The sequence below is a fragment of the Zeugodacus cucurbitae genome, chromosome 4 (assembly GCF_028554725.1).
Source record: "Zeugodacus cucurbitae isolate PBARC_wt_2022May chromosome 4, idZeuCucr1.2, whole genome shotgun sequence".
NCBI classification, from domain to species: Eukaryota; Metazoa; Arthropoda; class Insecta; order Diptera; family Tephritidae; genus Zeugodacus; species Zeugodacus cucurbitae.
Genome location: NC_071669.1, coordinates 51,537,313 through 51,663,523, shown reverse-complemented (window position 1 = coordinate 51,663,523; position 126,211 = coordinate 51,537,313). Strand labels below are relative to the sequence as shown.

Here is a 126,211-nt window from a genome sequence, read left to right as displayed (position 1 = left end):
TATTAGGTCCATTCTCAGCAAAGCCTCGTTAACCGGAGTATCTTGGTACAAAAATGTTCAGCCATAGTTGGTTTATCAGCATACACTCTAGATTTGACTCGCTCTCACAAAAAGTAGTCTAGGCACATTCCCTGATGATATCCAAATAAATAAATTGTTTCTCGTGTTCTAAATATGATTTATTTCAACCCCTCTCATAAGCTTTTCCAAGAGAATTTTCTTATAAAAGGTGTTTAGTCATTTTATTTTAATAAAAACCGAAGGCTTTCATTACCAAAGACGTTTTCAACTGTTACTCTTCTTATACCTCTTTTTTTCAGTTTAATAACAGACCTACTGATTTCAAGCAGTGGTCTTTGTGAAGCGATCAGTTGTGAATGATCGGTTCTGTACACTATGTGGAAAGAAATAGACTTTATCATCACTATCTGATGAAATTTTATAGGAATTTCCCGTCTTATATACAAATTAGAAGCGCAACGACTGTCTTGTTCCTGGCCATGCTTATAGGCAAAGTCACATAATCTTTAAATATTCGAATCTTTAAATATTAGAACGGTGCGAACATTTTCTAGAAAATATATTGAATGGAAGCCGATTAAAAGATTAGCTAAATTGCTGAGCTCACCAGCTTCATTGAGTTTGACGTCTGCGTGGACGGTTCATCTGCGAGGACGATGCCATCTCTCGGGAGGAATGTAATTAGTTGGCGGTTATTTTTGTTGTTGTTAACGAAGAAGTTACAGAAGTAAATTTGGCGCCTTCTTGACGTTTTAGAGTGTTATGGGTTTCTATAAGCAGATCAGCTGCTGGTTTATCAAATATGAGAAGGAGAAGGAATGAATGGTTGAATATTCCACTTAAACAAAAGGCTTGCATCTGGTTTTCTACTGAAATCCAGAAAACGAACGACTAAATACTTATTCAACCCGAAAGAAGGATACTGAGAAATACCAATGGAGCCATAGGTCAAGTCTTTGAACTTGTGAAGCTTACGGACGGAAAAACAGAAAAGTATAATAATCGATCTCATGGAATGACATGGAAGTCAACCTGATCAGTTCCGACTAAGTGAGCATTGTAAGTGGATCATGTATTGCGAGATCCATATTCGCTCAATTGAAGGAGTCGGTGAATACACGATGGCGAGCAACTGATTCATTACAATTGAACGAAAAAATCTTTCCGCAAAAGATCTTTCTATAATATAGAAGAGCACCTGTTACCAAAAATAAAACACTTCAAGGACCTCTCTCTTAAAATTCGATAGATTGAACTTGAAGCTGGTTTTGTAACATATTTAATAAATATTTCTAATATTTTAGCTTGATTCTCATCGATGTTTGAACTCTTCGGTTTTCAAAAAGGAATATTTAGTTTACGCCGAAGACAAAAAAGTATAAGAAGTCATGCGCTCTCAGTATACTCTAAAATTTTACATGATCCTTCAAATCGAACAAACTTAAAAAACAGAGGCAAGTAAAGCTTTAAATCACTATAGCTTACAGCTGACTACGCCATTGCACTCGTAAATATTGTGGCACTGACGTTCGCAGGCGGTGCCTTTAAGCGCAACCAACAGTGCAAGTTTTTAACTGTTTTTATTTCATTTTTTCACAAACACATACACATTTTGTTCTAGCTCAACAAAACTGCTATTTTCCAACATTTTTCAATTTCGTTCGGGTCATTTTTTCAATTGCTCCGCTTTCATTTGTTTTACATTTTTTGGTGTTTCTTTTTTTTGGATTTTTTGTGATTTTCATGCTTGCGTTAGGCACACAAAGTGCGCGTAGAATTCCTCGCCATTTCCGCTGTTGCCGCCATTTTGCGCATTCATCATCCATTTTCTGCACGGCCATTTTTCATTCGACGCTTTTGGCTGTCGCCACTTTTCACTTTGAATCCAGTGGATGGCATCGTGGTCATAACACTCCACTTACACGATCAATATCACAGCGCCCTTTCGAACCCACTCTCTCCTACTCCTCCCTCTCTCCACTCGAATGCTAAAATATACAAATGTGTGAGAGTGTATGTGAGTGTGTGCTTGCATATGACTGCAGGCAAGTGTGTCTAACGTCTGCGGAGTTTCTAATACGCAATCGTTCGAAAATGTTCAATGGTCGTTCATATAGCTCATTGCATTCAATCGTTTGAACAATTTGAATCCATGTGTAAAAATTCTGACCAAATGAATTTTGCGGTTAATAATTGTGAGTGATGTGCGTGCAATCTGTGGGTTTTCAACCGAAATGATTGAATGAGCACAAAAGTCAAAAGCTAAAAGCGCAAAAGCTAAACTAAAAAAATCGTAAATCAATAATATTGATGGATATGTAGTCTATGCTATTCTTTTAAGGCCAAAATGCTACAATGCAATATGGAAAATATTTTCTGAGGGCAGTGCAAATTGCATATTTGTAAATGTATGTACTATATATGTACATATATATATGTCAGTATATCAAAAAATAACGGGAATTTGCGTTTAAAAAACAAAACTATTCATTCGTCTACATTAATGATGTCGCTTTTAAAATAGTCCCCTTCGAGATCTAGGCCAGCGCTTCTTCCAACACTCTATTTTTGGGAAAGCCTTTGACTATATCAGCGAGTTCAGCGTACGGCCCTTTGAGAATATCTTTATTTTTAATATTTGGAAAAGTCACACGGAATCATATCGCGAATATGGGGGACGTCCCTTTGTTATACTCTCGCGATAAAGTTGCTAGCAACAAAGTTGCTAAAAAGAGTATTATAGTTTTGTTCACATAACGGTTGTTTGTAACACCAAAACTAAACGAGTTAGATACAGGGTTATATATACCAAAGTGATCAGGGTGAAGAGTGGAATTCAAATCCGAATGTCTGTCTGTCATTCCGTATTTGCAAGCTGTAACTTGAGTAAAAATTAAGATATCTTGATGCAACTTGGCACACTTATTTCTTGGCACCATAGGAAGGTTGCTTTCGAAAATGAGCAAAATCAGACCACTGCCACGCCCACAAAATGGTGAAAACCGAAAACACATAAAGTGCCATAACTAAGCCATAAATAAAGCTATGGAAATAAAATTTGGTACAAAGGATCGCACTATGAAGGGGCATATTTGGATGTAGTTTTTTTGGATAAGTGGGCGTGGCCCGCCTCCAAATAAGTTTTTTGTACATATCTCGCAAACCAATAGAGCTATATAAACCAAACTTTCTGTCATGTGGCTTAATACAGTCCAAAAATGAAAGAAATCAGATAATAACGACGCCCACCTCCCATACAAAGGTTAGGTTGAAAATTACTAAACGTGGGTTAACTCACTAAAGAAAAACGTTAGATATACTAAATTTCACATAAGAAATTGCAGATGGAAGCTGCACTCAGATTTTTTTACAAAATGGAAAATGGGCGTGGTGTCGCCCACTTATGGGTCAAAAACCATATCTCCAAAACTGTTCGACCAATTTGGTTTATAATATTTTCCTTCCAATGATATGTTGTGAAAGTAGGCCAAATCGGTTCACAACAACGCCAACTTCCTATGTACCAGAACTTTGAAGTCGATCTGAATAGTTTACTTTACAATATATAAGTTAAGCACTAGTGAAGATAACGGAACAGAACTTTCCATAAATACTGCATTTATAGTGTGGCAACCCCATTCTAAAAATCGCCGAAATCGGACCATAGGTTTTTAAGGCCCCATATATCGAACACGAGGACCTCGGTGCTTCTAACCTAATATTATGGTTTCCAACTCTCAATGGACTTTATACAATATATATGACGAATATGTGGGTCAAATTGTGTATTATATAATATAAATAAAGTTAAATAAATAAATTGCGAGTGTATAAAATGTTCGGTTACACCCGAACTTATCCCTTCCTTACTTGTTTTGTATTGTTTTTGGCCAATAACTCACGAAACAAGCAGCGAGGTACGAGCTTTAAAAAAACTTGATCTCTCCAAAACCGTGAAATATTAAATTTTACAATTCCCGTTACTTTTTGAATAGACCAGGTATTTGCCTAATCTATTATTTTCAGAGACTAAATTAAGTCCAAAAATACAATTAAGTTTAATTAAACTAATAGATCTAGATCCAGATCAGCTTAAGCTCCAGAATATGGTGTACATATATTTTTACCCATTAAATCGATTTCAAGCTTTGCCCATTTTGTGTTAACCCTTTCTCTGGTGAGTTCACAGTTTGGTCCAATTTAATTCAAAATAAGTTATCCATTACTTGTATTTACGAAGGAATGAAATACTAAGTTCATTTATATATAAATTTGAAATTTGAAAAACCGGATTCGTAATCAGCGACCCCGAGAACCCCCGAGTAGCGAGTTTTAAGCGATTCCGATGAACTTTTAAAACCCCTGTCCCCCGCGACCTCAAAAACATAAGTACGTCCCCAAGTTCGTGACAAAAATTTTTTTTTTGGCTGTGTAATCATTACCATCAATCAAAAGACAAGTTTATTAGGATTAGTTATTTATCACTGAAACTCAAAAATAGAATAAATATAAGCCATGTTCTGGAAGAGATTCCAAGGTCTATTGGAGTAAGGCAAGTGTTTTTGTTTCAAAACATGTAATTTTATTTAACTTTTCGGCACTTCATATTTCTAGCACTATGTTTAATGTTATACAAGATGTGGATGGTTCTATATACAAGTTTAAAGCTTTCTTCGAACCGCTCATGCTTTTATAAGAAAATTCCAATTCTATAATTTTTTATTTAATAGGTAACTCACATTCTACCGAATGGTAATAACGAAATCTACGAACTTATAAATTATATAAAAACCATCATATATCCCATGAAATATACAAGCCAATAACTTTTGCGATATTTCTGCGCGGCAACTATTTTAAGAACAATAATGAAATGAGTATTTATTGTTATTTCTATGTAGAAAAACATAATTTAATTAATATGAATTGCCTACAATAATCATATCTTGTTTAATAACGTATTTGAGTTTGCCACCTGAGAGTTGTTTAACCATTTATTACCAGTATAAGCTCCGTAGCAATAAATGTGGCAATAAACGGGCAATATGTGTGAATAATGAAAGTTTTGTTTGATAACTACTACTTTGCCATATGAATAAACTATCAGATAAATATTGGCGGGTCTCAATGTTTATTTGCGTGTCAATACAATGAAAGCTATATTTAACTATATACACATGTACAATGTGTACAACGTCTTTTAATAGGTGAGAGAAAAGTGTGGAAATCCGTTTGAACATTTTCAATTATTGATAATTACAGGTTTCTATGCATTTACTTATAAATTAAATATTTTCAATAAATCTAGCTGACAATTTAAGCAGACCAATATAACTGAATAATTTAAAGAATTCAAAAAATGGTTGAGACTTACCATTTCATTTCTTTTGTCTATTCTACAACTTTCGCATTGAAAATCTTTCGGTCTGAAGTAAATTATTTCCAGGCATTCTCAGTGCGGGAAAATATAAATTTTCTGTCGTTATTTTCAATCATTGACTTCAGATTACTTGCCTATAATCATCATTAGACCTTTCGCTGAGTAAATACTTTATGACAGAGTTAAGATACTTCATGACTTGCTTAAAGTTAAATTAAATTAAAATCTGAAAATCGTAGTCTCCAAAATTACTAAAATTGAAAATCGGCAAAGAAATTGTGTCTGATAAATGATTTGTGCGGAACTTGGATCACTTCTAGAATCAAAATGCTCAATTACATATTCACAAAACTAATAAATGAGGTACATTTTTGGGGTCTTACGCTAAATACTAGACAGTGATGGAGGCAAATTATTCGAAACTACTGAAGCGCTGACCTTGTAGATCTTAGAATATACTGAGAAAAGCATAACTCTAGAAATTTATGTGAAAGGTAAAGCGGCATCATCTCAAAGCGGAATAGCAATATTTACATTCTACACTTAACTAGGAAAGGCATTAGCGGCTGTAAGAAGGTCTCAGAACAAAGTTCATTATGTCTATAACGAAGTTCCCGCATAATTCCTTATGTAAAGGGTAAAACCGTAGCAATCAAATGAAGATATCGCCACTAGAGTTCCGCAAAGGGATCAGATTACCTCTTTAGTAATAGGAACACTTCTTCGTGTCTTGGACTAGTTCCCGAATAAGGGATTGCGAAAAGTACAGGGTTCCAATGTAATCGCACTTTTGAAATCTAATTCAATCGAAGAGTCTGTTAAAAAAGGAATATCTTGGGAAATAAACTACTCAACTGAAGAAACTAATTTTGAAAAGGAATATCTTGGGAAATAAACTACTCAACTGAAGAAACTAATTTTGAAAATGCTCTTTCAAGGACATTTGAATTTTTCTTGGCGAATTTTAAGTTTTTAAGAAAGAAATTCTGTCGACTCTTCTCTTCTCTATGTGACTATCAGGTCTTTCTATAAGTGCATTAACAACAATATATATAAAAATATATATATTTGACGATTATAGCCGAATCCACCGGAGCGCGCTATGGGGTCATATGTAGAAATTCACGCAAGTGAGAAAAGTTTCTGACTACCATTCACTTGGGAGTAGCCACGAACGATTTTAGACCGGTTTTATACCAAGTATCCCCTGGGTAGCCAACAGTTATCCGTTTGGAGGCGAGGTAAAGTGAGATAGCGAAGCCCGCTTCATCGGTTGTGTGTAGGGTTTGGGACCCACCAAATAAAAAAACAGCCTCAATGAAAGACGAATAACAACAATATGCTTAATCTAAATATCATGATGACGCCAGAAGAAGCACTATGTCCATCACATATTAATCCAATTTCCGAATTTCGAAACGTAAGCTTTCATAATTGTATTTTTATTTATTTTTAAACATTCCAAAAATGGCTTTACTAATATATTTGTGTGCTTGTCTAGCTACTTAAGCGCATCATTATTACTATTTTTGTTAGTAATTACCTTGATAATAAAATATCCTGTTGACAATATCAAAATGTGCCCCTGGTAAAAAAAAAATTGTCTGCACCCCATCAAAAAAAAAAAAGAGTTTCTGCGCGTTACAAAAACAATTTTAATATTAAAAACCCCAACTGACACCGACACAATGGACACTTTGTGATCGTGGACGAGCACAAAAGAACGCGCCGAACCTCGCTTATGGTTCAGATCACTTCAAAACTCATTTAGGCGTGATGACAAAATACGCATAACAACAACACACGGCAGGGGTGAAAAAGTTGAACAAAGCGTGGTAACAACAACAGTAAATAAATGAGATCCACAACCACAACAGCGCACATGCGGTTGAATGGAGTTTGGCAATAGGAAATTAATTTTCACGTTTTCTTGGCAAAACTGTCTATAGGCCACAGACCAAAGTGGGACCACCTTGTGCGTGAGCCCTTGAAAAAAAGAGAAAAGGATTTGTTGTTTGCGTTTTGCGCTGACTTTTTGTTTATGTGTGTGTGAGTATGTAGGAACCCCATAGGTGAGTTAGGGAAAGGTGAGGGAAGGTGCGGATAAGTCGGTCTTGCAAATTTGATTTTAAGTGGTGAAACAACAACAACAGCGTGTAGTCCTTTGACGCATTATTTTATTTTCGGTTTTTTATTTTTTAATTTTTTTTATTTTTTTTTTTTTTTTTTTTTTGATTTTTTAGTTCTCTTCCAAAATACAACTCTTTGTTGGTCTGTATGTATATATTGTTAAGCACGAGATAGCGCTGTAGGGGAGGTTATTGACGAGCGCACCTTCATCTCTTCACATTTCGTGCAAACAAATCTGTCAACATCGAACAAAGCGGCAAAAGGAAAATAAATTTCCAACGTAAGTGTTCTTAAATACTTTCAAGGATTCAGAAATCATTTAAACGGTAACAAAATAGTAATACCGATCATCCCTTTCCACAAGACAACACGCGAACAAAAGAGAGTAGTGAAGAAAGGAAAACAAGCAGCCGAAAGGAAGACAGAAGCGCAACGAAGACTGCAGCGCAATGAAAACAGAAGCAGACAGGAGACACAGGCGCAAGGAAGACACAAGCAGCGGAGTTCACTTTCATCAGCACTGGACCCACTATATGCCCGGGGCTCTCCAACATTGTGGTTGCGTACGATTTTGCTAACTTTCAAGTGTTTAAATAAACCGACAGTTTGACTGCTTCATATACGGCGTTGCCCAGCAGGCCGGCAATGTGGAGTAGACTAATTTTACGAACCCCGACAGGCTGAGCACCCGGTCGATCGTTGCACAAAAGCGGCAAACGCACACACACAGATGTGGAATGGAACGTACCCCGTCGAAAGATTTACTCCTCGCAATGGTTCATAATAATAATAATAATTTCGCAGATGTTTAAAATGTTCGTGGCGTGTCATTTCGTTTGTATTTGGGGTTCGTGTCGTCAATAGTACACTCGAACACAGTGAATTGCCAGCAAATTAGTGTACTCAGCAGACAAATCGACAGAGATTGCGCTGTGCGCTCGTATTGGCCGTCCGTCAGTTCGCAGCTATTGTCTGCATGTGCAACACAAACACTTAACTCTTCAAATGCTTCCCGCTATGTTTATACACACACTTATAAGTATAGTTATACATGCGTGTGTGTGTGTTTGTGTGTGACAGGAATCAAAATCGAAGGAATTCTGCCGCGTCTTCTTATGTCAACATTACGATATATCAATGCCATTCCTTGCGTCAGCATTTGTAAGCGGCGAGATTGAGCGTGTCGTGTGTTGTGGCACATTGCATGCCATCTGTTTGCTGCCCCTTTCGCTAAGTCAATTATGTACAATATTACGAGTTAAGCGAAAGGAAAGTGAAAGTATATCTGCATAAACACACAAACACAGATATTCCAATGCAAAACACACTTAGATATATTTGTCTGACATACAAATTGGTCATCCTTCGGATGCAAATGAATTTTATAGTTGCTTGGGTAAACAAAAAAACTGCAAATATATCATTATTTACAGGTGTATGTATGTATACTTGTATGTATATGTATGTGTAAATATATATTATTGAAATACTAATTTTCTTTTATAGATTTCTCGTGGTTTATATTATGCATGTTAAGCTGAAAGTGTCTCTGATTTGAGCTGTTGAGGTTTTTTTTTTTTCAAATGAATGAACCTTCAATCCTCTAGCCGCCTTCGAAGAATTAATGATGAGAAAAACTAACTTTTTTTCATAACAGAAATTCCATCGAGAGTTTACCATTACATGTCAAGTGTGATATAAGTCGGAATTAACTGTTAGCTGTCAGTGTCGAATTATCCACTCCCATAGCGAGGAGTTTATTTATAGTATACATTCTCAGCTGAATTGAAGGGAATTGTAATGCAGATGTGTTTGCTGGAATAGACACTTCAACATAAGGATTCTAACTAATCATTGCACAATAGGGTACACGGATTTCTAATCCGTGCTGCAGTAGTTGTTGGTTGGAAGAATACTTTTTCTTGGCCATGTTGGGCGTTTTTAGTATAGGTGATCACCAGTGTAAAAGAAATAAAACGCCTAAACGCCTTTGTTGTTGGTTCAAGATGCTTTTTAAGGGGTCATCCCATATGATGGCCTCAAATTTCGATTTTTATTTTTATTACATAAATTGTTTTCTTAACATGTCTAGAATACGATAAGAAAGTGATTTTCGGAAATTCGAAGTCGTTTTAAAGATACAACAGTTAGAAGAACAAATTGTTCTAAGCGCTGAGTTGGCAGCTGGAGACTTGGAATGTGTTTTTCTCAAAACTGTTTTTTTTTTTTTGTTTTTTTCAACTTTCCTATGTACATCGGATCTCAAAAAAGGCTTGAGCGAATGACATGAAAGTTGTAGGGTACACTCAACACATGTATACGCATGGAATGGACTATTATTAATCGATATTTCCAAAAATTTTGATTCTCAATTTTTTCCAAATATATACTAATTTTTGGTATATTCATTTGGTCATAGTGCATTCCATGCATTTAAGCTTACAGTTCAAAACGCTGATAATTTGTTTTGTTTCGTATAAACCAATCAACCGGAATCGTGGAGGAAGCGCGAGGCCATTTTTTTGAGGCGAGGGTGTTCAGAATGCTGTAACTCATGTTCTATACAATATTTTTAGCCTAAAATGTATATTTATACTGTCGAACTATATGTTAATAAATGATAATAAACCTAAAACTCTCTCTATTTACTGGTCGTAGAAAAAAAATTCTAAAAAATCACTAAAAAACCAGGCCGTCACATGGGCTGACCCCTTTAAATAATGGAAGCAAATATAGAAAGCTGACAGATATTTAAATATATATTTTACTGATCTAATAATTTTGTAGAAATTTTATTTCAACATAATTAAAGTTATTCAAGTTGATACCCCATTTGCCAATTCTCTTCTTTGAAATAGGTGATCATATCAGCACCTATTTTTGTACTCACTGACACTTCTTAATCAGTTAGCAAACCTCAATGGTATGTCCTGGGGTAGGCCAAAATAATTAACTTTATTAGAATACATAAATATTTGTTACTTTTGAAATATTCGAATAATATCTCGATAAGACTAATATACTCTTGTAGGTTAGGGTTGATGTGCTAAATGTAGATTGAGAACACATTGTCATTCGAAAGATTAATAACGGTAAGAACTAAAGCTAAATTTTTTTTTACAACGAAAAAAGTTTAGAAGAATAAGTAATACCAACTAAGCTAGTCGTTTTGTTGTTTTAGCTTCAAAAAAATCTCAAATAATTTGTGAAAATACTGTCGAGTTGATTTTTAACAGATTCTAAGAATTAAAAAATAATAATGTAGATAAATTAAAAAAAAACAACAAAAACCGTCTTCGCCATAAAATCGTTTGTTAGACTAGTAATTTAAATAGGAACCCTCACAGCCAATCATTGAAACTTTTGTGGTGTTTATAAATATTCTAATTTTGTAGTTTTGTTTTTTAATCTAAAAATCGGAAATTTTTCCCAAATTTTTGTTGTACTTAAAAGGACTATAGTCCATTGATTATAATTCATCCTTTCTAACTCCCTTACCTTTCAATTATTGAAATCTATAAAATCATACCAGCATTTAGCTTGTAATCTTTTTAAAAGGGGTTTAGTTCGAATTTTGGAAATAAAAATTTTGAAAATATAATTCTTTAATGCAGAAACAAAAAAAAAAACGTTTTAATATTCAAAAGGAATTTTCAGTAGCCATTTACCTAATATATATATTCAATTTTTATATTAGTAACACAATGAATATAAAAGATTTCCAAAGAAAATCGTGCCTAATCAAATATGTACAAAAAATACAAAAATCTTTTTACTAATATAAATGTGGGGCAATGTAGAATATATTAATATATGTATACAAATACATATGCATACTCATTAAATACAAATTTTTCAATAGAAATCAATTTTTTTTTTGTTTCTAACGAAGAGCTTAAAGCTTACATGTTTATTATGCATAACTGTTGCACACACAAACACACACGTATGAGGGTATCTCAATATGTAAATAAAATATGCGATTTTGTAGTGTTTTGCTTTTGTCCCCAAGCAACAGCATATTACTACCGCCCCTCCCCTCCAAGTTGAACACAGTAGCTACTCGTACAACATACAACAAACACTTCAAAAACCAATTGAAATCGTGCACTTGGATGAATGGTTGTCTGGTTAGAAATTTAAATTGTTGCAATGGGAACACTGCCAATGTATCTTGGAACCCCTTAACGTTTGGCTAAACTTATCTCTTGACGGCCATACAAATGTACCAATACACCAATACCAACAAAAATGTGTGTGTGTGTGCACGACATGGTATTGTTCGCTTTAAAAACAGCAAAAGTATAAAAACAAAGGCAAACGACTAGAATAAATATTTCCACGCATCAACTGATCCATAAAAGTATAAAGTCAGAGAAAAGATGTGGTGTAGGCAACTTGCTGCTAGTGCCAGCGTACACAAAAAAAAAATACAAAAACAAAAACAATGCTGCAAGTCAAACAAAATGAACAAAGGAAAATGGAAGAAACCAACTTTCTCGTCCTCGTAGCAACGCCATATTTGGTTTGGCTTTCTAAGTAGACTTGACGTTGTAGTCGTTCAAGCGGAAAGTCAAGGAATAGGGTGTAGGCGTAGGGTGTGGCGTAGAGAAATAGAAATATAAATTAGAATTGAGTTGTTCGAAGCTCCTTTTATATAAGCCAGAAGAATGTTCAAACAATCATATTTAGGTTTAGAATAAAATTAACTATTAAACCCTAGAAGACAAAACTAACTATATTATTTTGTTGTTGTAATGTTACTAAATATTCCTATTTCAATTTTTTATGGTTAATAACATGGGCTTAAGTTGACAATTTTTGCTACCTTTAGAGATGGCACCACCAGGTCTTAGGCTTTAGTCTATCATCTTCCGTTACTCTCAATCCATAACAATTGAGAGGATATTTTGAATGTAGTAAGTTCTCTATTCCTTTCTTTAAAATATAATGAGGTATTACAAAAAATCAATTGACTGCAACGAAAATGCGTTACGCAACAATTTTCCGTCACACGAAAAATTTTCAAGCTATACATTTTCACTACAAACTGAAGACGTTTAAGAAAGTTTTCTGTTGAAAATTTAATTTTTTAAGAGAGTTGATACTAGATAAAAAGTTTTATATATTATTAAAATTAATCAAGTAGTTCATCATTTAATAAACGAATTAATAAAATGAAAGTTGTTTAAAAATAATTACATAACAATTATAATTATAAATAAATTTATGTTTCTTAAAAGGTGTTGAAACTGTTTTAAACGTTTATCTAATTAAACTTAATAAAAAAATATAACAATATGGGCATTAAAGAAGTAAACTCTTTTTATTAAGGACAATAATAAATATTTCTTAAATGGTAGATTATTGTAATAACCCGCAATTTTCTAAAGAATCCTGCATCATAAAATTATAAAATCCTTAAAAAAATAAATTATTCAACATTTTATTTATTTTTCCTACACACCACCTCTTCAAATACCCTGTATTATCAGCTAACTTGTATGTATGCGCCTAGCATTGCTGTGCTATTTATGTTCTGCCTTTGCAACCACAAAAAAAGTCGAATAACAATTGTACAAGAACAACACAACGTTGGCACGAACAAAAACAAGGCCACCATTTTTTCTTTTCAAAAGAAAGTGTCGTCGTCCACTTTGTTTCCAAGTTAGCGAGAAAGTCTGCCTTCTTTCCACAATTTCAACTTTTTTTGTTTTTCCTTTTTGTTTTTTTGCGTCTTCGCCCATCCCCTTAAATAGCTTACCACCCTTTTGTTGTCTTACCGCCTGCTGCCCCTTGCTGCATTGCCTGCCTTCACAAGCAATCGTCAATTCAGTCACTCACTCACTCACTCGCTCGCTCACCACACGGCACTCGCCAATGCAGGCATTGCATAGAAAAGTGCCAAAGCACTTTTGTTGCGACAGCCAAGAGCAAAAACAAAAACACAACAAATACAAATACAAATATATTATTATGGAAAAGAGAAAAAGTTCGTTTTGAATTTGGTGCCAACTTTACAGCGATGTTTCCCCTCTTGGAAGTGCCGTTAACAAAAGCGTTAAACGAAATGTCCCTACAGTCTCAGCAAATCGATTCTCTGCTCTCAGCAAAATTGCATGACAATGCGGAGAAGCTTCAGCCAATCAGCGCCCATGTGGGATGTGACCTCCTCTCCATTGCACACAAGGAAAATTTCATCGAGCATGAGTAATTTTCTTCGAGCAGAGACATACACACCGGCTTATGAGTGCTTGTATGTGAGTGTGTATGTGTTTAAGTGACAGTGTATGCTTCACCGTTGCTCCGTTGAGGGTTGCCTGTAGCTGAAGTTGAGTAATAATAATCATTAGGTCATGCGCGTTGTTTGGCTTAAACTTACAACCCCTACTAAGTTAGTGTTATCGCATTGGTGAGGTAAGGTTGCCAAGTTTGCGAATTGTTGTTGTTATTATTAATGATTTGTTTATAGAGTTTTTATGTTTATTTATTGTAAGTACAAATTTTTAATAAAATAGAAAAATTATCAAAAATAATTTTAATTAAATAATAATAATATGTATTATTAAATTTAAAATAATATTAATTAAATATTATTATACTAAAAAAAAAATAGTATATTTAAATTATAATATAATTAAATTTAAAAATGATTGGAAAAGGTTTATTAATCGAGAGAAGAGTAACATTTTTTTGTGTTACATTTTTACGATTTTTTTTTTCAATTATTTTTACTGATTAACAGTAAAGTAGTTGGTCACAAAAAAGTGCTTAAACCTCTTAAGAACGAAGAAATTGACTGAAGAAAAAAATTATTTGTGGAAATCGAATAAAAGTGGCACTGATAAAAAATAACGGTTTTTTGAAGCTTTTTAGAATTCAACTACTCAAATGATAAATCATATTCAACAATGTTGTCATTTTCTTATTAAAATAAAATAATTTAAGGTTAGATTTATTCAAAAAAATTAGAATTCATACTTTCAACCGCTTAAAAAATCCAACCTAAGACAGAGAAGATACAAATAATTTCAAAAATAAATAGAGGTGAACAATATTTTTGGATATAATTTGACAATTTTTATTGTTTTGCTGACGTCACACTTTCTTTTACTGTTTTAAGGCTTTTCTAATTACCAAGCACTAAAAATCTAAAAATATATAATGTAATTTGGACCAAATCTGCTGAGTTGATAGTCAGGATTGACAATTCTTTGCTGGATACAACTCCGAGCCCATTTCGGTTGCTCAGACCCGTGTCTCCTGGGAATGTTAGAGTTGTAATAAATTGTCTCTGCTTCTCTAATGGACTATAGCTTCATATGTAATATTCTAATGTCTGGAACACCTTTTAACGAAATCTGAGAATCATTTTTATATACTTTTGTGTCAGAAAATATTTATATTGAGCGCTATAATCTTATATTGACTCTCGAAAAACATTTTCAAACATTCAGTTGAAGAATTTGACAGAACTAGTTAAACTCAAGAATCATTATCCTTGAGATCAAGATGTTCCAATCAAAAAAACCTTAGGTCTCCAAATGGATTCACTACTCTAACACGTGAAACACGAACTTTAAATGTTAAATACTTTGAGTACTCAATAGTCCATGAGTCATCATATGCCACGCAGCCTACTAACGCAATCACAGCTTTAACACTGATCATATACTAAAATATAATATTTATCTTAAAAAAAAAATTAAGCGAATTCATGGAGAAATTGTGGAAACCCTACACGACTGCGTATGCGTCCCATTCGGTGGTGGTTGCTCTAGTCTGTGTTTATCGCAGTTCACGTGTTATTGTTGTGGGAATATTATTGTTACTTGAACGACTTGTAAACACACGGAACGGACGCGTACGAAGGGTTGAAGCGCTATAAATCGCCTTTTTTCGCATGCTGCCGCACGCTGCGGAATACTCAGCGCTGACAATGCCAATGGGCGCCCTAAAAGAGAGTCGAACGGCCGACTTTGGTATTATATGATATGTATGTTTGTCGATGATCGGTCGGTGTTGGCAGTGAAATGTTATGATTTCATCGTCTGCAAATTCACATGTGAACTGACAGCGAACGTTGACGGTTGTGCATGCGAGTTAAACGTTAAGTAACGGTATATAGTACATATATATATAAAAAATATAAATAAATAAATAACTGATGTGGGCTTAAAAGTAAAAAATTAAAATATTTATAATAAGAAATAAATACATACATACAAAGAAAGTGAGTGTTAAAACGCTGTCGTGTCCGCTGTGAAAGTGCAAAATGTGTGTGAAAGTTCAAGCTTTTTGCATAAAACAAGCTTAAAAGCGTGTGAACAGTGCATGATTACAACGAATAAAAATACAAAAAAGTGTTTGAAAAAAAATTTGCGCGCACATAAGACTTAACGGTGTCTTAATCGGGAAAACCCAAGTTGCCAAACGCCGATAGACAATGCTTGAATTCTATCCAATGCCCACAAACTTAAGTCGTGGCGCTGGCTTTTATTCACACCATCATCAGAATCATGGCGGTACGCGTACATTTAATAATGCCCCCAATTCGGTCGGCACAGCAGCAATTAATGCAACTGTATTAAATAATAGTAACAATTGTGGACAACAACAGCAGCAGCAGCAGCAGCATCAGCAACAGCAATATCAACAACATCAGCTACAACAACAACAACAACAACATCTCCAGCAACAACAACAAAAACAATTGACTGCCTCACCGACGCATGCAACATGCGCTCCACTTAATCGCAGCAACAGCAGTACACCAACAACAGCGGCCACTTCTACGTCGGCAACAACTTCGACAACCGTTTCCGCAACTGCAGCAGCCATCTCCGCGTCCGCCTCCACGTCACCGAAGGCTTTTAATACAGCCGCAAGCGAAAAACCCACTGCGGTAGCCCCTGAAGTCAATTCCACTGCAACACTTGCAACATCCCAACCCGCGTGTCCCGCCGCCACCTCCACGGCACACATTTTAATGATACCCACTTCAATTTCAACATCGTGTTCGTCATCACCTTCATCGTCGTCATCCTTAATGACGGTGTCAGCAGCGTCCCTTATGGCTCCAACACCGGCCGCTTTATTACCGACGGCATCGGCGACGGCGACGACGACGGCAACGCTGTCTGAGCTATCGGCGGGCTGTAATGGTCGTACAGGTACGAGTATAATAAATAAGCGTTTTCGAAAAGTTTTGAATAATTTTACGCAACAACAGCAACAAAATGAAAGAAAAGTGTGAAAAGTGTTAATGGCAAGGGTTTTAGGCAATTATCGAACGCCGAGACATGCATCGCATGTAACTTGACCCATTCGCTCCATTAGGCTCCGTGCTTACAGGTGTGTAACTTCGTGGAAATTGCGGTAAAATGTGGAGAATAGCTTTTGGATACTTTAAAAATAGTCAAGGTTAAAATTGCTCTCATAGACACACAGATGTGATTGTGTTAATTATCTCAACGATGTAGGGCAGTCGTGGATTTATTTGTATGAGGTGACGCTTAATTTTTGCAAGGAGCTGTGATTGATTTTAATTTTTCATGAGGCGATTTCAAAAAAATTTTAAGTGAAAATTTATATTTAAATAAAATATATTTATAAATAATAGGGATTTGCCCAAATCTTTTTATAGTGTTTTTTATTATTTTATAAAAGAAAAGTATTTAAGTTCAATAAGTCAACCGGGCCAACGTTTTTGGCCAAAACCAATACCATAGCGATGTCCCACCCTCCATTTTCGCCAGTCACAACTCCGTGTGACTTTTTCTTTTTTTAAACCACAAATTTTTGGTAAATGCTTGATTTGTAATATTGCAGTTTCATTTAATATTATTTCTAATTGAAAATAGTTTTTAGTAATTCGTCACATTTAAGCCTTTAAACATTTCTGCTTCAAAATAGAATTTGTGTGCCGAACTGCAATTTTTGGAAACTAAAAAAATATTAAAATCGACGTCCTTGATTATTTTATTGTATAAAGTAAAAGCGGAATGGAATGTTTAGTGAAAATAGGACGTTTAAAAAATTGTTTTCATGTTTACGATTTAAAAAAAAAACGAATGCTTAGAAGTTGCAATAAAAATTCAAAGCAATGGAGGTAAAAACCGAAATTTTTTGAGTGTGGGAAAAGTTTTATATTTTATTTTAAAAAATATTTTTTTTTTACATAAAAGATTAAAAGATACTTACTTTTGTTCCCTAAGTACCTAAGATAAGTTTTATATTCTACAAATAATGAAATTATATATAGTGTTGTATGGTTTAAATTTTTCGGTCATTAAAATTAATAGAGAATGGCGATAGGATTATTGGTGCACAAATCTGCAGAGAGTAAATTAATTTATAAATTAATTTATTCAGGACCCAAGCACTGCTAAATACAGCTGAAATAAACATGACTATTTAATTCTACTTATTGGAAATTTTATTATATTATTTTTTTTCAATTCTCCTTATATACAACAAGGTTTAATTCCTCAAAAAAATTAAGATGGAAAAATTTTTCAAATTATTTTTATGTGCGAAAAAAAGAGAATTAGGAAAACGATAGGAATAGGGGAAGTCAAATTTTGGTTGCGTTTGGCACGACGGGTTTTGCTAAAACTTCAAAATATACAGCAGTATTTTTATTTAAATTTTTACTTGAAGAATGTATATATAGTGGAACTTTCATTACTCGAGCTTCTATAAGTCGAAGATCTCCATAACTCAAACATTTGGATTGGCAATAGCGTTTAGAAATCAAATTTCATAAAAATTTGCTTCCATAACTCAAACTTCTATAAGACGAAGTTCTCCATAACTCAAACTCTTAAATTGGCAATAAAAGTCAAATTTCATAATCGTTCCATAAATCGATTATTTCAACCAGGACATAATACAAAATTTCAAATTTTACTATCGAGGCAGAATTTTAAACGAGTCCTCTATATCGCATGAAGGCGAACAAAAAATATGATATTACCCTTATAGATTTCATAAATCGTGTAACAAACGCATAAGATACATACATCAAGAGCCGAACAATAGCAAAGCGCAACAAACAAAATTACAGAATACACGTTTTAATGTATTGATATAAAACTTTTTGCGAAGTAAATAACTAAAACTGTGGGTAAATCTATATTTTATACCTTTTTGGAAAATGTATGTTTTAATGAAAATTTCTATAACTCGAAGTCTCTCTAACTCGAAGTTTTTTTGTGGATTATGGTGATTCGAGTTAGAGAAGTTCCACTGCAGTCCTTTAAATAAAATCATTTTTTTGTATTATTGTCTTAAAAATGTGCAAATGTTTTATAAGACTCAAATCTACATTATTTTAAATGGTATGTGGGTTTAGAAATTATAAAAAAAAATTTTGTTTGTTCTTATTAATATGTTTAAGATATTCTCATAAAATTTAAAATCGATCCGAGTAAAATTCTAAGGTATAGTCCTTTTGAAAGCTCCGCCCATCTCAAAACTGAATTTTTTAAGTAAATTTCTCGAAAATTTAAAATGATATTTGGTTCAAATTTTCTTATTTCCTTCGTCCAATAATGAGATTTATTAAAAATTTGTTGTTTTTTCGAATTTGGATGAACTAATACAGTTAAGCTGTCCACGACAAGAGCATTTTTTAGACGTCAAAGGAGTTGAGTTTGGCTAAGTTTTCGGATTTTTGAATAAAAATTTCATAAAATAATTTCTAAATTTGTATCTTTGATATTCCGAATTGTTTAAAAAAATATTTGAGTTTATATATTAAAAAAATTTAAAAATACCACTTTTTTGAACGTCTGAAACCCAGCTAAGCCCTTAACTTGCAGATTTTTAAATTTCTTATTGCAACTTTTTGAAAGTTAATTTTATTTAATCCTTAAATTTGATTTCAAGAATTTTGTAATTTGTGACAACTCAGTAAACATTTATTTTCGTTTTTTAATATCATTTTATTGTTTAATGAATTTATGTAAATTTTTTCGCTAAATATAATTATGCATTTAAGTCAGCAAAGTTTAGTGTTTAATTAAATTTAAAATATTTCGTCAGAACAACTGAGTTTCTTTATACATATATGAAAATAAATTCCTTGTTGATTCGTAGAGTGTGAAAATTGTGAATTCTTCTGCAATAAACACTTAAATGTGTCTCAATTATTTTTGTCAAAATATAGCTTTAAACTCAGACTCCAAATAAATATTTGTATAAATGAAAATGTTTAAGCGCACACAGTCTCTAATCTGCTTTTAACCTAGTCTGCAATTTACTCAACTTAACAATTATTTATTTATACAACTACATTTATTTATTTATTCCAAGAAAAAATAAAAGCCAAACAACAAAAACACGCTCGACAAATTGTAGTCGACTATTTTAAGGTATCCCTAAAGCACACACATAGCATACGCATAAGCCCACGCTCCTACGAGTATGCTACACTATTTCTGTCTTTTTGTCTATAAATATATGTATTTGAGCGTGTGTGTGTGTTTGTGTAGGTGCATTTGGCGCCGCTTGTTCGTTTGGTATGCAATGCACGTAAGTTGACCACGAAATTATGCCGGCAATGAACCTGAAAAGCGCACAACACACCAATTACATAACGACTGGATGCGATTGGATGGCCACTAAAAATTTGCATGCGTCCAACAGCGCACACACACACACACACGCACACTCTCACACCTGCTTCAGCTTAAGCCAACAACATGAAGCGCCATTTCGTGCACATTTCAAGCACTGCAAATTCTTCATACACACACACACTCATACAGGCATATAGATATACAACCATTCACTACTTGGGTTGATAACAAATGCCACTTCGAATTTTTGAAATAAACACACATTTTTCTTACTAAATTTCATGCGCATAAACTCCTAGAATTTTGCAAAATTCGCAAACAATGCGAGAATGTTGGAGAAACGCCTCAAGTCTACTAAATACTAATGCACACGTACTTGTATTAGAGAAATGCATGTCTCAGCTAGTAAATATTGTACAAGCGCGCTCATTTAAATGCATATTATTTAGTATATATGTGTTATTTGACATATGTATATGTATGTGTGTCTGTATGTGCAGGAGTGTGCTTTCACTGCACTTTGGCTCAACGGTATGTCACAGCGCTGCGCTTAACCACAAATATTCATGTTGACATGTGTGCACATGCAAGCGTCAAGCCATCGCCAAATACAACGCTGCCTTGTGGGCGTTCGTCTAAAGCCTTCCAATGGCTAGGCTACAATTGTTGAAATGTTTTGTACGCCCCCCAAACCGCTGATGGCCACAGAACTAAATGAGGCTCAAGTAATTTTCGGTGTAATTTTGGTTGGAGTTCACTGCAGCAGTTCTAATGCGACTGAATTGAGTTCAATTGACAAATTGAAATTTATGTTTTAAATCTTTAGAAACTTGGACAAGTATTTTGACTGTTATAATAATATGATTCGATTTCGAATTCATTTTGTTCAAGGATGATATAGAAGAGTATCAAAATCAAAAACTGAGTTGAAGCTTTCGACACTGGTATGTTTATTAATTTTAATTGATCTAGACCCTTTGAGTTATCATGAGGTTAAGCCTTAAATACTTATCTTACTTTACACAGCCTTCGGACGAATCGCATCCAGTCGTTTAAAATCCTTAGTTAACTTTGACCGCTGCGAATGGCTCGAATAAATTCAATGACGAGAGGTCCAATTTTCGACGACTTTTTGCAGTAAGTGGGGTCGTATATGATCAATGAAGGTTGTTCCGAAGTAAGTCTGTTCACTATGAAATGAAAAACCAAACTGAGTGTTAATACAGTATGGATGTCAAAAAGACCAACTCGAAAAAACTCTCAATGAAAATTACATGTTTAAAAAACACTTTATTATATGCTATCTTATTTGAATAATTTCGTTTGACTTCATTGTGATCTCTAAGATTAAACATAGCGACATAACCTCACTTACCTTAAAAGTAATTTTATTCCATGTTTTTTTTTTATTTTTATTCAGAATTTCTGAATTCGCTTAGAAAAAATGGCCGACGGCATGTTTCTAGTTTTCTATCGGAAGTTATTTTTACATCGTACGGATCCATTCTAACCACATAATTCGTTTTTATATCTGAATACTAATCAAGAATAATCGACTTATTTATCTAAATTGAATGTAGGAACAAAGTAATTTTCAAATGCAATTAATAGAAAAAAATACCTCGACCAAAATTCTACTGGAATTGCCAGACTTACATTGGGTAGGACATACATAATATTATATTAGATGTAGATTACAGAGACCCTTACTATTTTTTCCGACGAAGGGGCAGCCAAAGTAGAAGTTTTTAACCTCTCTTGCTTTAAAGGGTCATCCCATGTGATAGACACATGTCTAGAAAACGGTAGTAAAGTGATTTTTAGAAATTCCAAGTAGTTTTAAAGATATAGCAGTTAGAAGAAGGAACTGTCCGAAACGCTGACTAGGCACTTCTCAGAACTGTGTTTTTCAAACTTTCCTCCATCGTATTTCAAAAACGGCTTGACCGAATGAGTTGAAATTTGTTGGGTACAATCAGCACATTTCTCTATTATTAATCTAAAATTCCAAAAACTTTTTTATATCAAAAAACTAGAAAAAAAATGCAAAAATCCAATTTTTGGTCTATTCACTTGATCGTAATGCGTTCCATACATTTGAGCTTACAGATTTAAACGCCGCTAACATTTTTGTTTCCGATAAGCCAATCAGCCGAAATCGTGGAGGAAGTGCGATCCCATTTTTTAAAGACGGAGGTGTTCAGAACGTTGTAACTCATGCTCTACACAATATTTTTAGCCTCAAATTTATATTTATACTGTCGAAATATATGTTAAAAACTGATAATAAACTTAAAGCTCTATCTGTTTATTGGTCGCAGAAAAAGTTCTAAAAAAATCACTAAATAACGGGCCGTCCCATATTGCTTAAAGGGGTATTCTGGTCTAGTCGCATGAATTTTTGGCATTTTTTAAACTAAGATAAAAAAATGAAAAACATTTTTACTATCCATTTTTTTATATGTTTTTTTATTGACAATTTAATAATATAAAAAAAATTTTCGAGAAAAAAAACCAAAATTCGTCGAGATACTGGCCGGTGGAGTGGGGGCTTCAAAAAAAAAAAAACGGTGCGTCCTGATTGACGTGATTTCAACCCTAGTAGAGAGCTAAAACACAAAAAAACAAGAATATTCTTCATTAGCAAGGATGTCGTTATCGGGTTGATCATTTTCAAAAAAAAAAAATAACAAAATGGCGTCGACTTGAAAAAAAATTTGGAAATCCAAGGCAGACACGATAAAGCTTTGTATAAAGAAGATATATACCAAATTTCAAAGGAATTGGTTCAATAGAACTTGAGATATCATGTCAACCACCTCAAAAAAAGTAGTTTCGAGAAAAACGCGTTTAAAGTTTAGGAGACCGCTCGGCCGGCTCGGACCCCACGTCACAAAATTGGCTGTATCTCCGAAAAATTCTACCAAGTTCATATTATTGAAAGTCTAAACTTTCAAAATATGAAAAAAATCGATTTTTTCAAAATCCTAGACCAGAATACCCCCTCAAGTTATACTTGTTCATAGGATTTGAAGACTTTAAGAAATTCGTCATGCTTAAAACAGTCTATTTTCAATAATTTTTATTTTAAAATAAATATATGTCTTTAGTTAGGGCTTAAATTAGAACTTCAACGAAGTGAAAATCTGAAAATTGGATTTTCGATAGATGGTTTTACGACAAAAAATTGGTTTAAAATTTTACCCAATTTTTGTAAAGAAATGTAATTGAAAGACCTTCGTCCAAATCCTTGTAAATTGTATCTAGTAGATCTGTCTAACATATCAGCAAGATTGGTTGAGTATTTCTCGAAAAAAAATTGACAACCGACTTTGGTGTTTTCAGAAAAAAGGGTTTTCTTCTTCAGACCATAATAGAATTATTGTAGAATTTAATAAGACCCTAAATATATCGATTATTTGAAACCATGTAATAATTTAAAACAATTATTTTATACCAGTTGCATATACGATTAGGTTAGGTTATGTGGTTGTCAAAACAACACACCTAGGCCTTTTGGAAGCCCATTGTGACACCATATACGATTAACCACTCTCTAAAAATTTGGCAAATCGAAAACAGATAATGTAAAAGAAATATAGAAAATTGTACCAAATTGCGTGGAATGAGATATTTGTCGAATAACCTTACTAGTAACAATTGTAGTACTTGTTGTATAGTAGAATTGTCATATAGTTACACAATATATGCCATACACACGTAACGCCAAATATCATTTATTAAACAGCAGTCAAGTTGGTGCGATACAAACAAACATACATACGTAAAGCAAGGATATATTAGCTTGTTTGTAACATATTTGAATTGACTATAGTATTTTTGAAATCATACTCATCAGCCAGCTATTATCATCGTTTGTCCCTAGTGCCAGTGAAATTATGCATAGATAAGCAATTTATCATAATTCGAGTGCCTAACTGTCATGCTGTCAATCGACAGTATTTATTTTGTTTCCCTTTTGTTTTGTTCGCATTTTATGTTTTTATTATTTGTGTTCGAATAACGCAGATAACCTGTTATCAAACAGCTAATGTGTCTCTAAATAGGCGCTCGTTGGCAGATATTGGATACAATTTTCAACATTTGACACGCAACAAAAAATCGAAAAGCGCTCCAATGGATGGATAATAGCGCCCAGTTACTCACGTGCGTGTGCATGTGTGTGTGTATATTTGTAGAAGAATGCTTGAATGTCCCCACATTCAGTTCGTGTGAATTCTGAATTGTGTATGTATGTATTTCGAAAATATTGTGATTAGAGATATAGAAATGCATATACATATATTGGAGTAATAACAGCAATACATTATACATATACACGATTAAATGAGAATGAATATGCCTAGTAGTTTTTAGGTTAGATTTCTGAATGGGTTTTTAAAAAATACTGGAATCAATAATTTTTTATAACAAAAAACTCATGTACACCAAAAATTTTAAAAATGTGTTTTAAAAAAATTTGGAAAATTATTAATCACGTCTAACAACACTCAATTCTATGAAGGAAGTTTTACAATTTCAAATATTGGCTCAAAAAACCTCATTTCATATTCTCAACTTGAGCAGATTTAAATAATGGCTTAAATTATTTTTAAATACTGTGGATCCATCAATTTTTAAAGTGAAATATTTTGTAATTTGTCTTTGAAATATGGAATAATGAGTAAAGTTATATAACAGAGACCAAGGAACTGAAAAACCCAACAATTAATATGGTCTAGTAACAATTAGTTTAGATGTAGAATTTTTTAGATGAACATAGAAAGGTTCAAATCAATAACTATTTGACCGATGCGAGGGTGCTTTGATGAGAAAATACTGAATTTGCCCGAAGATAGCTTCAAATAAAATACAAACTTAACAATTACGTAACCAATTTGTCCTTTTGTTCAGCGTAATTTTCATTTCTCCCTATTAAATAAAGGTTGAAAAAGTGCTCCAATGGTAGAAGAAGATCCAAATTCCTCAAAGAGCTAAGGTTTCGATGAAATAAAAAAAGTGAAAAAATCCGTAAGAAAATGTCAATGACAGTTTCAAAAACTCGGAACAATTCTGGAACAAGGTTTATCGAATAGTAAAGAGATAATGAAAATTAACACAACTATTTTTTTTAGCTTAGACCAAATATTTTAGTACAATTAAATATAAAAGGATCAATATTTTATTCTGGAAAATTCCAAATCACTTCTGAAACAATTATTGTCAAATGAATCGGAAAAGCAAAGGGTTCATAAAATTCGCAGATTGGTTTATTGAATGAGATTTTTAATATGTTCCTGTTAAGATTGCGATTTTGAAAAGATACTACAATTGAAACTGAAAACATTTCTCAAGTTGTCTTTCTTAAGCATTAAAGTTGTTTCAATACGATCAAATAGAATTTATGATAGATAATTTATTGTTTTAAATCTATGGAGGATGGATGGATTTGATCTAGTTCAAAAAGAGATCTTATGTATACTATTTATATTAACATCTGATACTCTTTTAATTTATAATACAAATGATAAGTCTATGTTCCGTCATAAAAATATACATAAATAGATTTACGTACCCAAATCACTTATGAAATAGCCGCGAAAGGATCGACCAACTCGTAAGCTAATAGATTTATATATTGATTACACCGGTCAACACGATTTTTGGGTCTGACATCTACATTTTAGCTTCTCCTATGACAACAATAAGGAAAAAAAAATGTTTTCCGGTTAAAGTTTGCTTCTAATTTGTTGATAAAGCAAATTGTTTACTTCTAACTTTAATAAATTCACCGCAAATAAAACAGAATGAATCAACATAATTTTTACACTGACTTTTGATGCCATTTTTTAACTGAGTAATAGACTAATACTACTACTGTGCCTGTTTACTTTCGGGTTAATCAAAGTGCTGCCATCTTTGATTTATGAAATAAATTAAAATATACTTATCGATGTAGATCAGCCCAAAACAAACTTAAAGAACTAAAGATTAATATTTAAGTGTTTTTCAATGTCTACAATCAGAATTCAACAGAAACCCCAAAAAAAATATATATTTTTTGATCGGTGTTATGTAAGCAATAAGCATTCTTATATGTATGTATAGATATTGTATATATTTCTAGGTATTTATGTAAGTCTATTTTTTTATTCCACTTTCAATTATCCAATGATATATTTCTCCACATTCGCTTAGGGTCCTACTTTTATAATTCAATAATATTGTATTATCTCAATTTATAAGTATTTATATGTTTAGTATATAAATATACATATATATCTTTATTAGCTTTATGATATTACTTTATCGCTATTCCATATTTATTCAACCCACAGAGAGCACTTGAAATATTAAACTATTTTATAGTCCAAAGCTAAACAGTTACTATAAGTTGGTATATAGGATAAGCTGATTAGAGAACGAAGTAAGATTCGTGATCTAGAGTTGACAAAAATTAATTCAACAATTATTATAAAGTACTCAGACAGCACTGAAGTAGTCAAGAGGTTCGAAGAGGTCAAGCGGGCTGTTTTAAAAATGAGATGAAGGATCCTAAGAAAGTCTGAATTCATGAGCAGATAGAACTTTGAAGGGATCTTAGCAGGATTCAGTAGCATATACTTTCCCAAATCCGGATCTGTAAGACTTTAGAAGTGAAAAGTGCTTAAATATATCTTCAGTAAACTGCAGAACAATAGGACTCAACTATACCGCATTGGAATAATTCACGAGCTTCTTGAACAAACCTCAAATTCTTACATTCATTATTCTATTTTCGTCACTAAATGTACATACACATTAAATAAGAACACTTCATCTGTTATATTTCCAGAAGTCGGACATGTGAAGTGCGAGAAGAATTATGAAATATGTGAAGGTTGCGGGCAAAAGATACACGATCGTTATCTCATGAATGTTGGCGAATCGAACTGGCACGAGCACTGTCTGTCTTGTTGTTATTGTGGAATACAGTTATTCAATACCTGCTACGTGCGCAATTCAAAGCTTTATTGCAAACTCGATTACGATCGGTACGTAAAATTAAGTCAAACTCTAAATTATTTAATTTTTTAAATATTTCGGAAAGTAAAATTAAATTCAAATTTCTTACACTTTTAGATTATTCAGCATCAAATGCACCGGCTGCTGTCACCCGATTCTGCCTCACGAGATGGTCATGCGACCGATACCCTCCTTCATTTTCCACCTGCCTTGTTTCATCTGCTACATCTGTCGACTGCCACTGCAGAAGGGCGAGCAATTCCTGCTGCGCGACGGTCAACTTTTCTGCTGTCGACACGATCTCGAAAAGGAACTCTATTTGGCGACCGCACAACATTGCGGTTTCGTCGGACTGGACGATGATGATTTGATGCGTCCACGCGATGGACGACGTGGACCGAAGCGACCACGCACCATATTGACATCGCAACAGCGTAAACAATTCAAAGCGTCCTTCGATCAATCGCCTAAACCGTGTCGCAAGGTGCGCGAAGCGCTGGCGAAGGATACTGGGTTGTCGGTGCGCGTGGTGCAGGTGTGGTTTCAGAATCAACGCGCCAAAATGAAGAAAATACAGCGGAAAGCGAAAAATGGCGGTGGCAATGGTGGTGCGGTGAGTTCACGCAGTGGCGATGAGAAGGATATGGGTAAGGACGATAAGGATATAAAGCAGGAATGCGGCATAACCGGTGTGGATGGCGCTTATTTGAGTTTAGGTGACAGCGGTTTCGGCAGTCAACCGCTGAATCCGAATCTGCCCTTCTCGCCTGATGGTGTGTAGTTTGCACTCTTTGATTTGTAGACATTCTCGTTACTTATTCTCTTTCTTTTTCTACTCCCGCACACAGATTACCCGCATAATTCGAATGATAGCTTCTGTAGCTCGGATTTGTCTTTGGACGGCAGTAATTTCGATCAACTGGACGATGACACCGATTCTTTGTCACTCAACAATCTGGAGCTGCAGTCCACCGGCTCTTCGGGTAATCAACATTCAAATCCACACGACATTATCGCCAATCTCAGCACGAGTCTTGTCAATCCGATTGACAAACTGTACTTGATGCAGAATTCTTACTTTAATGTAGAGCAATAAACCAAATTGACCGTTATGGAATAGAGGATACGAATTTATTAGTATTAAGCTACATGTCAAGTGAGGCGGTATTTGTTGTTGTGTGGGCGTAGCGGGAATTATGTATGTGTATGTAAGTTGAGAGGACTTTGGGTTTGCGTCCCAAGGATAACAAAAAAAAAAAGAAAAAACACAAAAACAATAACAAGATCATGATAAAAAGAAGAACTCTGAGGCAATTAATTATTTATATGTACTATACATACATACATACATACACACATACATACACATACAACGGTATGTTTAAGTTAATACCCAACAAACCAAATTAATTAGGCAGATTCTGGCATGTTGCATACACCTGTAGTAACAACATTTGTGATTTAAAATTTAAATTTTATCTAAAACAGATCTTATTATTGTTAGTTTTAAATAAATAAAACAAAAAAAAAAAAATTAAAAACAAAATAAAATTATAAAGTAAAATAAAATAAATTTAAAAGTTATTACCAGTACAGCTATGTTTATGCTATATGTAGTAAATATTTTGTCGGTAGATCGTATGTGGTAAGAAATTCCAGATATCGGAAGGACTCTTGAACGGAAGCAGAACTCTCAAATATATATTTAATATATTAAAAGGTATTCTTACTTTACAACGAATCGCAGCTCTCATCAGTATAAGTGAGGTTAGGAGAGCTTTTCTAATCCCCGGAAACACCTATACTTTGAAGCCATAAATAAAGATGTTTTCAAAAGTAGACCGATAGGGACAGTAAACGAAACCTTTTTTGACATTTCTCTTCAGTAAGGTTTGTCACTTCATTATGGAAATATATACGATCCAACAACGAGTCGAAGTTATTAAATTTTACTAGCGAAATTCGGAGTCAGTGGCCTCAACTTTAAGACCGCTACGTACAATTTATGGTCGTCATAATCGTCCAGTCAGATCAGAAAAATTTGAATCCACAGGCACAGTAAAAAATTTTCGCGTTCCAGTTAGACAAAGCAAAAGAAACAATTGAGGAAACCCCAAATCAGTCTCTCACACGTCGTTCTCAAGCGTTGGACATCTCTGCGGCGTCGTTATGGCGAATTTTGAGAAAAGATCTTGGCCTACATCCTTACAAGATCAAATTGACGCAAGAACTGAAGCCGCTTGACCACTAGAATCGTCTTGAATCAAGTTGAAAATGAGAAGGACTTTAATCGAAAAATCATCTTCAGCGATGAGGCTCATTTCTGGCTGAATGGCTTCGTCAATAAGCAAAATATGGTTATTGGTCAGGCAGCAATCCACACGTACTCTATGAGTCAACATTGCATCCCGAAAAAATTACGGTTTAGTGCGGTTTATGGGCCGGTGGCGTCATTGAGCGGTACTTCTTCCTAATGATCAGACCGGCATGTTACTGTCAATGGGAATCTCTAACGCTTAATGATAACCGAGTATTTTTGGGCCGAACTGGATGATATGGACTTGTATAATATGTGTTTGCAACAGGATGGCGCCACAAGCCACACAGGGAATGTCGCAATTGATTTATTGGAAACCTAGTTTGGTGAATGTATTATCTTACGAAATTGCCCAGCCGATTGGCCGCCTCGCTAGTGCGATTTGACATCGTTAGACTATTTACTGTGCGACTACGTCAAGTCTATGGTCTATGCCAACAAGCCAGCGACGATTGAAGAACTTCGTACGAATATCGAACATGAAATTGTAGAAGTATCGGTCGATTCATGCTTGAAAACCATCTGGATTTCTGCAAGCATGCCAGTGGTGGCCATGCAAAAGAAATCGAGTCCCATACATAATGACATCGGATGTACTTTCACAGGAATAAAGAATTTCATTTGTAGCGCTTTTAGTAAAAAACCCCTTTATTTAGCTTTAACACAACAACATCAATGAGATGTCATATAAAAGACTATGCAGAAGTATATTCTAGGGTATTTAAGATTTAACTTCATATAAGTTGAGAATTTAGAATAAAGTGATAGTTCAACATCGTTTTTCTTATACATGTAGCTACATAAGTCCCAGTAGTCCTGATAGCAAAATTCCAGTAAGATTGCCCTTACCGGTGTCGTGTCGCTACGGTTTCTATTATTTCAAAAGTTAACCAAAACCTGAAAGAACTCTCCCTCAACTTATTGAAATGCCAAGGTCCATAGTCTACAAAACTCATTCGTGGGTTGGAAAATGATCTAGAAAAATTAACTAAAGTTGACTTGGTAACAAAATATTATAGTTTCCAAAAGAGAGACCACAGGACATATAATAATGTTTTCAAGAAATTCGTCTCAAAACAACTTATACATCTTGTTGGTCTAATATATAGCTTATAACATTACTTAGACCCAAACAAGTCGGTTCCTAAATTCTGATACTGCGAAGCTACTATAGAGAGACAAAACAAAGAGATTCTGGATTTGGAACTACTCTCCTTCTTCACTGCCTATTTAACAGACAAAAAAAAATTTATTTGAAATTAATGGAAATTCTAAATAGCAAGAGAACTAAGATCTTCTCAAGTTTATTAAAGCTAAAATATACGTTGTCTCTTGAACACTCCAAAATCTATTTATGGGATGTTATATTCGTCCCCGTTTTTCACGATAAAGCTGCAGTATCAAGAGGACAACACTTATATTTTAACTTTATTTAAAAAAAAAATCGCAGCTGAAATCTCTTTTTCTATAAAATAGTACAACAAGCAAATTATTGCAAGCATTGCTATTGTAAGACCCTTTAATATTTAGAGTGATTGCGAAACTTTACTATAAAGCTGAACTTTGAAGTTCGCCCCAAAGTATTCGAAAACACAACTGAAATCAAGCCAGTACACGAATTAAACTTCTCACACAAAGATGGCGCAGAATATCAGCACTTAGGTGTGGAACCTAACTAATATCGTAAATTAACTGTAGAACGTAAATTACTTGCCTTGCCACTTTGTTAAAGTAAAAAGCTGAATTATGAAGCATGCGTGCTACGTATGGCAACACTCTCAGCTGTTTACTACACCAAACGTTTAAGTTGTTAATTTTAGCTGAAGCGCCTAAATAATTTTGCAAAATGGTAATTATTTGTTGAAATAATAAATGTATTTCAAGTGTTCAAATAGCTATTATAAATGATTTTCCAATTAGCTATTCTACTCTTTCTTCAAATCGCTTGTGGGCAAGGATGTTGTGGTCGAGCTGAAAAATGACTTGAGGTATGCACATATATTTACTAAACACATTTTGCCGGCAATTTGTCAATAATATTTTACTTCTAGTATATGCGGCACATTGCACTCGGTGGATCAATACTTGAATATAAAATTGACCGATATTAATGTGACGGACCCTGATAAATACCCACATATGTTATCTGTGAAAAATTGTTTCATACGCGGCTCCGTTGTGCGGTACGTACAATTGCCAGGTGACGAGGTGGACACACAACTGCTACAAGACGCTGCTCGTAAAGAGGCTGTAGTGAGCACGAGATAAAACAAATACATTTCCAATGTAGTTTATAAACACATATATATGAATATCAGGTCAATAATATTTAAAGTCGATAATTTTGTAATTGAACTCCTTAAATTGTTGTTTTTGTGCAAAGTGTGTGTAGAAATGCGGTGTATATGGCGAAATAACAAGATTACATGGAATATTATGGATAGCTTAACAAAAGCGTTATTTTGTATTTAAAGTGAAAGTGATGACTTTCGTTAGGAGTTATGCGCCTGATATAAAATATGAGTATTGGGTGCAACCGTAAGAGAGTGAAGTACAAAGGAGATGACAGAATGCTTCATCTTTCCACGACGGTCTTATTTACGCAACTAAAACGGAATCGGCTGTATCTAGCTCGTTCGTTCCTTCGAATTATTTGGGAAATGTTTTATCTCAGCAGGAATACCACAGAGAAAGTTGTTAGTGATTAATAAATTTTACAATTTTGTTGCTTCCTAAAGGGCTCTAGATAATTTCTTAGACTCTTCGATTATTTTCTAAATAATAGTGTCTAGAAAAAGGTTGAACCTAGGAATCTATTGATGACAGGACTTTCAAAGTTAGCTGAAAAAATGTTTTATCAATATTATTTTCAATTTCCCTCATCTCATTCTTAGCTAAAGGAATGAGAACAAATACTAGTATAAGTAAATGAAGACATCAAGTGTATACTTCTAACTGTAATGTAGGTACATTTGTGACTTATAATTCCCTCACTTAGCATATCCCGCGGTAATATCAACGAAGTTTAACTGTCACACAACAATAAATGAAATAAAATTGTGTAATTTCATTCCATGTCCTTTCACATCGAATTCAATAAATTAAATAAAATGGTTGTATATCAACTTAATAACATTAATATGCGGAACAGACGTACATGCACGCACAAACATACATATATTTATATGTAGTAGGAAATTTAGGAAATATCCCTCAAGGAATTGTAATCAGACAAATTTGCTGGATATATATGTATGTTTGGTTTGCAAATTTTGTTGTTTAGCCTCTAGTTCGTTACATACAAACATATGTTTCTTCGTATTGTACTCTAGCTTTCTCAAATCTCAAAATATAGGCCAATAAATAGGAAACTTGTCGATAGTTAAATTTCCATTACCTTTTCAAACGAATAAAGGTTTCCTGCTCGCGTGAAACAGGAAATGTTTGATATTTTCACCAGCGGGTAATTATATATGTACTAATGCACTAGGGCAGATATTTTTTCGATTTTTTATTGGGGTTTGAGAGACGGAGATATTTTTAAAAATATCTTTGCAGAAAAACAGTAAAAATAAAATTAAGGAATATGAATGAAAAAATAATAAAGGAAAGTATGATTAACAAAATTTGATTTTGTATTGATTGTATTTGAATTTTGTCCAAAATATAATCAGATACAGAAAGCTAATCCACAACTTTTTAAGCCTTTTCACGATACTAGGTTCACATAGCCGTGTCGGACTCATATTTATGTATATTCTGCTAAGGGTTGTCAACTCAAAAGCTTTCTTCTAAATTATTTGGTGAATGTTTTTGGCGCTACAACAACAACAAAACAACCTTACCTCTCCAAGTATATAATTAAGCCGCCCTAATACAATTCGTTGGTAATTCACTATGCGGTAAGTTAAATTGAATTATGTTTACAAATGTATTCATCTAGATGTGTTGTTGTTGTTGTACGCATTCAATAAAAAACAAATCTAAAACCGTTAAATAAAGCATGCGTTAAAACGATTGCCATAAATGGCGAGCATATAGGAATGTCATTAGAAGGTCAGTGATATAGGGCCAACAAGTTGCTATTGCCATTTCCATTGCCATTGACGTTTCCTTTTGGGGGCGAAGGAGCTATAAAATAAAATAAATAACGCATAAATAAAAAGCAAAGTGCACAACCAACCAACCAAACATTGAGGCAAGCAAGCGCCAGCCGTTGACATCGCGAAGGGTCGCACTCCATTAGTCGGAAGTCATAAATCGCAAGACGCAAGACGCCAAACCACCTACAAACGTCACATAAAGCATACACATGCATATGTATATATGTTATGTGTGTCTGTATGTATGTAAATGCGTATTCCTTTAACTTTAACGCTGCAATATTATTCATGGTTATTTTCAATATTATTCGAGTGAAATAAATTCGCATCTGGCGTTGGTTATAACAAATTTTAATGCCCATACTAAAAATGAGAAACCCATATATATATGTACATAGGCGTATAAGGTGGTCGCAGTATATCAATATCAATGGCAATAACAATAACAATCGCATACCCTTGAATGTGCACACATATAATTAAATTGCAATATTTCTTAAACGCATAATTGCACATGAATGTGTGGCCTTACAATAAAATTTATTATGACTCTCACCTGATCTTGGTCCGTAACCATGAATCCGTAGCAAATAAAAATGGCTCCAGACTACATTAAATATAGCTTTAATATGATTTTTTTTGGTAATTTTTTAGAAGAAAGTAGGTAGTATTTAAAAAAAAATATTATGATCAAAATTATTATTCGAATAATCCTTGAATGAGTGTTGAAAAATAATTTAAAAAAATAAAAATAAAAAAATTAGGTAAAAAGTTTAAGTACAAAACATTCAAAACTTATAAGACCTTAAAATTCTAAATAATTTCCCCAAAATATTTTAATAAAATATAAATTTTATTTATTTTTAAAAATTTACTTTAACTTTAGTGTAAATATAATTTTTTTTTTTGAAATCTTAAATTCTACTTACTTAAATTACACAATTATATAACTGCTGCTAATATACAATACATTTGTACATGCCAAACCACCGTTATATACTTTAACAATTTTAATTCTAATTCTAATTTTAATCTTGTTTTAATTGTCTCACCCACGTTCGACCTTAATGAACTAGAAAGAACGTCTGAGTTGGTCATTAAATGACAAAGAGAGCAAAATAGTAATAAAAGTTGCATTACACAAAGTTTATAACTGTAATTTCTGACAAATGCAGTAAATTTGATTTTATGCTACACAATGCGTACAAATTACTTTATTTGATAGCTAAAGTTGAAATTTGAGGTATTTCTGATTTAAATTTAAATTTAAATTTAATTTTTTTTTTTATACTCTTAAATATAATACACAACCAATATTTGCAAAATATTCACATACATTACACTTTTGTACATATTTCTTAATTTTTTTCTAAATTTTATATTAGACAAAATTGTTGTTTTTAGTCAGGAATCATAATATGAAAAAAAATGTAATTTAATTTTTTTGATTTCAAATATTTAAAATTTTTTCACTTTTCTAATTTATTATTATTTTTTTTTTAACTTTATCACTATAGACAACAATTTTTATAAATTGTTTAAATTTACTTTGACTTTTAACAAAAATTATTTGTGGAAAAAGAATTGTTTTATTATACATAATTAAGTAAATTGATAGTTGCATTTAAATCAACTTTTAAATGTACTCCAATATTCAATAAAAATGTCAAAATAGCATTGATCGTCCTATGATTAACTATGCGCTTTCCAACTCTTATATTGATCTTGGTGTCAGATTCAAATAAATATGCCAGCTAAAATTCGTTAAAATATGCCCACACCTCTAAAATAATGACATAATTGATTCTACCAGCTGTGATACATATAGATTTTATAGTAATAATTGAAAAAAGAATAATGAAATTATGTAATAACCTTACTAACATATTAACTTTCTTCCTGCCGGAACCGGAATTTGTGTGTTAAAGACGAGTAAAACTGACTGAAAAAATATGCGAGATTTCTTGCTTATACAGCACCTTAGAAATAGAAGTGTATATGCAGAAGATCACACTTACTTTTAACTCTACGCAAGTACAAAGAAAGTTCCTGAAAGCAAGTTCCTCAAAGCGCTGTGCACTTCGCAACGAAAAAATATATGAATTAACCATTGAAAATACATCTCATTATCATTTTTACTGTAAATCCACTTACCACTGCACTCATTTCTGCTTGCGCAACTCCACTTGCTTACAATTGCAACAACACTTGCGCCACTTGGGCCTATTCTTACTATTTTAACACACAAAAGCCTTTGCATACTTCTTTTTACGCTGCAAGCACGCAGCTTCCACTCATTACAATTAGCCATTTGACTACTAAAAGCCAATGCAACACACAATTTTAACACTTATTTCACTTATTTGCACATTAGCGCATATTTAACTTCAAGATTTTTCACAAAAACTTGCAATTTTATCACTTTTTCAAAAAATATGCGCAATTTGCTTAAATTTCGACACACACGACGCGAAAATCTCTACGGAACTGCGCAAATGGCGCCGGAAATTTGACAGACACAGAGTCGCACTTTTTGTGGGGTAATTTGGTAGTGGTGATATTCACAATAGTTTAAAATTTATATAAATTTAAAAATAATATTATTTAAAAAACTGTATTATTTAACGGATTTGTCAAATTTAATTAAATTATTATTTTTAAAATTGTTGGCAAATGTAACGAAGTCATATTTCATACTTTCAATCTTTAAAAAGTTAAATTTAAAATCAAATCATCTCTTAATTGGTTATATATAATTAACAAATATTAACAAAAAAATATTTGACATATTTTACGTGCTTTAAATTAAAAATATTACCCAAAATTTTTATTAAAAAAATAACGCTAAAGATCTACCGTGAATACCACATTTTCAGTAAAAATGTAACACTGCGTTTTGTAAAATTTCCGCCGCCATTTCCGAATGCGTCAGTTCCGAATTTGTTTGCTAGTCGTGTGTGAAGTAAATTGTAAAAATTGCGTATATTTCCGATAATATTGTTTTAATTGAAGATATTTGTGAAGAATCTTAAAGCACTATCTGCGCGAACAAGCTTTTATATGATATAAACCTCGGTTGTGTGTTTTTCAATAGGTTTTTTGATTAACGGTGTAACAGCTTCGGACGAATGTGTTAAATTGTGTGTTTATTAGAAATATCAACTAATAGTGTGTGTTAATGCAGCGATCATTCTTTGCAGAAGAGCTGCAACATCAAATACATGTAAGGTGAGTCTGCATTAAGTTACATAGTGATTATTGGTTGGAGAAAATTCTAATAGGAGCTGGATCGCTTTAATGTTCTTCTTGTTGTTGCTTTGTCACCTGCTTTGTTGCTGGCAGGCTGCTGCCATTTCGCTTCACAGTTTTTCTAAATATGCTGCAATATGAAGCTACGTTTTGCGAGTAACAGTTTGAGCGCTAAGGTGGTATAGTTTGGCAGTGTGTGTATGTACATATGCAAATGCTTTTTGAATACCCAGAAAACTACCAAAATTAACCCAAGATTAATATATATTAACATGTAAGGTATGTTAATGGATTTTTCATATATTATATTATTTGTAAAATTAAAGAAAAACAAGTTGAATATAAGACAAATAACAAAATTTAGAATCCTGCTGCGAAAATACTTTTGTATACTAAACCTGAGAGATTAGTTTTCAGATGCAAAGATGTAAGGGATCCTTTGATTTCACATGATCTTGGTAACGAATGAACATATTCTTTCTTGAAGAGATAACCATAACCTCAAATCTTTCATGTATATATTCAGATGTATATTAAAAATTCAGAATTAGTTATACGGATGTAAAAAGGGATTTTTCAAAATTAACTCAGCTCGATAATGGTTGCGGCTATTTGTACCTGACGGGTATGTGTGGTTAGGCAACGGGGCTGATCGTACCAGAGGTCACTAAGGACCTTACTTGGACAGCTGCGAGGGCCAGGAATTATAGATACAAATAAAAAACAGGGTCATGATAATTAAAAACCTTATAAACCTTGAATTAAGGGATTAGATGAGTTTCAGACGTTCAAAAATCATAACTCATTATTGGTTCATTTAAAAACAAAAGTATTTGGATGGATGGATTGGACGAAGGAAAAGAAATAAAATTTAAACAAAAAAAACATATTTTTTTAAACAAATTATATTAGCTTGTAATAAAAAAATCTTCATTCAACGACTAGACGACATTATTTTTCTCGAGAATCGTGTCCACAGACTTAAAAAACTGAGTTTTGAGTTAAACGCGTTTAAAGTTTTAAATTGAAAGTGATCATTGGTCTGAAGGGCGAAACTTCAAAGGGTTATCTATTAAAATTGGATGCAATTTTAGGAGAATATTTTAAATATAATACAGTGGAACTTCTCGAACTCGAGTCACCATAATCCACAAAAAACACTTCGAGTTAGAGAGACTTCGAGTTATAGAAATTTTCATTAAAACATAAATTTTTCAAAAAGCTGTAAAATAGTTTTAGTAATTTTGTTCGAAAAAGTTTTATTTAAATACATTAAATCATGTATTCTGCAATTTTGATTGTTGCGCTTTGCTATCATTTGGCTCTTGATATCTGTATCTCATGCCTTTGTTACACGATTTATGAAATCTATAAGTGTAATATCATTTATTTTGTTCGCCTCCATACGAATATAATGACTTCTTTAAAATTGTGCTTTGATATTAAAATTTTAAATTTTGTATTATGTCCTGGTCAACAAGTTCGATTTATGGAAGGAAATTTGTATGAAATTTGACTTCTATTGCCAATTCAAGAGTTCGAGTTATGGGAGATCTTCGAGTTATAGAAGTTCGAGTTATGGAAGTTCCACTGTATATTATTTGATAATTTCAAACCCAGCTAATCTGTTAAAAAATATTAATAGTAACAATTTAAGGAGGTAGATTTTGAAATTTATGAAAACAAGTAGGCAAAAGCAGAATTATGGGATTTATTGAGAAATAACTTCTATTTCTTCTCCTATCTTCATTACTGATTCGACTTTTCTTCTATTTCAAATAAATGTATTCATTTTGAATGATTTTAATTTGTCTCAATATCCACATAGAATATTCAGTGCATTATTAAAATCAAATCGGTCAAAATTAGTCATCATAACTTCAGACTTACTTATTGTTGTTAGAAGAAGAAGATTTTTAAAATTATTTGTATATAATTCCTGTATGTAACAAGTAAGGAAGGGCTAAGTTCGGGTGTAACCGAACATTTTATACTCTCGCAATTTATTGATGTAATTTTATAAAGACAACACAATTCGACCCATATATTCGGCATAAAGTTCAATAGAATAACGAAAATCATCATAAATAGTATATGGGGACTGACGTAATTTCTAAACCGATTTCAATCGTTTTCACCACCAAGATACAATATATCGAAGACTATACCATCACTTAATTTAATATTACTTAGAAATAGGTATATAGGATCTGGGGGAAGTTATGACCCGATTTTTACCATTTCAGATACAGAGAGAAACTGTTATAAGAAAAAAATTCAGAGGGAATGAATTACATTAAAATATCTGAGGGATTTACCTATATTTTCGGTGAAAAATTAACCTTAGGCACTGAGTTCTTCATGTTTGATATCAGGGGCCTTGAAAAGTCATGGTCCGATTTTGACAATATTTCCACAAGTGATGTCACAGCTCAAATACAGTATTTGTGTAAAGTTTTATTCCGCTAGCTTCATTGGTTCCTTATGAATACATTATAAAGTGAACGAATCAGATGGAATTCAAAATTGGGTTATATGGGAAGTAGACGTAGTTGTGAACCGATTTCGCCCATATTCCACCCGTGTCATCAGGGTGTCAAGAAAGTGTTATATACCGAATTTCATTGAAATCGGTCGAATAGTTCTTGAGATATGGTTTTTGACCCATAAGTGGGCGACGCCACGCCCATTTTCCATTTTGTAGAAAAATCTCAGTGCAGCTTCCTTCTGCCATTTCTTATGTAAAATTTGGTGTTTCTGACGTTTTTCGTTAGGGAGTTAACCCACTTTTAGTAATTTTCAACCTAACCTTTGTATGGGAGGTGGGCGTGGTTATTATCCGATTTCTTTCATTTTTGGACTGTATAAGGAAATGGCTAAAAGAAACGACTGCAGAAAGTTTGGCTTATATAGCTTTATTGGTTTGCGAGTTATATACAAAAAACCTATTTGGGGGCGGGGTCACGCCCACTTTTCCAAAAAAATTACATCCAAATGTGCCCCTCCCTAATGGGATCCTATGTTCCAAATTTCATTTTCATAACTTTATTTATGGCTTAGTTATGACACTGTATAGGTTTTCGGTTTCCTCCATTTTGTGGGCGTGGCAGTGAACCGATTTTGCCCATTTTCGAAAGCAACCTCCTCAGGGTGCCAAGGAACATGTGTTCCAAGTTTCATTAAGATATCTTAATTTTTACTCAAGTTATCGCTTGCACGGACAGACGGACAGACGGACGGACAGACATCCGGATTTCAAATCTACTCGTCATCCTGATCATTTATGTATATATAACCCCATATCTAACTCTTATATTTCTTGGTGACACAAACAACCGTTATGTGAACAAAACTATGATACTCTGTGCAACAGGTTGCGAGAGTATAAAAATAATAACATATTTACACATACATATACTTTTAAAATATTATATATAACTATAGTTTATTATTACTATTTTTTATATTTTTTATGTCTTAAAAATTCGATGTTTGGTATAAATTTATAATTTTAATTTTTTTCTTATATACAAATATGTACATACATATATACTCTACTATACAAATATAATCTACAAAGATTTTTAATATTTTTTTAAATTTACTGCACTTTCACATTTTGCGCTATTATTGCACAGATGTCCGTATGTAGCTAAGCACATCTTAACGCTATACAAAATAACAAAAGTTTGCACTTTATATTTTATATACATAAATATACAAATCCTATTTGACAAGTTTAATACACTAAAACACACACACATACATATAGATAATAGTATATTGTCGGGGAAAAGTAAATACATATATACTTACGTAAACAAGTAACTATGTACATACATACACACACACTTCTTAGAGGAATGTGTTATTTAAATAAGGAACTTGCTTTTCTCGAAAAAGTATTTCCTATGCAAATCGTACACCCACCCACGCACACACACCGTGGCATTTACACATTAGAGACATGCTCGTCGGCACATATCTTACAATCTTCCAAGCTCAGCACACACACCGAACGATGAAACCCATTCTCGGACACAGGTGGCACCGCTTTCGGCGCTTGCATACGATTATTGGGCGGCGGTGAAATTGCTAATGCTTCGAAACTTTTTGCGCGCAAAATAGCTGGCTTCTTGAAGCTATACACCACGGTGCTGTGCGAATTTGCATCGCGCTTGCCGCCGCCTCCTCCGCCACCCTCACAGCCACTCTCGTGCTCTTGGTCGCCCAGTTCGCTGCGTGTAAAATTGGTGGAGCATGTTTGTGGCGATGAACCCACCGAACTGCGTTCCGAATTCGAATTGAATTTATGCACAATGGCGGCGGTGGGGGTCATCTGTAGCAGGCTGGTCTGCTCCTTGGAGTTGTTGCTGACATTGTGTTGGGCGCGATAATAGCTGGGCTGGCGGTTGATGCGTGTGCTCCGGCCGCTGCCGTCGATTTGTGTAACAGCCGTTAGCATGGATGGATTTCGCTGTGAGTCGGCTCTGTAAATAGATTGTGTATTAACTCGCTTTTGTATGGCTCGTATAATGTGAAAGGTTTTATTATTATCATCATCTTGTCTAAATAAAATTCTAAATTGCTCAATATCAAGTAAAGTGTACGTCAATCAGCGGTAAGAACGCTAGTTGTGTGTTGTGCCTTGGATATGCGCGCTTTTTAAATTGTAGCTTAACAGGTGAGGTGGAAATTTCGCTGCGGAGTTCTTTTTTATTTAATTAAAAGTGAAGAATATTGCTTCAAAGAAGATGAAGAAGATAGTGTTTATATATAGAAAAGGTAAATGTTAGCATTAATTGAACCGTAAATAGGGCATTCTAACTATGTTTAATAGTTTTTTGTATGTACATATGTACTTAATGAAGCAAAATGTTTTAAATAAGTTTTCGTATACATATAACTTTGGACATCACCTAACTAACTAATCGCCATCCGTCGCTAACTCTTAGAAAATCAATAGAGAATATTTACCCTTCAAGCGGGATTGATTAAAAAAAAACAGGATACGTCTAATAACAGGTTTTTGAGAGAAAATAAAAACAATTTTTGCAAGAACAGATCTAAAACAAAATATTTCATAAAGGTTGAACCAAATTAAGCCTGCGCTAATTTATTATACTCTCGCAACTTTTGCAAAGATAGTATTATAGTTTTATTCACATAACGGTTGTTTGTAACACCTAAAACTAAGCAAGTTAGATATAGGGTTATGTATATCAAAGATGTTTGTCCGTCCGTCTGTGCAAGCGATAATTTTAGTAAAAATGGAGATATCTTAATGAAACTTGGTACACATATGCCTTGGTGAGACGGATGGTATTGAAAATGGGCAAAATCGGACCATTGCCACGCCCACAAAATGGCGAAAACCTAAAACACATAAAGTGCCATAACTATGCTATATATAAAGCTATGAAATTTGATACAAATTATCGCACTATCCAGGGGCGTATTTGGATATAATTATTTGGGGGAAGTGGGCGGGGCCCTAACCGCTAACGAAATTTTTTGTACATATCTCGTAAACTACTAAGGCTATATCAACCAAATTATTTAGGTATTCCCTTATACAGTCCAAAATCGACAGAAATCGGATTATAACCACCCCTACCTCCCAAACAAAGGTTATGTTGAAAACCATTGAAATTGCTTTAATTCAGTAAAGAAAAACACCAGAAATCTTAAATTTCACTATAAAGATGGCACAGTGTGGCATCGCCCTTCTAAAAATCGCCGAAATCGGATCATAAGCTTTCAAGGGCCCATATATCGAATATGAGGACCTCAGAGATTCTAATAAATATATTACCGAATATATAGGTAAGTTTCTCAGATATTTTGAAGAAATTCAGGGGGAATATTTTTCATCTAATAATATGTCTATGTGCCAAAAATGAGTGAAATCGCATAGCTCCCATATACCTAATATTAGTGGTTCCAAACATTCAATGGACTTTATACCATATATATGACGCATATGTTGGTCAAATTGTGTTAAGTTATATTAATAAAATTAAACAAATAAATTGCGAGAGTTAAAATGTTCGGTTACGCCCGAACTTAGCCCTTCCTTACTTATTTCGATACAAAATTTAATAATCGACTTAATATTTAAAATACTTCTTTCAGATTTTTTTTTTCTAAAATCAGAGAGAATAAAGTCTAGTTAGACTACTGACTCGTTAGGAAAAACCGCTTCCTTAGAAACATTTTAAACCTTTTCCTAAATGTTATTCTATACATATTTTTTCATGTCAAAATATTGACTAGTTGTTTGTTTGATTCAATATTGAATACCCAATTAATTTATTATAAAATCATATTATTAATAATACATTCGAAAAACGGCTCTTAGATTATCTGTGATTCATAATATATATATAAAATATGAAATTTCCGAGGCCCATCCGATGATACTCAGACTTAAATTAGACGAAAATTTTAAAAATTAAAATTTCACGCAGGATATGACTCAAGCATGCCCTAAATCGATGGTCTGCCAAAATCATGAACCTTTGTCACGATTTCCTCCTTGACGTAGACGTTTTCGGGACACCTAGGCTCCCCAAAATCTGACGTACGACTGATTTGAAACTCGACACTTTTTGACGATCGCCAACGAAGTGGAAAAGTTACTGTATACGACATATGTATGTACACACGCTTTTTGCTCTTTTCCATTTTATGTAAATCGGGGACACAACCGCATTCACACGCGATCTAAACATAAGTACCTCAGCCGATTATACTGAAATTTTTACAGTAGCCGCCTACGAGAAAGTAATATACGATAGTCAAAATCAAGTTAAGAATAGGTAGTTATTGAAACACCCTCGTATTTCGAAGTTAGCCTCAAAAATTGAAATATTTGCCTTACGAAGTTCGGCTTATTAAAAAATTTTATATTATTAATTACAGGGTGAGTTACTATGAAATACATAATATGGATATAATCCATATATTCTTCTTAATTCAATAGTCAATATTTTTCAACCAAGCTCATATGAAAGATGCTATAAGGAATCAAATTGGGATCTTTGAAAAAAAAAATTGTATTTCAAAAACACACATTTTTTGGAAATTGCAGTATAAATCTTTCAGGAAACACTAAAAATCAGAACCATTTCAGAAAAATTAAATATACAGTTTCATCACGATCCGTTGGAGAGAAGATTTTCCTGGAAAACTCATTGGGCAGTTCTGAGTGCATTCTATTGCTAGCTATGCCTTCAGGTCTTCTATTCATGTTATAATTTCAAAACTGATATACATATATACAAATCTTTCCTAAATATAGAGATCTATGTTACATATGTAATACATACGAGTCCATTATAGGATAACAATCCGCGTCTGTTTAAAAATTTCGATTTCAATTAAAAATTATAGAACAACTGTCTTTAAAAAATTTGCATAAACATAACCTAAAAAGTGTCGACAAACCAACTTACCTATTCAAACTGTGACCACCATTGCCGCCTTTATCACTCGATTTACTCTTAGAGTGCAGATGGAAGACGTAGTAGATAACCGGATTAGCCAGACTATTGGACATGCCAAAAAAGAATATAACAGCAATACATTTTTTACTCGTCTGAAAATGAATAAAATTGCAGAAAAAGAAGAGATTTTCAATCAATTGAATTTTAGTAACGCTATTCCATAAGTATGTTTGTATATATATGTAAAGGTGCTTCACACTCACCGCTTCATCGATTTTGACAAACTGTAGCAACACCATGAGAGTGCAATAGGGTGCCCAACAAATGAGAAATGCAATTATTATCACAAAAGACAGACGCAACGAATTCATTTTCGCCTTATGTATGAGCCGTTGTCGATTTGTGTGCATTAAATTGGCGCTGGTGTGCGGCTCCTGTTGCGGTCCCAAGAATATCTTTTCACTTTCTGTAATTGTAATTGTGTTGAAATTTTCTCACTTCCGCTTTCTTTTGATGTTCGCCAATTTTAATTATATGTCTGTAAGTATGTACGAGTACTTACTTGAAATCGCACGGAACGTGGATATATAGGTGACGGTGAGCACACAAAAGGGTATCAGAAATGTGCTGAATAGCGTGAATGTGGTGTAGCTCTGCTCCTGCCATGGGGCCGTGTAGGTGCCATGCGTCACGCATTGATGGAATTCTTCGATGAACGGGCCACGCGATAAATGGAATATGAAAAACTATACGGAGGGTGCGTGGAGGGAAGAAATAATAAAAATAATCATGTTTTATAGTTATTTACTTTGTTGTGCTGTATGTTGTATGTGAGGGTGTGTGTGTTTGTGGCATGTACTAAATGTAAACAATGTTGCAGTCAATAACAAATTTGTATGTACAAGTATGTATGTGAACCTTTTCACAATGATTTCCCATAACTGAAACCTAAAAAAATTTATGCATGCCGTAAATTCTTGAAGGGCATGCTTACATACTTTTATATACGAGGGTTGATTTTAAGTTTTGTGAAATTAACTTCTGTTAAAGTATTCACTTACTAAAAAGCTTGAAAATTTTACCAAAATTTGCAGAAAAATCTGAGTAATTTTCATACATACATATATATTTTACATGTTAAGAATAAGCAAGTCCTCTAATAATCTCGAGCAATTTCCATATATGAGCACACACACACATACAGGAAATCCCATTTGAACAGCTAAAGCCAGTCCTTTGTGATGCCACAAACTCCTCAAAATGGTTGCCCGAGACACTCAAGTGACGACAAAGCGCTTTGAGCCTTTTTAATTGGGACAGTTCAACTGGTTCTCCGAAGTTCGTACTGTCAAGCTGTTTCAGTCACAGTTTAGCGAAAGCTGGACAATAAAGAGGAAAGTGTCTCGATGTCTCAAATTCCCCTTCTACTATGCAACTTTGGCAATTTCCATATTTAACCTTACGGCATGTAGTCCCTTCGCGCCGTGACCAGTAAAAACTCCTATCATTACGACGAGCTAAACCTTACTAAGGACAAATAGCTCAGTGGATCTCTTGTGATCCAACTATATGAGGTTACTTTGAATAAAAAAATGGTTAAATTCCTTGCATACTGTGTAACATATACTTTTAATTAGGATAAATATGTATAGTGGATGACAGACGACCTATGCCTTTAGAATGGCAATTGCGAATCCACCGTTATTATAATGATCTCACACTACAATGTTCTTTATGAACTACTATGTGACTTTTATGATGTTGACCAACTCAAAAAGTTTTCTATGGGCAACCTCTGAGATATCTTCGAAGAAACCGCGTCCGATTGTTGAGATTGTTATAATAAAGATTCGATCGGTGAAGAGGACTCGGATCTAGTTACTTGATCAAAGCTATTTCTCTTTAGTCTCGGACTTCTAGTGAGTTCTTTTACAGAAACTTAATTACATGATTCGAAGACTGCCGAATATCCATAATCGTGAAAGGTTGATTCGAATTCAATAATCAATTCTTTTTGATGCTAACTGATCACCAATGCTCATGGCCTATGCAAAGCCACAAAAACAACACCACTTTAGACACTGAAAGTGGCGAAACGAACAATCAACTAACATAAAACTTACTTAAAATAGTCCATTAATTTGAGGGCTTGATGTTTAGACTGCAGGCTTTCGATATCCAAAAATACTTGTTCTAAACTCGGAGATTAATTCAATACTGAAGAAATAAGAAGCAAATAGTGATAGGGCCAATAAGTGAAAACATGCTTAAAGAATTCATCCGGAACTGGAACTGAGATCCTTCTTAGAATAGAAACATGCTTAAAGAATTGTTCCATATCTTGAACTGAGAACCTTCTTGGAATAGAAACAGACTTAAAGAATTGTGCCAGATCTTGAACTGAGAACCTTCTTAGAATAGAAACATGGTTAAAGAATTCTTCCAGAACTGGAACTGAGAACCTTCTTAGAATAGAAACATGGTTAAAGAATTCTTCCAGAACTGGAACTGCGAACCTTCTTAGAAAGAAACATGCTTTAAGAATTGTTCCAGATCTTGAACTGAGAACCTTCTTAGAATAGAAACATACTTAAAGAATTGTTCCAGATCTTGAACTGAGAACCTTCTGAGAATAGAAACATGCTTAAAGAATTGTTCCAGATCTTAAACTGAGAACCTTCTTAGAATAGAAACATGCTTAAAGAATTGTTCCAGATCTTGAACTGAGAACCTTCTTAGAATAGAAACATGCTTAAAGAATTGTTCTAGATCTTCAACTGAGAACCTTCTTAGAATAGAAACATGGTTAAAGAATTGTTCCAGATCTTGAACTGAGAACGTTCTTAAAATAGAAACAGTCGCTGACAACCTGCACCAATTTATGGTAATTTGATTTTTGCTCACAAAATAATCAAATAACGGTATAATTATAATGAAGTTTAATGAACCATTTAAAAGTCCGCCATTTAAACGGCGCCGTGTTACAAACTTGACAGCGCTACCTCGTACGCATATCAATTTCAAAAGACACACATACATCCTCGCATCCACATTGAATATATTAAAGAGCTTTTTGAGGAAAACAAGGCATTTCCAGTTCCACGTTGTAATTGTTGTTCTTGTGTGGGGCACAAAGTATATTGGCACACGTAGAAGTTATCAAACATTGTATTTATGGCGCTTACACTTTATAATACGTGCAATGTTATATTATGACCACAACAGAGAATAAATTATAAAAGTTCGGGCGCACGTTTAGTCGACGAAATTAGGCGAACCATCAATGGTGGGAGTGTTGTTGAGGGGCGCGCATGCAGCGTTATATACGAAATAGGCCGGACCGACGTTGTAGAAATGCAAGCGAATTCCATACAACCAATTAAATAATCCACAATAATAAAAACAAAAGTTCACAGAGAGTATTTCGGAGGCTGCCCACGAAATTACAGAAATCTGCATTAACTTATTTACGACTGCAGTACATGCGAGCCACAACAAATACACGTAGACTTAACTGTATAGATATGTCTGTATTCTTCCAAAAGATTAATAAAAGTATTATCTATGACTGTCTGTGTGTGTGAAAAAATAATTTACCCAAATTTACTTTTATTCCATTTGTGCGAAAAGTATAGCATTTCATATGCACGGTAGCCGAGTAGGCTCTTTAATAGGTTCTCCTCTTCAGTGGCACTCACTAACTGTTGATAGTTTTTCTTCTTAATTTGCCAACTAAGCGTCTAAAGTTGCTTGCTCAATTAACTGTGGTGGGTAAGTGATTTCCTACTCCTAAAGGCTGATATTATCCGCCTGCCATTAGAGATTATTAGTACTCCATTAGCCAGTACTCAGCTCGCTTCTTCTAAGTTTGATCTCTACTCTTATGACAAGATTTTTGCAGCAACAAAGTCAAATTTAATACTAGGGAGCATAGGAATACCGCATTAAATTCGTAAAAACTCCTTATATTCCACTATTGCCTGTTATACCAGTCTAAGTGACTTATACCAGTTGTTAGTTCGATTAGCATTTTTTTAATTTTTTTCTAAACGAAGACAGTTTATACTCTAAACTGGATTATTACACATTATACCTTTAGTCTTCCACATTAGTCTCTCAAGGTAAGGTAAGAAAATATTCTTTCTTCCACTCAGCTCGCTGTGAGCTCTACTCTTATAACAAGATAATTGCCAGAACAAAGTTATAAAGTGGAATATAATACTAGAGAGCATAGGAATATCATATTAAAGTGGTATAATCTCCATCTATTCCACCTCTGTCGGATTATACCAGTCTAAGTGATTTATACCAGTTGTTAGTTCGATTCGGAAAATTTAAATTTTTTTTTTGAAACGAAGAAAGTTTATGATCCAAATATGACTATCACACACTTTACTTCAAGATTCCCTTCACTTTAGACTTTCTAAGGTAAGGAAACGTTTTTTGATAGTTTATGTAATCAGAACTCTAGCGACCTTTCCGTTAAAATAGAGTTGTATTCGCATAAATAATAAAAATTGGCATTAGAAGCTAGTTATATTATAATAACGTCAACGGGTGGTGAGACTATATACACATTGGACCCCTGTACCTATATTTAAACTATTGACTTAATAGTTCTCTAAATTATCTGGCCTAATATATGATATGGGAAGGTATTATACTAGTTTTTAAGCATCAAAAATCTTCACTCACCTGTGGTATGCTCAATATAAACGATGAGATATACACAATGCCCAGAAATTGATAGCATCTCTTGGTCATATATAACGATCTCATGGGAAATTTAACCGCAAACCAACGATCCACGCCGATCAGCACCATCACGTATGTGGATAAATACAAGCTGAACATCTGGAAGAGCTTAAAGGTTTTACACAGCAGATCACCGCCACGCCATTGCACCGTGTACGCCCAGGCTGCCTCGCCGATAATACAAAAACCCGTTACAAGCAAATCGGCGATCGATAGATGAAACAGCAGCGAGTAGATGGCATTCCACGAATTCCGCAAGCTACGCCGTTTGAAGCGTGTCTTGTAGATATTCCACATGGTGAGCATATTGCCGAAGAGTGACGCCGTGGCCATCACAGCCAGCACCCAGACTTTGACCAGTGTTCCGGTGGAGAATTCTGGAGCGTGTGTGTCGTAGACGACATTACTAGCTGTTGTTGTTTCTAATATGTCTGACAGAAATGGATAATTTGTGTTATTCTCTGCTAAATTTGGTGATATTGTGATTAGCACTTGTGCCAAGCGAGACAGTGGCATATTTGGTGATGTTGTTGTGGTCATATCGGCTACGGCCACTGTTGCGTTGGCATCATGATTTTCGTAATATTCCTGTGTGCGGGTTAAATTTTCTGCAAAATGCTCAAGCATTGCTTCCACAGAGCGGTGTGAATTGAGTATAGATGTTGCCACCACACTTTCACCTTCCATTTAATGTTTGTATGTAACTTTGTCTAGGCTGTGTAATGAGCAGATTGAAGTAATGGTTTATTAATTTAGAAGTATTTGTAATGTTTTAAAAATAGTTTATGATTTTAATTCATAGTTAGTCACATATTATTTGACTAATTTCAAGGTTTTTACAATTTTTGTCTTAATTTGGTTGCAACCTTGTATTCAATTAAATCTTTAATTGTTCTATTTGCTTTTTCCTTTGATACCGTTATAAAAAATTATGTAATTTTCACAATTAAATTATTATTTCCTTATTTAATTACTTATTTCCGAAAATTTCCATTTTTTGGTGATTCAAAATTTTTATTCGTTTTTTTTTATAATTTTCACATTGCTTAAACCAGTTTTGATAATAGCGTATTAATAAAATTTTTCTCATATGCATAAAATAGTTGGCAACCCTGTTAATGTTTTTTTGTTTTATTTTCTAATTACTAATAATTTTACTTTTACTTTTAGTTTTCTTTATAATATAAGCAGTAATTTGTTAAAATATATTTTTTAAGATATGGCAACTCCGAACAAAAATATTTTTGACTCAGAAGCTTAAAATACATATTTTTTCTATAAAAAGAAATATTTGTTTTTAATTTTATAAAAATACAAAAAAAAATATATATATATATATTTGAAGTAATATGGCAACACTAAATAATTTTTGGCATTAAAAATTGATTTATATGAGAAGTAGGCGTGCTTGTCAATCGGTTCGCCCATATTCCGACCGTGTCACCAGGATGTGAAGAAAATATTATATACCGAATTTAATTAAAATCGGTCGAGTAGTTTCTGAGATATGGTTTTTGCTCCATAAGTGGGAGATGCCACGTCCATGTTCTATTTTGTAAAAAAATCTGAGTGTAGCTTCCATCTGCCATTTCTTCTGTAAAATTTAGTGTTCCTGGTGTTTTCCGTTAGTGAGTTAAAGCACTTTTACTAATTCTCAACATAACCTTTGTGTGGGAGGTGGGCGTAGTTATTAACCGAGTTCACCTATTTTTATGGTGTGTACCTCAGTCAAATAATTATATGTGCATGAACTTTTTGCAAAAAAAATTAAAGATTACAAAATTGCAAAATATTTCTGAGTATGCAGGTTTTCTACTATCAATGTATACGATATAAAAAATTAACAAATTTCAAAATATTTTTAAAACTATAAAACGGAATTGAAGTTTAGGCTAATGGTAAATATTTATATGTGCATTTTACTATTTTTACTAGTAAAGCCTATACATTTGAGTTTAACTGAAAGAAATCATTATTTTATTAGTCAGTAGGATTGTCCTTATATTTTAAATCTAAATTAAGCCGCTTAATCAGAGAATTAACTACTGACTGTAGAATAGTCATGTAAATATTGGCAAATTCTTGCTTTATGGCTAATTTAAGGTGACGTACTGTCTCCAACTGCTTTCCGTTTTGGAAAACAGGAGCAGAGAGGTTCCCCCAGGAACTCTCAATAGGATTTAGGTTCGAACTCAATGCTGCACATTGTAATACCGGAATTTCCGGTCGTTAAAGAAGTTCTTCGTGTGGATTGAAGCGTTATTATTTCGATATGTCCAGTTATATGCCATAAATATTGCCAGCAAATTTTATTAACTCGCTGTCTAAAAGATCTACATTGATATTAGCATTCATTTGAGTGAATATAAAACATGTAGATAGCTTTCCACAGCAGCAAAATGCAGCCCATGAAATCAAGGTACCGCTTCCAAAACATCGCTTGTAGTAGGACCGTCGTTCCTGGTGCGAATCTCTCCAATATTTCTTGCAATTCTTGCAATGAATTGGTATTGAATTGCAAACCTCAAATGTGCTTTATTGTGTCTTTCTTTAGCGTTGGCTTAGGTGCCATGGAGGTGTGTTTCAGAACTGATTTTTATGTATAACTGGAAAAATTATATTTATTGTGATTTGTCTTAACTAGGTCTTAACTAGGTCCATATTTGATCGCTGCTTATCAAATCCGCAACTACTAGCCGTCGAATCATCCTTTCGCACCGCTCTTCAATGTTGTTTTTCGTCCGCTGCGTCGCACTTTACCATAATTAGTGGGGTTTTTAAGAAATTTTGAGATACAGTTCCGATGTCGCTTTGGTCTAGAGCCATTTTGGAAACGCTTTCATGCATTCCTATGATTATTACTTGTTCCTCGGCTGATAAACTAGTACCACGAGACATTTTAGGCTTAAAGTTAAATAAATGTAATCAAATTTTTAATAATTCATTAAGTTAGTGCACCTACAATAATTTTGAAAACTTTTAGCAAAAAAAGTTTTTGCTGCGACACTATCAGTAAGAAAGATCCGCTAAACTGATTTTGCACATATAAATATTTACTATGCAATACTCAATTCACAAGCACATTCTTAATGTAACTGTACAACGAACGAGAAAAGTATGAGACAATTTTCGTTGCATAGTAACTCTTACATATCAACCTTTTATTCCACATTTACCAAAATCCAAAAAATAACAGTGAATAAGAAATATAAACAAAAGCAGAAATGCACATATAATTATTTGACTGGGGTATATATGTATGTAAGGGAAGTGAGTGCTGAAAGTTTGGTTTATATACATAGTTTTTTTTGGTTTGCGAGATATATACAAAAAAACCTATTTGCGGCGGGGTAATGCCCACCTTTCCAAAAAATGCATCCAAATATGCCCCTTCCTAGTGCGATCTCTTGTACCAAATTTAGCACAATTTCAACTAGTCATCGGACTGCCTTTTTACAGCTCAAGACAGTTACATTTGGATTTAATGAAGGTCTCCCCTGTTTTTATCGATAAATATGGCTTCATCAACGTATCTAAGTAGCTTTCTCTTTCTGAAAAAAATTAATTTTTTCTAATTAATTCAATTCTAGAATTTCTAACTAGTTCATAAAATTTTCCACCGCAGGTATGGCTCTCAACCCACCAAAAAAAAAAATATGTATGTAAGCTTTTTAGTTATTTGAGTAAGCTTCTGTCATACTCCTTTAAATTATGCGCTACCCCAACCCTTAAATGTGCTGTTATTTCTGCTTCTTTAACAGGCAGGCTTAACCAGCTTTCTCATGTATTTAACGCATAAATTCATGTACTTTACGATGTTTTCGTATGTGGTTATGGCTTGACTACATAATTACGTGAAGTTGGCTGTCTTTAGCGAAATCCGGAAGACGTTGCTGACTACACGGCGTATGATTAAAATTTTAATATAGAGAATTCTAACGCGAAATATTTACAATATAGAAATCTAACTGTTTTTTGGTTCCTACTAAAAATAAGAATTTCAACCAAAAAATTAAAAAAAAAATACTCTACAATGAAAAAATTCAGCAAAAAATTTCTATTCAAACTGCTGCTCTTCTGACAGTTGAAATTTCGACTTGAAAGGCGCTGACATGGTCGGCTAATCAAAAAGTTTTTTTTTTTGTATTTTTGTTTGGTAGAAAATAAGTCAAAAACATTAAAAATTATCCACGAAAAATAATATCATTAGTAACATCCCCACTTCCCATACCCATTTACATACAAACACTTACACACACATACACCTAGACAAAAAATTACAACACTGGAAAATTACTTATTTTTCTGCAGATGTGTCAAATATAAATTCTATTGGCATTTGCCGCTTTTCAGTTAGCTGCAAAGTAAGTAAGTAAGTAACTGTACATGCTCGTGGTTTATTGGCAGTTTGGTTTTTATGAAAAGAATCCGTTGCTGCCGTGTGAGCGTTCGTGCGTGTAACGGCAAAACGAGAAATAATAAGAGATTGCACTGCAGCAATGAGTAAGAATGTATATATGTATGTATGTGTGCTCCCTTTCTCTTAAAATATACGAAAATAGCAGTGAAATGGTTAAGGAGTTTTTCGGCTAACCCACACCAATTTAAGCATTCTACTCAGTTTCTCCGCTGTTAAAGGCATCTATACTTATACTATGTATGTGTTGGTAGCTGATAGAAGTCAAATTTCATACAAATTCCTTTCCGTTATTCGGAAGCCTCTCTAACTCGAAGTTTTTTTGTGGATTAAGGTGATTCGAGTTAGGGAATTTCAACTATAACGAGAATCATTACATATAGTACTATATAGGGACCGGGTTAATTCCTGGAATGATTTAAACTATTTTTGCCACCAAGCTACAATATATCCAAGACTATATGCTTACTTAATTTGGATAATATATTTCACATATTAATTGATAAATACTGTATAAAGTCCACCGGAAGTTTGAAAATTTGTATATTGCGTGTATGGGGGCACCGTTGAATTTCATTAGAATATATGAGAGATTTACCGATATTTTCGGTCAAAAATTAGGCACATGCACTGAAGCCCTCATTTTCGATATCTGGGAACTTGAAAAAGTTATAGTCCAAATTCGGAGATTTTTAGATGAAGCGTTTTTAGCAATTTTTTTTTTGAAAGGGAAGGAAATGATTGCGGTAAACGTAATTTTAAGACGTTAGTGTACTATATTTAAGGCTTAAAAAACAATATTTATTATTAAAAAATATTGAAATTTTTTCAAAGTTGTAAGTATTTTTCTGGAGCGCCTGGAGTCTGCACTTGTAAATCGGTGCCGGTGATGGAGGTCGTGCAATGCATCTGAAACAGTTGAACCAAATTTTTTTTTTTAATATTTATAAGTATCCTTTCTTTATAAACTAAAAAAATACCAAAGAAGTTATAATATTCCAAATTTTTTCGAAGTTTGAAAAAAAAATTCACTTTTTTAAGAAAAAAACTTGACTTTAAGTTGCAGAACAAGTAGTTTAAATAATACCTTTGTCCAACTTTTTTAGTACAAATAGAAGATAATTTAATACTGAAGCTAGATCAATTTGGCTTTTTTCGATCAGACATATATTCTTTTTGCTATCGCCGGCACCGTTTTCTAACACTCGTGAAAATGAAAACTCGAGAAAACGCGCTTTAAAGGTCTGCCTGAGCATTCGCACCTGCTCGACGCTCGGCCACTAAAACTGCTCTATCTTCGAAAATATGTCGAATTGGCCTCTGGAATTTTAAAGACATATTCTTGGATAGTTTTGGAAGAGATTTAAAACAAAACAAAAAGACCATTTTTTGAAGCCTGTGAAGCAGACTACTGCCTTAAAGGAATGTTCTAAACGTAGGTATATTACATGCAAAATCTACTATTCTGGAGAATCACAGTTCAGGAAATACGACATCCAAGCCCCTCCAGAGTTTTCAACTCTCAAAGTAGTGAAGACATTGACTTCATTAGATGTTCCGAATTGGCGCGGACTTGTGATACGAAGAAATAACTGGGGCGCCAATATGTAACTGACCAAAATCGCTTAGTGAAATTCAAGTCATCGCCTAAAGAAAATTTCCACAATTAAATATACAAAATACTCTATCTAGAAGCTTCCTTTAGAACCTCTACTCACATAGAAAAATTCTGTCATATTTTTTGGAGAAATATCTCTTTCTATCTGAACGATCAATTTGAATATATTCCGTGGTTCGAAAGTGGACTGTTCTTGCACTGGCGCATACTTATTATAACTGTGACCAGTTTATGTAAATCGATAAATAATTGAGATACCTGGCAGATGATCCGGTGTTCCTGAATTTAAGACTTTCTTAATTATTAAGTTCACTTTTTTTATTGTAGGACAAGTCACATATACCTAGAACCACCATCATAAAAGGTTTACAGTGGTTCCTGCTATATGTTGCGTCCACCTTGGTGCCATCCTTTTGACAAAATGTAACAAAAATTAAATAAAACTTTTGCGCCGTCTCCGATCGATAGTAAATAACTTTCATTCCATAAATCCACAATCTACTTCAATCTTGTTTACTGAGTTGCTAACAGTGATAATACAGCAATAAATCTCGCATTATTTTCACACTTTCTTTCTTCAGTTCAAGACAAAATCATTAAAGTTGAAGTGGTTGGAGGCACACAGCAAAATGTTTAATCCCAAAATTTATTTATCGAGGATTTGCAAAGTGAAAGGGAAATAAAAAGGAAAAGCGAAATTACACCTAATTAAATTTCCTGTGGTCCCTTACACAGGTGCATGGAAACCCTTATTGTGCCTACAAATAAATTAAATTTTATACACTTATCCAAATTAAGTTTGGCACACTTTAGACTAAAATTAAAAATCCAAGACAAGAAAAAGAAGAAGAAAATGCGGGTTTGTGTTGACTTAACCCTTTCATGCCAAAGTGTAAATAAGTAATAAAATCAATATTTATGGCGACTGCTTTTGCAGTGGAGTGTGCTTTAGAGGTCATACGTACCAGTCACTAAACTTGGAAAATAAAAAAAAACAATTAGGAATTATTTGCAAAGTGTTTTTTCTTCAAGTTCCTCTTTTTCTGCCAAATTTCTATAGATTTTTGGGGTTAGGATGAAGTTAGGTTAATTATACTTCGAAGTAGGAGTATGACTAGGTTTGACAGCAGTTACTGCTGTGCTAATCAACTTTAAACTTTCCAATGGCGAAGTATAGTTGCACTGCGACCTCAATGCGGATAAAATTTAGTTTGCAAGAACCCTAGAAGATGAGAACAATAAGGAGATGAAAAGATGTCGTGCTATGAGATAAACTAGTTCTCGGTAGACCTATTTTTAGACGTTCTGCAGAGGATTCTAATGTTTTTGGAACACAGTCGGCTTAACTTTGAACGATCTCCGGATAGCTTTAAGGACAGGTCAAACAAATGTTTCTTCAATAAATCAAAAAATTTTTTTCTCTTTGGATCGGAAGATGTTTCAGAAAATCTGTCGATTGTGACAATATACCGGAAATAAACAGTGGGAGTAACAATTCATATGAAATTCGTTCCAGTTTCATCACAGTTACTTGCAACATATATATTTGTTAAGTTAATATTAATATTAGAAATTGGTCATTTCTTCTTTTGTATTCGTTGCAGACGTATTCAATTATTTTTGTAGTTAATTTATGGACGTTATGCTTACGGCATTCGCATCTTCATTTCTCTTAATTAATTAGTTCGTAAATATCTGGTTCTGAGAGAATGATTAGCGAATGCCAAAAAGTCTACGATTAACTATTGGCGGAAATGCTTGGATATGTGTAAATAAAGACGCGCATAAATGTATCGTAATTATGTGCATACGTGGGGATATTAGGGTGGTACTTAAATACTCGAAAAGTACATTAATGAGCAACTTAAATGAAACAAGTAAGGAAGGGCTGAGTTCGGGTGTAACCGAATATTTTATACTATCGTAAGTCATGTATGTAATTTTATTAAGTTAACACACAATTTGACCCATATATTCGGCATAATGGTCACCAGAATGTCGAAAATTAGTATATTTACTATATGACGGCTGTGATAATTCCTGGATTGATTTTAACTATTTCCACCACCAAGCTACACTATATCCAAGACTATACACTCACTTAATTTAGCTAAAATATTTCACATATTATCCAATTTATAAGGTATGAAGCCCACTGTATTTTTTAAAATTCAAAATATTGGGTATATAGGTACTAGAAGAAGTATTTCCCCGATTGCACCCATTTTTGGCACAGCGGCTCAATATGGTACGAAACTTATCTCAATGGAATTTCTTTAGAATATATGAAAGATTTACCAATATTTTCGGTAAAAAATTGACCACAACGACCTCAGTGCCTCATATTCGATATATAGGGCATGGAAACGTTATAGCTCGATTTTAGCCTTCTCGGGTGATGTCCTTGAAATGCAATATTTTTTCAAAATTTTGTTCCGATATCTTCATTGGTGCTTAATTTATAAATTGTAAGGTGAACAAATCAGATGAAATTGATTGTGTTATAGTGAATGTACGTGAGGCTGTGAACCGATTTCGCCAATTTTCGAACTTTGCCATTGGTATGCCCAAAAAAAGTGAATGATCGAATTTCGAGAAATTCCTGAGATATGGTTTTTGACCCAAATGTAGGCGGGTCACATTAATCGTCCATTTTTTATACAAATCTTAGTTCAGCTTTGCTGTATCATCTTTGCCATATTTGAGAGATTTGCTGTGTTTCCTTACTGAATTAAAGTATTTTTAGTAGTTTTCAACATAACCTTCGTATGGGAGGTATGTATGTAATTGGCGTAGATAAACGGTTTCTACCGGTTATAGTCGAATCGACAACAGCGCGCTATTCCTCTCTTTCCTTCGCAATTCGGAGGCTGTTGGAAATCCTCATATGGGAGGTAGGCATGGTTATAACCATTTTCATTCTGCATAATGAAGTGCTATAGGAAATATCTCCAGAAAGTTTGACTGCTATATGTAGCTTTAGTAGTTTCTCATAAATACCACAGTTTTGAAAAAATACCACATAACCCTTTTGATCCCAAGTGGAGACGGTTGAGATGTGCCAAATAGGAAGAAATTTTCTCCTTCCCATAGGAAAACCCAAAAAATATTATTTTTTTCTAACGTTTTTTCTAAAGTTGATACTACTATAATCAGTAACAATTATGAATTTAGAACCCGATTTGATATATTTTGGTAAAACTGAACTTTGAAACCTTGGCGACACGCTTTCAGTGCCTCGAATCGGGGCCTTGGATCTTGGATTTTAATATTATAATTTGGGTGGATAAAATTAAAAAAACCTTGCATTTATCTTTTTATGGACCACCCTATTGCACATAAAATCATCATTTGTGTGAGTCGTAAATGTGACTATATAAAAACATGTATTCATATTAAACGACCAAATCGATTGGATTCTAATTGATGAACTATACGTCGATGTCGTTGCCTTTGTGTGTTTGTAATTGTCATATTACTTGCGGTACCTTCATTAGCTTCTTAGCCTAGGTATGTTGCAACGTAGGCGGAAATGAATGATTGTAGGAAAACGTGCTTTGCTTTAACGCACCACACAATACACACACTCGCATACAAACATACGTATAGTGAGCGGGCAAATTCCTAAAAACAACCAATTGCCATTCAAGAATTGCGTTAAATAAACTTTATCAGGATGTAAATTCCTTTACGCCATACGACTACGGTTCGTGTGCGTGTGATATTGTACACTGTTACGGTCACGGAAATCGGTTTGCCTGCGTGCGTGAGGTGTGTGTGGCCAAGTTCAAATGTTGCCATGGTTTGCAGGAAATTTTATAATTTTTTTATTTTTTGCAAGTGGCTAATAGAAAAGCTTTTATTTAGGCCAGTTAACCCTTCAAGGGTTGCTGCGTAGTGTGGCATAACTTTCTTGCTACAAATTGAATTTTTCTTTTTTCGTTTCGTTTATTAACCAAATGCTTACGGTAAATCGGCTAAACGTTGACGCAACAAATTTTCTTTGTACTCAAAATAATACCGTTATTGTTGGTATTAACTTTAGATTTGTTTGCAGCGGAAAAACTTGTTTTCCTTTGTGGCTAATACTTACAGTTAAGGTAAATTTAAACTTTATTTATTTTTTGGTATTTTTGGCGTTTTATTGTTTTTGACAAATGTTGACAACTTGACAGCCTCGTCTTAGTGCGCTCGGAGCGCTTGGCTACAATAAGTTAGCGAGCAAATTGCTTTACAAATTTTTCTATTAACGTTGTAAATCTTCTGTTTTTGTTTTCGGGCAACGGACTTTTAATCGTAATGTCGCCACGTTTGTATTGTCTTCAGTATCTCTTGTTATTTTGAGGCTATTTTTCATTTGACAATTTAATGCAGCTTCAAATGTGTCGTTGAAGAGCTTTTTATTTCAGAAATACAGCTGGAAGTCATAAAACTAGATATAGGATTATACATTAAAGTTATATACCAAAGTGATCAGTGTACTGAGTAGAGTTGAAATCCGGATGTCCGACTATTCGTCCGTCTGTGCAGGCGATAAATTGAGTAAAAATTAAGATATCTTGATGAAACTTGGCACCATAGGAAGGTTGCTTTCGAAATTGGCCGAAATTGTACCACTGCCACGCCCACAAAATGGCGAAGACCGAAAACAGATATAATGCCATAACTAAGCCCCGCTCCCTACGAAGTTTTTGTACATATCTTATAAACTACTAAAGCTACTCTCTAGGGTCGTTTCTTTTAGCCACTTACTTACACATTCTAAAAATGCACAAAATCGGACTATAACCTACAACCCATGCAAAGGTTATGTTGAAAATTACTAATAAAGCTTTAATTAACTAAGGAAATACACCAGAAACCTTGATGGTACAGAAGGGCGGCACTCAAATCTCACTAAAAAATTTTAAGTGGGCGTCGCTGCGCACACTTATTGGTCAAAAGCCATATCTCAGAAACTACTCGACCAATTTCAACAAAATTTGATTCATATCACATCCTTGGTATCCCAATAAATAGTTTGAATATGGGCGAAATCCATTCAAAACCACTCCTACTTTCACTATACCACAATGTTGAAGCCCATCTGATTCGCTCATTTAGCATTCTATAAACCAAGCATCAGTGAAGATATCGGAACCAAACTTTGCACAAATGCTTTATTTCTAGTGTGGCATAGTCCGTGTAAAATCACTGAAATCAGACTATAACTTTTCAAGGTCCCTGGTATCGAACATGAGGACCTCGAAGTTTGCGGCTAATTTTTTATTGAAAATATCGGTAAATCTCTCAGATATCCTAAAGAAAGTGTTTCGTCTAAGATTGTGCGGCTGTACCAAAAATGGGCAAAATCACACCAATATTTCCTCTAGTCCCTTATATTCGGATTTTCTACACCCGAACTTAGTTCTTCTTCTTAGAAGACCAGGTATCGATTCAACCATCACTAATCCGAATATTTCGGATTATGGTCGATCATCGGCTGGTAATGACAAACCACAGAGTGTATTTTTTTCATAAAAAAGCTTATCATCAAACCCATTAGACGTTTGGGATCGGCTTAAAACTTCCAGATTCCACCATTTGTCGCATAAGAGTCAGGCGCATACCTTATGTGAAAATAAGATATATTGAATTCTGAAAAAAAATACAAAAAACAAAAGTTATAACTTTGAGCTGTTCGACCCAGAGACTATTGCTTTTGTTTCCACAGAATAGTCTCTTGTTTCTTTTCTTTTTTTTTTAATTTATTGGGCATCCCATGCAACCCTGGTACTAAAAAGAATTCCACTAATCGATTATTTATATATGTACTTAAATATGGTTGATTCATTGAAAATCTTCCTTATATAAAGAAATATTAATTCCCAGAGGCAAAAAATGTCATTACAAGAACTGCAAGTCGGAATGAGATCAGACTTTGGTGGACTTAAATGAAGTGTGCACACGCGTATAGAGAGCATTTTTTGTTGTTGTTGTAATACACGTGATGATAGAAAAATTATTTTTTTTTTGTCATTCATTTGTCATGTCTATGACAGAATATTGCTAGGGTCACCAAAGATCCCTCTCCACTTTTATAGCGCAATATAGTACAGAGTGTATAAATAAATATGGAATATATCAGTAAATATGTATGTATGTGTGAATCTATTTTAGTATGTCTCTATGTATGAATGTATCTATATATGTGTATCAGACATGCCAGCGATGATATCAGTCTTGTTGACATTCTCGCATTGGCCATTAGTAACATATAGTATACATATGTAAGTATTTATGCATGCCATTCTGCTAGCAAAGCAAACTATTTACACCTACAAAATAGCGACAATAAACTAATTCGTTTTGGCCATTGATCATTTGTTCGCTATTCTATTGAGTTCTGTGTAGTTTGATTGCCCACTGTCGGCGTGTTAGACATGAATGAGGACTAATGACAAGACATCGATACCACCTTTGATGGTTGATGGTTGCAAACATACATACTTACATACATTTCGAGTATATATGTATGGTAGTATATAGGTATGTATGTAGGCAGTTGCATTTCTAAGCGACAAACAGCCTTAATGAGCTACATATTTCACGAATAATTCACGACTTAGTAGCTATGAACGTGTACACTCACCGCTGACACTGCCGGCAGGTGGGCACTTAAGCACACCACCCACCGTTAGGGTATTGAATAAAAATACAATTATAACTGTAATAAAAGTGTCAATGCGACTTTGGTCGGTTGTATGAAGCAAGTTATTTGTTGTTGTTGCTTTTGACATTTTTAAATTCGCCGAAATTCGCTCAAAGTGAATTAAATAACAATCGCCTTATTTCAAGTGAATATGTATATGTATGTACAATCTATATATTAAAATAAAATAAAATTTAATTATAGCGAAAACCTTGAAAACTTTATATATTTCTTTTTTACAGTAACAATATTTTGAGCTAGAAAAAAAGCGATTTTTTTTTTCAATTTCACATTTTTTAATCCACTTGCAAGCCACTCGCAGGTGAAGGCTCTTTCATATTGCATCGCTATGGTAATAAACAAGAGCTTATTTTGGCCCATTTAGTAGAGGCTTAATGAAACGGCGGCACAATTAAATTATTTAAAAACCAAAATTATCAACTTTTTTCAAGTAAATTTAATTTTGTATGTGCTCTTGTCCCTCTTGTTATTGTTTCCCTAATTACACAGCCACACAAAAAAAATTTTGTTATGACTTTATCCCCTCCAGATCAGGTTTTTGACATAACCCCAGAAGAGCTATATGGCGAACAGGGATTTTTAAAATGCAATTAAATTTCATTCGCTTGAAATTCGCTACTCTGTTTTAGGAAACACGCATTTTGAATCTTAAATTTAATTTTTTGACACCAGATTCGTAATTAGCGACCCCCGCCCGACGAGATTCAAACGATTCCTCTCAATTTTTCAAAAAAAAAGCGTCTGTCAAATTGCATCCGCCATTTTGAATTTTAAAATACCGTAATCCGTAATCCGTGACAAAGAAAATCCTTGAGTAGCGAGTTTCAAGCAAATCCGATGCATTTTAAAATTTCCTGTCTGCCTATTATCTTTATGGGGTTCTGTCAAAACAGTGATCTGATGGGGCTAAATTGGACTCGGATTCAGCGACTCCAAAAATATGAGGTTCACTTAGTAAAATCCCCAGGTCATAACAAACTTTTTTTTTGTGTGGCTGTGTTATTATACTCTCGCAACAAAAGTTGCGAAGTAGGCGTGACCCCGCCCTAAATCGGTCATCTGTATATATCTCGCAAAACAGTAAAGCTATATAAACCAAACTTTCTGCAGTCGGTTTTCTTACGTACCCCACCACACACCATGAAAGTACATAGTTGGAATCGGATAATAACCACGCCCACCTCACATACAAAGTTTAGGTTGAAAATTACTAAAAGTGCGTTAACGGACTAATGAAAACGGGCAGAAACACTAAATTTTACAGAAGGAAGCTGCACTCATATTTTTTTACAAAATGAAAATGGGCGTGGCATCGTCCCCTTATGGGTCAAAAACCAAATTTCAGAAACTACTCGACAGATTTCAATGAAATTCGGTATATATTACTTTCTTGCCACCCTGATGACACTGGTGGAATATAGGCGAAATCGGTTCACAACTACGTCTACTTCCCATATCACTCAATTTTGAATCCTTCTGATTCGTTCACTTTATAATGTATACATAAGGAACCGATAAAGATAGCGAAATAAAACTTTACACAAATACTGTATCTGATCTGTGGCATCACTTGTGAAAAAAATTGTCGAAATCGGACTATAACTTTTCAATGCCCCAGATATCGAACATGTTGAACTCAGCGCCTAAGGGTAAATTTTAACCGAAAATATGGGTAAATCTCTCATATAATTTGATGTAATTCAGAGGAAATTGTTTTCTTCTAATAGTGTGTCTCTGTTCCAAAAATTATTAAAATCGGGTCATAGTATCTACTAGCTCCCATATACCTAATTATAGGTTTTCCAAAAATACTGTGGGCTTTATTCCGCATATATGCATTGGTTAATATGTGAGATATCTTAGCAAAAGTAAGTGAGCGTATAGTCTTAGATATAGTGCATCTTGCTGGTGAAAATGAATGAAATCGGCTCAAGAATTACCTCAGCCCTCATATCTACATATGACGATTTTCGTTATTCTATTAAACTTTATGCCGAATTTATCCAAAGAAAACTATAAAGAATCCAAAATTGCCCCTTAAAATATGCAACAATTTCTTTTCCCTTCTTCATCTTTGCCTTTTCTTTGGCATGCACATGCTTGCGATTCTATTTAAGTACATGTCTAATCAATAATATACCGTTACACTGTGTAATAAGTAGGCCACATGGAATGACATGTAATAATTTGGGTTAAAATAATTGGGTAAAAATATGCGAATATGCCTAGTAAACCCTTCATCGTCGCAGATAATTCAGTTAGTTGCCGGCACATCTATCATCTTTGATTGACAGATATGAGTCGATTTAACTGTAATGTTACGTATGTGTGTGTGTGTGTTCTGAATTGATATCCTTTGATATGGGCATTTGTAGAACAAAGTTTGCTGTCAAAGTAACGTACTGACCCATATCGGCATTTCATATTGATATATGAACTTTTAATATTAGATTTAATAAAGTAATGGCAATAAAGTAATGGCAATAAATTAGGTAATGGGCGTAGTATATAGAGAGGAAACTGAAAATATACTTTGGATTATTAAGTATTTTACTTGAATTATTTAAAACGAAAAAGTTAGGGAAAATAGTACAAATTGAAAGATTTAAAGTAAAAGGTCTCCTAAAAAAAATTTGTATAAGGGTTCCATTCCCGTTTGTTATTCTTTATTCAATTAAATAAATGGGATAAATACATATTCAGTTGTCGACATCAAAGTGATTAAGTTTAAGGCAGTAGTCTGCTTTACAGGCTTCAAAAAATCGATATTTTTGTTTTGTTTTAAATCTCTTCCAAAACTATCCAAGAATATGTCTTTAAAATTCCAGAGGCCAATTCGACATATTTTCGAAGCTAGAGCAGTTTTAGTGGCCGAGCGTCGAGCAGGTGCGAATGCTCAGGCAGACCTTTAAAGCGCGTTTTCTCGAGTTTTCATTTTCACAAGTGTTAGAAAACGGTGCCGGCGATAGCAAAAAATAATATATGTCCGATCGTGAAAAAACCAAAGTGATCTAGCTTCAGTATTAAATTATGTTCTATTTGTACTAAATAAGTTGGACAAAAGTATTATTTAAACTACTTGTTTTGCAACTTAAAGTAAATTTTTTTTCTTAAAAAAGTGAATTTTTTTTCAAACTTCGAAAAAATTTGGAATTTTATAACTTCTTCGGTATTTTTTTAGTTCATAAAGAAAATATACTTATAAATATTAAAAAAAAAATTTGGTTCGACTGTTTCAGATGCATTGCACGACCTCCATCACCGGCACCGATTTACAAGTGCAGACTCCAGGCGCTCCAGGAAAATACTTACCACTTTGAAAAATTTTCAATAATTCTTAATAATAAATATTGTTTTTAAGCCTTAAATATAGTACACTATCGTCTTAAAATTCCGTTTACCGCAATCATTTCCTTCCCTTTCAAAAAAAAAACTGCTAAAAAACGCTTTTTTCGGCTTCTAAAGCAGATTACTGCCTTAAGAAATATAAATAACTCTTATCCACACTGTTCGATATTTCTAAAAAAATATTAAAAAATTCTCAAAAAATCACGTTCAGTACTTTTAAGGAATTTATAGTTTTCAACAGTACTTAAACTGAAGAACATTTACAGCTTTACTAATTTTTGCGGGTTACCACCTGTTTAGAAAAATTAATACACTGAAATTTTTAAAATAAATGTGATATTGCAATGTGAGTCCCAGATTAAAGGTTAAAAAAATACATTTTAAAAGAAAAGGGTTGCCAACTGTTTAAAAAATTATTTAATAAAATTTTTGTGATAAATGAAACATTACAATATTAGTATCTAAATGACGCTATAAATTGTGTTATAGTTTAAAACACTTTTTTTAACAGAGTTGCCACCTGTATACAATAAATAAAATACTACAACTTAAGTATCAAAGCAACAGGGTTTTTCTGTTTGAAAATATGTTACAAGTTGCCAGTTATTTAAAAATGTTCAGAAACTTTAATCTGAATTCATAGTTATATAAGAATTGATCCTTATTTTCATAGTTCACGCTACAACTTGAGAATAACTTTTCTTTTATATTATTATTATATTTTCTTTAGTTTACTAATAAAACTACAATGTCTATCATTTGACCACTTATGGAAAGGAAGGAAATCTAATTACTATCATCATGTGGGTTTCCCATTCTCTGATCGTAATTATCTTAATTTAGTTAATTAGAAAATTAGTTTTACTAAGCCATATGAATGTTTTGGAATGTCTCCAATTAATGTAGAGTATGACTAATGTTTAACAGAATATATACATATGTATATTCATATGAATTTTCGAGTTTCTACTATTTATGAATTATTTCTGATGATGCTAGAATCGCTATTATTGTCGATAATGGTAGCCAAAATAATCTACTAGATATGTAAGAGTATATAATAATGTATGTATTGCACTCAATAATTATTTTTTATTAAGAAAATGCAACGTAATTATTATTTAATTTTTTTTCAAGAATTACCCAACACGTGTTCTTAATTTTGAGCTGAAGCAGCTTAACTTAATTTTGGAAAATTTTTAATAATAATTATATGAAGCATACATATATGACTTTACCTCACTTTAGCGCTTATGTTTTGCAACTGCAAACAATTTACGACTATTACGCGACAATTTGCGAATAAACTCGATAAAGAACTCGTGAAAATTGCATGCGAGTATATATATCATTTAAAGTTGAAAACAAATTTTAAATTGCTTGTAAAAAATATTTTTTATGTATTTCGTGATGCTTTCATGATTTTCGTTAGCAGATAAGAGGAATTGTGCTAGTAATACATAGAGCGACTTATTGTGCTAAAAATGGAAATATTTATATATAACTTTGCTAAGTTTTTCAAATATTTTATTTTTTCAATTTATAACTCAAAAACCCATTGATATACATATTGAAAGAATTAAATATTGCTTAAGGCAGTAGTCTGCTTTAGAAGCCGAAAAAAACGTTCTTTTTTGAAAGGGAAGGAAATGATTGCGGTAAACGGAATTTTAAGACGTTAGTGTACTATATTTAAGGCTTAAAAAACAATATTTATTATTTAAAAATATTGAAAATTTTTCAAAGTGGTAAGTATTTTCCTGGAGCGCCTGGAGTCTGCACTTGTAAAACGGTGCCGGTGATGGAGGTCGTGCAATGCATCTGAAACAGTCGAACCCAATTTTTTTTTAATATTTATAAGTATCTTTTCTTTATGAACTAAAAAAATACCGAAGAAGTTATAAAATTCCAAATTTTTTCGAAGTTTGAAAAAAAAATCACTTTTTTAAGAAAAAAAATTTACTTTAAGTTGCAAAACAAGTAGTTTAAATAATACTTTTGTCCAACTTTTTTAGTACAAATAGAACATAATTTAATACTGAAGCTAGATCATTTTGGTTTCTTTTCGATCGGACATATATTCTTTTTGCTATTGCCGGCATCGTTTTCTAACACTTGTAAAAATGAAAGCTCGAGAAAACGCGCTTTAAAGGTTTGCCTGAGCATTCGCACCTGCTCGACGCTCGGCCACTAAAACTGTTCTAGCTTCGAAAATATGTGGAATTGGACTCTGGAATTTTAAAGACATATTCTTGGATAGTTTTGGAAGAGATTTAAAACAAAACAAAAAAATCGAGTTTTTGAAGCCTGTAAAGCAGACTTAATTCTATATATTAATATTTACACTATATATTCAATAGAGTCACCCTTTATCATAGAAAACTGCGTATATACATACATATGCACCAGCTCTTCATTTTAAATATTCCAAAAGAGATAAACCTTGAAGCAACGGCAAACGACAGATGGATATTTATGAGTAGCTAATAAAAAGAAAAGCTCGATAATAAGTTTCACTTACGAGTATACTAGAGAGAGCAGCAGCATCTACGCTTCATCACTATCCTCCGCATAAAGTGCAGATGGCAACTCGTAAAAGCCTCAGCTTCCACGCTTTGACAATGCACAACCAACACACAGACACAGAGGCGATGGAAAGTTTGAAAAATGATAATAGTAGCACATCCCTTGTGTGTATTTTAACATACATATTCCTCAAGTGTGTGGAAATCCGTAAGTGCTTATGTAGATGAGTGTATATGAGGTGTGTTCAAAAAATAACAGGATTTTTATTTACTTATGTTTTTATACTAATGTTCTCGCCCTTCATTTGATATTACGCAATTATGCCAAAATTTGTAATAGGTGGCAACTCTAATAAAAAAAAACTTATTTTAAAATTTAAACAATTAGACTTTTGGACAATTGAAGATTCTGACATTAGTCCTCTCGTAATATTTTATTTATTATTTCTAACAGGTGGCAACCCTGTTAAAAAAAGGAATTTAAAATATAAAAAATTTTGCCAATTGGATTCTGGGGCAATTGAAAGCTTTAAAATTCCCTCTATTATAATATTTTATTTATTATTTCCAACAGGTGGCAACTATGAAAAAATGCTTTAAAATATTAAAAAAAAACTGATAATTCGACTTTTGGACAACTAGAAATTATAAAATTCCTGTTTTTGTAATAATTTTTTTTTATTTCTAACAGATGGCAACTCTGTTTATAAATAACTGTTTTAAAATATAATAATTTCATTTCGAGATTCATATTATAATAATTGGAAATTTAAAAATTCCCGTTATTTTTTGAACACACCTCTTACATCCACACATAAATAAGAAAATATATTTCAATGTATGTATGTATTCCATAATGTGTACTACTATATATAGCTAAGTGCCGGCAAATATTACAAAAGTACTACTTTATACATACAAACATATTTACAGTTGTATATTTACATAGTTTTTACTTCTCAAGCCCCTAATATGTCATAAATTATTCCACGCCTATTGTGACCCATTATTCAAACTCAACAAGTTTGCGTTTTTATGACACACAAATCAATTCAACAATGAAAAGAAGTGTACATATACATATGTATGAGTATATGTATGTGTGTATGTGTATACATATGTATGTGTAAATGTAAAACTGTCTACGTGTGGGTAAAGCCCATTTTCCAAAAAAAAAAAATCTCATAAATGTAAATAACTGAGTACAAGCTATAATTCAACACGCACACGGACATATGTACAAACATTCCTACAAACACACACACTTACCAATCGCATATTTCTAGCATTTCATATTTAGTTAACACAATCTAGTGCTTCAGTTAGGTCCTTATAGCAGACTTGAGTGTGTTTGTGTTTGTTTGTTCGTCCGTTTGTATTTCTATTCAAACACTTGACCATCCTTGCTCACAAACTGACGGGCATTTAATCAACACTTTCACAAACACACCCACACTCAACACATAAACACATACATACATAAATACATATCAGCACACACATTCATATTGCCAATGCCTTGCGTATACTTTGCCACTTTATGTTTTAGTTGCGATTACGACACTTCTCTTGACTTGCAAGATCGCAAAAATTTTAGTGCAAAAGTTTATTAAGCGGAATTAATATTCATCAATATCAAATTGGCCGACATGGATGCGCGCTGTTCATGCTCTTAAAGCGACAGCTCGCGCATGTAGGCAAGGAGGCTTTAGTGAAATTGTTATTTATTATATAATCAGCGAATATATGTATGTATGAATGCAAGTATTTATCGTTTGATATTAGCGCTTTTCTGCGAAAAAGTTAGCATCTGCAGATTACGCAGAATTCGCAGAAAGCTTCATCTCTTCTTCAACAAAAGGATAGATTTCTTCGAGTATTTTGTACTTTACTCCACATGGCTATTGAGCTCAATGGAATATTTATTGAAAATCGTTTAAATAAGGCAATTCCAGTTGTTCTTGACAACCTGTCTAGAAATAAACATTCTAAATATGATATAATTCTAATAACTGGCTGAAATTACCAGCAACTCGACTAAGGTTAGGTGCTCAGCATCATACTAAATTTTGTTAAACATTCTGGATTGATTGATTCTTGAATCGAGAAAGAAAATGAGATTTTTCACCAAATGGAAAAAACATGTTTTATTTAGCCTTAGAAGAGATGAGGGACCGCAATGATGGGTCTAAATGTGAAGCATTTATATGTCGAATATGTCATGATTTTAATTCGCATTCCAGCACAATTAATATATCTGACTCAATCTTTAGCATCAAAAACACTTTTGTCTTCACTTAATAATTTATTTATTATTCTGAAATTTTTTACCTTATTTTTGTAATTTTTAAATCTTAGCTGTTGAAATATTTCTTTCTGTAGCTGAGCAGTTTGAGATCTTGATGCTTAAAAATTTCTTGTCTTTCTTGACTTGGCAAATTCCGCTCGTTTGCGGATTGCGTCCCACGAGCCGATAAAAATAATATTAGATTTCTTCTGTGGAAATCCCGAAATGGATCGTATATACAGTAGAACTTCCCTAACTCACCATAATCTACAACAAAATCTTCGAATTATGGAAGGTAATTTGTTTGAAATTTCAGCCAATTAAAGAGTTCGATAAGAGTTATTGAAGTTCGAGTTATAGAAGTTTAACTGAATATTGACTGCAGCTTAGTGTTTCAGACCGATATTGAGGGTTTAATTAGAGGTGCAAATTGAATCTATCCATCCATTAAGTTGTTAGGAGATAGTCAAGCGGCAATTGAGGTCATCGCCATGAAGTCTTTATGATTAAGCATATCTGAACGGTCAATCAATATACGTTTAGTATACTTAATATAATAATTAGTTAGAATACCGAAAGTTTATCTTAAACTAGCCAAATAATATTTAATCATCAAATGCTTCAATTGTAGCTTAAAGCAATGAAAGTTAAAAGAAAAGTTCAACTCTGCAAACTTATAAGGTATACCTTTAAATTATTATGGGATATAGGAATGCATATAGTTCACTTTTATTCGCATGCCATTTGGTCTCAAGTATTTTATATCTCTTTTTATTATTTTTCAAATTATTTTTGTTCGATTTCGAACACAGCCGCTCAAAGTATTATAATATTTTTAAAATAAATATTTATTTTTGTCTCCAAAGTTCTTCGCCTTGAAATACAAGCAAGTCAGTAGTTAACAACATGTTCTATAAACTTGTTGTAGATCGCAATGTCCCTGAGTTACATAACCAAATTTTAGAACTTTGTTGTTGTACTATTACAAATAAGCTATGTAATTTAATATTTTATTATTGAATAACGGCCGTAAGCCACTATGTTTGTAACAATTTTCTAAATCTAAAACAAAACTAAAGTGAATTAATATATACATATATCTTATATATGCATTGCTTAAATTTATGCTTCTTTAACAAATTACAACTAATTTAATTTCCAATTTGAAATATTTTTTATATGGGAGTTGTGTATATAAAGACGGTGGGCGCTTTTCTAACTGTAGACCAACTACTTTGTCAGAATTTCGTTTTAACAATTTAACTGTCCAATTGAGTGAGTAATAAAACAAAAACTCATAACTGAAGAATCGACACGTTCTCGGCAGTCACGATAAATATTTAAGAGAAGCAGGGTTGAATTTTTCAACGTTACCCCGACTCAAACAAATATGTTTCTAACGGGTGATTTTTTTGAGGTTAGGATTTTCATGCATTAGTATTTGACAGATCACGTGGGATTTCAGACATGGTGTCAAAGAGAAAGATGCTCAGTATGCTTTGACATTTCATCATGAATAGACTTACTAACGAGCAACGCTTGCAAATCATTGAATTTTATTACCAAAATCAGTGTTCGGTTCGAAATGTGTTTATCGACAAATTTTGTTCAGCGATGAGGCTCATTTCTGGTTGAATGGCTACGTAAATAAGCAAAATTGCCGCATTTGGGGTGAAGAGCAACCAGAAGCCGTTCAAGAACTGCCCATGCATCCCGAAAAATGCACTGTTTGGTGTGGTTTGTACGCTGGTGGAATCATTGGACCGTATTTTTTCAAAGATGCTGTTGGACGCAACGTTACGGTGAATGGCGATCGCTATCGTTCGATGCTAACAAACTTTTTGTTGCCAAAAATGGAAGAACTGAACTTGGTTGACATGTGGTTTCAACAAGATGGCGCTACATGCCACACAGCTCGCGATTCTATGGCCATTTTGAGGGAAAACTTCGGAGAACAATTCATCTCAAGAAATGGACCCGTAAGTTGGCCACCAAGATCATGCGATTTAACGCCTTTAGACTATTTTTTGTGGGGCTACGTCAAGTCTAAAGTCTACAGAAATAAGCCAGCAACTATTCCAGCTTTGGAAGACAACATTTCCGAAGAAATTCGGGCTATTCCGGCCGAAATGCTCGAAAAAGTTGCCCAAAATTGGACTTTCCGAATGGACCACCTAAGACGCAGCCGCGGTCAACATTTAAATGAAATTATCTTCAAAAAGTAAATGTCATGAACCAATCTAACGTTTCAAATAAAGAACCGATGAGATTTTATGCGTTTTTTTTTTAAAAAAAGTTATCAAGCTCTTAAAAAATCACCCTTTACTTAAAATAAATAATAATCGTTTCTTCTTTTTATTTTCGAATCAAATCTTTTTTAAAGCTTTTGTTTAATTATTAAGTTAAATCATTTTGTAATCGAATAAACGACTCTACAAATTATGTATTATTTTTTTATTTAAAATGATGTTTATATCATTTAATTTTTAATACTTTCAAATCCTGAAATTATTTTTTATTATTAATATTTTTTTATTTAAATGATTTTAGATATATTTCATAGTTATGATTATTTTTTATAAAATTGTTTGCTCCTATTTAAGAATTAGTCAAAAAAAACTTAATATGTTTTTAAATTATTTTTTTTTTTTTATATATATTAACATATTTACTTTTCTTTAAAAAAATTTCAGGATTTGTTAATTAAAATTAATTTAAAATAAAATTAATGGCAAACATAAAAATAAGTTTATAAAATAACGACTTTTGCGATAAAATATTGTGTATTGTAAAAATCATTATAGTAATAAATTAATAATTTTCAATAAATTTATTAACACTATAATAACAAGATCAAGGTTTTAAATTCATGTTATTATTATTTTCACTTTCTGGTTCATAATCAATACTGCCAACTATTTTAATGCATTATACTTACAGCAACAATTGTATTTGTAAAATAATTATTTCTATCAAAAATTTGCCAAGCAAAGTACATATTTTTATTTTATTTCAAATTGCTTCCGCAATAAGTTTTTATGTGAGTCACAAATTCAAATTTTACACTAAACAGCAGGATGCTTCCCCTGCAGGATATATGCATACCTACATAAGTATGTATAACAGTTGCAAACATTTGTCAACACCGTTAATATAATAAATTTCCATTTTATTACCATACCATAATCACATATTTTTATTTCAGCACACATTTTTCATATTTCCCCCCATTTGCCAGTTGACATTTTGGCGTTTGTCATTTTTTTTGTTCAAATTATGTTTTGAAATTATCTTTTTTTTGATTTATCTTATTTTTCAAATTATATTTTGCGATTCATGTTTGAAATAATTTCTTTTTTTTTTCAAATTATTTTTTTTTTCGATTTATGTTTTAAATTATTTGTTTGATTTTGATTTAACAAAATAAATTTTTTTAATTATTTTTTTTTATTTACTATTTTTTTAATTAATTTTTTTTATTTTTTTTTTTTATTTATTTATTTTCTTAAATTTTTTTTTTAATTATTTCTTTTATTTATTTATTTTTTTAATTATTTTTTTTTTAATTTATTTATTTTTTAATTTTTTTTTTTTTTTAATTATTATTTTTTATTTATTTATTTTCTTAAATTTTTTTTAATTATTTTTTTTTTTTTATGTAGACGCCACAATATTTGTATGCATTGCAATTTGAGTTAATTTTTTATCTAGCACGCTACTGTAATTCTTACCAAATACTCTGCCAGGCGTTAAACTGTCTTAACGCATTTGAATTATGCATAAATTATTACTTATTTATATTGCAATTATCACCTATATTACATATGTTTATTTGTTGTTGTAACTTTTACGGTTTTATGCGCACTTAAGAATTATTCATATTTTTATATGTGTAAATACATATTTTAGTATGAACAATAAAATTTTATTTGCATATTTCAACACGATTTCTATCGTTATAAATTCATGATTATTTTCATTATTTCACATTTAGTATAATTCCACATTTTATTTGTACAGTTGGTACAGTCGCTGTGTCAACACACATTAATTAAGCGCGCATGTTGTTTTATTAACGAATTTATTTATGTAGAATGACTTATATATTGAAATATATACATACAAACAAGTATGTGTATGTGTGTGTGCGTTGAATTTGAATAATTTCAAGCCGCAACAGTTTAACAGTTAACGGCTTAGTAGCTAAGTAGTTGAAGTTGAAGCATTTTTCGGTGGCAAAAATCAAACGTCTGTATTCCATAACGTGGTTTTCGGAAATAAATCACATTTAATGCTTGAACAACGCAACCACAACAACAACATCACAAATTCAATTCAATTGGCAACTACAACGGTAACAGCGCTCGGCACACACAAATCACTTGGTTAGTGCATATGATGCGATTATACGCTTAGGCATATCACTACACACACACTACTTTATTTATGTATGTTTGTATGTATATGTATATGTGTGCCTTCCGCTTTCAACACATTCATCTACATATTCATGACCTTCCATCCAAACTAACCGCAATTCGTACGACACTTACACACAATATGTTGCTTTACGTTTGCGCTAACGGTAAACTAAAATAACCGCATACTTTTTTGCTGAATATCCGTTAGAACGCGACCGTCTTGGCGGATAACTTGCTATCAACTGAACAACCGTTATGACGGCAACGTTGAAGGCGCGCAAAGTACGAGCCAGTGTATGTGTGTGTGTGCGTAATAACAGTTGGATTTGCAAACGGCAAGCAAGTTACGTTCCACACACGCACGCATACATTGATGGAATATTTGAAATAGCATGGCGCAACATGTTCAAACATGTTCGCTGTTGGTTGGTGCGCTTCCTGTTTCATTCATAAAACGCAAGCGAGCAGCAAAGTCGTGCAACCGTCGGTTCGAATGTGGAACGCATTGTTCATATGTGGAAAGTATTTGTCGAATGTGGAATATATTATTTCTTTGCTGTGTGTATTGCTCGCTGATGAAAGGTGTTGTTTATATGTGGAACGTATTTGCCATATGTGGAACGTATTGTTTTTATGTGGAACGTATTTCTTATTATCACACATGTTTTTGTTAGCTGCTTGCTGGTTCGCTCAAGAAGCGCGCCAAACGATTTTGTTAACACAGTCTTCGTCGTCTGCAGCACTAGCAGCGCAGCAGCAGCGGCAGCAAAACTTTCCTTTGCATACAGCAGGGCGTTTGCTCAATGTCACAGGAATGCTACACAAAAATACAAACACACACACATACACGCATGAATGTATGTTTGTTTGCATGTGTAAGCGCGCGCGCTCAAACAATGCGCTAGTAAACGCCACAATAAAGGGAATCGCCTTTTCGCTGGCAACGCATTTATGTCCAATGGCAAATAATTCAAACAAATTAAATAAAATGTTTCCCTTTTATTTCTCGCCTATTCCCGCATAAATATGAATGTATGCCGTGCCGACGTGGATGGGTGTGTTGAAATGCCGGATCATCAGTGCTCAAACGCACACCAATACATGTACTTATACATACATATCTTTTTATTTATATTTGTAGCACTTTGAGCCGTGGCAAGTAAACAGTTGGGCAATCCTCAACTGGTGGGTAGCATTTGTGGATTGCAAATAGAGTTAGAAGCATTTAAAAAAATTTGAATTTTTCAGTATTCCATTAAATAGGTATTCCCCAGCAGAAATAAATATATATGTATATATAAACAGAGTGGCCACGTTCTGATTTTTTTTGATAATAAAATTAGTAAGGAAGTATTGATTTCGGGTAAAATCAAATATTAAATACCCTCACAAATGTTAAATATTATATTAAACGAATGTAAAACATTTCAAATTTTCTTTCGAAATAATGTCTTAAATGTATGGTGTCAAATGGTCGGCAAAAAAAAATTAGATACCACAGTTGCCAATAATTTGGCATGGACTAATAGGAAACGAGTTGCTCTTCTCGCAGTTGTGAGTTTCTATCTAAGGTATGACTTCGTCGTTGTGTGTTTGTTGCTCCTCAATAGCATAGTATTCAAATATGAAGTCTTACCATTATAGAGGGTACAAACAAGTGATGGATCATGGTGTGAGGCTACCCGTGATGAGGATCAACCTGACTGTGGGCCCTTAAATAGCCCAGTATCGAAAGGAACTTTCATATACCTGTCGTCCTCCGTAATAAGATAGCCTTACTTGTGTAGGTAGGCCTATGCGCAAGTGGATAGGAAAACAGGACCTAGATTCGGGGGTCCAAAATATGAACACTAATAATCAAATAAATCAAACACCACAGGAGTCTACTTCAAACAAGCTGGAAGGAACTATTCAGACTATACAATAGCGAGCACTAACACTGGAACTGCAGTTAAACCTAACAACAGTGGGCGTGGCCCCGCCCCCTATTAAGTTTTTTATACATATCTCGCAAACCAATAAAGCTATATAAACCAAACTTTCTGCAGTCGTTTTTTTTTAGCCACTTCCTAATACAGTCCAAAAATGAAAGAAATCGGATCATAACCACGCCCACCTCCCATACAAAAGTTAGGTTGAAAATTACTAAAAGTGGGTTAACTCACTAACGAAAAACGTCAGAAAGACTTAATTTCACAAAAGAAATGGCAGATGGAAGCTGCACTCGGATTTTTTTACAAAATGGAAAATGGGCGTGGCGTCGCCCACTTATGGGTCAAAAACCATATCTCAGGAACTACTCGACCGATTTCAATGAAATTTGGTTTGTAATAGTTTCCTTACATCCCAATGATATGTTGTGAAAATAGGCCAAATCGTTTCACAACCACGCCTAGTATATAGGAAACCAGAACTTTGAAGACGGTCTGAATCGTTTACTTCACAATTTATAAAGTAAGTACTAGTGAAGATATCGGTGCAGAACTTTGCAAAAATACTATGTTAATAGTGTGGCAGCACCATTTTAAAAATCGCCGAAATCGGACCATAGGTTTTTAAGGCCCCATATATCGAACACGAGGACCTCGGTGCTTTTAACCTAATATTATGGTTTCCAACTTTCAATGGACTTTATACAATATATATGACGACTATGTGGGTCAAATTGTGTATTATATAATATAAATAAAGTTAAATAAATAAATTGCGAGAGTATAGAATGTTCGGTTACACCCGAACTTAGCCCTTCCTTACTTGTTAAATTATATGTAGGTGACAATAAAATAATAGTATTCGTGGGAGATTGATTTTCGGAAGATTGAGTTATAAGTAAAAAATGTGTATACTCCGATTTTCGAAGTTAGCCTCCAAAATCGAAATATTTGCCTTCGAAGTTTGAAAAAAGTAGGGTAATTTCACTAATCGCAAAATACACGTTTTTTACTTATGAGTCAATCTCCAGAAAAAACTAAGTTTGATCAATACCCAGATTTTGTCGTATAGTGCTATTATCCGTATGGTAGCAGATTCAAATTGAGAACAATTTCTAATATTATAATTATAGAATCCAAAATTCAAACGTTAGTCTAAATTAAAGAATAGCCAAAAGTGGGTCAAGCAATAAAATTTGACGTTTTAGAACAAAAAATATAACAACTTTCGTAACGATTATATGTGTTCAACTTAATCTCAATGAAACAAGAGGGTTTTTAACTATCACATGTCTAATTTAAAGAGAGTGAATTATATTACTCGCAACATAAGTGAAAACGAACTATTATGCTACCCTTCGACCATTTTATTTTTCTTCTTCTTCTTCTTGACTGGTATAGACACCGTTTACGCGGTTATAGCCGAGTCCACATCAACGCGCCACGCATCTCTCCTTTTGGCAGTTTGACGCCAATAGGTAATACCAAGTGAGGACAGGTCCTTTTCCACCTGGTCCTGCCATCGGAGTGGAGGTCTCCCTCTTCCGCGGCTTCCACCAACGGATACTGCATCGAAAACTTTCAGAGCTGGGGCACTTTCGTCCATTCGAACAACATGACCCAGCCAGCGTAGCTGCAGTCTTTTTATTCGCTGGACTATGTCTATGTCGTCGAACAACACATTCAGCTCATCATTCCATCTTCTGCGGTATTCGCCGTTGCCAATATTTAAGGGACCATAAATCTTCCGCAAAACCTTTCTCTCGAAAACTCCTAGTGCCGTCTCATCGGATGTTGACACCATCCACGCCTCTGCACCATAAATTAGGACGGGAATGATGAGAGACTTGTTGAGTTTAGTTTTTGTTCGTCGAGAGAGGACTTTACTTTTCAATTGCCCACTCAGTCCTTAGTAGCACCTGTTGGCAAGAGTGATTCTGTGTTGGATTTCAAGGCTGACATTATTATCGGTGTTGATGCAGGTGCCTAGGTATACGAAATTATCTACAACTTCAAAGTTATGATTGTCAACAGTGACGTGGGAGCCAAAACGCGGATGCGCTGACTGTTTGTTTGATGACTGGAGATATTTCGTCTTGTCCTCGTTCACCACCAGACCCATTCGCTTCGCTTCCTTATACAGGCGGAAAAAATCAGAACTAACGGCGCGGGTGTTGTTTCTAATGATATCGATATCATCGGCGTACGCCAGTAGCTGTACACTCTTGTAGAAGATTGTACCTTCTCTATTTAGCTCTGCAGCTCGTATTATTTTCTCCAGCATCAGGTTAAAGACGTCACACGATAGCGAGTCCCTTTGTCTGAAACCTCGTTTGGTTTCGAACGACTCGGAGAGGTCCTTCCCGATCCTGACGGAGCTTTTGGTGTTGCTCAGCGTCAGCTTACACAGCCGTATTAGTTTTATTTTTCTAATGGACTGTTTTCTAAACTTATCTCATCAATGCGATAAAATAATAAAATTATAAAAGTAAATAATCATTGTGAGGATTCGGAGGATTCGTGTATGTGTTCAGTATATATGTAGGTATGTATATACACAAAACCCAAAAGTATAATAAAAAAAATCATCCAAAACAAGAAACTAACCCGCATAAAACCGGCTCGTCTCACTGTAATCCATATTTCATTAAGCAAAAACTATTGATAGCCCAGCTTTGATTAGAGCGTATCCATGACATTTTTTTATGCTTTCATTAAAGCCAAGCGTGTTTTGCGGCGTCTTCAAGTTAAGCTGGTAAACTATTATGCGCCAACGCCAACGCCAACTAACTAACAACGAGCCCTTTACGCCCATTTTAGTTGGCTTTTTCATTATGACACACACAGGCACCGAATCGCACACACACACATATGTGGTGGTATGTGTTATTTATTATAAATGTCCGTGTGTGCATATGTTAGTCTGTCACCATTTATATCTGTTGTTATGCTCGTATTGTCAAGAGAGATGTTGCGCTGCTTGGTTTTTATTGTTGCAAATAACCGTACAATAACAGTGACAACAATATTTGACTTGATCTCACAACAACAACTGTTGTGTGACCTTTGTGTGTGGTTGGTTATGTGCACAGACATACATATGTTCCAGTGACGTAACAAATCTGAGCGACGTCGTATTTTCGGAATTAATTTGTCGCGAAAGTAAAAATAAGGGTAACTGCTGAAATTACTACTGTGTGAAGGGTGTTATTGTTGGCATAAAAATGAAACATTTTGTATGTAAGTGTATGTGTGTGTGTTTTAAAAATCAAGTTAAAAAGCTAAATAATGAAGATTTATAAATATAATACAACAAAATAATATTTAAATTGAAATCAATCAGAAAAAGTTTATATTTAGGCACTCTGTTGAGTCATATACTTACATATATAACCAAAAATTCCAAAAAGCATCCTACTTAACCCCTGCTAAATGCGAGATTTACAAAGATTTACCAAATGCATGTGGGTGGGTGTCGTTGGCGTTTCGTAGGAAATTCATGAAAGACTACAAAATTAATTTTACAGTTAAATGAGAAATAATAAATATACGGATGAAGCAATTCTCTAAACTTTTCCGTGGGATAACAATGAAATTCACAGAGAGGACGAAAAACCACTCATCTCAATATTTGCCGAACGACTACTGAACTAACAAATTGACTATTACCTAATATTAGAAAGGTTAAGAGGCGATAATTCTGCACTAAGAAGTAATAAATTGCTTGCCAGATGTGGTAAGATAGAGAAGAGAAATTACTTCTTCTTCTTCTAATTCGAAGAATTGTTAGACTCAAAAGCCAACGAAAAGAACTCCAGTATATACGAGGATATTCAAAATGTAACGGTAATTTTCAATTTTTTTTTTTTAAATAATATATTTTTCCATCTACATTAATGTTGTCGCATTCACAATAGTCCCCGATATTATGCATTAATACCAGTGCTACTTCCAATTGTCGAAATACTACTCAAACTCGGTTTTAGAGATAACCTTTGGCTCTTCCAGCGATTATGCTTGTAAAACGGCGGCCCTTCAAGATTCTCTTTATTTTTGAAAATAAAAAAACGCCACGGAGTCACATCTGGCAAATATGGAGGCTAGAGTATTGTTTTTGACCAAGAATTCACGAGCAAACAACGAAGCTTTTAATACCAAGCTCATAAAAACACGTATAACCTTATAATGACTGCTGTAGACAAAGTAATCAAAGAATTCAACTGAAAATGTTATCGTACTTCAGAGTCATGTATTTCAATACAATAAAAAAATATTTGACAAATGGGATCTCTAAACTAGTGAACTTTTGAAATTCCCACTATTTTTTGAACACTCCATGTATATAAAAAATACAATGTAAGGAGATATACATAAACAATTAGAGAGTTCTGAGAACAATCTAATAGTGTTAACTCAGGATGCTCAGTATGTCTCCAACGAAAATTCATTCATTTAATGAAAGATGAATTGATCTAAAAAAGAGGCAATGCATTATACTTCATCTACTTTATTTTTTCAATTAGAAGTTATCTAACCCGTTACAGCGATTCTGGTGAGTCTTACTTATAAGACCTCTGTTTAAACTATCAGCGACAGGAAGGGTTAACATATTTATATTAGAAGCTCTGGAAATCTATAATTTTTGACACTAACTGGAAGACTATCTCCAACAAATGTTATCTTTATATAACAATACGTGGGAATTATCCATACATAGCTGAATAAAAATTAGAGAGTGGAGAATCGAATATTACTTTTAAGACTTTTCTTTATTGAATTCAACTGGATAACTTTGAGGATGGTTTCACATACATGTAAAGTCTTTGTCCAAAAAACAAATCTCAAAAATAGCAGGAAGAGTCATGGTGTTAACATGCCAAGTTTTAGTTACTCTTTAAGCCAAATCAATTCAAGGTCTAAAGATATTTTTTATAGATCTACGATATATTACACGGGTCAACACAAAATTTGACCATAACTTTAAAGCAGTATATTTCCATTTCATAATGTCCTGATGAAAACGTTCTCCTTGCACTTCTGAATACGCTCCCATGTTGTTTTTGAATTTATCTAAATGAGCATGCAGCATATGTACTTTTAATGACATTCTGCAGCCCATGGCCTCAAAATTTTTTAGCATATTTTCAACTAGGTTTTCGTAGTTTTCGGCTTTGTTATTTCCTAAGAATCCACAAACGACTGCTTTGAAACTGTTCTAACTCGCTTTTTGAATACGATCCAGCAACGTTAGAAATTTCTGATCGGCGAAAATCTGTCTGATTTGCGAACCAACAAAAACCCCGGCTCTAACCTTTGCTTCGGATAACTTCGGGAAAAACTTTTTTAAGTATTCAAAAGCTTCCGAGATTTGATCCAGTTTTTTAACAAATTGTATCATCAACCCTAACTTAATGTGCAGAGGCGGCATTAACACTTTTTCTGTTTCAACAATTGGCTCAAATTTTACATTTTCTTTTCCGATACAAAGTTCTGTTCTTTCAGGCCAAGACCGTTGAGTATAATGCTTAGCATCCGCTCTACTATCCCATAAGCACAAATAACACGGATACTTTGTATATCCGCTTTGAAGTCTCATAAAAAATATGAATGTTTTTTAGCTATTATTCGTTTAGGATCATTTGCGGTCTCAAGAGCAAATAATCCTTTACATTGCATACATTAAATACTAAGGTCACTAATCAATATACCGTTAAAACACCGTATTAACGATATTTTTTTAAAAAATGTGGTTTTAATTTTTAATTGAAAATGAAATCACTTAAAGAAACATTTTAATTAAGTTTTACTATCAAAATAACTTACAAAAAAGTAAAAAATAATTTAAAAGTGCACCCTTTTACTTTTATGTTCATTGGTACTATCTCTTAATTAACCCCAAATATAGTATTATTACTTTAACTTTTACAAAAGCAAACTTTATACGAAAAGAAGGTACTTTCTTGTCGTTTTTGTTCATAATTAATCGTAAAATAAACTTTAGGACAAAGAAAAAAAAAGTTTTGAAGAGTCGTGTTATCCTTCCTGGGTAAATTTTACGAACATTTGTGTTGCTTGAATTCGGATTCCCGAGTCCCTCTAGTTCAAGTAACGGTGTGTGATGACCATTGACTTTTAAATACGTTAAGGTAGTAACTAAATATTTATTTCAGAAAAACAATCCCTAACTGGATCCCAGATTGGTAATGATATCGCTGGAAGAGTTCCATTGTTCTATTCGGTTAATTTTTGGAATACTATAATAACGTTCTGGTTGTTTGAAAAGGGTAAATGAGACGGTTCTCCCATCAACCAAACTGGAACCTGTTTCTAATGAAAGGTCTGATTTGGCTTATAATGAAATGTTTTTTTTTCAGATTTAGAATAGTTTCGAATAAAAACCGTGAACAAATGACTTTCGGTACTTTCCATTGACAGCATCGAAAACTTTTCCTACAGGTCACATCGCTGCATTTACCCGCATTCAATTTATATAAATAAATACAAATTTTTATGTAAAGGTATGCATTGTATAAATGTATATAGTATTTGACGAGTACTTTCTCAATTTAAAAATGTAACATAAAATTCTGTTTTGTAAGCGAAATTTTTGTAAAACCTAATCCCTTTATAGCTTTACATTTTCTCCTATTTTTATTGGTCAAGTCGTCAGGAGATTAGGAAACTTTGTTAGTGGCTCTTCTATTCTTTGCTTAACTTGGGACATTTGTTTATTCATTTGCATTTCAATTTGCCTTTGCATATGGTTCGACCGAAGCTTGCGTGGGAGCGTTTTTATTTGGCTTGCAACTTTGCTTAGATAGGAACAAAAAGAGTGCTGCCGTTGTATATATGTATATGTATATATACTTTCTATGTTCGAAAATATATTTGTATCTCAAAGATTTCGTGCTTTCATCAGCTGCGCTTCTCACAGCACTCGAAGATTGCGTTGTAATCCCAGCTTCGACTAAAGTTGTTTTACTTAAGGTCGAACTAAGTTTTGGCGGTGCAAAAAAAAAGGCAAAAGAAGAGGCTTTTCAGCAAATTCTTACAACTTGCAAGCGTTTGTTATTACGCAGAATATTTTATTTATATTTCTCAACTTGTATGTCACTTTCAAATCACTCTACATATGCCTGCATAAACAATTTGTTGACAATCTGAACTTTTTAGCAAAACACTTCTAACCTCAAACACTTCAAATAATTCCTTAAAAGGCTCATACCAGACAGTTTGACATTAATGGTTATTGTTTGATTTTTCAATTTGCAGCCGAAATACATTTCTACTTTTAAATTCCTGCTTTTGCACAATGACAACAATGAAGACCTCATTTACACTGTTCTATACTGTGCTATGCTTTGTCACAAGATGTTGAAAACCGCAATGTTATGTAACCACAACATGCCATAAAAGTTTGCTTATGAAAACGCTTCATAATTAATATATATGTATGTATATAACTCGTATGTGCTTCGAAATATACAATATATAAAGTATTATATGTCTACCCATGTAAGTACATTAGGACGATAACGAAGGACGAATAAGAATTAATTATAACTTTTAAAATCAGAATTGTATTTTGTTCCTTGGTAGCAGTTAGGGAATTGGTTCTGATTACTTAGGATGCATGATCATTATTATATGGTAGTGAAGGATAAATAATACAGCTAAACATAAGTTAGATAAGGTCAAGTTCCAGATCTCTACGACTGCAGATAATCTCACTTAGACAGGTTTTGGCTGTCCTTTGTGGCTCCCGAATACTCCTAACGGATCAAATGATCCTAACGATTCGACAAAGCGCTTGGACTTGGTTTTCCACAAAAAAAAATAAATATTTCAAAAACTGGAATATGATAACCTATATTTTAAATATTGTGAAATATATTGTAAATATAATCTCGAAACTTTTCCGATTGTTATTCAAAAATTTTGCTCTCAATAACGTTATAGACAAGTCCGAAATAGTGCAAGTCCTAGGATAAGCTCGTACCATAATAAATTATTGTACACATACAGTACAGTCTATAGAATCTTGAATAATACTATATAAAGGGTTTTTCAATAGGGACGCTACGAAAGTACCGATGATCGATGGGGACAGCAAGAGACGCCATATTTTTCCCGCTCTTTTGACATTTCTTTCAGTAAGGTTTGCCATTTCATCATGGAAAGATATATCATCAACAATGAATCGAAATTATTAAAATTTACTACCGAAATTCGAAGTCAGTGGTGCCCTCAACTTTAAGAGCGCAACGTCCAATTTATGGTCATCATAATCGTCCAGTCAGATCAACAATTGAGCGTCTAGTGGAAAAATGTGAATCCACAGGCATAGGCATTCCACGGTTTGGTGCGGTTTATAAGCCGGTGGCATCATTGGGCCGTACTTCTTCCGTGATGATCAAGACCGGTACGTTACTGTGAATGGGTATCGCTACCGCTCAATCATAACCGAATGTTTTTGGACCGAATTGGACTTGGACAATGTATGGTTCCAGCAGAACACCGCCACAGGGCACACAGCGAATCTCACAATCGATTTATTGAAACTCAAGTTTGGTGAACATGTTATCTTACGAAATTGGCCACCGATTTGGCGCCGTTCAAGTTGTCAGGTCTGTTTTGACTACGTCCCACTTATGAAATCGGAAATTCAGAATAATAAAGTTAATGGTGATATTTATAACTCTGAACGAAGTGGCAATCGAATTTCGAAAGAAAAGTTGTCAAGTTTCTTGGGACTTGGTGTAAACATTTTTGGAACAATTTTCTGTTCCCAAATAACCTTCAGTGTACACAAAGAGTGACAATGTTAGATTGGCTTTATTTATCGTTTTTATGTCTAACAAAGCGAGTCACAAAATAGTAACAGGGCCAAATTGTCGTACCACATTTCCTTGGTGCTCAAAAGAGCGATTTCTTTTATTTATTTCTTTAACAGTTTACTGTTTCATGTCTTATATTGGCAGAAATTCGATACCCAATCTTCAAAACAATAATTCACTTTTTGCTTGAATAAGGTTTTAAATATTGAATATTTAACGTTTTTCGCTCGCAATAAGAAGATCGTAAATTTTCTTTGATGGGTGACACATATGAGGTTTGTTCAACAAATATCGGGAATTTTTAAATTTCCAATTTTTGATTTTTTTTATGTTGGTTAGTTCCTTAGATTTATTGCTTCCTTTGTCTGTCAGCACACTTTTATGAGCTAGACTATTTTCGGTTGGATAAAAGCTTACACTTCTGTGCTTCTTTGCGGATTCTTGGTCAAAAACAATACTGTAATGATGTCCCTGCTTTCATATTTAACTTAAGGGGTTATATACAGTTAGGAGGTCGAAAAAAAGGCATTTTTCAAGAATTGTTTCTATGCAAACTGTTTGGTTTATTGATTTGAAACTTGGCAGGTATATTATGACAACCTTAAATTATATTCACATATTTTTATTGCCAAAAATAATTATCGGGAACGTAAATATTGCGAATTTTGCAGAGATTTTTTGACAAAATGGCGGCAACTCAAATCAAAAGGTTCGGTTTCGACCAAAATTCGGGTCTTTAATTGTTTATGAAAATAAGAAATTTTCATCGGATGGGGAAATCCTTCGATTAATTACTAAAAAATATAGTTAAGAAGCTTGTGTAAAAATTTCAGACCGATCGGTCCAGCCGTTTCTAAGAAATCTTGCTCACCGACTTTAAAAACACCGTTTCGAGAAAAAGGACTTTAAAGTTTTGAAAGCACTTCACATGTAGTCGGTGCGCCTTCACTAATGTGTCTAAAACGTCGAAAATATTCGTCGGATCGACTTGAAATTTTGTGTGTGTATATTCTTGATATATATATCAAGAAAACGCAAAAAAATCGATTTTTTGAAAATCCTATCTGTATATAACCCCTTAAATTTGAGAAGTGTTTCGACGATTGGAAGAAGCGCTGGCATAAATGCATAATATCGAATGGGGACTATTTTAAAGGCGGTCACATTAAGGGGTTAGGGATAGTCAGAGACACGAAAAAATTAGAATTTTTAGTAATTTTTTTTGCTATTAAATCATGTTATTTTACAAAAGTAAGAATATGGCATTATTATACGATGTTTGGACTTAAAGTCACGAAAATTAAAAAAAAAAATTATAATTTCCAAAGTTATAGCTGTCTGTGTTTCAAAAAAAGGTCCTTGCGGTGACAATCATAACTCCTTGGAGATACATCTAAAATCAATCGGATAAAAAAAATAGTTTTATAAATAGATAATCCTGGGCCTGAACCAAACTTTTTTTTTCATAAATTAACAAAATGGCGGCCTCAGGAAATTTTATTCTAGATTTTCGGGAAAAAATTGGTCTTAAAAATAGAAATTTTTGAAAAAAAAAATCTTTGGTTCAGGCCTGAGTTTATTGTGCATTCTAAAAGCTGTAGAGATTTCATTAAATCTACCGATCTACCGGTTTTCGAGTTACAGTTGTCAACAGTTCAAAAAACATAGTTTTGAGAAAAAAGCATTTAAAGTTTCACACTAGCGCGTTGGAGGGCCCAAGCACTCGTTGTTATTTGTCGAATAACTCTAAAAGCAATTATCGAATAAACTTCAAATTTTCAGAGTATATTTTTAAGATATTACACTTAACGAAAATGCATAAAAAAATTGATTTTTTGAATACCTGACTACCTCTAACCCCTAATAGATTTAATATTTATAAAAACAAAACGAAAATTCCCGTTAATTTTTGAACACACCGTTACTGTTATTAATCATCACTAACCGATGTTTATAATTGAACATAAATGAGTTTATTAACACTCTATTTGAAAATTATTTGATTTGATTAACAACAATAAAGCTATTAATGATCTATTGCACTGCGGGAAGTCTCTTCCATGGTGTCATTTTGAAGTACTTATTTGTAACATATACATTGGCTTTTTTATTGATACTTCTGTGTGCATATTTTTTTTCCAATTTTATTTACACTTTATTTGGTCTCACTTCAGTCCAGTCATTTGGTTACGCTCAACTAATGTAAATTCTCATCTCTTTTACAGTCTGTGAAAATTTTAAATTGATTGATTGCTTTCTGATGCCCAAGGCGTGTCGACACAGCATGATTAATAGAACATACCTTATGACCCACTAAGAGGCTGTCAACGAAGCGACCCACACTAATAAACACCCGGAGAGAGACACACACTGTATATATGTATGTATGTCAGTTGTTTGGGAAAAATGCCACAAAATGAAAGGTAAAGTTTTGAAAATAAATAAACACAAACTGCGCCGAACACTTCGAGCGGCTTAAAGAAGTTTATAGCTAACGGTAAATACGAGACAAAGAACAATGCCAACTTGCCAAAGGAAAGCGTAGAGAGACACACATCTAGATATATATATGTTTTTAAATGTTTATGACAGTTTTATTGAATTAAATTTTGCGAAAACAGCAATCAAGCACATACACACACACACACTGTAGCATACACAAAGGCGCAAGCACACACGTTGTGTACATATGTACATACAAACCGTTTTTGTTTGCTTTAAATATATCCTAATTGTGTGAATTGATGCCTGGCTGTAGGCTGTAGGCAGCTTCTTTAAAGTATAACTGGTTTTTCGTATAAACGGTTATATTTATATATGTATGTGTATATGTTTGCATGTATGTAAATATGTATGTATGCAATGTACTTAAACCAATACCGCTGCATTTGTATTGTTTTCGCACATGTGGGTTATGCTAAATTGACATTCTAATTTCCAAGTAGGCTTTTATACCTTTAACTCACGAAATCCTTTGATACATTGCTTGCCTGCATGTATGTATGTATGTGTGTGTGTGCTCGTCTATGCTCGCGTGTGTTTATTGCTGAACGCATAGTCATAATAAGACCACATACATATGTATTTAACACAAAATTAATAGAAACAACACAAAAACACTTTCACACACACACACATAACCTCACTTTAACTCACTAATTGATTATATGTATACCTCACACTTGTGCTCGCTCGCTGAGTGGATGCCAAAGCGCTTTTAACACCGCAAATTGGGCAAGCTATTTGAGAAATTTTCATCTATGTATGTATGTGCATGTGTCCGTGTGTGTATGTGGAAATATTTAAGAAGTTTAGCACGTCGCACAACCAAGAACTCCATGTCAAACCGGGTTGCCTTTAAAAGTATAGAAGTAAGTGCACGTCGTGTGCTGTCTGTAAGAGGTTAAGATTAAATTTTCCAGCGGAATTTCATTTATTCGCCATATTCTATGTGTGTTAGAGTGTGCGTACGTGTGAAATAATCTGCTGTGCCAGAGCAATTGCCAATAAGGTATTATTGTTGCATTTTGATTTTTTTTTTGCTAAAAATCAAAGTAGAAGAACACGTGCAGAAAATAACACTCCACACCCCGCACTCCGTCCACCTGTCAAACGTCCACTGCATTGTTTTCTTGTGTTACTTTTTAACAAAGCGAATTGCAGGAAAAGTGGATTATTATTCAAGGCAATCACAATTCATGCGCTAAGACCGTGAAAATCAGTAATCGATAATTATAGTATAAGTGGTCGCTGGAATGGTTTTTTCTCTGCTAACTGCTGGCGTTGACTTAACTTATCACGAGCGGTTTAACAAAAAATAAAAGAATGAAATAAAAATAAATAAAATAACTGTAAAAACATCCGTGCAACAGTTAGATTTTGTGAAAATAAAAAGTCCACACATTCTTCTAACTCCCACACTTAGAAGTATTTGAATGAAAGCTTGGCTTTTTCGGTTTATTTTGACACGTGTGGTATTTCAAAATATACAAAAATAATTACAATTACACGCTTTGTTTCGCATAATTGTTGAATTCATTTTGTAAAGTTAAAGCTTCGAACAGAACTTTAGGCTTTCCTACTTTCGCTAAATATCAATACTTTGTAATTCTTCGCCACATCTTGTACAATAGGTGGTGAAACTACAGTTGAACTTCCCTAACTCGAATCACCACAGAAAAATTTCGAGTTATAAATAATATTCTGCCAGACTTTCTTGAATGTTTTCTATAATTTTCTATTTTTCCATGTAGATGTTTTAGAAGATTTGTTCCACATGTCTGAGTTAATCAAAACAACTAAGAAAGGGGTAAGTTCGAAACATTGTGTACTTTCCCTATATATTTATTTAATTTTATTAAGATAACACACAATTTGATCCATATATTCGGCATAAAGGTATCTATGGTATATGAGAGCTAGGATAGTTGTTGAACCGATTTCACTACCATTATATCCTAGATTTTTCGTTCACTTAATTTGTTTTCAAGATACCTCACATATTAACCGTTATATAACTAAGAGATTTACCCATATTTTAGGTTAATGAAATACCTATGAATATTTGAGGTCTTTCCGTTCGATATCTGGGACCCTGAAAATGTATAACTAAATTTCGAAAAAATTTAGATGAAGGAAATAGGCGTAAAGGTAATTATTTATACCATATTCTATTGAAATTAGTCAAAAAAGCTCGATGAAGAAAAGTATTCAATAAAAGTTACGTATACGCATAGTAGTACATTTGGGTTGAACACACGTTAACAAGTTATGTTACTCAGACAGAAATCATTGGTACTTATTTCACAGGTTGTTACCACTATTTTCAAAATAGTTAGTATTTAGTTTTATACGCCCATTAGATAGTAGAGCATTTAATAGTTTTGTCCACATAATTGCTTGTAACACTTAAAGTAAAAATTTCATTAGCTTGAGACTTAATACCATGTTGATATTTTAGAATAGCATGGTTACTAAGTCATAAAACTGTATTACTCAAATATAATTAGAATTGATAGCAAATTGTATTAACATGCAAGAGAGCTTAAACGATTTTACAGTAGTCCTGGAGAAAAGCCCAAGAGCAGTCGCAATCAACATGGAAATATTTTTATACTCTCGCAACAAAATTTGCTAAGAGAGTATTATAGTTTTGTTCACAATGATTGGTTGTAAGTTCTAAAATTAAACGAATTAGATATAGGGTTATATATGTATATCAATGTGATCAGGGTGACGAATAAAGTTCAAATCCGTCTATCCGCCCGTCCATGCAAGCTGTAACTTGAGTAAAAATTGAGAAATCTTGATGAAACTTGTAAAACGCATTTCTTGGCAACATAAGAAGTAAGTTCGAAGATGGACGTAATCGGACCACTGCCTCGACCACAAAATGGCAATAACCGAAAACATATGAAGAGCTATAACTAAGCCATATATTGAGCTATTGAAGTAAAATTTGGTATGAAGGAACGCACTATGAAGGGGCATTTGTGTATGTAAAATGAAAGTGGGCGTGGCCACGCCACCTAGTAAGTTTTTTGTACATATCTCGTAAACTACTAAAGCTATATCAAGGAAACTTTCTAGAGTCGTTTCTTTTAGGTACTACCTTATACGGTCCAAAAATGGAGGAAATCGTCCCACCTCCCATACAAAGGTTATTTTAAAAACTACTAAAAATGCGGTAAGGAAACCACCAGAAACCTTAAATTTCATTATAAAGATGATACAGAAGAGCTGCACTCAAAATGGTATACACAATTTTAAATGGGTGTGGTTCCGCCCACTTATGGGTCAAAAACCATATCTCCAAAACTACTCGACCAATTTCAATGAAATTCGGTTTGTAATATCTTTCTAGCTTCCCAATTATATGTTGTGAAAATAGTTCAAATCGTTTCACAACCACACCTACTTCCCATATACCAGAACTTTGAAGTCAATCTGAATCGTTTACTTTACAATATATAAAGTAAGCACTAGTGAAGATATCGGAACATAACTTTGCAAAAATACTGCATTTAAAGAGTGGCATCACCCTTCTAAAAATCGTCGACATTGGTCCCTAAGTTTTCAAGACCCTATATATAGAATATGAGGACCTCAGTGCTTCTAACAAATTTTTTACCGAAAATATAGGTAAGTATCTCAGATATTTTGAAGAAATTCAGAGCGAGTATGTTTCTTCTAATAATATGACTCTGTGCCAAAAAAGAGTGAAATCGGGTCATAAGTTCCCCTGGCTCCAATATACATAATATTAGGGTTTTTAAACTTTCAATGGACTTTATATATATATGCCGAATATGTGAGTAAATTTGTTTGTTATATTAATTAAATTAAATAAATTGCGAAAGTATAAAATAATAAACCGAAGTTAGCCCTTCCTTACTTGTTTCATTATAAATTGATAAGCTTACCATTTATTCTATTATATTTATATTTCAGAAATATTTCAGAATATATATTCTCTGATCATGATCATGGAGGCAAGAACAAGGGGATAATAAGCAGGGCAGATCACTATGATTCAGAGAGTAAATCGTTACAGCCTTTCCCACAACCAAAGTTAGAAACACACAACTAATGAATACATTTTAGCAAAAATAACATTTCCGATAGTCCATAACAAAATCACTATAAACACTGATACTGATGTTTGATTGACTCTCAAGCATTGAATAATCACGAATTTACCCACTCGGTGCTCCCAAGAGCTATGTTTGGCAAACTTCGAGATGATGCTGTCTGACATCGGACAAAAAAAGTAATTTCATATTGAGTGTTGCCACTTTTTGGGAGCGCTGATTAGACTAAGTTTCGTTTAAATCTATTTTCTAACTATATACAAGAGGTCATCATTTTTTAGGTAATGTATACTACGGCTACGCGGGCTAGGTTATGCTGTCCGAATGGACGAAAACACTCCAGCTCTGAAAGTGTTCGATGCAGTAACCGTGGGAGGAAGCCGAGGAAGGGGAAGGCCTCCACTCCGTTTGAGGGACCAGGTGGAGTGCGACCTGGTTACACTTGGGATCTCCAACTGGCGCCGAACTGCGAAGGAGAGAGAGAGGGGTGGCGCACTATCTTCGATTCGGCTATAACCGGCTAAACGGTTGCAACGCCAATCACATACATACATGTAGATGCTGATGAGTGCTCTCAGAGAGCAGGAGTGCAAGTCGAGTAGAGTATTTCGTGGCTGTCTGTTGCGATTGCAGCTTTTCGACGTCGAACCTTCCTTGTGTTTGTTGACAGGCATTCTTTGCTGCACAGAGGCGGGTGCGTATCTTCGCTGCGACCAGATAATGGTCCGAGTCTATATTTGGTCCTCGGAGCGTACGCACGTCTAAAACACAGGAGACATGTCTTCCGTCTATCACAACGTGATCGATTTAGTTCCGCGTGTTTCGATCAGGAGACAGCCAAGTAGCTTGATGTATTTTTTTATGCTGGAATCTGGTACTACAGACGACCATATTTTGCGCCCCTGCGAAGTCGATCAGCCTCAGGCCGTTTGGCGATGTTTCGTCATGGAGGCTGAATTTTCCGACTGTTATGCCAAAGACACCTACTTTACCCACCCTGGCGTTAAAATCGCCAAGCACGATTTTGACATCGTGGAGGGGGCAGCGCTCATAGGTGCATTCTAGGCGCTCATAGAAAGCGTTTTTGGTCACATCGTCCTTCTCTTCCGTTGGGGCGTGGGCGCAAATCAGCGATATGTTGAAGAACCTCGCCTTTATGCGGATTGTGGGAAGACGTTCATCCACCGGGCTGAATGCCAGGACTCGGCGACGTAGTCTCTCTCCCACCACAAATCCAACACCAAATTTGCGCTCCTTTATATGGCCGCTGTAGTAGATGTCATCGCACTTCTTGGATGGCGGTGATGTCAGCCTTTAGTCGTATGAGGACATCAACCAGCTGGGCAGAGGCACCTTCCCAATTAAGGGTCCGGACATTCCAGGTGCATGCCCTCAAATCATGATCCTTAGTTCGTTTGCAGGGGTCGTCATCAAAAGGGGGGTGTCTCATCCGAGGCTTTCGTCGATTTTTCATTGGTACTTCGTTTTTATGTGGTGGGTCCCAAGCCCTACGCACAACCGCATATGCGGGCTTCGGCTTCACACTTTAGCTCGCCTTCAAACGGATGTCTGTTGGCTACCCAGAGGATACTTGGTCTAAAACCGGAAGTCGTGAGCTGCTTGAACCATGTGGAGAAGAATCGTTTCTGGTCACTCCCAAGTGAATGACAATCAAAAACTTTCCTCACTTGCGTGAACTTCTACACATGATCCCATCCACCATTCATCTGTTCATCTGTTAGTCCACTATATAATCTTTACTACAGCTTCTTATAATATTCTTTACTTATATTTTTTGCATATTCAACTAGTTAACTTCAGTAAATAATACTACAATTTTATCAAATAAATAATTTAACAATGAATATTCACAATATTTCCGCCATCTGTAATACAATATTATTTTCAATCGCAAACAATAATACAATCATTTTCTTTATGAGTTGGAAAATTGTCTGAAGACGCCATTTTATTAAGTTGCTTCATTTTATTTTACCTTTTATTTATGCTATTTCCTCGATTGTGCGTACTTGCTTAAGTTTCTTATCAACACATTGAGCGCAAAGGCATGTGCAGTTTATACTAAACTCTTACATTTGTATGTGTCTGTGTGTGTGTGTGTATTGCCGCAACCATTTTCACCTTCAGTAACTTCTGCTAATGTATTTTGTAGAAAATCAATTTTAATATTAGCAATTCAATGTGTCTAAAAGACAGAACTTTTTCTAAGAGCTCACGCACATTGCTTTAAAAAAAAAAACATCTGCAGCCACATACCTTCAATATATATCTTCAATATATGTATGTATGTACACATATATTAAAGCGCTTCCCACACACACTCATATGCATGCAAGTATATCATTGTTAATACGAATTCTTAATCTTGTTTATGTTGTTTACACAAGAGGGTAACCGCTTTTGTCGTGAGAACAAATTGATTTCTTATGCCTTCTGCCATGATATATATGTACATATATATTTACTTGTATGTGTGTGTGACTTTTCTGCACTTCTGTGCTCGTCATGTTATTGTTTCTTTTGTTTGTAGCTTCTTGCGCTCATCATATTAACCTCGTTTCATTTATTTGCCACTATCTATTCATCTCGCAAACTCTTGTGTATAAAAATCATTCAGCAGCCCAAATGTATGCTATACAAAAATAAATAAACGCACACACGCACTCATACATATATGTATTTGCCGTTATGCCAATACAAATACCGAACTTGAGATATTTTGTTGCCTGCTGTGCCAACGAAATAACGGTTAACAATACACAAGCAACCAACCAAGCCAGCAAATCGGCTTTGACAGGTTGGTGAAACTTTTCAGCTGGAAAAGTGTGTGGGTGTGCGTGCCTTGGCTGCGAGCGAGAATCACACAATGTGTCCGGACAGCAATCAATAAAAGGTCAAAAATCAGCGGAAATACGTCTGTGACTTTTAGCATCGTTGTTGTTGTTGTTGTTGTTATTATTGTTTTTGTTGTAGTTAATATACAGACACCAGTGTTTGTTGTTGTTGTTGTCATTTTGTGCGAAAAACAAAGTGTGAAGGGCATAGAAAAGTCACACACAAACCGTAGTGCAGTGTAATGTTTATCTATGAGACCAATCACACTTGTAGATGGCCGAAAAGTTTGTTTCCCAAGCAGCTTAAGAGTTTCGACGAACTCCAGCTGGCAAACGAGCAAACTTGCAAATAGGCAAAAAACTGGTGTGACTACGGCTGGTTGGTTGGAGGGTCGGTTTGGCAAACACAATCAGAGCAAGTGTGAAAGTTCAAACAGTTTTGGGTACATAGCGACTTATATACATATATATAAATATATATATACTCATTGAAAATACATATATACTTATGTATACGCCCATAGTCTATAGATATACATATATAATGTGTCTCAGCGTCCCCCTCAGCGCACTGAATGCTAATGAATAAATTTGCTCATTTACGTAGTTAACTTTGTTTTGACCAACTTCAATTGATACAAAATGCTAATTTTCATGCATAGAAAATCGCCAAAGTAGCACAGTAGCGACAGAGCAACTGAGCGCACATTTCAATGATTATAAATTCTAATATAACTTTAGGCGCTAAAACGTTTGCGTAATGTGTCAGGCGGACTGCCACGGAAGAGATGTGGGGAAACGGATATTTCAGTGGTAGTTATTGGCAATCACAGTTGTTGTTGCTGTGTTGTCTGTTTTCAAAGTTGACGCTATCGGCAGGTGCTGTCGCCTAGGTCATCTAACGGGAAAACGGCAACGGAAGCATGCTTTCTTGATGAGGTCGTCTCAAAGTGCGAGAGCTGTTAGATATGTAAATTTTTGTAAAAAGAAAGATTTAAGGAAGAGAGAGAGTGTGTTTACACCTGAAGCGTGAGAGTATAGCTTACATTTATAATGTGTATTTGTTGGAAAACATAAGATATTAAGTATGAGTCACATGGAGATCTCTTTAAACTGCTACACTTCGTAGAATTTTCGTACATTCAGAAGTATTTAATAATGCAAATGAGACAATTGCTGAATTTACTTTTCACTTTTCTTAGAAAGAGCAGCACACTCGAGTAAGAGTTGCAAAAATTAGCACCCATTTAGTACAGATTCATATCTGCTCTAGACAGAGTACAATTTTAGATAAGTGAAATCTTAAAAGACAGCAGTAATTAGTCAGAAAATTGAAAGTCTCATAGGTTTTAAACAAGCTCAGGTTCTGCGGCTGTCAAAGAATATGGGTGAGACTTCGAATAATCAGAATATAACCACGCCCACTTCCCATACAAAGGTTATGTTGAAAACTACTGAAAATGCTTTAAATCAGTAAGGAAAACCAAAAGAAACCTTAAATTCCATTATAAAGAAGGCACAGAAGAGCTCCACACAAAATTGTATACAAAATTTTAAATGGGCGTGATTCCGCCCACTTATGGGTCAAAAACCATATCTCCGAAACTACTCGACCAATTTCAATGAAATTCGATTTGTAATATTTTCCTTGCATCCCAATTATATGTTGTGAAAATAGTCCAAATCGGTTCACAACCACGCCAATTTCCTATGACCGTTGACTTTATAAAGTTAATATATAAAGTAAGCACTAGTGAAGATATCGGAACAGAACTTTGCACAAATACTACGTTTATAGTGTGGCATCGCCCTTCCAAAAATCGAAAATCGAATCGAAATCGGACCATAAATTTTCAAGGACCCATATATGGAACATGAAGACCTCTGGGCTTCTAATTTTTTTTTACCAGAAATATAGGTACGTTTCTCAGATATTTTGAAGAAATTCATATGGAATATCTTTCATTTAATTATATGTCCCCGGGTCATAACTTCACCTAACTTCCATATGCCTAATATTAGGGTTTCCGACTTTCAAAGGACTTTATACCACATATATATGACGAATATGTGGCTCAAATTGTGTGTTAAATTATATTAATAAAATTAAATAAATAGATTGCGAGAGTATAAAATGTTCGGTTACACCCGAACTTAGCCCTTCCTAACTTGTTATATATTTTCTCATAGTTCTTATATGGAAAATAGGGTAAAATTCAAACGAGATACGCATATTCATTGCTTACTTTGTCTGTAGCAGCCGTTAAGGTTAGACGTGTTCTTATAAGCTTGACGACATTCGTTCGTTAATAGTTCACACTTCGTTGCTTTTTCGTGAATTCCCGACCAAAAACAATACTATAACAATGTCCTAGCCTCCATATTCACCAGACATGACTTCGTGTGACTTTTTCCTATTTAAAAAAAAATAATGAGAACTTTGAAGGATCGTCGTTTTACAAGACGTAGCTTGTAAAGAGAAAGCCCCGAAGGCTATGCCAAAATTCAAGTTTTAGAAAGATTGCGACTATTGATAGGAGTGCTGCCATTAATGTAATCGAATGAATAAATTATGTTTTAAAAAAATTCCCATTATTTTTTTAACACAAGTCTACGGCCTAATAACAAAAAGAGAGAGGCCTATTAAGAGAGGGTGACCAGTTATGTATATCTATTTGTTATGATTAAGAAAACCACATTATAATGTTAATGAGAGAACTGATTACTTAATTTAATGATATGAACCAAGAACCCGTTTGTCTCCGATATGCCCACAATTTACGCTCCCCACTTTTGTTTGACTAATTCAACAGCTTTACTTTACTGTTTGCGATTAATAACTTTTCGAAAACATATTTTATAACCGAAATTCACTTGGTTTTTTTTCACATTGTCTGCTAAAAGAAGTGATTTTTGTTACTACAACAACAAATGCCAAATTCTTCTTATGCCAAATAAATATTCCCCAAAAAATCCATTAACAAAGAAAGCTAGAACAATTCTAGTTACTGCCTGAATACAAATAATTTTTAGCTTACCAAGTTAATTCCGTTATTTACTAACGACAATATAATTAATGAAACACCCACCAGACTGACATTAGCATAAGTACAATTCTAAGTCGGCTTCAGCAACTACTCCCGTAGGTCTTCAAACAATGAAAACTCACTGAAATAATTCATAAACAAAGAGGCGGAGTTTTTTTGGCCGAGTCAAAATGAATGAGAGAAGTACATAACTGTTTGGTATTATTAGCTAGAATGCCAGCGGGAAACCAAGGAACAGTAGAGTGAGTGGCAAGTTTTATCGATTTTTGAAACTAAAATTTGGTTATATGTTCAGAGAATTTGTTAAATTTGTACCAAATGAGATGTGACTTTTGTTGTGACTATGGATAAATAATGAACTTGTTATTCAAGGAAAATAAAATGAGAAAACCAAAATTAAACAGATTGAATGATCTTAAGAAGCAATGTTTTGTGAAATGATAAATGATGATCTTCAGAATATGATTTTGATTTTTTAACATCCTCTCTAGAGATAAGTAGCCTCTAGAGCCTGGAGTTTCCAGAGTTTTCGAACTCCAAATTTGACAATTGCGGTTAGTTAAGTAACCGCATAGTCTTGAATGGGGCTCACAGTACACAAGGGGTGTCTTGGAAATACATGAATTTATTAGGTCTACAACTTTGCTTCCGCCGTTTTTTTTGTAAATTTAAGGCTTTTTCACTTAGGACAGCCTCACCATACGTATCCGAAAGCATTTGATGAGCTTCAGCCGCACTTTTCTTGGAATTAAAAAAGAAAAGCAAAATTTCCCGCAAATATCGAGAATATCGATATAAAAAAAATCGATTTAATCGACCAGTGCTAGACCGTAGAGACATCTATTGGAAAACTGCCGAAGCAAAGTAGTAGACATAATACAAGATTTTAAAAGTGAGTCCCGTGCTCTGAATTCAAAACCTTCGCATGTAAATTGTGAAGCTGAAACTGTCGAGATAAAAGCATCTCGACACTTTACCCTCGAATATCCAGTTTCGCTTTTATTCTAGGGAATTGAAATTCGAAATTTAGCGCTTTAAAAGATTTGTTACTATCTCAAAACGTTGCGGCTCTACTTGAGGATCTCTTGTACAAAAGTGTCTGTCATCATAAATCGACACATTTCTTCAGAATCTTAAAACATTATTGCATATTGAGAGAATGTTGAAATCAACAATTATTTTTCTTGGCGTTATGTGGAGATGTCCAAAAGTCGAGACCACACCCTACCTTGGTCTTATATCCGGTCTTCTTCAGAGTGTTCAAATGTTACTACATTTTAAAGGAAGGTTAGGTTAGATAAGTAGGTAGATCTTTGTATATGCAGGAAGATCTCACTTGGACATATTTGAACGCTGTCCTCTGTGATATCAGAAAAACTCCTAATGGATCAGAAAGACCCTTATGATTCAAAGCGCTTCAAATCTGCTACAAACTTGTTGAGTCGGCTAAAGACAATTCTAGCCAATTTGCTAGGTTCGCCGAAGGTGAGACCACCACGGTGCTTCCAACTCAGTCTGGCAAAAGCAGGACATTAGATGATTCCACCTCGCCTTTCTCCAAACAGCTTTGGCAAACTTGCTTCTGCCAGGAAACCCAGTCTCATCACATGTGTACCCATCAGACATTGTATAGTAAGTTCAACTATGACCTTGCTGAGAGAAAACAGTTCGAGCGTAAACCACTCAACATTCCGATGTCAAAGTTCCTAGGGTATACTCTCCTGCAAGAAAGTTGAAATCAACATTTAATTTCCCGGAAATTGAGATCACGATCTATCTACTGCTAATCACTTACTCAACTCTCTTCATCTGCAAATATATACATTGTAACTATGCATGTCATCTGAAGTCCAATCTGTTACCCACCCCAGTTTATGTCGCAAAACAAGTGTCCTTCGTAATATTATTATTACAAATAAATTAAAATCTAATTAAACGATTTAGTATATTCCGACCTTCATTAGCAACTGAAGACTTAATTTGGCTACAATGCCTAAATGCCAACCCATATGAAAACAAGGACACCTACATACACACACATAAATAAGTAGCTGACATAACCACAAATTATCAATCGGCAGGGCAGATTAATGCATTTAATAAATTGCCACTTTCACACCATCACCACACACACACAAACATACATGCATACAGGCATATAGAGGGAGTTTGGTGTATAAAACCTGCCACTTCTTCAATTTTGCGCTCCGTCCTATGTCCGTGTAGGTGTAACTTTAAGTAGTAAGTTTTTGCTGGCATTCAAAATATTTCATTACAATCCCTTTGTAATCATTATTGCAACACTTAATAACACCAATACAAACACACACAAATACAAACACGTGTAAACACAAATCTACATCAGCGGTATTTTGGGTCGAAATAACAGCAGAAGTGGCCATTTGTTCGGTCGTTTGGGCGCTTGGCTGTTGGTTCGCCACCGCCGCCCACTTGATCAGTTGTGTATGTATGTAATCGTGTTGTTTATTGTTTACACTATTCATTAGATTTCATTGGACTAATAAAGTAGCAGCAGCAGCCTTGGCACATTGAGGTATAAATTAAATCTTTTCATTGTTATTCAGATTAGATTTTTGGCTGTTGAAGAGATTTAAAATTTGTTCGACAAAAAGTTTATGGCGAAGGGTTTGATAATTAAGCGGCTTAAATTTAATGAATTTGCTACTGCGCAATTATTTATAAGGATGTTATTTTAAAAACTGACTCTAAGTAAAATTTCACGAAAAGTGAATAAGTAAAGTGAGGTTAGATTGAAACTGACTATTAGGGCTTTTTGAAAAAAAAACACTTTGCAAATTTAAATAATAAAAAAGCAAAAAAAAACCTACTCATTACTGATCCGTAACATAAACACTTTTGGAAGCGAGAGTAAAGTTCACAATAATTACAATTCGGCTCTGATTATCTGATCACCCAAAAAAATTCTCTCTTTCGAACCAAGCCGTTCTTTCTACCAGAGACAAATATTTTCAATAATTTAAGTACAGTTCAATAAAGCTTCATCTAAGAACCTTTTATCTATAGAAGAAGACCGTAGCATAGCTCCTAAGTTAAAACTTCGTTTGGGCAGTCGATAAACTAGTTTAACAGCCTTTTCCACGGTAAAAAGCTTTAAAACTAAAAATAAAAAATCTGATTCGAAGTTGAATACTCGAACTCGAGGAGAGCGATCTATCTATCTATCTATCTTTCTTTCTTTGGTCTCACCGGTTTGTGATCTGACGAAGATGAAAAAGGACAGAAAATCTGAAAACCATGATGAGAATCTTAAAGTAAGGTCAACTTCCGTTGGCAGGACGAGTGGAATTCTTGCATAGCTATATTAGATTGTTAGCAGCATTAGACGTTGTTCCAACTCACATGTGGTATTAATATAAGAATACTTAAAAGTCTTCTTGTCTAGATTTAGAGACAACCAAGTCCATATAACTTAATATTGGTAAATATACAACTGTCTTCTACAAGTTATCGATCCTCGTTAGATAATGTAAAAATTTTCTCGGAACACCTAGGGATCTTTTGTAACCTTATCTCCACCTTATCTATTCGACTTGAGTGGGTACCCGATCACCACGGAATCGTTGTAAACTGCAAAGCGGACAAGCTTGAAAGAGATGCTACCCTAACAACATTGAACTTGGAATAATAGTCCACTTACACACGAGACCTAGACATACAGACATCACAAGAGCTCGCCAAGCGCTGAAAAACAACCAGCACCTGTGTAGTTTCAAGGTTCTTTAGCCCGAAGTGGAGCATAAAAGGTTCTTCAAACTGCTTTCTCTCAGCAAGGTCCATCTCGGCGCGTTCATAAGTTGGTACGCATGCGTTGAGACTAGGGATCATGGCATATGCAAGCTGTCAAAGCTTTTTGGAGGAAGGCGAGCTGGATTCATCTAAGCAATTAGTCCTTTAATGTCTAGCTTTGGACAGACTTAGGTTGAAACACCTTGGCAAATTCACCTTCGGCGAACCTGGCGAAATGGCTGGAATTGTCATTAGCTAACTCAAGTAGTTTGTAACAGATTCCAAGCGCTAGTTAGTATCATAAAGAACAACGCTCAAATATGTCCAAGTAAGATCTTTCTGCAAATGCAGTGACATGCCTACTAACCTAACCGAACCTAATTTCATACCTGGTCTGAATATAAAATTGTCTTTGTAAAAACATTGAGATATGTATGTACATCTTCTTCTGGTGGCGTAGACACCGCTTACGCGGTTATAGCCGAGTCCTTAGCAGCGCGCTACGCATCTCTCCTTTTGGCAGTTTGACGCCAATTGGTAATACCAAGTGAAGACAGGTCCTTCTCCACCTGGTAATTCCATCGGAGTGGAGGTCTCCCTCTTCCGCGGTTTCCACCAGCGGGTACTGCACCGAAAACTTTCAGAATTGGGGCACTTTCGTCCATTCGAACAACATGACCCAGCCAGCGTAGCCGCTGTCTTTTTATTCGCTGGATTATGTCTATGTCGTCGAATAACACATACAGCTCATCATTCCATCTTCTGCGGTATTCGCCGTTGCCAATGTTTAAGGGACCATAAATCTTCCGCAAAACCTTTCTCTCGAAAACTCCTAGTGCCGTCTCATCGGATGTTGACATCGTCCACGCTTCTGCACCGTAAAGTAGGACGGGAATGATGAGAGACTTGTAGAGTTTGGTTTTTGTTCGTCGAAAGAGGACTTTACTTTTCAATTGCCTACTTAGTCCATAGTAGCACCTGTTGGCAAGAGTGAGTCTGCGTTGGATTTCAAGGCTGACATTATCTACAACTTCAAAGTTATGACTGTCAACAGTGACGTGGGAGCCAAGACGCGAATGCGCCGACTGTTTGTTTGATGACAGGAGATATTTCGTCTTGTCCTCGTTCACCACCAGACCCATACACTTCGCTTCCCTATCCAGTCTGGAAATAGCAGAACTAACGGCGCGGGTGTTGTTTCCAATGATATCGATATCATCGGCGTACGCCAGTAGCTGTACACTCTTATAAAAAATTGTACCTTCTAAACAGTCCTGCGGCTCGAACTATTTTTTCCAGCATCAGGTTAAAGAAGTCACACGATAGCGAGTCACCTTGCCTGAAACCTCGTTTGGTATCGGACGGCTCGGAGAGATCTTTCCCGATCCTGACGGAGCTTTTGGTGTTGCTCAACGTCAGCTTACATAGTATATCTAAAATTATAGTTCGAAGCCCTATTCTACAACTTCCCACAAATAAGTACTCTGTCTTTACATTCAAAGCTCACTAAGAAACAAGCCATCATCATAATAAGAGTTCACGAACTACTTGGTTTCGGGATCAAATGACAGCTTCTCATATTCATATAACAGTAACCATTCTCAACTTTTTCTCACTGTATGCATTTCACCTTCGCTGTTCGCCCACACATCATCTCAGAAGTTCTGAAATAATACGATCTGATTTCAAAGCAGTACCGTTAACAACGGTTTGTAGAGTATAATTTCAGAAAACATTACAAGCATACAACTACATACATATTTACATAGATTCATATTTACCGTTATGGCAATAAAATCTTCATTTAATATTTTCCAAGAGAGCATTTACTCATTTTTGCATCATACTCAATAAAATCTGGCGCTATAACGTGTAGGTGTGTGTGAGTGGCGTAAGCTTTGTATGTAATTTAGCACACCATTCATTTTACTATCACAACAGAACCTATTCACATTTGAGGGATATAAAATAAAAATGAGCATATGCCTGATTCGAATAAATTTTTGCTTTTTTTATTTATTTATTTTAATATTTATGTCTAAGCATGGCAAGCATAAGACAGAGCAGTTAAACTTTACATATTTATATGGGAGTATGTAGGTGTGTGTGTGAATATACTTGACTTTGAAGTCAAGTGAGCTGAGCTGCGTGCAAAGATACTATGATTGCAGATGCTTATATAGGTTCAGACAGACAGTCAAGTCACTTCTCTATGCAGAGTCATTCTCGCTTTTGGCACTATGTGTTAAGTACATATTTACTTACATATAAATAGTATATGCATACATACACACACTTCTCTCAGTCATCTTCAGGGGATTATGAAAAGAAAGTCCTGTCAATGTGTTTACGCAATTCTTTCTTGTGGTAGCTAAGATTCATTCAAACATTTTTTCGTAATACTATGTACTATATACAAACAAGCTCATCCATTATTCAGCAGATTGTATTTGCTGGTATGCAGAAGTGACATAAAAATAGACTTTAATTTGACGTGTCAGGTTTCTTTTACTGCATTCAAACACGCATAACAACAACACCAACAACAAACACACACATATACTCACAGATTTACACATGTATGCACATAAATATTTAATGTATTTAAATATTTCGCATTGCTAACCTTTTCTCAGTTGATGTGCTTTAATATCATCGGTTTAAATACGCACTATTCGCAAAAAAAATACACACACACTCATTTTATAAGAAATAAGCACAGGTAAATTGCTAAAATCTACATTTTAAAAGTATCTAGCTAAGTGACTCACACACATACTTATATGCATATGTCAGTGTATGCGTGTGATATTACCTTGAGGGTGGTGCTAAGTGCGCAATCACTGCATAATGATGCTTTAATATTTGAGCGAGTGAGGTGCAAGTACCTTTAAATAGTATTGGATAACAGACAGTTCCTTTTAAGTATCGTTTAAGTGTGCTATCACAGTATCAACAATTTTGTGATAGAGAAAGACAGTAACTCCATGGATTATATATTATATACTCAGCAATAATCATGTGAAAATTTACTGCACTTACCTTAATCTAATGTAATGCAAAGCTAAGTTAGTCTCTTGACTTTATGAATATACATATGTATTTAGGTAACTAGGTGACTAGGACAATTAAGTTGCTACCACCTCCAGGTACTTGACGACTAATCAAGATGACGAGACATAATTTATAGAATTATGAAAATGGCAACGATAAACCTTTTAAAAATTCAAAAATAAATCAGGCATACTTTACTGTGTTCTAAATCTATGAAGGATATATTTTTTAATAAAATCTTGAATTACTTTATAATAAGAAAAATACAAAACAAGTAAGGAAGGGCTAAGTTCGGGTGTAACCGAACATTTTATACTCTCGCAATTTATTTATTTAACTTTATTTATATTATATTATACACAATTTGACCCACATATTCGTCATATATATTGTATAAAGTCCATTGAAAGTTGGAAACCATAATATTAGGTTAGAAGCACCGAGGTCTTCGTGTTCGATATATGGGGCCTTAAAAACCTATGGTCTGATTTCGGCGATTTTTAGAATGGGGCTGCCACACTATTAACATAGTATTTGTGCAAAGTTCTGCACCGATATCTTCACTAGTGCTTACTTTATATATTGTAAAGTAAGCGATTCAGATCGTCTTCAAAGTTCTGGTATATAGGAAGTAGGCGTGGTTGTAAAGCGATTTGGCCTATTTTCACAACATATCATTGGGATGTAAGGAAACTATTACAAATAAAGTTTCATTGAAATCGGTCGAGTAGTTCCTGAGATATGGTTTTTGACCCATAAGTAGGCGAAGCCAAGCCCATTTTACATTTTGTAAAAAAATCTAAGTGCAGCTTCCATCTACCATTTCTTATGTGAAATTTAGTGTTTCTGACGTTTTTCGTTACTGAGTTAACTCACTTTTAGTAATTTTCAACCTAACCTTTGTATGGGAGGTGGGCGAGGTTTATATCCGATTTTAACTAATTCCATGGTGTGTGGTAAGGTACGTTAGAGAATTAACTGCAGAATGTTTGGTTTATATAGCATCATTGGTTTGCGAGATATATACAAATAACCGATTTGTGGGTCGGGCCACGCCCACTTCCACAAAAAAATTACATCCAAATATGCCCCTTCCTAGTGCGATCCTCTGTTCCAAATTTTACTTTTATAAATTTATTTATGGCTTAGTTATAACACTTTTTGTTTTTTCGGTTTTCGCCATTTTGTGGGCGTGGCAGTGGTCCGATTTTGCCCATTTTCGAAAGCAACCCTCTCATGGTCCCAAGGAACGTGTGTTCCAAGTTTCATCAAGATATCTCAATTTTTACTCAAGTTATCCGTTGCACGGACGGACGGATAGACGGACAGACAGACATTCGGATTTTGACTCGTCTCGTCACCCTGATCATTTTGATATACATAATCCTATATCTAACTCGTTTAGTTTTATGACTTAAAACTATAATACTCTCTTAGCAACTTTTGTTGCGAGAGTATAATGAACTAAAATATTGAGTTAGGTTAGATTCGGAAGCCGATCCTTGAGTTTTAGGTTACAGCGGATCGCACTCAGACAGCTAGAAAATGATGGTCATTTGTGAGTAGAAAGGGATGGTTTGCAGTGTCGGAACATCTCCTCTATCTCGCTGGGTGTAGATGATTCGGCAGGAAATCAACATCGAGCGCGACGGAGCAGTGGATGATCCTCTTTTATCATCTCCTCTAGTATTGGCCATGGTTAAGGCCGCCGTGACTCGATTCCACTCTTCACAGGAGATGGCTCCAACTTCCCTACTGCAAGTACACACACTTCTAATGCAAGGCAACTCGCAATTTCAGCGATTTCGTTAAACATCGTAGCCGTCCCTGTAGGTGGCATTACCCTTCAAATAACCTCTGTCGCTTTACCGCAGATTGTGCTTCTCCCGAAACCGCCGCTTTGACGTCCGGACCGACGCTGAGCACCTTCTCCTCGCACCACAGTGTGCTAGCATGCTGTACAGATTCCAAAATCTGCTGCTGTTATGCGACGGTCTGACTTCAATTTTTGCCGCCTTTGTGCACTTCCCACTGATGCCCTTAGTATTCTTCGAACCTAACTACATGAACTAGGCAGAGGGTGCTATGTTGGTGCTGGTGCTTTCGCATCGTACTTCCACCTTGCTTGCCTTATTCGTCGACCCACTTCCCCCGATTTACCAACCTTAAGAGGCTTTTACACTGTTTTTATTTTTTTGACTTACCCTCATCCACTTTTAACTTCGTTACAGCATTCATTTCTCTAAAATGGTCCCCACTCAGAGTTCACTGATGCACAGATATTTGTTAATTACTCTTTTAGAATATTGAAAACCAATGCCGAGATCAAGGTGTACTCAACAATCGTATAAGTTACATAACCTTTTTAAATTCAGGAAGATTGGATCACAAATTAATGACACTATAGTAATGTTCTGATGACGATCGCTAAACAACGTGCTAGACAGCTCGACAATAACAAAAGTAAAGGAATCTCAGATAAGTCAAAGTAAAATAAAAGATTTTTGAAAGAACTCCATCGAGACTTGGGAACTTATATAGTATACCACAAAAATATATATATTATTACGTGAACAGTAAATGAGCAAAATTTCTGGAAGTTTGTATTTTGACCAAACCTCTAACAAGCTGTCAGTTATCCAAAAATGCTTTTCTGCAACCACCAGGAATATAATTTTTGGAAAGAGTATTCAGTTTTGAATTACTGGAGAGTTTGTGTTGCGCTAGGTCTCAGAAAATCTACCTATGAGGTCATATAAAAGTCATCATAAAGTCATAAAGTCAACATCCAAATAAACAGAATGGAACAGCCTCAAATCAAACGAAAAAAAATTGGTGAGACGTTTCACAAGTTCATTAATTTTAAAAGTCGTAAACAGTACGCTATGAAGTAATATTTTGACTAATATGAATCATGATTGTTTTAATTCCGGCATCTAAAGGTTTTAATAATCTTTTTCATGAAAAAAATTTTTGTAGATCTCTAATGGACGAAGATGATTGCAAGAAAAAGTGAATGGTTTGAACATACAGCGAATTCGTGCCTTCAGCATTTAAAGATTACGTTTTCATATTTATCGTCTCTTTGAAATAAATATCCACTCTTCAAAGTATTATGTTATGTAAAGTTTCCATAAAAAAACAACCGGTTACACAAAGTCGCTTAAATTTTAAATACCACACAATTTCCCACCAAACAGAAAATCGATGTTAGTGTTACAAAGTTGAACAAATTTAGTAAGTTTCTTCCGGGAATGTACTAATTAGCTGCTAACTAACTTGCTCGTCTGTAGTTACACAAGTCGATTGGTGCCACTCAGGGTCACTGATTATCTTCAAACAGTCATCTATATCGCAGTTAAAATAACGAAACCGAGTTTCGCATTTTCAGCTGCCATTTACAGTTAAAGGAGAATTAAATCTACACAAATTTACTTAAAATATACTTATATAAGTTTGCGTATTTTTTAAGGCAATGCTAAATATTTCCTTCGCGGAATGCGTTTCCATTTCCGCTTAATTGGTTTCGTTGATGAAGATGCTTGACGACATTATAAGCGTTCATGCGGACAAATTTTTCACGCCACCAGCATTTTTTGCAAGGGGCGCAAAGTGTCAATCGACACCAACACATACAAGAGTAGGCACATTTTTTGGGAGTCTCCTTTAATTGTTTTTAATATCTCACAAAGTGAGCTCCATTGTTTGTGACTCTCCGACCATTTTTTTACTCTCACTGTGGAAATGAGTAATACATTTCGGAAGCGGAAGCAATGTGCAGAGAGAAGACAGTTGCGGCGAAGCGTCTGTAGCTGTGACCATTGTATTCTGTCGAAATTAAAATGAAATGAAGTCCTTAATGTCTCTCTGCGCATTTTTTTTGGCTTTTTCAGAAATCGGAAGACGCTTCAAAGCCAATCTAAATAAAGCATTATTATTTATATGCAAACCCAAATGTTGTATTATATTATTTGTATTTGTATTTGTGTCGTCGGTGTGAGCTGATGAAATTAAAAAATTCGAATGCAATTTACTTTTATATAAATATGTATAAAAATGCCGTTAATACAGTTATATGCTTCAAATACAAACATACATTCAGTGTGAAATGTGGGTAAGCAGACTCGTTGAATTTCTTCTTTTTCTTCTCGGAGAGCATGAGCGTTTAAGCATAATCCCCATAAACTCTTCTAATATCACGCTAAACCAGTGTGACAAGAATTGAGCAAATGCTGTCTATAAATGTCTGTAGAAAGGTCGTAAATGTGATATATATAAATGCGCATACAGTAGGTGTGCAACGAAATGGAAACACTGACGTCTATTTTAGGAGATGTATATTTAAACCGCAGAATTTGAATCGGAAAGCAGGCTTTGTTAGTTAAGAAAGCTTTTAAAGTGAGCAGCTTGATGGATTGTTTGTTAATCTTCATTTGATGGACAAGATAATGAGTCTAAACTTTAATTCCAACATCTCCAGATTGTAGAATTAAGCGAGTTTTAGTACATTTTACCATTAAGTAAGCTTTTGTCTTTGTCAAGTAGCACTTTTCTTCTTCTTCTTCTTGACTGGCGTAGAAACCGCTTACGCGGTTATAGCCGAGTCCACAACAGCGCGCCATGCATCTCTCCTTTTGGCAGTTTGGCGCCAATTGGTAATACCAAGTGAAGACAGGTCCTTCTCCACCTGGTCCTTCCATCGGAGTGGCGGTCTCCCTCTTCCTCGGCTTCCACAAGCGGGTACTGAATCGAAAACTTTCAGAGCTGGGGCACTTTCGTCCATTCGAACAACATGCCCCAGCCAGCGTAGTCGCTGTCTTTTTATTCGCTGGACTATGTCTATGTCGTCGAACAACACATACAGCTCATCATTCCATCTTCTGCGGTATTCGCCGTTGCCAATGTTTAAGGGACCATAAATCTTCCGCAAAACCTTTCTATCGGAAATTAGACTATGTAAAATGGTCAGGGATCATCTCATAACGAAGAGATATCCAATGAATCAATATCGTGGTCTATCCACCCTTCAACGTGTTTCCCCACAAACTTTTCAACAATTAACAGTTTTTTCGAAAACTATGTTGTTGTATTCAAAAAAGATTTATCAGGCGAATTTAATGTGAAGCTGTTATATCTTTAGTTTTCACGAAGTTATAGGTGACTGAATGAAAATCCAACAAAATTGCTGCCTTCTGTCTCCTACTCATTACAAAATTACAAAAGTTTTTATATCTTAAAGTATTTCATTATATAAGAATCGATCAGTCAAAAAGTGAAGGAATGAGCTTAGTCTCGTGAACTTTGTGAAATCGAATCTCAATCAATTCTACAAAAATAAAAGAATAATATTACAATAATAATAATAAACAACTGACGTTGAGCAACACCAAAAGCTCCGCCAGGATCGGGAAGGACCTCTCCGAGCCGAGCCAAACGAGGCTTCAGACAGGGTGACTCACTATCGTGCGACTTCTTCAATCTATTACTGGAAAAAATAGAGAAGGTACAATCTTCTACAAGAATGTACAGCTGCTGGCGTATGCCGTTGATATAGATATCATCGGTAGTAACAACCGCGCCGTTTGTTCTGCTTTTTCCAGACTAGATAAAGAAGCGAAGCTTATGGATATGGTGGTGAATGAGGACAAGACGAAATATCTCCTGTCATCAAACAAACAGTCAGCACACTCGCGTCTTGGCTCCCACGTCTCTGTAGACAGTCATACCTTTGAAGTTGTAGATAATTTCGTATATCTGGGCACCAGCATCAACACCGATAATAATGTCAGCCTTGAAATCCAATGCAGAATCACTCTTGCCAACAGGTGCTACTATGGACTGAGTAGGCAATTGCAAAGTAAAGTCCTCTCTCGACGTACAAAAATCAAATTCTACAAGTCGCTCATTATTCCCGTCCTGATGTATGGCGCTGAAGCGTTGACGATGACAACATCCGATGAGACGACTCTTGGGGTTTTCGAGAGAAAGGTTTTGCGCAAGATTTATGGTCCTCTAAACATTGGCAACGGCGAATACCGCAGACGATGGAACGATGAGCTGTACGATTTATACGACGACATTAACATAGTTCAGCGAATAAAAAGACAGCGGCTACACTGGCTAGGTCATGTTATACGAATGGATGAAAACACTCCAGTTCTGAAAGTGTTCGATGCAGTACCCGCTGGAGGAAGCCGCGGAAGAGGACGACCTCCACTCCGGTGGAAAGACCAAGTGCAAAGTGACCTGGCTTCACTTGGTGTTTCCAGTTGGCGCCAAAAAGCAAAAAGGAGGAACGAGGGGCGCGCTCTGGTGGATTCGGCTATAATCGCTTAAAGCGGTTTTTACGCCAAATATATATATATAATATTATAGTATAGTAACTGACTTAAAAAAGAAGAAAATAATATATGTCCCATGAAGAAGTCGACTGTTATGATCGTTCATGTAGAAATAAGGGTCATTTCTAATAAGAGACTTAATGTAAAGTTCGTAAATACTAACGGGAAAACGGGAAAAGAGATATATCCAAGTTTTCTTAGATCTTAAAATTCGATAATGGTTTGAAAACCGCCAAACTTTTTTTGTTCTAATGGGAGGTCTCCTCAATTGTGGGGGGTCACGTGAGGTCATATTTATTTACATATTGAAGCGATGGTTTACATTTTGTGGGTTCATATGAAATCGGCTTTGTGTATATTTCTTGGCGTAATCTAAGGTCAAGTTTGTTTACATTTGAGAGGGTCACGGAAGGTCAGGTTTTTTAAGGTTGGAGAGATCAAGTCGGGCCAGTTTTCTTTACATTTTGAAGAGTCGCTTGATATCGGCTTAGTTTACACTTTGAAGGGTCATTCAAGAATTTGATGGCTTCACGTGAGGTCGGGTTTGTCTGCATTTTGAAGTCGATCAGAAGTCGCACAAAGCAAGCTAAGGATCTTGCGAGGTTAAGACTGTTCAAGTTAGGGATTATGTTTGGTTATTGGTTTGAGGAAATCAAACAATAAATGGTCAACAGAGAGTATAAAATATTCGTCCGAACCTCACTCCACACTAAAAAGTGTCGTGTTTCCATTTCAATGAACTCCAACTGTATATATTATATATTGATGTACAAAGGTATATATTTGGTGCTGCGTTTTTTGGGAAATTTTTGTGTGGCAAGGACATACATACATACATATGTAGGTGCGGGTGTTGGTGTGCTGTCACAGCTGTCATTTGCATCTAAGAATCAGTAAAAAATGATCATAAAATAGGGATAATTTGAAGACAGCCAGTGCCGACATGGCCAAGCACTTGTTGCGACCACTAAATACACGCGCCTAAATAACCAAATATGTATGTTTGTGTGTGTGTGTGTAACTACATGCAAGGGTCTGGTTATGTAGACATCTTCTAGTAAAGGGTGATTTTTTAAGAGCTTGATAACTTTTTAAAAAAAAAAAACGCAAGAATTTGCAAAATCTCATCGGTTCTTTATTTGAAACGTTAGATTGGTTCATGACATTTACTTTTTGAAGATAATTTCATTTAAATGTTGACCGCGGCTGCGTCTTAGGTGGTCCATTCGGAAAGTCCAATTTTGGGCAACTTTTTCGAGCATTTCGGCCGGAATAGCCCGAATTTCTTCGGAAATGTTGTCTTCCAAAGCTGGAATAGTTGCTGGCTTATTTCTGTAGACTTTAGACTTGACGTAGCCCCACAAAAAATAGTCTAAAGGCGTTAAATCGCATGATCTTGGTGGCCAACTTACGGGTCCATTTCTTGAGATGAATTGTTCTCCGAAGTTTTCCCTCAAAATGGCCATAGAATCGCGAGCTGTGTGGCATGTAGCGCCATCTTGTTGAAACCACATGTCAACCAAGTTCAGTTCTTCCATTTTTGGCAACAAAAAGTTTGTTAACATCGAACGATAGCGATCGCCATTCACCGTAACGTTGCGTCCAACAGCATCTTTGAAAAAATACGGTCCAATGATTCCACCAGCGTACAAACCACACCAAACAGTGCATTTTTCGGGATGCATGGGCAGTTCTTGAACGGCTTCTGGTTGCTCTTCACCCCAAATGCGGCAATTTTGCTTATTTACGTAGCCATTCAACCAGAAATGAGCCTCATCGCTGAACAAAATTTGTCGATAAAAAAGCGGATTTTCACATTTCGAACCGAACACTGATTTTGGTAATAAAATTCAATGATTTGCAAGCGTTGCTCGTTAGTAAGTCTATTCATGATGAAATGTCAAAGCATACTGAGCATCTTTCTCTTTGACACCATGTCTGAAATCCCACGTGATCTGTCAAATACTAATGCATGAAAATCCTAACCTCAAAAAAATCACCCGTTATATTACAATTTATATGAGAAGTAACAAGTCACGTCCTGGTTAACGAACAATTTTCACCCTGCAGTAGTCGTAAAACGTTTCGACAAATTAACCGCAGCAAGGCAGCAAACCAACAGGCTAAAGGCGGCTTTATGGCAATCGCGTAAAAATTCAAGCTTAAAATGGCGAAGACGAAGACTAAGACGACAACGACGTCGAAGAACACATGACCAAAAGCATGCATCATGTGGGTACATACGTGTGTGGGGTATATGTATACATATGTATATATGTGATTATATATGTATGTGTGTGTATATCTAAACTTGCTTAGCATTTGTTTGTATTTAATTATATGCATTAAAGCCCGTATAAATATGTATGTATGTAAGTATGTGCGCAATGTAATCTTATTAGTTGCACGAAGCGCGTATGTGTTGCACATGATGCCTTTTTATGTAAATTCAGCTGAAACCCGGCAAAGAAGATGTTAAGTGCGTTTCCTTCAACGCCCAACCGGTACTCGTATACGGTTGAATAACTTTTCAAGACAATTATACCAAATTTTTTTTTAATTTTTTTTTCTCTCTAAAAAAGTGTAAAACCAAAAAAAATCATGTGCTTTATGTGGCTCCGCTTTTGTTTATATGTTAAATATACATATACACGTGTAATTTTTTTATATTTTAACATTTTATTTAGAGTTTTTTATGGTTTTTGCCTTTTTTATACTCGTCGCAATAAATATGTGCACACGAACAATACTCCAACACAGCTGTGTAAATTTACTTATGTGGGTACAGATGTAGACACAATAAATGAAATAAATGAAAATATTTGAATTGTTTTTTAAACGTTCAAATTATATGAGAAATATAAATTGTGTTCGGCAGTATTAAAATTTTAACATATAAAAGGTGTGTTCAAAAAATTACGGGAATTTCAAAATTTGCTATTGTTACAAAATCCAATTATAATTTTTTATATTTTTTTTATTAAATTAATATACTTTCCCATGAAGTACGATAATATTTTCAGTTGTATTCACTGCTTACTTTAGTGTAGCAGTCGCTAATGTTGAATGTTTTTTTATGAGCTTTGCGATTTTCTTTTATTAAGGGGTTACATGAGTTAAAAAATCTTTTTTTTTATTTTTAGGCTTATTAATTTCTACAACATTTCAAGTATATTATCCTAAATATTGAAGTCGATCCGAATAATAGTTTCGGAAATACAGCCTTTGGAAGGTGTGCCATTCAAGTCAGCTATTATTGTTAGTCAAAACTTTAAACGCGTTTTTCTCGGAACCGTGTTTTCAAAGTCGGTTGTCAAATTTTCTCGAAAACTATTCAACCGATCTTGATGAAATTTTGAACAGGTCTTCGAGATACAATTTACTCGTGTTTGAACGTAGAATTTTATATTTTTTCAATTACAATTATTAAAAAAAAAACAAATGTCAAGCAATTTTATTTTTTTGGAAAAATGCCTGCCAAAATTCCAATTTTCACTTGTTTCGTCTTTCCTTCGTTCAAGCACGAGATTATGGCCTTACCCAAAACACTCATTTTTATTTCTTTCATTTTGGATGATCCTGTCAGAAGTTATGCTGACAACGCGTACGCACGTTTTTTCCGAGGGATCACCGGAAATGACGTCGCAATGGAGGAGTTTTACATTTTTTTTTTCGAAAATTTCAGAAATTATTCTTTAAATAGGTATATATAAGACAGAAAAAAGTTTGAATTAAATAAATAATTTTTTACATAGAAAAAAAATATTGAAAATAGGCCATTTTTTACGCGACAAAACCCATGTAACCCCTTAAAGTTCACACTTCGTGGTTTGTTCGTGAATTCTTGGTCGAAAACAATACTATAAGGATGCCCCAGCCTCCATATTCACCAGATATGATTCTGTGTATTTTTTCTTATTAAAAATATAAACATAGAGAACCTTGAAGACCCGTCTTTTAACAAGCAAACTAGAAATCGCTGAAAGAGCCGAATGGGGACTAAATTCGATACTATGCACTTATGCCAGCGCTGAAATACTTATCAAACTCGATTCTTACGATATCCTTTGACGACATCAATGTAGAGGATTGAATAAATATTAAAAAAAAAGAAAATTTCCATTATTTTTTGAACACACCTTATAAAGTACTACATAAAGTGAAATGTGTGTATTTATGGCTTGAAATTTACCACTCAATTAAAAAATTCGACGAATATAACCAAAATGAAGTGAATAAATAATTTATGTATTTCTTCTCAAATTTTAGCGATAAACTTTATACATAAGAAGATAATCATCATTGATCAAGACACAATTCCCAAGCTGAGACGCCTTTCCTGGTGTTTTCCACCGGTAGCTTCTGTGGAGGTCCTTAATCATCTTTTTTCCATCGGCGACTTAATTTATGATAGAGAATTTTAATTTTTTCCATCCCATTTAATAAGGAGAGCGTCTCCACGCCTGGCTCTTGTATGGCCAGGATGGGCGCTTATTCAAGAAAATTTTACTTTACTATAAATAAATCATAATATACGGCTTTTACGGAGACATTTTGACATTTCGGATAGTTGGCGGTGCCATGCACATAGTTCTTATCAAATACTGACCTATACCGTTCTTACCACCGAGTCTCGTAGCAAGTCTTACGAGCTCTAACTTTTTCCAATGCAATATCAGCCGGCAATTTTGTGATCCATTTATTACCCAACTTATCTCCTCGATCTTGTCTCACTCACTTTCTGTGACAAAAAAGCTTATCTAGACAATGCTAGGCAGATAATCAAAAAACGCTTTGATATATCGAAAAAATATCGAGAACTTTAAAAAGTTTTGTACGAATGAATAACCGAAATGTCCACTAAGTAATGTGGTAGGTGTCGTCACAAAGCAATTACTCATGAGATTTCATCTGCAGAACTTACTAAGATAGTATGCTCGGAGTGTAGAGGATACCATGAGGATGATGAACTGTCAAAACTTTATCTCCGTGAGTACCCAGCCTACAGCTGAGTTCCAATGTTCGAATCGGAAATAAATTGGGCAGGTAGGGTAGAGCAGCTAAAATGTGTTTCAGATCTAGTGAGTCGATGAAAGGTTCATTTGAGACTCACTGGAAAACGCAATGGAAGTTATAGTTTAAGTGCGGCGGTTTGCTTCAGGCATGTTCTCCACATTTCCTTTTTTAGCCAATTTGACATGCTTTAGACTTTCTTCTACTTTGAAGTGCCTCAACCACTTCATAAAGGTATATGAAGTCACTTTTTTTCAGAAAAATATTTTTAAACTACGGAATCATCGCGGTTGGAAATGACAAAGCGCCATTTCATTGCTTTAAGAAATTATGTAGGTCATGGTAGAGGATGAGCAGTCATTAAAATATGTTCATATGTCAACCTTAGCAGACTTATGCTCCCATTAAAGCAAAAAAAAATTATTTCTCGAAATCCTTGAGACAATTTGTTTTGAATAACATTTTATCACATCAAACTACTTACTAATTATTATTTTTTGTTTGCTTGAGCATTACACTTGTACATGTTTTTTCAGTAATACAAAGGCAAACAAGACAAACTTAAAGCTCCAAGCACAAAGCACAAGTATGTAAAAACGTGCTCAAATAACAAGCGCAAATAACAGCCATGGGCATACAAGAAGTCAGACTAATGTTGGCAATAAGGCAAACACAAAAATGTTTCGCAAAGTTAAGACAAAACTTAACTTCCAAGAAACACATGTGGTGTCTGAAATCTACTTAACTTTTTCTCGTTTACATACATACATACATACATACACTTATTTGGCGCGTTTTAACTTTGGCAAATATCCACCATGCTCAGCGGTACACACACACACTTGTCTGAAGATATTTACCATTGTATCTGCTTGTTTAACGAACATACTTACTTACGTATATACATACTTACTTATGTACATGGATATGTATTTAATAGCGAAAAATAATATTTATTACCATTCGACTCTTATCATCAACATTCTATTAACTCATCATTTATCATTCTGCCTCCACGAAAAGCTTTATTCTATTGATTTGCTAGCGGAAATAAATGCATATCATCTAGTCTGAGCGAACCAGCTTCATCATGGTGCTAGTTGTCTAATATTAGGCGTCTTCGATTCGCCAATACTCTGTTCGCTTTTTGTGTGTTATGGTTCGATGCTCTCCTATCAATAAATTTGCACGTGAAAGTCATCCAGTTGAACTCAGTGCTGGTACTAGAGTCTTTGTAGATATCACATTAAAGCATTATAGTATACGTTCTAATTAGTCTCTTGAATTTTAGTATGCAATTTTTTTTGCCAGTTGTTTGTTCGATTCGTCACTATCTATAGTATTATGATGGTTGAATTTGAGTTTATTGAATTTGGTCAACAGAAGAAGTGGTAAAAGAAAAACTGCAATCAATTTTTTTTTTTTAAATGGGTCTGACGTCGTCCACTTATGGGTCAAAAACCAAATCTCAAAAACTACTCGACCGATTTCAATGAAATTCTTGACACCCTGATGATACGGATGAAAAATTGGCGAAATCGGTTCATAACCTTACCTACTTTTCATATTTTAAATTCCATCTGATCCCTTCACTTTTTAGCGGTATAGAACTGTACACAAATTTAGTCTTTGAGGTTTGGCATCACTTGTAGAAAAATTCTCGAAATCGAACTATAACTTTTCAAGGCCCGGATATCGAATATCAGTGTCTTAGGGTAATTATTCATCGAAAATATCGAGGGATTCTTTTTCTTCTAATAGTATGTTTCTGTGCCAAAAATGGTTTAAATCGGGTCATTACTTTCTCTACCTCCAATATAAATTATATAATTAGGATAGGTTTTTCAAAAATACGGTGGACCTTATTCCTCATATTTCGGTTAATATGTGAAATATCTTTGTCAAATTAAGTGAGCGTATAGTCTTAGATATAGTATAGTTGGGTGTTATCTTAATAAAATTAAATAAATAAATTGCGAAAGTATAAAATGTTCGGTTACACCCGAACTTAGTCCTTCCTTATTTGTAAGTTTTATACTTCCCTATTTTATTTAATATGTATAAAATATATTAAACATATGGCAACACTTCTCAAAAATATTTTCAACTTAATCTCTCAAGATTACTACCCATATCAATAGTTTTAAAGGTCATTATTGTTATATAGGTGGCAACTCTACTCATAAAAATTTTAACAATTTTATTTCTAAATTTTATCTCCATTATTAAATCTTCATCAGCCTTCAATTCATATTGTAATATAAATTTTTACTACAATATTTAGTCAGGTGGCAACCTTCTAAAATTTTTGTTTTAACCTATCTGTGTATTACACCGGAATATGCAAAGGTTCTATCATCACTATGGTAACTTTCGACGAAATTTTGTTGCGTAACATATTTTCGTTGCACACAACTTTGTATACCGCCATATCTTAAGAAGTTTTACTTCAAAACAAAAATTGCCATATCTTAACACGTTTTATTTCAAAACAAAATAAAAATTTTTGGCTTAAATATATAATCCCAGTCATCATAAAATTCAACATAACCTCATTTTCATAGCTGAAAAGTCTTCAAAGACAATGCAATGGCGAGCAAGTTAAGTTGCAAAATATAAAAATAAAACCAATTAAGTTATCTTTAAATACCGCTTAGGTCGATAATACATAAATCTCTATGCAACTCACATACAAACATTCTTATATGTATGTATGTTTGTATGTATGAGCAAATGTAGATACAGTTACATATGTATGATTTCCCAGCAGGGTACATATACATACACTTACATTGAATTATTGCCCTTCTAGTCAACCTTACGGCTTAGTATAACCCACTGTTGAAAATTTAGTCACAACCAGATTGCTGGGATTAGTTTTGAACCTAACTCTCAGTCTCTGGCAATTTAATGATTTATCTGTTGATTGTTAAAGGGTGCTGCAATTGGTAGTTTTCACTATCTCTATAGTGAAAGATCCACAAGAAGGGAGACCCCACAATCTGCGCCAACTACCGTGGTATAAGTCTCCTCAATATCGCATATAAGGTTTTGTCGAGCGTATTGTGTGAAAGACGAAAGCCCACCGTCAACGAACTGATTGGACCTTATCAGTGTGGCTTTAGACCTGGAAAATCTACAATGGACCAGATATTCACCATGCGCCAAATCTTGGAAAAGACCCGAGAGAGAAGAATCGATACTCACCATCTTTTTATCGATTTTAAAGCTGCCTTCGATAGCACGAAAAGGAGCTGCCTTTATGCCGCGATGTCTGAATTTGGTATCCCTGCAAAACTAATACGGCTATGTAAGCTGACGTTGAGCAACACCAAAAGCTCCGTCAGGATCGGGAAGGACCTCTCCGAGCCGTTCGATACCAAACGAGGCTTCAGACAGGGTGACTCACTATCGTGCGACTTCTTTAATCTATTGCTGGAAAAAATAATACGAGCTGCAGAACTAAATAGAGAGGGTACAATCTTCGGAAGCAACAATCGCGCCGTTTGTTCTGCGTTTTCCAGACTAGATAAAGAAGCGAAGCGTATGGGTCTGGTGGTGAATGAGGCCAAGACGAAATATCTCCTGTCATCAAACAAACAGTCAGTGCATTCGCGTCTTGGCTCCCACGTCACTGTTGACAGTCATAACTTTGAAGTTGTAGATAATTTCGTTTATCTGGGAACCAGCATTAACAACACCAACAATGTCAGCCTTGAAATCCAACGCAGAATCACTCTTGCCAACAGTGATACTTTGGACTGAGTAGGTAATTGCAAATTAAAGTCCTCTCTCGACGAACAAAAATCAAATTCTACAAGTCGCTCATTATTCCCGTCCTGATGTATGGCGCTGAAGCGTTGACGATGACAACATCCGATGAGACGACTCTTGGGGTTTTCGAGAGAAAGGTTTTGCGCAAGATTTATGGTCCTCTAAACATTGGCAACGGCGAATACCGCAGACGATGGAACGATGAGCTGTACGATTTATACGACGACATTGACATAGTTCAGCGAATAAAAAGACAGCGGCTACGCTGGCTAGGTCATGTTGTACGGATGGAAGAAAACACTCCAGCTCTGAAAGTATTCGATGCAGTACCCGCTGGAGGAAGCCGCGGAAGAGGACGACCTCCACTCCGGTGGAAAGACCAAGTGCAAAGTGACCTGGCTTCACTTGGTGTTTCCAGTTGGCGCCAAAAAGCAAAAAGGAGGAATGAGAGCGCGTCAGCTCTGGTAGATTCGGCTATAATCGCTTAAAGCGGTTCCTACGCCAAATATATATATATATATAGTGAAAGATTAGATTTACGTGAACTGATTGCATTAATTTCAGTGGCGCTCAAAAGTTCACTACAGTTTCAAAATTATAAGCGATTGAATTCGGTCCCACCCGTACTCAGTTTTCCTTACTTGTTATTATTTTAATATTTTTTCAGTCCATTTTGTTTACTTTTAAATTATTTTAATATTATTTTTGTATATTTTTATATTTATTTAGTTTTTAATTTTTCTTATTCGAACACCCTGCACTTGACCCAATTTGTTAATATATGTATATGTATGTACGTATAGGAGTCTGCATGGAAAAGTACTTTGATTTCGGCACATCCTTTTTGCAGTAAACTTTTTTAAAGAAACTTTCTTTTCGGCCGGACTAAAGCATTGTTTAGTTTTACCGCACATAAAACACGCATAAATACTTTCTTACTGCCCTAACACACCCATACGTACATACATACACACACATATATATAAGATTATATACATACATAAAGTGTTTTTACGATTCGGTTGGAGAGAGTGCTACAAAATGCCACAATACAAACAAACACATCAACACACATACATACAAAGTGGGTTACATTTGAATGAATAGTTGTATGTATGTATGTGAGAACCATAAAAAAGATGCCATCAACATTAAATATCTAACAATAAATACTTCGGAAAATAAATACAGTAAAATCTTGCAAATGCAGACACTTAACGTGAGATTTCGCCCCAATTTTTTGGCTAATGATGATAACGATGACCGAATTTTATACCCAACAACACTTAGGTTTGGATAGCACCATGAACCTTACTTGTTAAGGTAGTTGATATATAGTTGGATTTTGTATTTATATTTGAATCTGTGAGGTTTCTTCTCCTTACGCTCTTTATATTCAAAATACGCGTACTTCTAGATGCTATCTTGATTCTTTTGCAGAACTTGAAATTCCTCGATAAATCTGAATTATCAGTAATTGTAGATTTAATTTGTAGATTTACTGTTAAATGTTTTTCTTTGACAAAACAAGTATTTCAAGCTTTAACCCCTACTCGAAAGTTGAAGCCTATATTATGATTCAAGATTTCGTGTTTAAAATATGTCATACGGAATCCTGTACTTCTTTTGGATGTTGTTAAAATTAAATTACTTTGACCTAATGCAGTTTTGTATGGTATTTTGTTCTCCTAGTTTTGTATGGACTTTAAAAATTATTATTCTTGTATCACAGAATTTCCAATTATTTTTGGTAGATCCATATATTCTCTTATTGAATGATATTATCGAATAAACCATTGTCAGAACAAATGTTCTTCGAAATATTTTTATATTTTCGGTTAAATAAACGAAAACAAAACATTATTCGATCTATGAAGAACTGCCGCAAACAAGATAGGCGGTTCCAAATAATCGAAAAACAACTAAGGAAAGGCTAAGTTTGGGTGCAACCGAACATTTTATACTCTCGCATTTTATTGAAGCAATTTTATTAAGATAACACACAAATTTACCCATAAATTCGGCATAAAGTTTAATAGAATAACGAATATCGTCATATATATGAAGGCTAGTAATTCAGGAATTATTTCATTCATTTTCCCCTGCAAGGTACACTATTTCCAAGACTATACGCTTACTTAATTTTGCTGAGATATCTCACATATTAACCAATACATATGTATATGCGGAATAAAGCCCACCGTATTTTTGAAAAGCTTATAATTTGGTATATGGGAGCTGAGGGAAGTTATAATCCGATTTTAATATTTTTTTGGTACAGAGACACACTATTAAAAGAAAAAAGATTTCCTCTGAATTAAATTAAATTATCTTAGAGATTTACCCATATTTTCGGTTAAAATTTACCCTTAGGCGCTGAGTTTAACATGTTCGATATCTGGGACCCTGAAAAATGACATTTTTTTCACAAGTCATGCCACAAATCGTATACAGTATTTGTGTAAAGTTTTATTCCATTATCTTCATTGGTTCCTTATGTATATATTATAAAGTGAAGGATTAAGATGGCGTTCAAAATTGAGTTACATGAGAAGTTGTCGTGGTTGTGAACCGATTTCGCCCATTTTTTATCCCTGTTATCAGGGTGTCAAAAAAATATCATATACCGAATTTCATTGAAATCTGTCGAGCAGTTCCTGAGATATTGTTTTTGACCCATAAGTGGGCGATGCCACGCCCATTTTCCATTTTGTAAAAAAATCTGAGTGCAGCTTCTTTCTGCCATTTCTTTTGTAAAATTTAGTGTTATGAAACATAAAATCTTTGATTAATTAAAATTCCCCTATCTGATTAATAAAACCTTTGACACTTGTTTTTATACAAATTTCCAAATTCTCCAACGCTTCGTATAGATGTAACGGGTTCCACAGTATTTTAAGAAGGTACTGTTTAAAAAATTTGCTGATTGCAATATTTGAAATAAGGTTTTAGCAATTCATATGCTTGGTTAAATACCGGCAGCACTTTAAATGCTAATGCTAAGCTTATTAAATAGATACTGAGGTTATATATACATACATACATACATATATGTACATATATAACTATCTGCGATTTGCACATAGTTAGATCCTTAAAATCGCCAAAAGAAACATTATCCGAGTCATCATGGTAACCAGGAAAGCAAGTAAAACTGACCGACCAGTTTAGTACATGACTCGAATTAAACGGCAACCGTTATGCCTTATTACGGGACTTAAATGTTTGTTGCTTATTTGGGTAGTTACATACATATAATATAATATATTCATACAATACATGGATATGTATGTATGTGTGTATTTCGTTTACCATAATGCATATGCTTTAGTTGAAACTTTCCTTGTATTTTTGTGGGAAAAAATGAACAAAGAGAATACAACATTTGTTTGTATGTATGTTTGTATACATATACTTAACTGTAATGAGACGAAAAATCTGCAATAAATATTTTCCAGAACAAAAGATTTGGCCGAAGAAACCCACATTTTGCCAACGCCATCAATCCAGCGGAGGCAGCTTTTACCCGGATCCACACACATACATATATACAAATGTTTGTTTGTATACATTTGCGTACACACACATACATATATACACACAAAAGCGCCAAAAAAGCCTAATTGTGTTTAAGTTTGCCAAAATGTTCAACATTAAAGTATGAGAAATCCGTGGAAAACTTTAAAACAAAGTTCAGTCGCAGCAGACGTTAATTTCTACGTAGTGCTGAAGTAATATAAAGAAAATAATTTCTGAGAATTATATAAAGCTTAGTTTTTTCCACCATTTTTCACGTGCTTTAAAGTTGTGATACAAATTTCAGATTTCTTGCTTTAAAGCGTTTAACGAAAAGAATTTCGATTAAAAAAAATGATTTTGTTATTCCATGGAGCTTACAGAATCGATAAGGGACCTTTCCTGTATGAAAAAAATATCTTTAGACCTTTGAGAGGAGCGAATCGAACTCATATCTGTCATAAAAAAATTATACTCGCTTTATCAAAACTAACTCTGATAGAATATCAAAAGATTATACAAATTCAATGAGTGAGTATCTCTGCAGAGTAGAGTCCAATTATCGCATTTTAAAGTTCTCGACTAAACTTCATTCAAATAAACTCAATCATTCGAAAAATTACTAACAAACTTCCAACAAATATTTATGGACCGTATATTTTTGCATTTAAATGACAAATTTTTGCCTCAGTTAATAGACCAGTCGTCACAAAATGCTTGTGTGAAAATCAAATTGAGTTTTCTCAATGCCGCAAAAGGTTATTAGATAAAGTTATATCTATCGTCTATCTATCGAAAGTTCAAATTTTCGTATTTTCTTGGAAAAGTCAGTTCAGTTTATTCACGACCACTGCTTATTAAGATTTCTTCATTGTTTTATGATGACTTTTAATTGTATAAATGGAGTAATTAGAAAAAAAGGTAATACCTTTATGGATTTTTCTGTTATCAAAAATCTAACAGAACAAATTTATACTTGGGTGATCCACGAAAAAAGTTTTTAGAAACCTGTAGAGCTTACCAAAGATATTGTTAGATCTTAAAGATTTAATTAACCCAGTATATATTAGTAGAAATATCAAAATCTGACCACAATGGGGTCTACTTTGAAAAAACATTATGATAAATCCAGAAAGAAAATCCAACAGTTCGTACATATGTTCAAAAAATGACGGGAATTTTCGTTTTTGTGAAACAAATATTTTTTCATTCTTCTCCATGATGTCGTCAAATTAGTCCCCATTCGATATTTTGCACTAATGTCAGCGCTTTTCCAATAATCGCCACACTTCTCAAACTCGTTTTTTTCTCGGATATCCTTTGGCTCTTCCAGCGATTATGCTTCTAAAACGACGGGCGTTTAAAGTTTTCTAAATTTTTTGAAATAGGAAAAAGTCAAACGGAGGCATTTGTGGCGAAATAATATTGGGACATCGTTACAGTATTGTTTTTATCCAAGTATCCACGAACAAACTTTGAGCTTTTAACAAAGTAAAGTAAGCAATCAATAGGGCAGGAATTTTTAAAACTTCAGGGCGTATATCAACATAATAAAAAAAAAATTATAGAAGAAACAAGTAAGGAAAGGCTAAGTTCGGGTGCAACCGAACATTTTATACTCTTGCAATTTATTGATATATTTTTTTATTAAGATAAAACACAATTTGACCCAATTTTAAAATCCTATAATTAGGTATATGAGAGCTGGGGGAAGTTATAACCCGATTTTAACCATTTCTGGTACTGAGACACACACTATTAGAAGAAAAATATTTCCTCTGAATTAAATTAAGATACCTGAGAAATTTACCGAAATTTTCGGTGAAAAATTACCATGGGGCACTGAATTCTTTATATTCGATATTCGGGGCTTTGAAAAGTTATAGTCCGATTTCGAAAATATTTTCATAAGTGAAGCCACAGATGATATACAGTATTTGTGTAAACTTTTATTTCGCAATCTTCATTGGTTCCTTACGTATATATTATAAAGTGAAGGAATAAGATGGAGTTCAAAATTGAGTTACATGGGAAGTTGTCGTGGTTGTGAACCGATTTCATTCATTTTCCACATGTGTCATCAGGGTGTCAAAAAAATATTATCTACCGAATTTCATTCGAATAGGTCGAGTGGTTCCTGAGATATGGTTTTTGACCCATAAGTGGGCGACGCCACGCCCATTTTCCATTTTGTAAAAAAAATCTGAGTGCAGGTTTCATCTGCCATTTCTTATGTGAAACTTAGTGTTTCTGACGTTTTTCGTTAATGAGTTAACCCACTTTTAGTAATTTTCAACCTAACTTTTGTATGGGAGGTGGGCGTGGTTATTATCCGATTTCTTTCAGTTTTGGACTGTATTAGGAAGTGGTTAAAAACAAGACTGCAGAAAGTTTGGTTTATATAGCTCCATTGGTTTGCGATATATGTACAAAAAACTTAGTAGGGTGCGGGGCCACGCCCACTTCGCCAAAAAAATTACATCCAAATATGCCCCTTCATAGTGCGATCCTTCATACCAAATTTTATTTCCATAGCTTTATTTATGGCTTAGTTATGGCACTTTATGTGTTTTCGGTTTTCGCCATTTTGTGGGCGTGGCAGTGGTCTGATATTGCTCATTTTTGAAAGCAACCTTCCTATGGTGCCAAGAAATTAGTGTGCCAAGTTTCATCAAGATATCTTAATTTTTACTCAAGTTACAGCTTGCACAGACGGACAGACGGACAGACAGACATTCGGATTTGAACTCCACTCTTAACCCTGATCACTTTGGTATACATAACCCCATATCAAACTCGTTTAGTTTTGGGTGTTACAAACAACCGTTATGTGAACAAAACTATAATACTCTCTTTAGCAACTTCGTTGCGAGAGTATAAAAATTATCAATCTCTGCGGTATGTTCAAACCATATTATAAAACATGGGTATAATTTATTGTAATCTTACATTTTTAGAATCATTTCACTCCCCTTAAAACCCACTCACAGTCAGAAAAAATGCTGAGCACGGTCAAGCTCAAAATATAAAGACACTATCGATTTTCATTTCATCTTTTAAGATGCTCCCAAGTTAAGATTAGTGATAAATTTATATTGAGAGCCTGGAAATATACATAAATAAAGACAAATTAAAGATCTGCAGAACACAGAGCTGTCTCAGTGT

General features: G+C 34.3%; 3 protein-coding genes across 4 annotated transcripts; 2 read left to right on the top strand and 1 right to left on the bottom strand.

Moving 5' to 3' along the window:
- The first annotated feature begins 15,542 nt into the window (after positions 1-15,542).
- On the top strand, positions 15,543-28,667 carry LOC105210508 (LIM homeobox transcription factor 1-beta). The gene is made up of 4 exons (XM_029039164.2): positions 15,543-16,704; positions 26,951-27,149; positions 27,238-27,893; positions 27,969-28,667. The coding sequence occupies exons 1-4, from the start codon at positions 15,978-15,980 to the stop codon at positions 28,214-28,216; spliced, it is 1,830 nt and encodes a 609-aa protein (XP_028894997.2). The 5' UTR covers positions 15,543-15,977; the 3' UTR covers positions 28,217-28,667.
- A 2,514-nt stretch (positions 28,668-31,181) lies between these two features.
- LOC105210415 (U6 snRNA-associated Sm-like protein LSm2) lies at positions 31,182-31,792 on the top strand. Its single transcript, XM_011181349.3, has 3 exons — positions 31,182-31,286; positions 31,358-31,425; positions 31,489-31,792. Exons 1-3 carry the CDS (start codon positions 31,284-31,286, stop codon positions 31,703-31,705), a joined length of 288 nt encoding a protein of 95 aa, XP_011179651.1. The 5' UTR covers positions 31,182-31,283; the 3' UTR covers positions 31,706-31,792.
- Positions 31,793-39,635: 7,843 nt separating this feature from the next.
- Positions 39,636-74,563, bottom strand: LOC105210416 (gonadotropin-releasing hormone receptor). Of its 2 annotated transcripts, none has more exons than XM_011181350.3 (6): positions 74,453-74,563; positions 48,933-49,707; positions 44,800-44,983; positions 44,501-44,703; positions 44,247-44,389; positions 39,636-41,279 (listed from the first exon to the last, which is right to left on the bottom strand). In XM_011181350.3, exons 2-6 carry the CDS (start codon positions 49,677-49,679, stop codon positions 40,742-40,744), a joined length of 1,815 nt encoding a protein of 604 aa, XP_011179652.1. In that variant the 5' UTR covers positions 49,680-49,707; positions 74,453-74,563; the 3' UTR covers positions 39,636-40,741. The 2 variants fall into 2 exon arrangements, with proteins under 2 accessions (XP_011179652.1, XP_028895016.1); XM_029039183.2 differs by lacking the exon at positions 74,453-74,563 and adding an exon at positions 73,631-74,330.
- Between the last annotated feature and the right edge of the window lie 51,648 nt (positions 74,564-126,211).

Coding starts and splice junctions, on each gene's coding strand:
- LOC105210415 (XM_011181349.3), top strand. Junction 31,426..31,488: donor GAGCTGAAAAATGACTTGAG/GTATGCACATAT, acceptor TTTTACTTCTAG/TATATGCGGCACATTGCACT.
- LOC105210416 (XM_011181350.3), bottom strand. CDS start 49,679: ATGGAAGGTGAAAGTGTGGTGGCAACATCTATACTCAATTCACACCGC. Junction 44,984..48,932: donor TTATATTGAGCATACCACAG/GTGAGTGAAGAT, acceptor CCCTCCGTATAG/TTTTTCATATTCCATTTATC. Junction 44,390..44,500: donor TTGTCAAAATCGATGAAGCG/GTGAGTGTGAAG, acceptor ATTCATTTTCAG/ACGAGTAAAAAATGTATTGC.
- LOC105210508 (XM_029039164.2), top strand. CDS start 15,978: ATGCTTGAATTCTATCCAATGCCCACAAACTTAAGTCGTGGCGCTGGC. Junction 27,150..27,237: donor TGCAAACTCGATTACGATCG/GTACGTAAAATT, acceptor TTACACTTTTAG/ATTATTCAGCATCAAATGCA. Junction 27,894..27,968: donor TCTGCCCTTCTCGCCTGATG/GTGTGTAGTTTG, acceptor TCCCGCACACAG/ATTACCCGCATAATTCGAAT.